The sequence below is a fragment of the Magnolia sinica genome, chromosome 17, assembly GCF_029962835.1.
Source record: "Magnolia sinica isolate HGM2019 chromosome 17, MsV1, whole genome shotgun sequence".
In the NCBI taxonomy this organism is placed as follows: Eukaryota; Viridiplantae; Streptophyta; class Magnoliopsida; order Magnoliales; family Magnoliaceae; genus Magnolia; species Magnolia sinica.
This window is the reverse complement of record NC_080589.1, coordinates 27,347,667-27,458,189: the sequence shown is the minus strand read 5'-3', so window position 1 is coordinate 27,458,189 and position 110,523 is coordinate 27,347,667. Positions and strand designations below refer to the sequence as shown.

General features: G+C 40.3%; 1 protein-coding gene across 4 annotated transcripts; it reads left to right on the top strand.

Moving 5' to 3' along the window:
• The first annotated feature begins 28,458 nt into the window (after positions 1-28,458).
• Positions 28,459-105,877, top strand: LOC131231646 (uncharacterized). 4 transcript variants are annotated; one of them, XM_058227912.1, is made up of 10 exons: positions 28,471-28,864; positions 35,867-35,946; positions 52,280-52,340; positions 76,609-76,666; positions 82,537-82,579; positions 82,919-82,953; positions 92,729-92,786; positions 98,873-98,945; positions 99,152-99,278; positions 104,570-105,072. In XM_058227912.1, exons 1-9 carry the CDS (start codon positions 28,541-28,543, stop codon positions 99,242-99,244), a joined length of 825 nt encoding a protein of 274 aa, XP_058083895.1. In that variant the 5' UTR covers positions 28,471-28,540; the 3' UTR covers positions 99,245-99,278; positions 104,570-105,072. The 4 variants fall into 4 exon arrangements, 3 of the variants coding, with proteins under 3 accessions (XP_058083895.1, XP_058083894.1, XP_058083896.1); XM_058227911.1 differs by lacking the exon at positions 104,570-105,072 and adding an exon at positions 105,550-105,877 and having other exon boundaries at positions 28,474-28,864; XR_009164485.1 differs by lacking the exon at positions 104,570-105,072 and having other exon boundaries at positions 28,459-28,864; positions 52,280-52,386; positions 99,152-99,287.
• The last annotated feature ends 4,646 nt before the right edge of the window (positions 105,878-110,523 follow it).

Here is a 110,523-nt window from a genome sequence, read left to right as displayed (position 1 = left end):
TATTTCGCCATACAGAGAAATAATACCAGTCGGAGATCTTCTCTCCCAACTTAGGGCCCGCAAGTCCCTGATCTGAGCTACTGAGCCACTGTTGAGCAACAACGGGTGTTTAGGGATAGTTGTGGAGGAAGACACATATGCAAAATCAGACGACAATAAAGGCCGACCAACAGAAGTTAAAATGACTACTACATTGACCTAGCTCGAAAAAGGCTCAGCGGACAAGAGGTTGAGTTAATTCTGGTTCGGTTGTTTCCCAGCATTCGTAGGGCCAGAATCACTTATCCCTCCAATGCTTATTGGAGGATGGAGGATTGGTTATCAAAGCCCCGCCAGTATTTCGCCATACAGAGAAATAATACCAGTCGGGCCGAAGGGTGTTCGCCTTTACTTGATATAAATGGAGGAACTCATTCACTAATAGCTTGGGCTGCTCTAGCTTGGCCCGTAAGACTGTATAGCCGAACAATTCCCTCCACCCATTCGGAGTCAGGTGCCCCAGGGCCAAGCCAACAGACGTCTGGCTATTCCCTGAAGTGGGAGTTGCAGGTTGCATTACAGTACGACTTGAAAAATCGCCACTGCTCCTTAAGGAGGTTGGTCCGGGAGTTCACCCGCCAAAGGGAGTCGAAGAATCACAAACTCGGGAACATGATATCCGAGCCTGATCCGGGCTAATTCCTCCTCAGATAAGGTCGAAGGCATTGGCCCTCTTGGGTCTTCTTTGCCCTCGGGCTCCCCTGCTTCGCCTTCATCGGGTAGGTTGCGCTTCAGTGACTTGTTCAGCCACCGGGGACGTGTTCATCTCCCGTGCTCCAGGTGCTGCCTCATGTCTAGGAGACAAATTCAACGCCCTAGCAGCAGGAGCCGGTCTCTGTAACACCCTGAAAATCGGGGGTCGAGTAGAGTCTAACTCTCGAGTTCCAACGCATCACTTATACAACATATTTAATGATGATTAATGTTATCTGTATTAGTGCATAAAACATGAATAAGATTAAGCCAAATCAGCAAGACATAATCCAGGGACAGTTGTAATACGTAAGCGGAAGACTGAAACGAATGTGTATAACTTGGTAAACCAGTTTAGGTCCCCAAAGTATGTATGCATTACCAGGTCAATAATTATATGTATTGTTTCAAAATATAAAATGTCAAAAATGTAACAGTCCACTACAAGTATAACCTTGAAGCCCTGTCGATCAGAATGGTCTACGAGAACCCGCCTGAATACTGCATATATGAGAATGTCTCCCCATCATCCTCAAAGTCCGGCTCCGCCTCGCAGGCTACGCCATCATCTGAACCTACAACAAGGTCTGGTTGGTGTTTAAGACACCGTCTCGTAATATGGGAGTGAGTGATCAACTCAGTAGAACAATAAAACAAAGGTTAACATATTCTCAATTCAGTCAAGTAGTAATGATAAAACAATACAATCAAACATCTCTAGATACTCTGATTAATGTAGGAATGATATATATAAATGATGTATGCCCTCGCCTGCACTCCATCAGCGATCTTCATTTAATGGTTGCACATGTCAGTCACTTCTTCGTGCTCTCTACACATCGCCAAACGGCACATGCAATGTGGTGCATGAGCATGATTACCAAGTTCTTATTAGTTCGTTTCATACAGCAGGATTGGAAAACTAAGGTACCTCTATTATATCAATTCTCAAACGATGATCCATTCTAGGGTCGTCAGTCCTAGTAAATCTCATACGATGTTACGGTTCTAGGTCACTGCAAAGGGCTCGTCACCTTATCAGTGCAGGCCTAGTATGTACTCTTGTTGCTACGTAAGGGCTCGTCGCCTCTACGCGATCTTAGAGTACTCTCGAGGTCACTACAAAGGGCTCGTCACCTTATCAGTGTAGGCCGACAGCTCGAATACAGTGTCCCATACTACCGTATTTGGCTCACGAGGTTGTGTTGCTCAATGGACACTACGGGGAGGCTCGTCACCCCAGCGTAGGCCGACAACTCGACCACGATGTCCCATACCACCATGCCCCGCTCATGAGTCTTAGCGGATCGAGGTACCAAGGTTAAAGGGGTTTTCACTGGTGAGTTGGTACCTTAGATTCAAGCAGTAGCGTCCATACATGGTGAACATACATCGGGCCAATTGGGTTACTTGACGAGCTCGACTGGTGCGAGCGCACATCAAATTGATCGACATAAAGTGCACGAGCACTCCGTGTGGCCTAACCACTATCGACAATCTGAAGTACGGCTCGGACTCATCGAACACGTCTTGTGGGGCGAAAATAACCTCAGCCACCACATTAGGGCCTGTACTGATTGCTTGAACTATATTGCAATCCCAAACATATCCAATTCCAACAAGTATTTGTATGAAATAATCAAAGCAGTAATAAACACATAATTCCAATCTTACAACCATTTAAGCATGTTATGAAATGCAACATACACAGGAATTCACACATGCGCATTTCATAAGTAAAACAGACAATATAATATAAGTTGCATGGAGAAAATCATACACATAGTCAAGGTAGTTGAGAATCTTATCTTAACACTCATATAAAGTACCTGATGCCAAGTACTTGCTCATTCAGACATTTTCACGAACACTTAGACTACACATTATAACATACGCGACGTATGTTGGGATAACATGTATTTGGGCAAATCCTTTCATCAAGGAGTTGTTACACATACAACTTGCATATATACACGACAATTAATCATGGCAAACACAATTTCAAATTCCATACATATACGATCATTTCTACAAACACACGGATTACAATATACCCAACATAGTTCATATATATACGTAAAATGAAACAGACATCGCATTTGGCATATGAAATAGCACCCACATCAGTAATAAACCATTAACCGACATTGAAAGCCTTGAAAACCATAACCTATAAGTTTAGAGTCCGCACCTTACGCTGGTAAACGCATAACGCATTCGTTTTAGACACTTAGCCTTTGTCAACGGCGTATTGGTAACCTATAGCATGAATTAGGTTAGCTATTTCATAACTTACACTATCTGAAACCCTAAAACAGGTTAGGGTTATGTTTTCTTACCTAAGAACAAAATCGGAATCGCCTGTATAGCGATACAGGAATAGTGGTTGAGTGCGTGGAATGGCGGGATCGAATCCCAAGAAGAATCTCAAACTCTCACTCTCACTTTCTCTCTTTTCCCTTTTCTTTTCTCTCCTCTCTCCCCTAGGGTTTCTCAAATTCGTATGAGGTGAGAGAGAGAGAGAGGGTTTAAGGTCCTTATATAGGCCCAAGACTGATGGAAATGGCCCCAGGGCTAAGGTATACTTATGTTATATCTAAATACAGATTGTTCCGGTCCAACGGAGCACTTCTGGTAGCTCCTTTTCCACGTGCAGTCAGACTTAAGCTCCCTGACCATGGATCTAGGTCAAGCTGAGTTTTCGTTCCGATCGAATTTACAGATCAGCCATGGCGGACCAGTTTCAGTTCAACGGTTACGGGCACTCAATCAGGACCACAAGTACATGGCCATGTATGGGACAGTTCCCCTGATCCGAGAGTGTATTTGGGTCAGATTCTGATAGTCTGAATCATTATATTTGGCCCGCAAGTGACACAACTCAGATTACTTAAATTCAGATTTTATTTCTAAAGATATTCACGTTTCTCACACACTTTCATCTGGGCTCAAGTTGTGCATTTCTAGACACGATTAAGACTTGATTTCTGATACGGTTGTCAAGTCCAGTAATGCAGTCATAACTGTATAGTTTTGCGGTCATCGAACTTTCGACGTGCGGTCCAGGTCCGATATGGAGTTTCGGTGTGCTCCCGAGAGCAACTGGGTTTACGGATGGATTCTAGATTTTAGGGTAACGTAGCGTCAATGATACTGCACAGTTGGATCTTGCAGATCATATTTAAAATGACTAGTGCTAATTTCATAAGCACTCTAGTTTAGCAGTTGCTAACATTAACCTAATTTCTAAAGGTTTTGGTCCTGGGTGATTTCTGTTTGAGGTGGTACTTGAATCTTTATAAGGATTTTTCCGAGACGTTATAATCTACCCCCCTTAAAGAAAAATTTCATCCTCGAAATTAGTACCTTTTCGTACTCCTCGAGAATTTGAGGGTAGTTCTTTCGAACCTCGGCTTCTGTCTCCCAAGTAGCCTCTTCTTCCGTGTGATGCGTCCACAACACTTTCACAAGTGAAAGAACTTTGCTACGCAACACCTGCTCCTTCCTGTCTAGGATACGCATCGACCGCAGTATATAGGTAGCATCCTCGCTCAACTGTATCTGCTCCTATTTGATAATGTGGGATGTAAGCCCCGTATCCTAGACCGTACCGTTCCATAGGCTTCCGCGGTCTTTCCGGTCGAATTCCGGCAACCTTCGACCCTTAACCGGTAATTGCGCGTGACCTGGATTCTCGTGCCGTCAACCTGAGTCGACTCAACCCAGGGCTTGTACCTTAGCAACCGCGTCGTCGCCGCGGTTCCAATGCTGCGACTCGCGCGCTAATGCGATGCTCTGGTCGGGAGTTGTGGGCCAGCGTTCAGTGCGAGGAAACGCCACGAGTGCGAATTTCGAGGAAATTTCTACTAGGTGTCACATCAATCAATCCCATCATGTCAAGTACACATCACTTTCCACCCCTTTCCCAAGCAACCCCCAAAGTCAAAAAATTCTTACAACCCCCATACCCTTTCTTACAACTTTTGCCAAAAAAGTCAAAAAGCCTCTTACACCCCCATCCCTCTCTCCCATCCATCACTCTATCACCCATCTCTCTCTCTCTCTCTCTCTCTCTCTCTCTCTCTCTCTCTCTCCCTTACAAGTCTCTCTCTCATTTCAACTCTCCCATAGCAAAATCCATACGTATGAGTCCCCCATGGTGAGAAAATCTCATTTGTGAGGTCCACCTTTCCTACCCCTTTATCTCTCATCTCAACCATCCATTTCTCATCTTCCTCCATCAAAGAGAAGCACAAGGAGCTAAGGAAGCCAAGGGAGCAAGAAGATCAAGTGGTGGGTGTCTTGATAGGGTAGATTTTGATATTTTTAAGATGGGCCAAGTGAGGCCAACCGATCAATGGTTTGGATCTCACTTTGGACCCTAAGATGTGGCCGATGGCCCACTTGGATCATCATGATCATTCCATGATGGGGCCATTCTCCATGGACCCCATCATGATGTTTATTTCCTTACATGCTTAGGGTCATCTAGACCATTTATTTTAGTGGAGAAGGGACCTCCACCATTGGATTTTGATTTCATGGACCCACATGTAATGGGACCCACTTGATGTATGATTTAGTGCAAGGGAGGGCCCATAGTGCCGGGGTCCCTCCATCACACGGTCTCACTCTCTATCTCTCTCCCTTTATTTTTATTTTTATTTTTATTGTGATGATAATGAGATTATGTGGCCCACTTGAATGGACCCCCACCATGAAGTAGGTATTCTATCCGGCCCATTTATAAGTGGGGCCCACCTTATATGTGTAGCACCCACACCATCCATCACTTGGTGGCCCACCTAAGCAGGGCCCACCTCCAACCAACATAGAAAGTCCAGCGTCCAGGGACGCTGGACGTTGCTGGAAAGACCCAAATATCAGCTTTTTTCCAAAGCTTTTGGGGTGGTCCACTTGTGTAGGCCCCACCTTGATGTATGTATTAAATCCACACCATCCATTCCTGTCTCAAGCCCTTTTTAGGCGTTGACCTGAAAGATGGGATCCATCAGACCTTCGGGCGGGCCATACCATACCAAATGGCGGTTTTCACCATTGAAACCTCCCCTGATTTTCTATACTCCAAAATATGTTCAATATTGGACTTGTTTTGCTCGTGGTGAGCCATGGGAGAACATTGGACGGAATGGATTGCCTAGATGTGGACCCCACCGCTGAAAACCATAAGAAAACATAAATAAATTAAAAAATATATATATCAACACAGCAGCTATTGCTGCTGTGTCAGAGAGGCAGCAGTGCTACCTGCGCTCCAGCGTCCGGGCGGACAGCGATCGGGCAGCCTCTCACGGCTGTAGCCGTGGGCCCCACCTTGATGTTTATATGCTATCTAAACCGTTCATAGGGTGGGCCCCTACCTGACGTGGGCCCACCCCAAAAATCAGCTCGATCCAAGACTCAGGTGGTACACACCGTAGGAAACAGTGGGATTAGACTTCTACCTTTGAAATCCTTTTGGGGTCCACAGAAGTTTTGGATCAGGGTGAGATTTGTTTTCACCCTTCAACTGGGCCCATGTGACCTTATCAGCGGGTTGGATGGCATCTACACATTATGGTGGGCCCCACATGGAGCCACAGTGATGTAAGTGTTTATTTGCCACCGTCCAGGCGGACGGTGGGCTGCGGTGAAGCCCACTGTGCATGTGTTGCATCCCCACCGTCCAGGGACGGTGGGTGTTTCCAGGTGCGTGCGTCTGTGGTGTGCGTGCGTGTGTGTGTGTGTGTTTATATATTTATATATATATATATATATAATATTATAATTTATATAATGTTATATGTACTATATATATATTATATACTATATTATATATATTTTACTGGTGGTGGGAGGCCCACCTCAGTGTATTTGTGGCCCATGATTGAGGCCCACTTTGATGTCTATGTAAGGTCCATGGGTCGAGGCCCATTTAATGTATTAGGGGCCCATGGATCGAGGCCCATTAAGATGCAATGAGGCTAATGGGTTGAGGCCCATTTGATGCATGTATGGGGCCCAACTGGCAAGGCCCATTTGATACATATAAGGCCCATAAGATTAGGCCCATTTAATGCATTCTAAGGCCCACGGGTTATAGCCCATTGCAATGAACATAAGGCCCATTGGTGCGGCCCATTGATGTGGCCCACTTAATGAATATAAGGCCCATGTGATTTGGCCCATTTGCTGTAATTAAAGCCCAATGGGATGTACCTAAGGTTCATTGCAATGTGCAGTCCCAACATGGTTTATGTAATGATGTTTACGTCAGGGCTATGCCTTGGGAGCAATGGTGGTTTGACGTCCACATTGCAGGTATAGTGTGGTTAAATGTCCGTATTATGACTTTCCCTAAGGCCCATTGTTAAGCTCGTACGTCTGATGTGTAGGCCGTCTAGGCCCATCTTTGTTATGATTATCATCCATCCTATATAACATGTTAGTTCCATGATTCATGATCATATGCATCATATGTATGCTTGATATGAGAAATGGCTGATCATAGCATACGCCTTCGGGCAAATTGTTTAGGGGCTCCCGTACAGGGGGTGTTGCCCTACATGAGCGCACGATACGCGCAGGATTGCTGCATGATTGGATAGTGTGATTCATGCATTCGCATTATGTGATATGGTTACTGTACGCCCTACCGACATCAGGGCCGTAGCCTCCACAGACGTATCGTGGTTGGCAGGATTGGATACCGGAAATACTGTTCTACATGGGGTGCGATAGATATCCCTAGGTGAAAGTCCCTAAACCCTTATGGTACCAGGAGGTTGCTCCAACGTCTAGACCGAGTGGGTGCATGAGCGCTGGGTGCTGATTACCAGACGGTTGCGCTTTCCACTGTATCGTGGTCGGTTGGAAGGGGGTGTGGCCTTACCCGCCCGAGAGTAGGGGGCAATGCTAGGCTGAGTCTGACCAGCTCGAGGAATGGGTCCGCTATTGACGAGCCGAGCCCGATATTGGCAGGTGAATAGTGAGGTCTTTTCCACTCACCTTATTGCGCGCGATGGGGCGGCAATCTGGCTTGGAGTGTACTAGACCCCGGTGATATTCCAGATTTGAGCCGTATTGACATGTGGACTTAGATGAGGATTTGTATGCTTGAGTTGCATTTTGCATTGCATGGCCTTGGTATGACCGACATCATTTTTTGCACCGCATGGCCTTGGTACGGCTAATGGTATTCTTGGCATTCATCAGTATGTTCCGCATCACTCTGATACTGCATAACTACATTACCACCTTGAGCATACACTTTCACCACCCTCTAAGCTTTCTATAAGCTTATGCACGACCGTTGCGTGCAGGTGACGTTGGACCGCAGCAGCGCTGAGGCTTGGGCGCGTAGCTGATCTTTTTGGAGCTTTTGGTTGATCATCATTGTATTTCCCTTATGCTCATTGTACTTGTAAAGTTTTTGATTATAGTGGAAATGTGATGGAGTTTTTTATTGTTGTTTGTGGGTTATGCCTTTGGTTATGCTTATTACGATTCAAACTAATGTTGAAATCCTCCTTGTAGCATCTCAGGATCGGAACCTGGCGAATGGGTGCTGGGAGCCGAGAATGGGGTTCTACGGAGGCTGTCGGCGCCGGATTCGGCGATCGGGAATTTTGTGAGCCCGGTTTCCGAGTTTGGGGTGTGACATGGGATAGATCGGGAACGTATTTCTTCAGCATAGATACATGAAATACGTTATGTACGCACGCAAGTGGTGTGGGCAAAGCAAGGCAGTATGCTACCACTCCCACTCGGTCAAGTATCTAGAATGGGCCAATGAATCGAGGCGTAAGCTTCCCTTTCTTGCCAAACCGAAGGACTCCCTTTATCTGGAAAACTCTGAGGAACACATGGTCTCCGACCTCAAACTTTAGCGGTCGCCGTCTTGTATCGGCGTAGCTCTTCTGTCTGCTCTACGTTGTCAGAAGTCGGTGCCTAATAATGTCGACTTTCTCTAAAGTCGCCTGAACTAACTCCGGGCTAATCAAGCTCTTCTCGCCGACCTCTGCCCAGCAATGCGGCGCTCTACATCGGCGCCCATACAAGGCCTCATAAGGAACCATGCTAATACTCGCCTGAAAACTGTTGTTATAGGCGAACTCTGCATAAGGAAGATAGTCATCCCAACTGTCCTTGAAATCCAGCACACAGGCCCGCAACGTATCTTCCAAAATCTGATTCACCCATTCCGTCTGCCAGTCAGTCTGTGGGTGGAACGCGGTACTGAACTTCAACTTTACACCCATTGCTTCCTGGATGTGAGTCCAAAAAATGGATGTAAATCGCGTGTCTAGGTCTGACACGATCTCCAAGGGAACTCCATGCAGACGTACAATCTCCTTGATGTACAACTTGGTCAACTCTTCTGCAGAGTTCGAAACTCTGATAGGGAGGAAATGAGCCGATTTCGTCAACCGGTCCACGATTACCCAAATGGAATCATGCCCCTTCTTCGTCTTCGGTAGCCCTGAGATAAAATCCATAGAGATGAAGTCCCACTTCCATTCAGCTATGGGCATGGGCTGAAGCAAACCAGGAGGTCAGCGATGCTCTGCCTTGACCTGCTGGCACGTGAGACAATGGGACACGTAATCTGCTATGTGAGCTTTCATATTGTCCCACCAGTACGACCTCTTCATGTCACGATACATCTTCGTACTGCCTGGATGCATAGCCATCCTTGAATCGTGAGCGGCCTCAAGAACTTCTTTCCTCAAGTCAGGGAGGTTCGGGATGCATAGGCGGCCACGGTAATGTAAGCCCCCATCCGTGCCAACTTTCCACTCCGAGTCCTCATCTACACTAACCTGCCCTCTCATCTTTACCAATAGCTCATCGTCTGCCTAAGCTGTGATAATTCTGTCATCAATGAGGGGTCGTACCTGAATATGTGCGATGCCCTCATACGGCTCCTCCACCGTGAGTTTCTGCTCAAAGTCTCGCACAAACTCTACCATGTCCCACTCTTCCACCATTAGCGGAGCCGCAAACACTATGGTCTTCTTGCGGCTCAATGCGTCAGCCACAAGGTTGGCCTTGCCAGGATGGTAGGAAACCTCGAACTTGAAGTCCTTCAAGGTTTCCATCCATCGTCGTTGCCTCATATTCAGGTCCCAATGAGTGAATATGTATCTGAGGCTCTTATGGTCGCAAAAGAGCTCGAACTCCTCTCCGTAGAGGTAATGCCTCCAGATCTTCAAGGCAAAGATGACGGCAGCTAACTCCAAGTCATGCGTAGGGTAGTTTTCCTCATGTTTCCTCAACTGTCGCTATAGGTAGGCAATAACCCTGTCTTTCTGCATCAAAACACCGCCCAAACCGACGCGAGACGCGTCCGTGTATATCGTATACTTGACCCCTTACTCTGGCAATACTAGCACAAGGGCGGACGTCAACTTGTCTTTCAACTCCTAAAAGGCTGCCTCTGCCTTTTCATTCTATGCGAACTTAAGATCTTTCCGAGTCAACTGAGACAAAGGTTTGGTTATCTTAGAGAAGTCTCGAATTAATCGTCGATAATAACCTGTCAGCCCAAGAAAACTCCTCACCTCAGTAACCGAACCAGGCTGCTCCCAGTCCTGAACTGCGGCTACCTTGGCAAGGTCCACAGCTATCCCTTCCCTAGACACCACGTGTCTCAGGAACTTGACTTCCTCTTTCCAGAAGTCGCACTTCTTGTACTAGACAAACAACTGGTTCTTCCTCAGAGTATCCAAGATTGCTCGCAGGTATTCCTCGTGCTCTTCCCGACTCTTAGAGTATATCAGGATATTATCAATAAGCACGATGACGAATCAGAACAGAAATGGTCGAAATACCATGTTCATCAGGTCCATGAACATGGCCGGTGCGTTCGTAAGGCCGAACGATATTATGAGAAACTCATAGTGTCCAAAGCTAGTCCTGAAGGCCGTCTTCTGCACGTCCTCATCCTTAACGTGTAACTGGTGATACCGCGACTGCAAGTCAATCTTCGAGAAATACTTTGCCCCCTTCAACTGATCAAACAGGTCATCTATCCTGGACAAAGGATACTTGTTCTTTACCATCACTTGGTTCAATCTGCGATAATCAATACATAATCGCGGAGATCCATCCTTCTTCTTTACAAACAACACGGGCGCTCCCCATAGAGACACGCTGAGTCGTATAAAGCCTGCATCTAACAGATCATCGATCTATTTCCTCAGCTCCTCTATCTCACACGGAGTCATGCGATAGGTCGGAAGAGATACAGGTGCCGTACCAGGCACTAGATCAATGGTAAAATCAATTTCGCACTGAGGGGGTAGTCCAGGTATATTCCTGAACACGTCTGAGAACTCTTGGACTATAGGAGTGTCCTCAAGCGTTGGACCATGAGCGTCCTCTAGAATGGAAGCATAACAATCAATGCGATAGGGCTAACTGACCTTACTGGGAATGTAAAGGTCGTGCCCTCTGGTCCATAGGTTGTCACCACTCTAGTATCGCAGTCGATCTCTGCCTTCACCTCTGTGAGCCAATCCATACCGAGAATGACATCAGAATGATGTAATGGGGTGACAATCAAGTCGAGGAGCGCTGTCCCGCTCCTTACATCTATAGAACACCGCTTACAGATCTTGGTAGCATCCGAGAAGGTCCCTGTGGCGGTAAGGATTCTCACCCCAACCATAGGACTAGTTTCCAACCCAGCCTCTTGATAGTTGCGTATGATATGATAGAGACAGTGGACCCGGTGTCCACTAACAAAAAGACTGAAGTACCTTAGATATGTGCTGTAACATCAAAAGCCATAGGTGGCGTAGGTGCTACATCTGATGCTTCAGCTGTAAGTGAGTGCACTCGAGCCTGCTGAAAACGGTTGGGCTGAGGTGTCATAGGCCGTTAAGGCGGCCTAGATCAAGGTACAGGTGGCCGGAATGATGGATGAGCTGGTGCCGAGCGTAGAGGTGGTGCTGATATAACCGGGGGAACCTGGCGGTTGATCCTCTAGGGCGGTGAGAAGTCATTATCCCTCATTCTGATGAAGCAGCTCACCTTTGTGTGGCCTGGCCTCTTGTAGTAGGTACACCACACATAAGGTCACCTCACAGGGGCAGGTGAAGCCGTCAGCCTCGGCGGTGAATCTGCCCGCGGCCTCTTATCGAGGAATGGTCTGCTCAGACTGGTCGCGGCCTAGGAGCCATCGGTGCTCGCATACGGGACTGCCTGTCCCCGTCCTGCTCAGCTCTCATGGACATTTTCACTAGCTCAGCATAGCTAGGTATGCTAGTGCAACACATCTTCGAGCGAATATCTGGTCGCAGACCCTCAGAAAAATGCTGCATACATATCGGCTCGTCTGCCAGAATCAACGAGGCGTACCTACCCAACACCGTAAACCTGTTCTCATACTCAGCTAATGTCATCTCTCCCTGTCGGAGGCGAATGAACTCACTCTCCTTCTCGTGGTGATAGGTGACGGGATAGTATTTCTCGTGAAAGTGTGCCTCAAAATCTACCCACATCCACATGTGTCCAACCTCAACAGTACGAAGGACACTATCCCATCATAAGCCGGCCTCCTTCTCGAACATGGGTAACCAACTCCACCTACTCAGGCTCTGTGCAGTGCAGTGGCTTTAGTATCTTAGAGATACGGTCAAGCCAATACTCGGCCTCCTCGGGTCTGTGAGTACCCGTAAAGGTAGGGGGCCATAAGCGATGGAATCTCTCAAGGTGGCCGCTGGCACCTGCATTCCCAACAGGGGGCGTAAATGGAGTAAGCGGAGTCACACCCATGCTCTGGGCAAAAATTCCTCACCATGGTGGTAAAAAACTGTTGCTGCTACTATGCCTGCTGCTGCTTCTGTTGTACCTGCTGCTGCTGCATTAACAACATCATCTGCTCCAACCTATCAGTAGGGGGAGCCAACTGAGATACAGGTGGCGTCGATGAGGACGCACGGTTCTGCTCTAGAACCGGTGGCACAACAGGTGTAGGCCCATTGGCGGGGCCAGTGGCCGGCTGAGAATCCGGCATGGCGTCAGAGGAAGACGGGCCCGAACTGGGGTCCGTATGGCTATCGCTCAAGGGAGGTGCCCCGTCAGACGAATCGTCAAGAGGCAGTCGTGCCATACTCCGTGCGGCCTTAGGTGGCATTCCCTATATACAATATAGGGTGGAACCCAGGTCAGATTCAGCATGCCCACAAACTCAACCACACATCATTTACACACAGCTTAAAGAAACTTCATGCATTTCATTTGCCAAAATTGTCACAATTACATGAGATACGTCACAACATGAATCATGACAGGAAACGCATATGAGCTATTACAAGTAAAGCTACAAACGTTAAAACAAGCCAACTAGCACAACATACTTTTCACCTACACTACTACTAAGCTTGCCAACAATAAAACACACACATTCTAAGACAGCAACAAAATAAACTACAGGGCGACGACATGAATGACTAGACATCCGAGTCTGGCGACGAAGGAGGGGCGCCCTTATCCTGCAGGTAACACAGAATAGCTTTCAAGGTGCGGGTCACCTTCTTAAACTTGTGCTTCACGAGGGCCCGGACATCGATAATCTCCTGTAGCAGGGCAGCCTGACCCTCCTCAAGTCGAGCTAAGCGGGCTTCCCTAGCAGCCCGATCAGTGTCATGCCCCGATGTCATAGGAGGGGAGCTCTCCTCTGTGTCCTGAGCCTCCTCTTCTTCTTCCTGTTCATCCTCTATCTCTTTATCACTTCCTCCCTTGCTTTCTTCTTCTATATCAATACTTTCCTCCCCCTCACTATCGGACTCCTCGCCGTACTCGTCGAGTCAGGCTTGACGTTGTCGACGGCCAATCCCCATGTTGTTAAGCGTAGCGTCGTTTATGTACCGGATCGGCGCAATAGCATCCATGTTAAGTCTATAACCGACCTCTCGAGCAATCTTACATACCAGCCGGTCGAACGGGAGTGAGACGTCGTTCCTGACAGAGCGTACGGTCTGAATTATCTGAAGTAGGGTGAACATGGGCAGGCACAACTTGTCCCCATGTCCAACCCTGTACAAGAAGTTTACCATCAACCGAGTGCATTCAGTGCGGTTGCCCCACCATGGATACACATTATACGTGAAAATGTGGTGAAGCAAACGGAAGTCATCTGTCAATGTTGTCGATGGGAGGCAATTTCCTCTGGTCCAAGGAGCCAGTCGGCCACAGAGGTACCACGTCCGGCGATCTCTTTCTCACGCACTCTTAAAAAAATTCTCATTGGCGTGTACCTCACCACGTGGAATCCCCATAATTCGGGCTACTAGATCCACATTGACTGTGTGCTCCCGCCTCCCTACATGAACAGTGAACTGGAGAGCCTCCAGTGATGGGTCTCGGATATGGGTGTAGAAAGTATGAACCATATTCTCACATGCGGGAGACTTACCTTCAAACATGGGACCCCACTCAACGTCCACCAAGCGGTCCATAATCGGGTGTAGCCCAAACAACCTCTCATCTACGTGAGCTTCAAGTACAACCTTGCGGCCACCAAACCGACCATATTCGAAGCCTATCGGTAGCGCTCTCTCGATCGGGGTTTGGGGATCTAGGTCCTGCTTCGACCTGTGCTCACGGGCGGCGCTTGTGCTTGCCTTTACGCCCGCTCTCCTCTTTGGACGGGTTGGGCGACTAGGCCCGGCTTCATCCGTAGGAGCCCGCTTCCTTCCCATGAGAGAAAGGAAGGTGAAAATGGAAAAAATGGCCGTAACAAGCTCGAATAGAGCCATTGCAGTGGTATGATAGGTGAAAAAAGGATGGGTTGTTGAACTTGAAGGTATGTGAGACACAAATGCGGGAATTGTGCACTCAAATCGAAGGAAAAGAGAGAGATAGGAGAGGGTTTCAATGGAAAACGGTGGAGGGGTGTATGTGTTGAAGGAAAATGATGAAATGGGTGAATGGGGGGAAGATTTGAGAGAGAAACAATGGTTTTTGAAGAAAATGGAGAGCTTAGAAGGGTGTAGGAAAGGAAAAGAGGAAAAGGGGGGGAAGAAATAGGGGTCCCCAATGATTTGGTGGGCCCCACATGAGTTTAGGGGTCCGCCCGACAGGCCCAGCCGAACCCAACCGCGGTCCACTGCAGTAGGCGCTGCATCGCCGCAGTCCTCTGGACTCGGCATGGTGCCACCGTGGTGGGGCGGTGGCCACCCCCCTCCCGAGGTGCCGATGGTGTATAGGGTCCACTGTGTGTCCTCTTGAATTGCGCCGATTTGGCCCCGACTCTGTTTTGAGTTGTTTCGGATTATTTCGAGTAATTTCTGATGTAACTTCGTATTTTCTCGATTGTTGAAGGCTGGGATTGGGTAAATCATGGTCTAAACCCGTCGATTGATGGTCTAGAAGTGGTCCGGGGTCGACTCAAGCGATCACGGATGTGTACAGACCCGATCTCAACGATCGTTTTCGGTAAATTTTGCCAATTGGCGAAACTAGGCAACCTAAGTTTGTTTCTACATTTTTTTCTCGCACCCACCTAGGTCTAAATGCGTCAGCGTACGTCGTGTACCATAACTCAGGTCCGGTTTAATCCAAATCATGCTCTGATACCAACTTGTAACGCCCCAAAAATTGAGAGTCGAGTAGAAGTCCAACTCTCGAGTTCCAACGCATCACTTATGCAACATATTTAATGATGATTAAATGTTGTCTGTATTAGTGCATAAAACATGAATAAGATTAAACCAAATCAGCAAAACATAATCCAGGGACAGTTGTAATATGCAAGCGGAAGACTGACTCAAATATGTATAACTTTACAAATCAGTATAAATTCTCAAAGTATGTATGCATTGCCAGTCAATAATTACATATATTGTTTCAAAATACAAAATGTCAAAAATGTAACAGTCCACTACAGGCATAACCCTGAAGCCCCGTCGATTAGAACGGTCTACGAGAACCCGCCTGAATACTGCATATATTTGAATGCCTCCTTATCATCCTCAAAGTCTGGCTCCGCCTCGCAGGCTACGCCATCATCTGAACCTACAACAAGGTCTGGTTGGTGTTTAAGACACCGTCCCATAATGTGAGAGTGAGTAATCAACTCAGTGGAACAATAAAGCAAAGGTTAACATGTTCTCAATTCAGTCAAGCAGTAATGATAAAACAATATAATCAAACATCCCTAGATACTCTGATTAATGCAGGAATGGTATGTATAAATGATGCATGCCCTCGCCTGCACTCCCTTAGCGATCTTCATTTAACGGTTGCGCATGTCAGTCACTTCCTCGTGCTCTCTACACATTGCCAAATTGCACATGCAATGTGGTGCATGAGCATGATTACCAAGTTTTTATTAGTCCATTTCATACAGCAGGATTGGGAAGCTAAGGTACCTCCCTTATATCATTCTCCAAACGATGATCCATTTTAGGGTCGTCAGTCCTAGTAAATCTCATACGATGTTACAGTTCTAGGTCACTGTAAAGGGCTCGTCACCTTATCAGTGCGGGCCTAATATGTACTCTTGTTGCTACGTAAGGGCTTGTCGCCTCTGCGCGGTCTTAGAGTATGCTCGAGATCACTACAAAGGGCTCGTCACCTTATCAGTGTAGGCCGACAGCTCGAATACAGTGTCTTATACCACCGTATTTGGCTCACGAGGCTGTGTTGCTCACTGAAAACTACGGGGAGGCTCGTCACCCCAGTGTAGGCTGACAGCTCGACCACGGTGTCCCATACCACCATGCCCCGCTCATGAGTCTTAGCGGATCGAGGTACCAAGGTTAAAGGGGTTTTCACCGGTGAGTTTAGTACTTTAGATTCAAGCAATAGCGTCCATACATGGTGAACATACATCTGGCCAATTGGGTTACTTGACGAGCTCGACTGGTGCGAGCGCACATCGAATTGATCAACATAAAGTGCACGAGCACTCCGTGTGGCCTAATCACTGTCGACAATCTGAAGTACGGCTCGGACTTATCGAACACGTCTTGTGGGGCGAAAACAATCCCATCCACCACATCAGGGTCTGTTACCGATTGCCTGGACTATATCGCAGTCCCAAACATATCCAATCCAACAAGTATTCGTATGAAATAGTCAAAGCAGTAATAAACACATAATTCCAATCTTACAACCATTTGAGCATGTTATGAAATACAACATACACAGGAATTCACACATGCGCATTTCATAAGTAAAACAGACAATATAATATAAGTTGCATGGAGAAAATCATACACATAGTCAAGGTAGTTGAGAATCTTATCTCAACACTCATATAAAGTACCTGATACCAAGTACTTACTCATTCAGACATTTTCACGAATACTTAGACTACACATTATAACATACGCGACGTATGTTGGGATAACATGTATTTGGGCAAATCCTTTCATCAAGGAGTTATTACACATACAACTTGCATATATACATGGCAATTAATCATGGCAAACACAATTTCAAATTCCATACATATACGATCATTTCTACAAACACACGGATTACAATATACCCAACATAGTTCATATATATACGTAAAATGAAACAGACATCGCATTTGGCATATGAAATAGCACCCACATCAGTAATAAACCATTAACCGACATTAAAAGCCTTAAAAACCATAACATATACGTTTATCGTCCGCACCTTATGCCGGTAAATGTGTAACGGATTCGTTTTAGACACTTAGTCTTTGTCAACGGTGTATTGGTAACCTATAACATGAATTAGGTTAGGTATTTCATAACTTACACTATCTGAAACCCTAAAACAGGTTAGGGTTAGGTTTTTTTACCTAAGAACGGAATCAGAATCACCTGTATAGCGATACAAGAATGGTGGTTGAGTGCGTGGAATGACGGGATCGAATCCCATGAAGAATCTCAAACTCTCACTCTCACTTTCTCTCTTTTCCCTTTTCTTTTCTCTCCTCTCTCGCCTAGGATTTCTCAAATTCGTACGAGGTGAGAGAGAGAGGGTTTAAGGTCCTTATATAGGCCCAGGACTGATGGAAATGGCCCCAGGGCCAAGGTATACTTAGGTTATATCCAAATACAGACTGTTCCAGTCCAATGGAGCACTTCTGGTGGCCCCTTTTCCACGTGCGGTCGGACTTAAGCTCCCTGACCATGAATCTAGGTCAAGCTGAGTTTTCGTTCCGATCGGATTTACAGATCAGCCGTGGCGGACCAGTTTCAGTTCAACGGTCACGGGCACTCAATCAGGGCCACAAGTACATGGCCATGTATGGGACATTTCCCCTGATCTGAGGGTGTATTTGGGTCAGATTCTGATGGTCTGAATCCTTATATTTGATCCGCAAGTGATACAACTCAGATTACTTAAATTCAAATTTTATTTCTAAAGATATACATGTTTCTCACACACTTTGCTCCAGGCTTAAGTTGTGCATTTCTAGACACAATCAAGACTTGATTTTCGAGGAGGTTGTCAAGTCCAGTAATGCGGTCATAACTGTATAGTTTTGCAGTCATCGGACTTTCGACGTGCGGTCCGGGTCCGATACGGAGTTTCGGTGTGCTCCCGAGAGCAACCGGGTTTAGGGATGGATTCTAGATTTCACGGTAACGTAGCGTCAATGATACTACACGGTTTGGGTCTTGCAGATCATATTTAAAGTGATTAGTGCTAATTTTATAAGCACTCTAGTTTAGCAGTTGCTAACATTAACCTAATCTCTAAAGGTTTTGGTCCTGGGTGATTTCTGCCTGAGGTGGTACTCGGATCTTTGTACTGATTTTTTCGAGACGTTTCAGTCTTTGCACTGGGGATTGTTCCAACGCTCTCTTCGAGGACGAATACTGAAAAGTGGCATTCGTCATCACTACCAGTGGCAAAGGTGGGTTCAACATTACCCTAAGGTGACTACTCGCCCCACTTTCGCCACCAGAAACCCCCTCCCGCGAACTCATGGGGCCAGACATGACGATTTTGAAAAAAAAAATGAGAGGGGAAAAGGAGGCTCACTGGAGTTGAACTTGGTGGGAGTCCGGCCGGATTGCAGCGAGAATGGTCATCGGAAATCGCACAAAAGAACGGAAAAACGGAAAGGGGGAGAAGATGAGACACAGATAGGAGTGACCCAAGGGTTAGGGCTTCCCTTATATAGCAATGCCACACGTCAGCCATTTGAAGGGCTCTTTAATGCTACATTGTACGGACGCCTCTTCAACTGCCCCGAATCGATCGGCCTATGCGCCACTCGAGCTCAATATTGAGGACAGGGCCACCGCCTTATTGATCTGCCACTAAAACAACGGCTTGCAGCCTATGTGACCTCAAGTACTAAGCCAACACGTCATAACTACAAGCTAGCATGCTTCGATATTCACGTTGGCCATCATACCTGGCATTAATCACTACGTAGTTTGACCTAGTCTATGCATAATCTGACCTAACTTCGACCTACTTACTTTTCGAACCTCCATAGGTTAGCACGAGAAGTAAATGGGGCTCATACATGTAAGTGACGTTATGAATAGATTGGATGGAAAATAAGACAGCAGAGTGGTTTTTAGAAAGTTTTCAACCGTGGCACTCAACCTCCACAGTTTTCTATCGTGTGGTCCACTTGAGATTTGGATCTGCATCATTTTTGGGCTCATGTCCTGAAACGAGCTGAAAAGATGGACAGATAGTGGGGATAAAACACATATGTAACGGTGGGCCCCAAGAGCTTCGGCCACGTCGTGCCACAAGGATATCCCCATGGAGGTGCCACACGCAATTCGCTTCCTAGTGCAACGGCCTGGTTTTTATACTCTGACTGTGAATGATGCTTGATACACAGGCACATAGAAAAAGTAGACGTGGCATATATTAAGTCAAATTAAATCAACTAAATTGTGGTAATCACTGTCATTTTACGATTTAAATTCAGTTTGGTCAAACAAACCGTAATCTCTGATTTATAGCAATTATTGAAATAAGACAATTAGACATTTTCATTCCTGACCATCTAATAAGTGGCTACAAAATAGTCAAATAGCTAAATAAGTGTAATTGTTTTGGTCATCATACATCCAAATTATTAAACATAATTAAGATGAATTAGTTGTATGACATGTATACAATGTTTACACAGTTTCTAAATGCTTGTGCATCATTTATTGCATTACACCATGGTATAAAAAATTTCCTCTTTCAGGCTCACTTCCAGAAGCTGTGTGGACCCACCATGCTGTCGGCATGACGTTCACTCTATCCATCAATTTTACAAGCTTATGTCAGGAAATGAGCTTTTAAAAAAATGAAGAATCCAAAAGTCGAGTATGACATATGAGAGACAACAATGAGGATGAAAATGCTAGTTGTTCAGGCAATTCTTACGCCTAAGGTAACTATTCATAAGGTTTTTTGTACTGAGATGAACACAAATATTTACTTGATTTATGGCTCATAAAAGGATTCAATGTAGGCATTCTATCTCCCACTGATTCCTATAGCATGGCCCACTTGATTATTAGATCTACTATTTTTTGAGCTCATGTCTTAGCATGAGTTTGCGAATTTGACAAAGCATGCGTTTCCATAGCTTCCCCCCAGGGGCCGTCCGAATTAGGTGAGGCACGGCTAACACCTTAGTATGTGAGACACTACTATACATACTGTCCATTTGTTTTTGCCTGATTATTTTAGAGAATTTCTCAGAGGCCACGCAAGTTTTGGATGAAGCTGCTATTTTTTAGTTTTATTTTCAAGTACATGCAACTTTAAGAAGTTTTTAATGTATGGAGCTCAATAACCACTGTTTATTATGATGTGATCCACCTTATACTTATATTGCTTCATTTTTGGGACCACACCTTAAATGAGCTGAAAAAACAGATACATGGCATGGATATGCAACAAATTCATCAAGGTGGGCCCACAATGCCCAAAACATAGGCGGGGATTAGCTATTGAGAGGTTGAATAGCAATGCTCTGAAGTGATGTCAACCAAGTATGTGAGCCCCGCCAAGTATGTGAACCCCACCATGATGTATATTTTGTATCCACATCGTCCATCTATTTGGAGAGATCATTTAAGGGCACGAGCTAAAGAATGAATCAGATCCAAAGCTGGAGTAGACCCCATCACAAAAAATAGTGGGGAGAGTGACACCTACCATTAAAAACTTCTAGGCGATACTAGAGTTTTAGATCAAGTTGAGATTTGTGTTTTCCCTTCTTTCATATCTGTATTAACTTATGAGTAGATTGGATCTCAAATAAATATCATGGCGGACCTTAGGAAGGTTTCAATGGTGGGCGTCAGTCTCCCCATTCTTTTTTGTGGTGGGGTCTACTTGAGCTCTGGATCTGCCTCATTCTTTGTCTCACATCCTAAAATGATCTCTTCAAGTGGATGGACAGTGTCCATACAACACATACATCATAGTGGCCCCACATTATACAACACATACATCATAGTGGCCCCACATTATACAACACATACATCACGATGGCCCCACGTTACTTGGCGACGTCACTTTAGTAGCGAGTCTCACTACTCAACCTGTCGGTAGCTGATCGGAGTCCCAAAACATCACACCACGGCTGCAGCTGCATCCACCGAGAGTGGATTGGATACTGAACACTTCAGTAGCCTTTTGGCTACTGAAGTGACGTGGCAAATCGTCGTTGGTGGAATAGCAATAGGCTGTTCCCGTAATGAATGCTCCTTCACGTCACTTCCGTTAGCCTCCATTTCCGCCAACCTCCGTTTCCGCCGTGAACAGGGAAAGTCCATTTTCAGTTTTTTTTTTTTTCTTTTCTTTTTTTTTTTTCTTCACTCTCTCTCAGTTTTCTTACCACCCACCTTGCATCCTAATCGCCATCCACTCGCGGAATATCTCTCCTTTCCTTTATTTTTTTCGATCAGGCTCTCGACGACACCCACATCCGCCTCTATCCAAATCAGGTTCGCATGATATGTGAGAGGGGACCCATTTATGTTGATGATTCCTGCATGTGCATATATTTCTTGTTATTTTAGTTTATTTGCAACATATTTAAGCTCTATTGTAAATGAATTAAGCCCGAAAATTTGCAACATTTGGATACTTCAAGCCATTCAAATTGTTGCCCTATTTATAGAGATAACATATTAATTTTTATTTTTATTTTTTTTTGCAAATTAATTGGTGCCCTTTTATCTAATGGATTAAAAGAAACCAGGCCCACATTCTGCATGCAATAGTACAGAAAGAAAAAGCATTGCCTGAGTAGATCAATTATTGATAGCAGGTAATCACAGTGGACCCTACTCGATAAACAATCCAGATACCAAGCCAAGACATAGAACACCAATCAAACCGTTGTTTAATGAGACTTTTATCTCTTGCTTTAACTAAGAATTATCAGCTCAAAAATTCAATATTAAATAAATTACAAACCCAGCAGCTACCACACACATGGCCGTTTTGGAGGTCGAGCGATTCGCCGCATATGCCAAAACCTCCATGTAAAAGTAGCAGCTACGGTGAAAACGCTCGGAGTCATTCTTATCCCATCGTTAGAATTGGAGAAGGGCCACGTACATAATGTAGTTCTGACCATCCAAGCCACCCCAATCCATTCAATCCGAATATCCTTGGCCACACAAACATACCATTAATTGACTGGATTTAGTCATGTCTAGCTCGCAAACATCTGCCCCACCACAAACTCAAAAATTCTGCTTATCTATATGTATGCTTCAAATATGCAATTACTCACATTAAAAGCGTCAATCCACCATCGCCTCTTAGATAAACTGTAATCACGAACATGCACCCCAAACATCAATGGATTTGCAGCAGTTGCTATTGAAGTCTACGAGGAGAAGGGGATCTATCTTTTCTCTTGCCTATCACGACTGAAGTCTTGTCACCAAGAAGTTGAGATGCAAGAAGTTGATCAGATACAGTCAAGAAGTTCTGCATATCATTCTCTGCAACGATGGTACCACAATCAACTGTTTAGATGGACAGTGATTAAGCCATTTAAATTAGCATCCAAGCTGATAGAAATTTCACCCGGACCATCTATTTTCCGCCTGTTTATACAAAATCAAGTCTTCAATTCCTCACTGCCACATTCTCCTTCCATGGGAATGTGCCATGATCCTTTCTCTAACTCTTGGATGACCGTGGAATATGAGGGCGGCCATCTGAAGTTTCAAATCACCGTAAATCGGACTTGATAGCGCTCTTTCCACTTAAGAAAAAAGATGTTGCCTAAGAGTTCAAAAATGTGATATGTTATGGTAGTGTCGTAGGACTTTATGCTAAGCTTAGAATAAGTGGGTCGGCCATGGCTTTCATGATGTAAGCACAGCCTTGCATTTTGTTGATCATGTCCCTCAATCTTCATCACTGGAGTTGTTGTTTATTGTCCTATTCATTTTCTAGCATCTTCTGTGTAAAAAAATAAAAAATAAAAAAATAAACCAACACTAGTCCTTGGGGCCAAGTTTAAGGGCTAAATCCTAGATGTACGATCCATTGCCGGCCTTAGCACACCGATCAACATGCCTATCACTTCACTCCATGGTCAAGACATTTTGTTTTTCCTTTATTTCTTTATCCAAAAACCTACACAACAATGATATCTTGCATTTGCATTATCTTTGTAACTATGGATATTCATCTCTTGAAATTTAACCAACTGAAGGTTCGATAAATCTAAAAAAATATGATTTCCATTTCTTTGGGTTAGCATTTGAATGATTTTGACTTTACTCTATTTTGTGATTTTTACTTTTGTAGGTAGTGAAATGGATGATAATGCTTTTGAAAGTCAATCATTTTTTCAACCATGTCGGAGGTTAGAATTTAATGTTGAAATATATAATCAAGAAGCAAGCAAGCAAATAGAGAATTAAGAAGCAAGCCAACAAATAGAGGATCAAAAAATAGAACAAGATGTACTAGTCAATGCATATGAAAAGTTTGATGAACAACCAAAAGTTGGAATGAAGTTCACTTCTGACGAGAGTACATATGAGTATTACAATAGTTATGTGAGAAGATAGGATTCAGTGTTTGAAAGGATTGGGTAAGAAAATCAGATGGGGTCATATTTCAAAAAAGATTTTGTTGTTCTAAAGAAGGTCGAAAATATGAAAAGAAACAAATCAATCAACCGAAGTTTAATCGTCTAATTACAAGAACTAAATGTTAAGCAAGCATGAGTTTGAAGCTTCAGGCAAATGGAAAATATTGTGTAACCGGCTTTGTGGTCGGAGTATAACCATGAGGTTGTTTCACCATCAAAGGTACATATGTTAAGATCACAAAGAGGCTTGACTGATATTCAAAAAGTTGAAGTGGATATGGTGGATGATTCAAGAATAACACCTAAAGCAACTATAGATTATCTAAGTAAACAATATGGTGGTCGGGAAAATCTGGGTTTCCTATTCAATAATTATAAAAATTACTTACGGAAGAAGTGAATGAAAACAATGGAAAAATGTGAGGCAGGAGCTATTTTAGAATACTTTCAGAAAATGCAAGTAAATGATCCATCTTTCTTTTACACAATTCAAGTAGATGAAGATAATCAGATTACGAATATGTTCTAGGCAGATGCAAAGTCAATAATGGATTATGGCATTTTTGGAGATGTGGTTTGCTTTGATACCACATATACAGTAAATAGTTATGGGTGGCCATTTGCCCCATTTATTGGGGGTAAATCATCATAAGCAAACTATAATATTTGGTACGGCCTTACCATACGATGAAACGATTGAATCTTTCAAATGGTTGTTTCAAACATTTTTAAGTGCGATGTCTGAAAAACAACTAATAACAATTCTAACGGATCAAGATGCTGCAATGGCTAATGCAATAGTTTCAGTGATGCCAAAATCATATTATCGTTTGTGTATATGGCATATTTACCAAAATGCTGTCAAGCACCTTAGCCATCTATTTAAAGATTCAAAAGGTTTTAAAATCGATTTCAGTAAGTGTGTATATGATTGTGAGAGGGAGGAAGATTTTATGACTGCATGGAATGCTATGCTTGAGAAGTATGATTTAGTGCAAAATAAGTGGCTACATGATTTGTTTAAAGTAAGAGAAAAATGGGCTTTGGTTTATGGACGAAATACATTTTGTGCTAATATGAAGAGCACTCAATGAAGTGAGAGCATGAATAGTTTATTAAAAAAATATTTGAAATCTAAACACGATTTCTTGCATTTCTTTACTCAATACGAACGGGTAGTGGCTGATCGACGATACCAGGAATCCATGACTGATTTTAGAATGAGGCAAAGTACCCCTGTAATGTTTGTTGATGCAAGTTAATAAAGGAAGCGGCAAAAGTGTACACTCCAGAAGTATTTGAGATATTTCATAATGAGTATAAGAAAATTCTTAATGCTGTAATTTATAAATGTGATGAGTTTGACACAGTTACGGAGTTTCAAGTTATTTATAACAACAAAGATGAAGGATAGACTGTTAGATTTGATTCATTGGACAGTTCAGTGACATGTAATTGTAAGAAGTTTGAGTTCGTGGGGATCTTATATAGTCATGCATTGAAAGTTTTAGATTATTATAATATAAAGGTGCTTCATCCTCATTATGTTTTGAAGAGATGACAAAGAGATGCAAAGGTAGGTGTTGCTAGAGATCATAATAGTTCAAGAATACAAGTCGAGTCTAATGTTACTTTAGGGAAGCGGTACCAATATTTATCTCGCAAGCTTCTTAAAATTGCAGCAATGGTTGGGGAACATAACAAGGTTTTCAAAGTGGCTGATAGATATGCAGATAAATTTCATGATGTAGTGATAGAATGTATGAAAGAGATCAAGGAACCTCCACTAAGGTTATCTCAATTTATTGATGAAAGTGTAGATACTGAATGCCCATGCCTTCAACCGACTGAATCTCTACATAATAAGCAAGCATGCCATGAGCCGATGGAAAATGTGGAATTAAAGTAAAGCCTAGAGTTGGGGCCAACTCTCGTGTGTATAAAAATCCGCAAGATAAATTAAAGAAAAAAAGATCCCGACATGAATCTATGCACTACAAGAAAATCGAGAGAGACGAGAAATGGCCCAAGCACCAAGCATCATGCACCATTTTTTGTTCCGACCTTTACATTATACATTTACAATCCCCCAATTACATCATTTCAATCAGGTATTATAGAAAACATATTTACTAAAGCTTGTTATATCATATGTTATTGTTGTTTATTTTTTTTCTTTCCTTTATTAGGGATCACATGTTATGGTGGCGAGTCCTTTTAAATTATCAAGTGGATCCCATGCAGGACATGGTCATAATACGGTGGTGGGCTATACTCAATGTGGGTACCAACCACCTTATGTTAGCATGTTTCAACATAACCATTTGACAGTTGGAAATTAGGTAAGCATGGGTTTTAATGTAGTTGACTTGCTATATTACATTTAGCATTCGTATCACCTATGCTTATTGGAACTTCCATTATTATGTTTTTACTTTACTAGAGTTCGAATGTTACCAGACTTAGAATACCTGAGAGTGGCCCTAATGGATTCATGAATGTTCCTTTGGTTACTTTTGGCTACCAACCAAATATCAACTTATACCAACAAATTCACTCAAGCAACCCGCAATTATTACATTTATGTCAAGGCTCATCTCAAGGAAACATTGTGGTTAGCCAAGTAAAATTGAAAATTTCTAACTCCCATGATATTGAATAAACCTTACTAATTTAGATATTGCAAAATATCTTATTTATTTAAGTGTGAATTTTGTTATGCAGGACAATAACATTAATTCATGAGCAATATATAGGGAACTTCTGTTGCCCCAGTTTTTTTTTATTGGCGCCCATCGAAACCATTGGATGGATGACTCTTTTAGTGCAGTTTTTTTTTTTTTTTTTTTTTTTGCGCCTACTTGAATAATTGGATTGATGGTTCATTTTGGGTAATTTCTTCAATTATATTATTTGGTGGGTCTACATGCTAAAATGACATGAACAAACAAGTATCCATAAGCCCATGTGGCAGTTACTTGCATGTGGATTTCTCTCTAGTCATTAGGCCGGTGGAGAGATTGTCCACTCTGGTGCTTTGAAAAATGTGGACAATGAAATCAGCCATCCAGACAGTATTAAAATCACTTTTGCATGGGCCATCATGAAAAAATACACTACTAGAAGACTCCATAGAAGATATGATCTTAGAACACTGAATTGCTTCTCTAGAGCTCTCAGATTGTGGTGAAACTTCAATTTCTCATTTTTCATTAGGTCACTTATTTGCTACACAAACTATGGATGCATGTGTACAAGATGTGGGGCATTGAATAAGCTGGATGGACAATGAGTGTTCTTTTGTCCAAAAAGGTTTGGTAGCTTAACTAAGTGGACCACCCATTCAAGTTGACAAACACTGCACACCCAGTCAAAAGATAGGCAATTTCACAATATGCGCTTTATATAATATTCAGCTCAAGGGATACCCAACTCCGACACATGAACCAAACAACTAAATTTGAGCACATCAATGTTAAAATATGGCCTATGGCCAATGTCTAGCTAATCAGTTCTTAGCAATAAATTCAACCCAGCGGCAATATGTTAATAGTCATTGGTAGCAATAAAAGTTGAGCGCACAATTAAAATTTTCTTATATAGGCCTTGTCTCTGCCTTGTTATATGTTGGGGATCACGGTCCTAAAAAAAATATAGACATTCTTGATTATTTTGGCCCGTAAAACTAGAGTCATCCTAGTCTCATTTACTTGATGAGAATAGCTTGAATGAGACAATTTCACTTGCAACTGACCATTGGTGTGAATTCAATCCACTCCCTTGTAGAATAAGCTTGTTCTACAAACGTTGCAGCTAAAAATTAATTAAAAAACTTTGATAAACTAGTGGAGTACGATGATCCATACCCCTACATGTAGAAATTGTTATCACAAGTCACATAAGTAGCTCATCAAAATCCATCCAATTAGTGGGTCCCACAATAGATGGGCCATAACCCAAATCGGATGCTAAATAAAGGATTCTAACTAGATCATTGGTGTGAATTTAAAAGATAGTCGAAAAACAAAAGTAATCAATTTTCCATGTGTCAAATGGGTTCACAATTTGGGATTTAATTTCAAAAACAGGTAAAACAACCATCACGTGGGTCATCCGGTCACTCTCCTATCATAAATTGGGTAAATGTAGGGCCGACACTTTTTCTCTGGACCATTGATCAAAAGTTACAGATCTTCCAATCATGACGATTTTCAAACCAGAGACCATCAGTTGTGTATTTACTTAGATCAACGGTCAAGATCACCGATCACGAAGCCATATCAAACTAACATATTTCATCCGTCCGCAGATTGGAGCAAATCCCAGCCGTGAAAGGCGGCAAATTTAGGTGGCCCCACATCTAAGAAAGCAAACCAAATTGAAGCAGACCACAAGTTTGAAAATGCCAGTCAAAATTCTCTCTGGCTGTTGAAAGAAAATGGAGTTTACCTGTTCACGGCGGAAACGGAGGCTAACGGAAGTGACGTGAAGGAGCATTCATTACGAGATCAGCTTATTGATATTCCACCAACGACGATCTGCCACGTCACTTCAATAGCCAAAAGGCTACTGAAGTGTTCAGTATCCACTCTACTCCCGCGTCCACCGGGGCCAACGGTAACTTCCTTATCCACTGTTTAAATTGACCGCAATACCCCACTTTTGGTTGAGACTATCTAATCTAAACTATGCTTGGTTCTTTCTGTCTATATAAATACCTGACATCCTGTCCCACCATATCTTCTTTTCCACCATGGATGCTCTCATTCCTCCATGGCCCTCCTTCTCTTCCTCTCTTCACCTACAAGAACCCCACAAAACCCTAACCCTAACCCTAAATCCCTCACCAGATCCAAACCATCCGATCTCTGCTTCGACTCGTCGAAGCGAGATTTCACTCTGAAAACAGCGGCAATCTCTCTCCTCTCTCTAACCCTTTCCCTAAGGTTCTCTCCTGATGCTGCTGCTTCTGCAGAAACTGTGTCTCGGAAGCCGTTTCTCTCCGGAATTTCAAACACAAAGTCTTGGTTTCAGGTCTTCGGTGATGGATTCTCCATCCGCATCCCGCCACAGTTTGACGATGTCACGGAGCCTGAGGTAAGATTTTCGGTGAATTCTTAAATTACTGGGGGTTATTTTTGTCAATTCAAAAAATTGGGGGCGGGTCAGTTAATTTCTGTGTAATTTGATGTTGTGTTTCACCAAAATAACCTTATGAATAATTATAATGACTTTATTTCCCCTCCAAATATGCACATTTTGCACATTCGAAGTGTTTTAGTTGAATCCACAAATCAGTGATTTTTTGTCATTTTACCCAAAAGAGGGTATTTTTGTGATCTGTGAAATTCTGGACTATTATGCAGTGTATGATATCATAAGATGTTGAATTAGAAATTTCAAATTGAGCAAAATGCACTGATAAAATGATCATAATGCCCTTTATCCATGCAGAGTAATTAAAAAAAATATATATCTATAAATTAAGAGGTTTGTCAATCCCATATGCGATTTGCATAAAGTCTCCCCAACAGTGTTGTCATGTGCGATCGCACATTCGCATATGCGCACATTGAAGCAGAAATCGCATATGCGACAGTGGCATATGCGATTTCTGCACATATGCGATCGCATATGCTACATGTGTTAGAATATGCGATTGCTTATGCGATGTATGCGATCGCATACAGCATATGCGATGACATATTCGCCAACGGTCAGAAATCTAACCGTTGGGATTTTTTTTTTTAAATCTTGATTTTTTGTCTATAAAGTAGGATGCTAAACACTCCTACATGCACTCAAAGTTCAAACTCTCTCTCTATCTCTATTTTCTACTCTCTTACTATCTCTCTTATATAATTCCAAGCCCCAAGCTCCATTCCATCTATATTTCTTTCAAGTTTAAAGTTTCAATCAAGGGATAACTACAACTACAAGAATTCAAGAATCAAGATTCAAGAGACAAGACAACCAATCTCCATCCATCGAACTCTCTTTCTAATTTTTTCAAGTTCTAAAGATCATAAATTTATAATCATATTCACACACCCACCACTCGCTCTTTCTATCTCTCTCTTTTAAAGTTTCTTTACATTCAAGAGACTCAAGACAAGAGTCAAGAGACTCAACTTACATTACAAGTTGCAAGTTTAATTTATTATAGTTTGAGTTTTTTCCAAGTTCCAAGTTCTAACATATTTTTTTTTTAGTTTATTACTTTGTTACTCACAAGTTACAAGTTATAACACAACTTACAAGTCTATAATATTCTAGAATCAAGAGTCAAGACTCAAGGGTCAAGGCAAAAGTGAAGAATTTGTGTTTTTGTAAATTTGTAATTGTAATTGTGTTTGTGTGTAACTCTCTCTCTCTCTCTCTCTCTCTCTCTCTCTCTCTCTCTCCCTTCTCTTTTATTACAAGTGTTAGTGTAACTCTCTTTCTCTCTCTTTTTCTTTTCCCTCTTCTCCCTTTTTACTACTAGTGTAAGTGTAACTCTCTCTCTCCTTTTCTTTTCCCTCTCCCTTTTTTGTTTCTACTACTAGTCTACTACTAGTGTAAGTGTGTAAGTGTTTGTAACTCTCTCTCTCTCTCTCCCATCTCTTTAGTCTCTTTACTCTTTAGTCTCTTACTTTACTTTAAGTTTTTAGTTTACTTTTTAGTACTAGCAAGTGGCAACGTACAATCAATACACAAACCACCAACATAATATCTTCTTCACAATCTTCCTCTTTGAAACCTAAGTCGAATGATCCGGGTTGGAAGTATGGGCATTATCGTAGTGTTTCGGATAAGACTCACACAGTATGTGAGTTATGTGGGTATGTGCGTTCCGGTGGCATTGCAAGACACAAGCAATACCTTGCACATTTACCGGGGTCAAATGCAAAAGCATGCTACAAAATTACTCCAGAAATTCAAATGAAGATCATGGAATATATGGTGGGCTGCTTATGGAGTAGACTCGAACAGGAAGGATCTAGCTCTAAAGAAGCTGGCTATGAGGATTCTTGGACTCACGTGTTCTGCCAGTGATTGCGAACGCAATTGGAGCACATTCGAGGCGGTAAGTTTAGTAATTGTAAACTTCAATTTTTTAGTGTAAGGACTAAGGCCTAAGCTAAATTAATTACCTAAATAGCTAATGCCAAATGCGCTTTCTTTCATACAGATTCATACCAAGAAAATGAATCGCCTTGAGCGAAAAAAGCTCAACGACTTGGTTTTCGTCCAATACAATAAAAAATTGCGAGAATGATTCCAAACTAGGAAAGAAAAGCCTGGTTTCTTTGACCCTATTTGCTTAGATGAGTTGGATGCAGATAACAAGTGGCTCGTAGAGACGGAGGACCCGATATTTGCTGGAGAGGACCTGACATGTGTGCAAGTTAAAGATGTCACATACGGATCGACACCTGGAGAAGGTACTACTCGAAGGCGAAGGATGGGGGGAGCTGGGGTCGAGTAGTAGCCATCAACCCGTTGAAGAGATTGAAGAGATGGAAGAAGGAGATGATAATGATCAAGCTGAAGATCCACCACTGGATGTTAATGAAGTATAAGTACATACAGATGATGAAGAAACGGAAGAAGAAGAAGTGTATGTGGAAGAAGGAGATGACTCAAATGATGATGGTGATGACGACGATGGTGGTGGTGATCAAATGCCACAATGGCAAATAGATTAATGCATATAGTATATGATTAGATGAATAATATATAAATAACTTCTTCATTTTGTTTACTTACTAAGTGTGTTTATGTTGATTATTGACTGTACTGTTGAATGTTGATTTTTGTTAACTATATTGGAGAATGTTGAATTGTTGATGAATGATGACTTAATATTTAATTCATTATGTAATTGGTTTTATTTTACTTAAATTAAATGTATTGCAAGGGCCAAGGGCATATAAAATTATTTATCTATTAACTTAGGAAAGTTCCCCCTACTTTCTTATATTTTATTTATTTATTTATTCTTAATTTCTCCTTATTTTTCTGATTTTTCTTATATTTAAAAATAAAATAAAACGCGACCGCATATGCAATTGCACACGATCGCATATGCGATTTGACAACATTGCTCCCTAAGTAGTGTTGCGTGGCAAGGGACGCCAAGATGCCATCCCACCTTTGATTTTTGAACTAGCCAGGAAACGGTTGTATATTTGTAGTTGGAGAAATGGCAATTCCAAGCTACCTATTTTCAATTGCTAAACACAAACGGGTCACACATATCAATGTGGCATATGTGTGTGTTCCTTGTTGTTCTGAGGGTGGCTTGATAGTGAGTGTTGCTTAACCCAAAGATCTAGCTGGTCTATTTGTCAGGTAGGCTACACTTGCATAAAGGAATTGAAACATGGAAAAATGATGGCTAAGTTGCTTATAGTATCAGTGTGCTTGTTTAATTTTTAGGATAGGACATGGATTGTAGGGGCTACCTTATGAGTGTCACGGATCACTAACAGGTGTGCCAAGTTGGCATGTGTGGGGTGCTTGTGTTTGTTGCTTTAGAAGTTTTCTCTTGCTAGATGGACAACTTGGATCTGACTCCTATTGGTCACATCTCATGTGTGAGGATCTAAATGGCCTACCATGTGAGGGTGCTAGAGAGGCGTGTATGAAAGGGTGAGTGAGATGCATGGGAGGGTTAATATGGTAAAAAAAATTGTTTCCTTCTTCTTCATCTTCTTTAATGTTTCTTAGCCCATCTTGATATTTTCTAGCAAGTTACTCTTCCTCTTTAATATCTCCTTATCCATCTTGATATTTTCTAGCTAGTTCCTTTTAGAGCTCGCCCAATCTGCTTGCGTTTTTTTGCTGCTCCATATGATGATCCAGACTGTTCATTTAGAAGCTCTTATAGTGTACGATTGACATGGAAAGAATCTCCTTGATTGGAGGTCCACAACCTTCTTTCTAAGGCAAGTTGGAAATTTATGAGCAAGATCTTCTTTCTATATGAAACATCTATTGTAGGGAGTTCTAGATAAGCAGTCTGGATCGCCACATTATAGGTTAAAAGGGTCGGGTAGATTCACCAAGTCTCTAGGTGAGAACCTTGTTAACAAGGGGAGTTATTTGATACTCTTGCATGTGATGATTCATAAGCATGCATTCAGAAACTGTACATGTTGAATACACTTAGAGCGTGTTTGGTTTTCCAATTACAATGGTAAATGGCTGGAAATGGGTAAATGATTAATTACTCTTGTACTTGTTTGGTGACAACACATACATTTGACTGCAATGATGAGTTCGCTACCATTGTTTGTTTTACCCAAACATCATTGTAAAAATGATAGTTTTATATTGTAAAAATATAATGATTACAATTTTCTTTATCTGTTTCCTTAACAATTGTATTTCTCTTGATTTACAAGTCGTAATTCTTGTTTAAACATCTTGAAATGATAATGATAGCTCACTCATTTACTTTTCATGACACATGAAATTGGAAAACCAAACATGCCCTTAGCTCAAATTAAATGGTCCAAATCATTGGGCTCACTTTGAGCAGGACATAATCCTGAAACCATATATTGATGGGGCAATCTTAATTTTTAATTTGTATTTTTATTTTATATTTTATCAATGGAGATTTGGTTGTTGAATTCTACCCATGGACTAGTTTTCACCATCCATTAGATGTTAATGCAGGGGCATTTTCACACGGGGCTCGAGTGGGGTCGCCTGTTGGATGCAGGGGTACACTCGGGGTGGGTGACCCATGCGATTTGGGGCCCACGGGGGAGGTCTCGTGTTCGAGAATCTTTACCAGGGGTGATTAATGCGCATTTCACACCGGGCTTTGGTGGGGTAGCCCATGGGATGCGGGGACACACTCAGGGTGGGCGGCCCATGTGATTTGGGGCCCACGAAGGGGGTTTGGTCGAAGTCCTAACCCATGAGATGTGGGGCCTGGACTATGAGATAAAGGGAATAATTCGTCATACTCTAACAGTTCGAGCTTTTAGAGCAAGTGGTTAATTGTCCTGCATCAAATTGGTATCAGAGCGGGAGGTCTTGTGTTCGAGACTCCTCACCGGGGGTGATTAATGCAGGGGCACACTCGGGGTAGGTAACCCATGCGATTTGGGGCCCACAGGGGAGGTCTCGTGTTCGAGAATCCTTACCAGGGGTGATTAATGTGCATTTCACATCGGGCTCTAGTGGGGTAGCCCGTGAGATGCGGGGACACACTTGGGGTGGGCGGCCCATGTGATTTGGGGCCCACGAAGAGGGTTCGGCCGAAGTCCTAACCCATGAGATGTGGGGCCTGGGTTATGAGATAAATGGATTAATTCGTCATAATCTAACAGTCCGAGCTTTTAGAGCAAGTGATTAATTGTCCTGCATCAGATGTCCACCACTCGACCAATTAGGATATTGTTTAAGCCTATTGGTCAGTTAATAATTCATCAAAAGGTGGGGCGCCTACCTTTTGGATGGTCTAGCCAACTCTCACGTATGCCACATTTACAATTCTAAAGCATACATATGAAACGTTGCATTCTACCAAAGTATCAAAGCTTTCGCTAGCCAACCTCTTCCCAATTCCCATCTTTTCAAGTGTCTCTCTCCTCTTCTTGTTTATTGAAGGTATGGATGTAGAGAGCACACAGTTGGTTCTTTTCTAGTTCAAAAGTCAATGGTGGGGTGACTCTTGTTCCCCACTTGCCATGAGTTGCAACTATGCTAGATGTGGCAACTTTATACCAGACATGTGTGGACTGTGGAATTAGGACACCGCTATAAATTAATGGCTAGTGACCTTTTGGGTCCTCATGGAAGCTTTCCAATCAATTCTACAACTTTGGGTACTCCTAAGAGGAACAATACTTTCCGACTCATCCGACTGGAAACCAAAATAGACACTAGCTTCACTTGTTCCACAAAGTGGTCCAGACATGATGTCTCTGTTTTGAATGCTCGTGGGTGAGCCCATTGTAGCTTTGTTTCGTGAGATGCACCTTACCATATTATTCCTCTTAACAGTTCAAAAGACTTGGGGTAAGTATGCATTTGGATGAACCAGTGAATTGAATCACAATTAGTGTTTTAAATAGCGGTAGCGTGTTCCGTGGCGCTTAGCCTCTGTAGTGTGTAGCGTAAGCTATACGATATTTCTATTTTTAAATTTAAAAATAGGAAAATATGATAAGTAGTAAGAAAAAAAGGAAAAAAATATAAAAAATGCCTAAAAGATGATTCATTTTTTCAAAGTATAAGCATGTTCAAACAAGTTATTAATTATCATTTATTAAAAGCCAATCCACATATAAATCAAATCAAATAATTATCACATCAACAACTTTCTAAGCAAACCACTTTAATCGATAATGTTTAATTGAAACCACAAGTCACAAGTATGAAAAGAAATAAAAATCTCACCCATTAAAAGTATCAAATACAATGCAAGTGTCACATTTCTCAACATTAGATACAAAGAAAACGTAAAAGAAATAAAATAAAATAAATAAAATAATAAAAATACATTGTAGCATACACTACATGCTATGTAGTTGTAGAGTACGCTACGACCCTTGCAACGTATGTAGGGTATGCTATGACCCTTACAGTGTACGCTATAGGGGAATTATGCTATTTAATATGCTATGTAGCGCCACGGCTACGCTATACTATGAGCGCTATTTGAAACACTGATCACAATTAGTCAATTTAATAATAACGTAATGACAAAAGTAGTGACATTTTCTGGCACCATAATGACAAAGTATCCCTAAAATTGCAGCGGTTTTTCAATCCTGACTTGAAAGTAACTGAAATTGGTATTTGTGGCTTAAACCCTCAGTCTGAATGCTAAAGGAATCACACCTTGGCCTTTTCCATTACGCAATTCATTTGGTAATGCATTCAAACACGCGATAATGCATTCAAACACACCCTAGGTTACCCTTTAAATGACAAGATTGGTACCTAAAAGAACATAGTTTCGTTGAGTTTGATGGACCTCCAAACCAAGGTATTGTAAGGGTAGTTTAAATATTTCAAGGAGGATTTAACCTTTGAACTTCATTAGCTTCTTATTTCACATTCTATTTATTAACATGGCCTGCTGCTTATGTGTAGGATTACAATGCTGGATTTTCTTTTTATGGTGACAAGGCAAAGACCAAGGTCTATGCTGCACGTTTTGCATCTCTCGATAGGTACATCTTCTTATTAAAAAATAAAATAAAAATCCTTGCTGATATCAGCTGATACATGCTTAAGTTTTTAGCCGTTGCAGTTTCTCTAGTATTTATTGAATGGGTTGATTCAAAGTGCGAAGTTTTAATTTTGGTTACTTGATGATTTAGTTCTAACTGAAACTTGAAAAGTCTTTCATCAGCTAGCATATGACAGACAATTCTTACTAACGTCTCAAGGATTAGAAGAAATTTGTATTGGTCGTGGACATGGCTACAGAACGGCTGAGTCAATCATGAATTTGGACTCAATTTGCGGTGTACTAGGAACACGAGAGGTGTTTAAGGCACACCTTCATTGTGATGCACACACCTTCCACTCTGAGTTAAAAAAATCATGTACCTTTTTCAATCTTCTTGCTCTAATACATTTCTTTTGGGCAAGCATACACGGTACACCATGAAGAAGGTAAAAGTCACATTCATGTATTTTGCATGGTAGTTTTCTTTAATCTTACTGTGTAATGTGTATACTCATATAATAACCTGAAATTTTCACATTAAGGTTAAAAAGATTACCTCTATTCCTGGGTTTGGTTGTTGGTCTGTACTTGTTGTCACTAAGACTTAATTCATGGTGTATACTTGAAACATGTCCTTTTGATCATTACATGAATGAGTGACAATGAAGTTGGTGCTTGTGATGTTCTAATTGACCTCTATACACAAAATGGGAAGTGATTATTTGTAGGTGAACTATGGCGAGTTCGTCAAAAGGTCTGATCCATGACTGCTGAAACTCGGATGTGGCATTCTTGAATCTGATGGCACAATATTGCATTCATATTGCCTATCTAACTTTTAAAAGCCAACCCCAAATTGCTAGGAGAATGGCTAAGATGGCGATGACTGCGACAATGATGATGATTACCCATCAGAACAATAAAGTAATCCAACCAGAAGGCTATACAAGCTGGTTGATAACCAATCTGATCATTTCAACTGTTTAGATGGTCTTGAGTAATAATTTGGATGATATCCATGGTCTTATGAGATCAATGGTTAACTTACACCATGGGCCACATGGAATCGATTAAATGGTCATGCAATTCATCGGATTTATTTATTTTATTTAGATCTTTCACAAAAAATATTTTAATTAGATTTTTTCGTGACTTATTTAATAAGTTTCCCTTTTTTATATTCATCATTTTGTGGGTCCCTTTTTGGGCATCAAATAATGTTAGAATGACATGAAATTGGTCCCATTTGATAGCCTATTGAGTTGGCTTTTAAACGAGCTCAAGATCATGCAATTTCGATGCTGCTTAAGTGAGTTATGACTAATTTATAAAGGCCTATGTTGTGACGGTATTCAAGGTAATTTTATTAGGGTTTACTTTGGTTGTCAAAAGTCTATGTAAAGGTGTCATTGCGTGTAACAGCCATTGATGATATTTTCAATAAAAATATTAGGTGGGCCACCCCAAAATGAAACAGATCCAAATCTCTTGTAAACCACATTGTTTGAAACAATCTTGATTGAATGCCTACCATTAAAACCCTACCTGGCTCACTGAGATGTTTATTTTCCATCCAATTTGTTCAAAAATGGTGCCCGTTGTGCACCCTATCTGGATGATGCGTTTTACCCATATTGTCCACCAATTTGACAGCTCATTTTAGAGCATGAGACCAAAAATGAAGTAGATCTAAATCTAGGTGGGCCACTCTAGACTGTCCAACGTGTGGGGCCCACTATGGTCCCTATCTTGATGTATACGTTGTATATCCATGCTGTTTAACTGCGATTCAACCCTGATGTGTACATTGTATATCCAAACCGTCCATCCTTGGCCGCCATGATGAATGTATGTTATCCATGCTGTTCACCTATTGTGAACCCATAGAGATGATTATTTGTGATCCGACCTATTGGCGGGTCCACCCACTTGGAGGTGGGACCCACCGCATTGTATTAGTTTTATCCACGCCATCCACCATGCGGCCCATTGGATGAATGCATTGTACATCACTGCCGCCCATCATGTGAGGCCCACTTGGTGTATGATGTAGGGTCTGGGAAGGCCCCATTGACGGGATAATAGAGATGGCTACATGCTCATGAATGCGGCCTATTGGACGAATGTATTGTACATCATTGCTGCCCATCATGTGAGGCCCACTTGGTGTATGATGTAGGGTCTGGGAAGGCCCCAACGACGAGATAATAAAGATGGCTACATGCTCAGCGTGTGGGGCCCACTATGTAGGACGAATGTATTGTACATCATTGCCGCCCATCATGTGAGGCCCACTTGGTGTATGATGTAGGTTTTGGGAAGGCCCCAACGACGAGATAATAAAGATGGCTACATGCTCATGAATGAGGCGATTATGGTACTTATAGAGATCCTTAAATATCTCTGAGTGGTATGTATGGAGACCATTAAATTGGTCCATTCAAATTGGCCTAGAATCGGGCTAAAGCTGCTAAAGGATACTTGCAGTGCAGTGAATGATGCGCGATTTTGAATGGATGAGAATGTTAATGGTAAATGTGATTGTGATGATAGTTATGGATGATGATAATGGTGTTGATGATTATCGGTTAATAAAGGTATGTGATGCGATGCCTTGATTACGTTGTTCTACTTCCTATCATGCTAATCCATTTGATGTTGATCGTGCGCATGCATGCACCATGAAGTGTGGCATACTATGTGTGCGGTATTGATTATGGCATTGTCATGTACTTGTGTATGATATGGATTACTTATGTATATGAAATGGGCCATCGGGCCACGATCACTTGATAGCCAATGACGGCATATACTGATCTATATGACTAACGACTAAACATTAACATGATTAGCCCAGTAGCTACTTGGTTGTGAATTCTCTCATGAGCATGCACCATAAGCATGAAACATCGATGCGTTTGATATATTGTACATGGGTGCTTGTCATCATACATACTCTTAGCATTCATATGGATAGATTGATGAGATATAGAGATGTAGATTTGGGCACTTGCATGTTACAAATGTGATTATGGCTTATAATTTGGATACCCCAGATGTGTACATGGTTGTGGTATACCGGAAATGTGAAAATAGTTGGGGAGGGAAGGGCCATTTGGGTTGAAAGTCCCTAAACCTCGATGGTACCTCAGAATGCCTCACTATCGAGCTAAATAAATAACATGGGTCATGGTGCGTTTCACTCCCACTAACGAGGTCGAGTGAGAAGAGGTGTGTCTAACCTGCTTAAGGGTTGAGGCGTGAATAGGGTCTAGTTTGACCTGTCGGCGAGGTGAAGTGCTAATGGAGTCTGCTGCTCGCGTGCCAGGTAGGTGTCTTACGGTCTCACCGATGTGGCAGGTATGCGAGGTCTTAATCATAGCATTGGATGCGTGGGTACGACCCTGGTGATTTCCAGTGATGATTTGGGCATTGGATGCTGTGCGGATGAGACTATGGTTATGGATTGCCGTGTGGTTGGTTGTTGGCTTTGACATGTTGGGTGGTGACATAATGGTGTTGGTAGCATTGGCTATATGACTTGGAGCATGGACATGATGCACATGCATTACATACTTTACATCTGCCTTATTTACATGCACGAAGATGCTACATGCATTCCGTCATACATGACTCTATGACATAATCATCTTACTTAGCTGAATTTAGGACACCACATACACGGATGCACTCACTGGGCTTTAAAGCTCATACATTTCTTTTATAATTTTTTAGAACAGTGCCAGAAGCAGTAGCAGATGGGACCTGTTGTGTGATTTTGGCCACTATATCTTTAGATACATTTTGATGATCATGTACTCTTGTGGAATAGTTGTACTGTAAATATATTGTATAGTGAAAGCTGATTATTTTGCTTGTGTTGGAAATATCAATATTTATGCTTGATATCTATTTGCAGGAGAAAAAATTTATTCAAAAATTTACAAGTCGTATGCCAAACTCGGGACTCGGGTGAGGCTGTTAGACACCCACCTCGCACGCTAGTAGAGGACCCCATTTGCAATTCACCTTACTGGCAGGTCAAACCGGTCCATGTTTACTCCTCGACCCTTAAGCAGGTTGGACACACGTCTTCTTACTCAACCTCATTAGTGTTGAGTCAAATGCACCATGACCCATGTTATCCACTTGGCCCGATAGTGAGGCCTCTTTAGGTACCATCGGGGTTTAGGGACTCTCAACCCACGGGGCCCTTCCCTCCCCAATTATTTTCACATTTTCGGTGTTTCACAACCCGGTACACATCTGGGGTATCCAAGTCATAAGCCATAATCACATCTGTAATCTCCATCCCATGCAACTACAAATATACCTATGGTGCCCAAATCTATATCTCCATATGTCACCAATCTGTCCATATGAATGTTAAGAGTATGTATGACGACAAGCATACATGTACAATATATCACATGCATCAAATGTATCATGCTTATGGTGCATGTTCATGAGAGAATTCACAACCAAGTAGCTACCTGGCTAATCATGTTCATGTTTAGCCATTGGTCATATAAGCCGACATATGCCATCATCAGCTATCAAGTGATCGTGGCCTGATGGCCCATTTCATGTACATAAGTAATCCATATCGAACGCATGCACGTGATTATGCCGTTTTCAATACCACACACATAATATGCTACACTTCATGATGCATGCATGAGCACGATCAACATCAACATGTTTAAGTAAATGGATTAATATGCTAGGAAGTAGAACATCGTTAATTAAGGCATCACATCACATACCTCTATTAATCCATAATCATCAACACCATTACTATCATCCATAATTGTCATCTATCATCACAATCATATTTACTATTTATATTTTCATCCATTCACGATCGTGCATCATTCATTGCAATACAAATGTCCTTTAGCGGCTTCGGCCCGATTCTACGTCCAATGTGAATGAGCCGATTTAATGGTCTCCATACATACCACTCAGAGATATTTAAGTATCTCTATAAGTACCATAATCATCTCATTCTGAGCATGTAGTCATCTTTATTATACCGTCGTTGGGGCCTTCTTGGGCCCTACATCATACACCAAGCCGACCTCACATGATGGGCAATGGTGATGTACAATACATTCGTTCAATGGGCCACATGGTGGATGGCGCGGATAAAACTCATACAATGCAGTGGGTCCCACTTTCAAGTGGACTCGCCAATAGGTTGGATCGCAAATAATCATCTTGGTGAGTCCACAATAGGTGAACGGCATGGATAACATACATTCATCATGGCGGCCAATGATGGACGGTTTGGATATACAATGTACACATCAAGGTGGAATCGCGGTTGGATGGCGTGGATATACAACATATACATCATGATAGGGACCATAGTGGGACCCATACACTGGACAGTCTAGGGCGGCCCTCCTAGATTTAGATCTACTTTATTTTTGGTCTCATGCTCTAAAATGAGCTGGCAAATTGGTGGATAGTATGGGTAAAACACATCATTTAGGTGGGGTGCACAATGGGCTTGCACCCCACTTTTGAATAAGATTAGATGGAAAATAAACATCTCATCTGGCTAGGTAGGTTTTAATGGTAGGCGTTCAATCAACATTGTTTCTAACAATGTGGTTTACAAGAGATTTGGATCTGTTTCATTTTGGAGTTGCCCACTTGATGGACTGGGTGGATAAAACCCATACACTCCAGTGGCCCACAAAGGGCCCCACCAGATGGACGAAGTTTTTATAGAATTTATGCATTAAGGTGGGCTCTAGGGAGTTTTCAACAATGGACGTTCAATGAGAACAGTTTCTTGTAGTGTGGTCCACTTGAGATTTGAATATGCTTTTCATTATTAGGTCCATGGCCTAAAATAGGTTGGAGAAATTGATGGACGGTATGGATCACCCACACTAAGGTGGGGTCCACAGTGGGCCCCATGGCTTTGGCAGTTGAAAAGGGGAGGTGGGTTTTTGTATGTTGTTGTTGTTATTATTATTATTATTATTATTATTATTATTATTTTTGGGTTTTAGATCGGTTACCATCAACAATTTGTTGGGGGATAAACATCACGATGGGCTCTGGGTTCTCAACGGTAGGACTTTAATCCCACTGTTTCATGTGGGGTGGTCCGAATGGGGCTTGGATCGACCTGGTTTTCGGGGCTGTGCCTAAAATGACCTGGAAAAGCAGATGGGTGGCCTAGATAAAACAAAAACATCACGGTGGGCCCGCAAAAAGTTTTCAGTGGTAGGGGTTCAATTGCCATTGTTTTAAATGGTGTGGTCCGCCTGAACTTTGGATCTGCATCGTTTTTGGGCTCATGCCCTAAAATGATTCGGCAAAATGGATGGAAGGTATATACATCATTATGGGATCCTATAGTGGGCCCCACTTGCTGGAGTTTGAAGCAGCACGCTGCTGTGTGCACAGTGCGAGCTACATTAAAAAAAAAATCATTTTTTACTATAAGCTTTGACACTATGTTTGACGGATAAGGCTAGTGGAGTCCAAGAAATGGACGGATTGGGTGGTGAATAAACATCATGGTAGGCCCATAATCTGGATCAAGCTGATATCCATAGGGTCCCTCCATCCAGGTCCTAATGACCTTTCCAACGAGTTGGATGGCTGGTTTCATCTCAGTGGGGCCGACAGTCAGTGTGTCCCATAGATTTTTGAATCAAGATAGTATTTGTGTTTCCCTTTCCATCCAACCGTTGGATGGTACGACTAGGTTTTGATCTCCACCGTGGGGTCCACCTTCTTTGGATCCCACCCCTACATTAAGGAAGAGAAAAAAAATAAGTAGATCCAATCAAAGGAAATGTTAGAGGGGAAGTGCACTCACCTTGATTAAGGGTTGGATCTCCTTGGATGGCTAGGATTGCCTTGATGAATGGTCCACCACCACTCTCTCTCTCTCTCTCTCCCTCTCTCTCTCTCTCACACACACACACACACACACACACACGCACTACTTAGAGTTCTAGAGCACTAACTTGTCCAGAGCCCTTAGCTTTGGGTATGGGGGGTTATATATAGAGATGGGTGTGATTAGGGGGTGAAGAGACTAGAAGCGTGATATCGCAACTCTCCTCTATGGATTGAATCATTAGGGAGCTTAATCAGGTGATTGGGAGTCTTAATGAAGTTGTGCCATTAATGGAGCAACTTTTCTAGAAAAGTGGCCTCCTTAGGTGGCCCATCTCTCCTTGTTTTAAGGAGGAAAAAAGATGATACTTTCTTACTTTTGTAAAAGCTGTTGGGATATATTTCCCAAATCTTGGTTTTAGGCTAAATAATGATGGTTTAGGGCTAATAAAGGGGGTTTAGCCTCCCTTAATGGCTTCCAGAAAAGGTGATGTGTCCGCTTTCTCCTTGATTTAAGGAAAAGAGAGATACTCTGACTTTTGAAAATGTGAGTGGTTAAGGGGCTTAATCAAGGGATAAAGGGCTAATAGGGGTGATTTAATTATCTTAATGGTTTCTAGAAAAAGTGGCGTCACTCATGCTGTCATTTTGATGATACAAACATGGGATATTCATGCACATGCACAACACTAAATTCTTCGCGCCATACCGGCCTAACGGGTTATCGTATCGACGCAGGGAAGGTACCTCCGCGGTGGCGGTGGTGGGGCGCTCACTATGATGTGGGTTCCGGTTACTCAAGGTTTGGGTCTCTCGAGTGCGCACTTGTGCATGCAGTCCGACGTTTGATAAGGGTACTGAACGATGGATGAACGGGTATAGAGAGGTTCGAGGATATTGAGCCTTACAAGTATCATGTATTGCCAAAGTATCGTTAATACATTGTGTATTAGTTCTGCATATCGACTATATCGACTATAATATTGCTGACAGTGTTCGAATTATCTCCGATATTATCGATATATCTCCGATATTATCTTTATCTCCACCTCAGGGATACCGATAATGTTGGTAGCAATACCGATAACGCTGGTAGTATTAGAAATTTCAGATATTAGCAATGTATCGCTAATGTAATCACCAATATTTTCAACAATGTAAATTCTAGGTGTCGCTTGTGTTGCCAATGCATCAATATCGCCAATGTATCACCAATATTTTCGACTATGTAAATTCTAAGTAATGCTTGTATCATAAGTGTATTGACGATATTTCAATAATATCACTAACGTATTGATATCATCAAAATTTTGTTTATTAGAAAAAAAAATTATTTCAACATTTTTTTCATGGGCACATGGATGTATGTAGTGTTCAATTTGTCATTGATAATATTGATAATATCTTGATATTATCGATGTCACAACATGCACGATATCGAGACCACAATCTTTCATTTCCTTTACAATTGTTGATGATTTCTTGGTGAAATATCGTGTGTTGATATTTTGCAATATTGATGGATGTTTGGATGGAAGATTGGATAGTTAAATAGGTTGGATGGGATGGTTGGACTGATTTCTTACAAATACACATGCTTTTAAGGCCCCATTAAATGGAATCTTGTTATGTATTCATTCTTTTTGCATTTTTTTTTTTAAATTTCTAAATATGCGGATATGTACATTTTAACATCTCATCGAAAATTCCACCGTTTTTCAATTTTTCCTGCATTTCCAGTTTTTCAGCGATATCGATATTGTTTCCGTGTCCCTGGCCAGCGAAACCTGTAGCGATACCGATAATTCGAACACTGATTGGTGATACATGTTGATATCCCCCTTTTGATGACAACCCTTGCATAAGCAGAGGGAAAATATTGAAAAAATAAAAGATAGAAAATGGAGGAATCTTCCCATTTTCTTTCCAGATCTAAGTTTGAGGGTGGATTTCAGCAACTCCTCTTCATTCCTTGTGGAGAAGATCTTGAATTTGGAGGAGAAATTGTGGGTCAAAGCATTGGCGGGTTGGAACCTACACGGTATAAAATATTGAAATAAAATGGCTTTCTTCTTTGATTTTCACACAGACCTCAGTTCAAATCCATGTTCATGCATGATTCTCATGTATTGACATGGATTTGGGATGAAAATCAAGAGATTGGAGGCTCAATTTTTCTGATTTGGAGAAAATAGGAAAAATCTGATTTTCTCCATTTTCTTGCTAAAAAGAAAAAAAAAAGTGATTGGGGCCCCAATATGTAACATGATGATGAGGAGGGGTGTTGATCTACCGATCTATGGTGATCTCTTGATTTTTTGGATTTTTTTAATAATTATTTATATTTTTAAAGATAAAAAACTGTTTAATTTGAAAAAAATCAACCGGTTTTTAGATTGTTGTTTTCTTTTAATTCCTTCTTTTTTATGGTTTCATGTTTATTATGGTGATCTCTTAATTTTTTTTGGAATTTGTTAAAAATTATTGATATTTTTGAAATTAAAAAAAAAAAAAAAACTGTTTAATTGAAAAATAAATAAATTCAACATCTTTATTTTAGATTGCTGTTTTTTTCATGGTTCCATGTTTAACATGGTGATTTCTTGATTTTCAGATTTTTTTTTAAAAATTATTTATATTTTTGAAAATAAAAACAACTGTTTAATTGAAAAAAAAAAATTCAACTTCATTTTTTTATATTGTTGTTTTCTTTTAATTTATTCTTTTGTATGGTTCCATGTTTATCATCAATGGTTGCTTTTATCGGTGGGAAATCAGTTTTTTTTTTTTTTTTTTTTTTTTTTTTATAAAATTTTAAAATAAAAATTGTTTATTTAAAAATATATTTTTCCATTTGATTTTTTTTTTTTTTGGTATGGATGCATGGTTGTATGGTGTATGTGTGTATATGTATGCATGCCTGGATGGATGGATGTATCATGGATGCATTTATTGATGTATGTACGTGTGTTTGTCCATCCATCACGTATGTTTGTTTGTGTGTATACATGCATGCATGATTTAATGGATGGATGTATGGATCATGCATGTGTTTGTTTTCTCTTAGGTTTCTTCTTGCCACACCCACCACCGCCTAGTCCGCGTTAGAGGGGAGGATTTCCTGAAGTTTCATTGAAAATTCCTCTATTTTCCCATGTTTCCCTTAGTCAGCAATACATGCCTTTAGGCCCCCATACAAGGGAAAGTTATTATGTATGCATCTTATTTGCATTAAAAAAAATAAAATCCTAAATATGCAAGTATGTGTATTTTAGCATCTTTTGAAATTTCATTGAAAAATTTCACCATTTTCCCAATGTTTCCCCAATGTTTCCTTCAGTCAATGATACATTTCTAGGTATCAGTGATAATATCGACAATATCGATACAAGTTTCCATATCCCTAAGCAGTGATAGATAAAACGATACCAATACTATGAACATTGCAAGCCATTTTTTTTTTTTTTTTTTTGAATCGGGCATTATGGCCTCTTATCGCGTAACGTGCACCACCATTGCCGTTATATGCAATGACTATTATGCACATAACATAACCATTTTCTAATACTATGCTCTTATCCCATTCACTTGACTCAATAGGGAGAATATGCAATCTGAGTACCTACTTATGTTTTTAGAGGTTGCTTGAGGCGATACAACTAGTAGCGAACCATGTCGCCTGAGGTTGCACTATGTCACCATTACACCTTTGCACCTTGGATAGAAGCTAGATGTGACTGTAAATGGAGTTCATGACTGTTCTCCTATCGGCAATCACACTCCTAATAGCTGGCCTATCCCCTATTGTCACCAGCATCAAGTCCTGCAATGGGCAACACAGTCCAATACACCTTATTCTTCTTCATCTACTCCCCTGTCTTCACAAATCCGATCCCATTATCCGTGACGATCTGGGCAATATTCTTCTTCTCCACCTCTCTCATTAGATCTTTAATAAGCTTTTATATGTAATTTGGATTCTTAATTTCATTTGTTGCAACAACACACCCCCAACCTGTCCCCTATTGTCACCAGCACCAAGTCCATGCAATGGGCAACACAGTCAAGTACAACTTATTCTTCTTCATCTACTCCTCTACTATCTTCACAAATCCGCTCCCATTATCCATGATGAACTGGGCAATCATCTTCTTCTCCACCTCTCTCATTAGATCTTTAATCAGCTTTTATATGCATTCTTAATTTCATTTGTTGCAACCTCCCCACCCCCAATAAATTGATGGATTCACACTTTGTGATCGGTGTATACCCCAACCCCCCTTCTACCACTGCCACTCTTCACCAGTTCTCTTCTACTGCCACCCTCACCCCCTACTACTCCCCGCCTCACTACTGCCTCTCGCCCCACTACTCCCACCAGTCTCCTGTGTAGACCCTTGGAAAGTAGGCCTCACGACTCCCACTGCCTCCTTGGGTCCATCTCCCATTGCTCAGCCAAAGACCCATGAACTACCCATCTGTACTTGGGATCACTCTTCTATTGTCCCTAGACCCTGTACAAAATGTTCTAGTTCTTCCATATACTCTATCATGCACTGCCCTCTCCTGACTCACCTTCTCCCCCCTTTTTTTAGTACTTAATCAACCTCACCACCTTCGGAACACTAGGGCAATCCACAACATTATGATGCCCACTTGTCAGGTGTTCCTTCAAACGACATACTTCACATAAGACATCTTCCATTTCACGTGCTGTGGCCCATTTGAAGGAAATTTTCAATTCCAGTGGTGGAGTGTCCATAGGATATGACTATGGTCCAAGAGTGATGTACATACCTAGTCAATTTCGAGCTTCAGATTTGTGTTAGCCATAGATTGTGACGATTATGCAAAAACAATGGATGGGCGTACCCATCCAGTAAGGAGAGGATGAGAACCAACAATAATTGATAGAGTACTTGAGTTGGTACCATTCTACCACGATCTGGGCATAGTATTATCGACATGTGGAGCCTTAGTACTTTGGCTGCTCTAGTGGAGATGAAGACAAATGACTTTTAGCTGCTTCGTAACTCTATGTAGGTCCGAGGCACAAATGTAGTTGGGACAGTGGGCACAAATGTACTTTTGCTTGTTTTTCACTTTTGAATGTATTGATTGTGTTTCAATACTTGTTTTGTATGATTTATGAATGATATGAACTATTTTGGATATAATTGTATCACTTCCATCGAACAATGCATAGTTTAGGACCCGATATTGCAAACACTGGGCATGGGGAATGGTTCCGTCACCTTTCATGCATTGTAGAGTTTCTCAAAAGATTTGGGGACATTTTCTTGTGTTCCTAATCATGTATTGGGGTTTTTTTGGAGAAACCCTTGGTATCATCTTTACTAGTTAGGAGGAAGAGGCCCTTTCAAAGAAAGGATCATGCTTCTCTTGAGAACACTCCTGTTGGTATTGTGTCAGGTGGTTTTGGAAGAAATAATAGATTATTAAAAGATATAACCATTATGGTGGAATATAGCTGTTCATATAAAATTTAGCATAATAGTTTGGTTTCCAGATGCTCAAAATCCTGGGGAATCTCGAGTTCAGATATTTTCTCTAATAAGTGATTAGTGGCATATAGCAAAGCCCTATCTTCCAAAGCATGTTTCATTAGAATTGACCCCCATAGTGGTGGTTGAAGCTCAATTTTGAAATCAAGACAGCTATACATTCCCCAATAAATGTGATGTTTCCATTGCAATACTGATACGTTTCCGTATCTCAAGGGGGCGATACATGCATTGATGCCGATTTTGCAAAACTAGGCATGGAATAGTTCCATTGCCTTTTCATGCATTGTACAGTTTTTCAGAAGATTTGGGGGACATTTTCTCAAGTTTCTAATCACAGATTGGGTTTTTCGAGAAACCGTTGGTAGCATCTTTACTAGTTAAGAGGAAGATGCCCTTTCAAAGAAAGGATTGTGCTTCTCTGGAGAACACTCCCATTGGTTGGTGTTGTGCTAGGTGGTTTTGGAAGAAACAATAGATTATTCAAAGATACAACTGTTCTGGTGGAATATAGCTGTTCATATAAAATTTAGCATAATGGGTTGGGTTTTCAGTTGCTCGAAATCCGAAATCCCAGGGAATATCGATTTCAGATATTCTCTTTAATAAATGATTAGTGACATATAGCAAAGCCTTATCTTCCATTGGCGTGTTTCATTAGAGTTGACCCCCTTAGTGGTGGTGGAAACTCAATTTTAACCGATGTTCTCAAGGAAATCCCAGTTCATATAAAATTTAGCATAATGGGTTGGGTTTTCAGTTGCTCGAAATCCGAAATCCCAGGGAATATCGATTTCAGATATTCTCTCTAATAAATGATTAGTGACATATAGCAAAGCCTTATCTTCCATTGGCGTGTTTCATTAGAGTCCTACGGGATGATGAGGGCAATATTATTTTCTATGTTCTCAGACCTGGCTTACTTGAGGGATGCTTCAGGGGTGTATGGTCTTTCCCTTTGCAAGGGTTTGAGGCTTCTCAACAAGGAGCATGAGGGTATGGTTATTGTGGAAGGTGTCCCTCTGATGTTATTTTTTTATTTTATTTTATTTTAAGGTAATGAAATTTTATTAAAGAAGAAGAGAATTATCCAAGCAACGAATTAGCTGAGCTTGGAGGTTCTTATTCATATTCAACGAAATTCGCTCCCACACAAGGAGGTAAACATTTTGTTTGCCCATTTTGGTGGAGAGGCGACTTTGCCTACTGATGGTTTAACTAAAGGAGAGGGATGGCCCTTCAATCTCTTGTTATTGGAATTTGTTCTTTGAATGAATTCTTGGCGTTCTTCTCAAAAAAGAAAGAAAGTCGGCCCCGTTTGTTAAATCTGAAGTCTAAAGACCAAATCTGAAATCTGAAGCCTGAATCTGAAATCTGATGTAAAAAAACTTGTTTGAAAATTATGGCTGAAGTCTAAAAATTAAGTACTGAATCTGAAACAAACTGTTTGTTAACAAACATCTTAAATGTCTGAAATATGTTAATTTGACACATTTGCCCCTATCTCTCATTTGGAAATGTTTTACATTATAAAGAAATTATTTTTTATTAAATGAAAATAAAATCATTATATTTAATTCAAATAAACTAAAATACTTAATAAAAAACTAAAATATCATCATAAGGCTTTCAATTCCTCTTAGCGAGAAGATCGTCACTATGTGTTGTATAGGATTGAACACAGTAGCAACAAGACCTTCAAATAAGGCCCTCCTTATATTTATATGCTATCCAAACCGTTTATAAGGTCATTCCCAATTGGATGAAGTGAAAACATATTGATACAAAACTTCTGTGGCCTATTTAAGTTTATTTTCCATCCAATATGTTCATAAGGTCACAAATACATGTACGGAGAGTAAATAAAATAAAATCATATTGATCCAAAACTTCTGTGACCCCAAAAAGGGTTTCAATGGTAGACGTTCAATCCCCCGTTGCTTTTTGCAGCTTATTTAATACGTGCTTGCCAAATGGATGGATGGTTTGGATATAACACATACCTCATGATGGGACCCACGGAACTTGTAGACGTCAATACAGCAGCTATATAGCTGGTATGAGGTACACCAACCAATCCGCATCCTACTTGGACGCGGATTAGCTACTGACAGGTTGAATAGCGAGATTTGCTACCGAAGTGACGTCATCAAGTTCCATGGGCCCACTATGATGTATGTGCTTTATCTACACCGTTCATCTATTTGGAGATTTAATTTTAGAGCATGAGTTAAAGAATGAGGCAGATCCAAATATGTAGTTGACCCCACCACAAAAAACAGTGGCAAGATTGATGCCTACCGTTGAAACCTTCTTAAGGCTCACCGTGATTTTTATTTGAAATCCAACCTGTTCACAAGTTAACACAGCCATGAAAGAAGGGAAAAAAACAAATATCAGCTTGATCAAAAACTTTTGTGGCCTATTTAAGTTTTTAATGGTGGGCATCACTCTCCTCACTGTTTTCTGTGATGAGGTCCACTAGAGCTTTGGATTTGACTCATTCTTTGGATCTTTACCTAAAATTATATTTCCAAATGGATGGATGGCGTAGATACAAAAAATACATCATGATGGGCCCACATAACTTGGTGACGTAACTTCAGTAAGCGAGTCTCGCTACTCAACCTTTCACTTAACCTTTTAGTATCCAATCCGCGTCTGCGGAAACAGATTGGCTACTCCCTGCCACTAGCCAATGGCTGCTGGTCGGTGCTATGTGGGCCCAACCACGATGTATGTGTTTCATCCATGCCGTCCATCTATGTTTCTAGATCATTTTATGGTATAAGACCAAAAATGAGGTATATCCCAATCTCAAGTGGACCACATTACAGGAAACAGTGTTGAATGAATGTCGACCATTAAAAACTTTTTGGGGGCCATAAAAGTTTTGGATCAAGTTGATCTTTGTTTTTTTCATTCATCTAGGTCTATATGTCCTAATCAACAGATTGGATGTCAAATAAACAGTACATTGGGCCTTAGGAGAATTTTAATGGTGGATATCCAGTCACTATTGTTTTCCTGTGGTATGGTCCACCTGAGATTTATATTCCTCTCATTTTTGGTATCAAGCCCTAAAATGATCTTTAAAAATGAATGAATGGAATGGATGAAACACATACATTATGGTGGGGCATAATGACGTTTCACAGGTTAAAAGTTGATTTTGTATTGCACAAACAATTTAAAGAGAAAAAATTGCCGTAGTAACTTGAAAAGGGATAATTTTGGAAGCAAAAATTTTTGTTTAATGAAAAATTCACTGAGCGCATTCCGCGTTCACCATTAAGCCAGACTCCTATCACGGAAAGAATTCAGTGAAAAACCTCTTAGCGCTTTCCTTCTTCTGCGTTAACGACACATTAACAAACACCACTAAACACGGAACATTTTCCCAATTCCGCGTTAAGTGCAAAAATTCAGTGTTAACAAACAGGCCCTTAATAATTGTTATTGGTGGGTTTGAGGCTTCTTGACAAGGAGCATGAGGGGATGGTTATTGTGGAAGGTGTCCCCTGATGTTACTTAAAAAAAAAAAAAGTAATGAAATTTTATTAAAGAAGAAAAGACTTATCCAAGCAAGGAATTAGCTGAGCTTGGAGGTTCTTATTCATATTCAACGAAATTCGCTCCCACACAAGGAGGTAAACATTCTGTTTGCCCATTTTGGTGGAGAGGCGACTTTGCATGCTGATGGTTTAACTAAAAGAGAGGGATGGCCCTTCATTCTCTTGTTATTGGAATTTGTTCTTTGAATAAATTCTTGGTGTACTTCTCAAAAAAGAAAGAAAGAAAAAAAGACTTAATAATTGTTACTCGTGGAAATATTGAATTATGATCTCCTATAACATTGGATAAGTGAATGGTATTGTTGTATTGGTACTCATTGTCTCTTTAATATCTGTCTCACCTTCAATTTACTGTTTGATGCAGATCTGAAGTTGTGAGTGTGGTGATCCGCCCATCTAATCAGCTCAAGATCACATTCCTTGAGGTTTGTGGAATACTGATGATGTTGGTGCTTCTTCTGTTTTCCCTTGGTATAGTCTTTTAAGCAATGATAATAGAATCATCTCGCCCCCCCGCCACCCCCCCCCCCTCTAGAATGATGGACCGGCAATGTATGCACAGGATTTCCATTCTATGGTTGATAAGTGTTCCGACTGTGCAGAGTTTAATTGGGCAGATATGGGCAATGAAACATGTCTTTAGCTAGGGACATGTTTTAAGCAAACCCATTTAAGAATGATTTGCACTTAAAAATTGCATGCTTGCATATCATCACAGGTTCAAAATGATTACAATCTTTTCAGAAAAAATAATAAATACTTGGAATACGATATGGAGCAAGCGAATGGACAATTGAATTGCAAAGTGGTTATCGAAGCCTGGTCCCAGTTCTTTGGGGTCAGCTTAAATGGGAGAGCTCTTTCGAAATTATTATGTTTTATCAAAATCATTATTTTGATGGTGTATTTGTGGTTTTCTTCATATAAAGCTAGGTTCTAGCATTATCCCAAGATGTTGAAAAATTAGCCAAGATAAAATTGAGGGGGATAAAGATGGACTTGTAATCAGTGTTTTAAATATTTGACGATATCGGCCGATATATCCCATGATATATCTTGTATCCCACTTGTGCGATACGAAATGCACAGGTAGTGCCGATACATCCCACTTATTCGATCTAGTGAGCATTTTCAATTTTCAATCAATGTTTTTGTTGCATGTCATGTTAAACCAGAGTTAAATGGTTACAAATCTATGATTCTTCAGGTTTTCTATGAAAATTTATGGAATTGGAACTTCGATTTTGAGATTTTGGGGAGATGGGTCAAGTCGCGGAAATTGAGAAAAATAAAAAATTCTCAATTTCTTACAAATCAGTTGCAATCTTTGTATCCAAACACAAAATTAAACATGTATGTAACTTGATCTAGTGATTCTTTTTTGGCTTTTGAATGTATCGCTTGTGTTTCCATACATGTCTTCTTGTGTTTAAAAATTATATGAATAGACTTTGAATATACTTGCATTAGTCTAGTTGGAAAACACATATATTAGGACCCTATACAAAGGAAACTCCTATTATGTGCACTTTTTTTTTTTTTTGTAATGTTTTGATTTCTAAGTGTGTATTGATGTCTTTTTCAACAATCCCTGAAGTTTCATTGAAAAATTCGACCAATTTCCCAATGTTCCCATGTTTCCCAACGATAGCGATACATTACGCGATATAACTAATATATCCCATGCGATAACCGATATTTATCTGTATCCCAAGTGTGTGATACATTACGCGATAACGATATTTAAAACATTACTTGTAATGAAGGAAAAATTGCTCTAACTGTAAATTTCAGGAAATATTATGCACAGGGAAAATTAAGGATCTCTTACCAGTGAAACCAATGTAAAAACCATGAAAAAATGTCTGCAAAGGAGGGGACAAATAGCTTGAAATCACTTAAAGCCAAGGGTTCATGTAGAGCACGAGTAGAAACATCCCACTTCTAGTATTTCTAGTGGCAGCCTGGCGGGGAAATAGGAAGTAGAACTTTGTTTTCGATGAGTGGACCAGAAGGGGCTTCCTCAAGCTTGTATATATAAAAGATTAAAAAGCCTAAAGTTCCTTAGAAATCTAGGCTGTTCATGTAGTTTAATCTCAACTTTTAAAATACCCAGTTACTTTTCTGAAACATTTGGACCCATGGAACTCTCCAATTAAGTTCTGTGTACAGATAGATATCTTTGCTTTCTGAAGAGAGCGAGCTCAACGTATCTAAGAATGCTCATGACTACAACTAAATGTATAGCCCTGGGAGTTTGCATATACTGATTAACCACAATAACATATAAGGCAATATTAGGCCTAGTGATGATGGGAGTGAAGATATAACTTTAGTTTCTCAATTCCTACCAAATCATCACTTGTAAGTGTAACTACTATGCCATCCACATATATAACAACTCACAAGCACAATATAGCTAGATGTAATATGCCTTGAGAAAATTAAATGATCTACTTTATTCCTCTTCATTCCATATGATATCACCACACTACTGAATTTTTCAAACCAGGCTCTTAGTGACTATTTCAGCCTATAGATAAGACTTATTTAATTTGCACGCCTTGGAAGACTGCCTTGAGCAACATAACCAGGAGGTTGCTCCATATAGACCTCTTGTAATTCTCCATCCAGGAAAATGTTCTTCACGTCTAGCTAAAAGAGAGAACAATTGTGATTGACAACTATTGAGATAACAAGAATTGACTTTGGCCACTGGAGAAAAGGTATCCAGATAATCAACTCCATAATTTGAGTGTAGCCCTTGGCTACCAACCTAGCCTTGTAGCAATCAATTGATCAATCAGGCTGAAACTTAACTGTGTAAACCCATCTACATTTAGTTGGTGTCTTACCTGATGGAAGATCAGTCAACTCCAATATATCATTGGAATACATGGCGTTCATCTCCACATCCATAATCCATTTCCAATTTGCATCCAACAACACATCTTGAATTGTTGTTGCTCCTTGAAATTCTCCATGTAGAAAAGCATTCTTCCTGTCTAGCTGAAAGAGAGACCAGTTGTAATTAGCAGCTATTGAGATAACAACCTGTTTTGAATTAAGTTTGGCCACTGGAGAAAAGGTATTTGGATAATCAACTTCATAATTTGAGTGTAGCCCTTGGCTATCAACCTGGCCTTGTAACAATCAATTGATCAATCAGGCTAAAACTTAACTGTGTAAACCTATCTACATTTAACTAGTGTCTTACCTGATGGAAGATCAGCTAACTCCAACATACCATTGGAATAAATGACATTCGTCCCGTCATCCACAACCCTTTTCTAGTTGCATCCAATAATGCATCCTGAACTGTCTTAGGAATAAAAACAACAGATAAAGCAAGAGCAAACTTCTGATAATTGGTGGATAAGTCGTTAAAGGTGACAAAATGGAAAATAAGATACTTGAACACAAGAACTTTTGCCTTTACGAAAAGCAATAGGCAGATCAATGACAACTTTGGTGTGCCGCAACGGCTGTTACGTAAAAGTAATGGTGCTAACGGTTATGACCCAAATTGGGGCCATAATGGATGTAACCTGTAACAGTCCATAACGAGGTCAATACAAGTTTTTTCCTTAAAAAAAAAAAAGAATGAAAGAAAGAAAAGAGATGTAGCAGCTGTTACGGCAGGTTTTAATGGCCATTACGGCCCGTATCGTAGTGGTAACAGTGGTGGTCATTATGGCCATCGTTACCATTATGACACACCTTGGTGACAATGCCAGTAGACATGGAGACTCTGGAACCTCAATAGGTACAGTAGCTGACAGTGGAGAGGGAGATGAAACGGTATGTACTACTTGGTCTTTTGTCCTTTTCTTATAATATGTCTGCATGAAATCCCTCTGTTGTGGTGACTCAATAACAAAATCTAATGGAAACACATTTGGTAGAGGAACTTCCGCAACTTGCTCAGATTTAATATAGAAATGAACAATATTTAAAAAAAGGTTACATCAGCTATCACAAAATATTTTTTAAGTGAAGGACAATAACATCGATAACTTTTTTAAGTGTGTAACCCAGAAAAAATGCATTTAATAGGACGTGGTGCTAGTTTATCTTAACTGGGGCCTAAACAGATGAAGAAAGCAGGTACGGCCAAACACTTTAGGAGGTACAACAAATACTGGCTGGTCAGGAAACAAGGAGAAAGGTTCTTTTCCATCCAACACGGAAGATGATATTCTATTTGTCAAGGTTGACGTGTGATAAGGACTGCATTACCCCCAAAGGACCATGGAACATTCATTTCCACCAACAAAGCACGAGTAACTTCAATCCGATGTCTATTCTCGCATTCAGCCACCCCATTTTGTTGAGGTTTATAAGCACAAGAGGTTTGATGAATAATACTCTTAACTTCATAAATAAGACTAAAAATAACGAGACATAAATTCCAATGTATTATCTGACCTAAATATGAATAGATTTGTACAAAACTGAGTTTTTATTTCACTATGAAAGTTCTGAAATATAGAAAAGACTTTTGACCTGCGTTTCATAAGATAGAATCAAGTTATTCTAGAATAATCATCAATAAAATGACCAAAATACTTGAAAACTAACAAACTAAGAACTTGAGTTGGTCGCCACTCGCCACGCATCACAATGAATGAATCTAAATAAGACATCACTCCGATGATAAACTCTAGAAGTCAAACTGACTCTATGATATTTACTCAGCCGACATGTTTTACACTCCAAACTTAACACTTTGGAAGAGAAAGAACGAGAGTCTGTAGCTTCTGGAGAGATGATGACCTAAAAGACGATGCTACTGATTGCAAGACCTTTAGGAAGTACCGCAATGCCTATTGATTCTTTTTCCAGATGGTACATACCATTCTCTTCTCGTTCTGCCTGTCTTGAGGTCCTAAAAAATGTGGTGAGAAGGAAGGAAAGCGACAACAATTTAGAGATTTTGTTAGTTCACTTACAAATAAAAAGATTACAAGGAAACTTGGGGGCATGTAAGACAGACGATAAGGACATAAACGCGTTAGGTTGAGCAGTACCAAGTCCAATAATGTGGAATAAGGTACCAACAATTAATGTAACAAACATATTAGATGAAATGTTAGAGGAGGAAAAAGAACTATGGTTACTAAAAATATGATCAGACAGCCCATAATCAATTATTCAGGTATAGGGATGATATGACAGGAGATATTATTTACTTGAATGGGCCAAAGTGGTTGTAGAAGTGAAAGGTATATTGTTGGATGCAGAGCCATTTGAAGAGAGGACCGTACATAGTCTTTTCGTGATAATGTGACATTAATCTGTTCACCACCAACATTTGGCGAAGTAGAAGTAGTGGATCTACCATCTGTGAAAACGTTATCAACCACAAGTGCTTGATTGGCCTTCAGAGGCCTCTCATGAAGATCCCAATAGAAGTCCACAAAATGGTTTGTTAGGCAACAATGAGTGCATACACGATCTTCGTAACCACCATGACCACCTTTACCTCCCCCGGCATTTTAGCACCTCTGCCACCACTGAAAACTACTACGACAGGTTCATCCACCACGACCTCGACACATACTAGTGTAACCAGAAGAAGTAGCCCAGTGAGTGCATACACGATCTTCGTAACCACCATGACCACCTTTACCTCCCCCAACATTTTAGCACCTTTGCCACCATTGAAAACTACTATGACGGGTTTGTCCACCACGACCTTGACGCATACTAGTGTAACCAGAAGAAGTAGCCAAGGCGGATATATCAGAACTAGTAACATGAGCACTGTCAGATTCATTCCTAACAGAAACTCTCCAAAGTCTAGCATAAAATAAACCTTTACAACTGAACGGATTGATGTACCACCCAAAATTTGATCTTTAACATACTGATATTCTTTTGGAAGGCCAAACAAGAGTTTCATAACTTTCATGTTTTCCATATGCTTTTTCATAAAAGTTACATTTGAAGTAATGGAGTGATGGATTGAGAGTTCTTCCCATATGTTGGTTAGTTTGGCAAAATATTCACCAAGAGATTTATCTCCCTTCTGGAAAGAGAATTTCCTCATGTAATTGATACACTTGAGAGATATTATGTTTAGAGGAGTACACATTTTCTTGGTATTGCGCACATGCTTCATGGTATTTAAGAACATCAAGTTGGAACTATAGGTTCCATGTTGTTCCACAATAAAAATCGAATTTAGGCATATGATCACTGTTTCGACAAGAAACAAATGTGTTTTGATAGGGGAGATCTCATTCAATAATTAACAAAGAAAATAGAAGAACATTCATCATCATAGATTTCATTAATTTTGAGTTTCAATTACATCATTGTGTTTCCCTTGATTCTAAAACAAATTACAATGAATTAGCACAACGACATGAGAAAGAAGTAATCCAATGGCAATTTTGGTAGCATTTCGGCGTGTTTTGCATACGTCGGAGTGATAGAGGGGTTTTGCGGGTCCAAGATCCTCACTTCAAGCTGACATTCAATTATATTTATATATATATATATATATATATATAAAAGAGGTCGGACCGTGAAAGAATCCACAAAACTGCAAAGAATAGAACTGTGGGGACACTTGTTGCGCCCATATACAGTGTACCCTATTGTGAGGGTGCGCACAACACATCTCCTGTTGCTTGGGTCACAACACATCTTCTGTTGTGCGGGTCAGCACAACTCATCTTCCCAATACCTGCTCCTCTTTCTCTTTCTCCTTGCTCCTGATACCTCTCTGAAACTTCTAATCCTTAAATGAGAGGGGGAAGGGGGTATTTATAGACCTTCCACGTGTGAGACCTCAATTTATATGCCATGGGCCCCATTTCGTGCAACAAACCCAATAAACCCGCGCAGTAGGTCTGTTCGCGCAACAAGTCTGTTTCCGCGCAACTGCACTCTGTGAAGTCTATTTCCGCGCAACTGCATTCTCGGTGTTTGTTTCCGTGTAATTGCACTCCGTGAAGTCTGTTTCTGCACAACTGCACTCTGTGAAGTTTGTTTCCATGCAATTGCATTCTGGATGTTTGTTTCTGCAGAACAGGGACTGGGAAGTCTATTTTTGCAGCAACAAGGATTGGAAAGTCTATTTCTGCAGCAATAGGGACTGGGAGGTTTGAAAATGTTGCAAGAAGGATTGTGAAGTCTGGAAATGCTGCATGAGGGTTTGCGAAGTCTGGAAATGCTGCAGGAGGGACTGAGAAGTCTGAAAATGCCGCAAGAGGGACAGGGAGGTCTTAAAATGCTGCAAGAGGGACTGAGAACTATAAAAAATGCATTTTTTGTACACCAACAGATACCCCCTCGATCCTTCTTTGATTTGTCTATGAAATCAAATGGAGAATCGATCTTCTTCTGCACAAAAATCCTTTCATGACAGAGAATGATTCTTCATAAAGGTAGAGCTGATTGCATACCGGAGAAGTATCGCTTGAACGGAGAACTCAAGAGTCGAGCTCGAACAGAAGACTAAAGAATCGCATTTAGACGGAGGATCGTGCTCGAATGGATTACTGTCAAATGAATCATGGTTGAAGGAATCGAGCTCGAATGAATTGTGGTTGAAGGATAACTGGATGATCACCTCCGAACAGAGAATCATGCTCGAAGGAATTATGCTTGAATGATGACTAGATGGTCACGCTCGAACGGAAGACTAAATGATCGTGCTCGAACGGAAGACTGATTGATCGCACTTGAATGGAAGACTGAATGCCCCCAGTTAGAAGCACCTAGTGAATGCTTCAATAGGGAGGATAATGGCGGCAAGAATCAATGATATTTTTATAATTGGCGACGCTTCGTATGAGGTGATAATCCTTTGGCGATTCGCTGTCATTTGCTAACCATTATTGTTTATATCGTCATTATCATTATCAGAGATCCTTTCGATCGTTGCTTTATGCTGGGCTTTCGCGTTGGAACGTTGGATAAAACGAGCTTTTGGAGTAGATGGAGCTTTGGATAGGGCGAGCTTTTGGAGTGATAATATTATCTTGTCGAGGCGAATATCAGTTTGGTAGCAATAGTGGTAATATCATAATAGATGATGTTTTAGCGATCATCGATGCCTTCTAATAATATTTCATAGTCGGTGATCATTGGCAATATCACCAATGACCAACGATATCTCGATAATCGACAATGCTTTGTAATGTATATAAGGCGATCTTTCTTTGGCAGTTTGCAAGAATGATTCTGCCGGTTGACCAATATAATATTCAGTCATAAGAATGATACAATGTGGCTTATATAAATATTCCTTTATAATCATCGCTTGCTGAAAATAATTTGCGACTTGATAGGGCTTTAGGCCACTACGTGGTAGTGTATAAATGTTACCTGATCTGCCTCCTTTTGATTGGGTGAGATTTTCTCTGAGAATCTTCACAATCAAAACTATTTTACCTTTCGAGAACAATAATTTTGATAGGATGAATATCTGTAGGCATTCTGATGTCCTATTCATTCTGATCCATAGCTTGATAAGTCTTGTTGATATTATCTTCAGTGATAATATACTGATTGTCTCATTTAGGATTTGAACTTGGCCCTGGTCTTGTAAGTGACCTTTAATAAATCGCAGTATATCACTTTTCTTAAAAAATTATACATGTTAAATCTCTTCGTGTCTTGATTGGCATTATAAGCCTGATAATTGTTGATAATCTGGATATAATTGTCGCTCAATAAGTCTTTGCGGATAACTGGCCAGGGCTCAGAGATACTTGGCGGTGATCTGGAAATATTTCAGGATATATAATTTCAAAGATACTTTTGAAGGCCATAGCAATAATCCAATTGCAATAATAGTCCCGGGCTTGAGCATCGATATATAATAACTCAACCACAGTAATGATTCTGCCCTAGTGTTGACCTGCAAAAATTAGTATCGACAATTTTCGTCTAAAAAAATAAACAATTACCTTCTTTGGGATTAGGTGGATTGAGAATTTCGTCCCGTTACTTAAAAAGTACATGAACAAATTTTTAGAAATTGTCTTTCTTTGACTCTTCCATTTGCTAATCATTATTTGTCTTTACTTCACTGAGGAATGAAGACCCATGAATATATATGACTGAAGATTACTCTGTATCAAGATTACTTGTCTTATTATGCTGTTACCTAGCTATTCTGTTTTTCTTCTTGCGCATAAGCATGATGAACCATACCAACACTAGAATCCTATTCCCTTTCTCGAAAGATTATCAATGCTTTGGACTCACCATTCTTCTCTTTCTGTCATGTTCTTCCATCACAATTTCTCCCTTACTGATAATCTTTTGTAGCTTTTTCATGAGGGCATTACAACTTTCTGTATGATGTCTAAATGTATGGTGATAATGACAATAATCCTTTCCCTCTTGTCTTTTGAATTTCTCCGAGGTGTTTTAGCTGAGGTAATTCTATACTCTTTGTAGCTAACAGACGATTCATTATAGGAAGTATGTCTTTCCTTGTGAATGCATACTTCATATGGTCTTTATATTGTCTAGACCTTTTATATATCATCGTAACCGTGTTTTAGCCGAGATAATTCGATACTCTTCGTAGCTAACAATTGATTCATTATAGGAAGTATGTCTTTCCTTCCGAATGCATACTTCATATGGTCTTTATATTGTTTAGACCTTTTATATATTATCGTAACCGCACGACCGTTTCTATCTTCTTCATCACTATTTCTTTCGTTATCCTGATAATCTTCCTTCTTTTCTTCTTTGCTAGTGACATTGGCCGATGTTTCACGAAAACTCTGGTATAACGACTTTATGTAAAAAACAGATACTTTTTCAACCATCTTTTCAAGAGCATGAGCCTTTGTAACTAGATCACAAAAAGTCTATATATCTGCACTAATCAGGTTACATGCCACTTCTGGTCTTATGCCTCCTAAACATAGCTTAGCCTGATCTGATTCTCTTGAAAGATATCGACATGATGCCCCCAAGTCTTTCCATCGATTGATGAATTTGTCAACTAATTTGTCTTCTCGTTGGCGAGCAGTGACTAATTCAGTCAAACTGACTTCTTTGTCGGAAGAGAAAAAGTTTGCCGTAAAAGCATTTTGCATTTGTTCCCAAGTATGAATAGATCTTGGGGTTAAAGTTGAATACCATCTGAAGGCTTTTCCTGTTAGAGATAACCCGAATAATCGTAAACAATATTTAGGAACTTTAGAGATATTTCCCATCATTTTTGTGAAGTGCATCATATGCTCTTTTGGTGATCCGTCCCCATTAAACTTCTTAAAGTCTGAGTGTTTGAAATCAGCAGGAAATGACATTTCTACTATTTCAGGGGGATATGACATCTGATATTGGAACCTTTTATTCTAATTTCGTTCCTTTTCTATATGAATGGTTTCGATGACCATCTACCTGATTTCTTCCTGCGTTATGATTTGATCAATATTAGGCATAGGCCCCTGAAATCTAACCGCTTGTGGTTGTTGCCTTTCTATTTGTGGTTCAGTGTTGTTCACGGCAGTCGTAATTGTTGGAAGATTAGGGATTCTTTTAGCAACGTACTCACTGGCGAAGGCTGATTAATGTCTGTCGACAAGACTTCTATTTCTTTATCCTTCGATTGTCCTGATATTGAAGGAGGAAACGAGCATTGCATTGCTAGTGCTGTTGAAGAAGATGAACTACTGTTTGATTCGAAACCAGCATATTGTCGCTTCGAAGGACTAGCTGACTCAGATCGCAGTATTCTTAATGCATGAGTTTGCTTTAAATCCTTTATAGGGGGGGATGTAAGTGAACATTCGCTCGTCGCGATGGCTTTCCCTTTATTCTTCTGAATTCGTAATGATTCTACGGAAGATGTCTTTACGGTTGTAGTTGACAGTACTGGAAGACCTTCTGGAGTGACTAGTTTTTCAGTCCTTCTCGAATGAAATGATTGCGTGACTGAGGCAAGACCGCGTCTCGCGACATTTCGCATAATCGACCCTCTAACCGTACTTGGCGGGATGATATTTCTTGTGGGGGCAGATCGAACCCTTCGTCTTCTGGATGTTACTATCATCCATCCTTCATCGTCCTACTGTGCTGTTGTTGAAGCAGAGATCATTCCGGACATCACATGACATCGCCTATTCCTGTTCGTAGTTGATTTTACTTTCTTTGGTATTTTTTGTGGTAGTAATCACGTTTTGTCGATGTAATCCACAACGAATCCATTAGGTGTGAAGTAAACAACTACGTCAGTCGGGAGAAAAGTCATTGCGGTTATGTAAAGACGGGATACTTGCTATTCAAAGCATAGCATTAATTGCTTTGATTAAATCAACTTGTACTTTGTTTTAGAGATGAAGAGGAGGATGTTCCCGTTGAGAGGCGCCATTTTGGCACCGATTGATGATAATCGTTCTTCAAACAATTTCTAAGTAAATATTGAATGAGTTGTTGCCCTAGTGGAGTCGCCATTTTGTTTTAACAAGAAATAAATGTGTTTTGATAGGGGAGATCTCATTCAATAATTAACAAAGAAAAAAGAAGAACATTCATAATCATAGATTTCATTAATTCCGAGTTTCAATTACATCCTCGTGTTTCTCTTGATTCTAAAACAAATTACAATGAATTAGCACAATGACATGAAAAAGAAGTATTCCAATGACAATTTTGGCAGCATTTCGGCGTGTTTTGCATCCGTCGGAGTGGTAGAGGGGTTGTGCGGGTCCAAGATCCTCACTTCAAGCCGACATTCGATGAATATATATATATATATATATAAAATCTCCCCATGAGGTTGAGTTGTGGGCCCCACCATGATGTATGTCGAACATCTACTACATCAGTCAGATGCACCATTCCATAGTGGGCCTAGGGCTTAAAAATCAAGTTAATCCGTGACTTGTGTGGGCCACACCACATATAAAAGTTGAGAGGGGTTACACTCCATTAAAACATTCATAATCATTTTTTGGGCCCACCGAGATGTGGTTCACAAATCCAGCTCATCCATTATGTGGGTCCCACTTGGATGAGGGGTCAGACCAAGTTTCAGACGCATCCAAATTTCAGGTGGGCCCCACCAACTGCTTTTATATGTTTTAGGCATGTCTTCAAATGATTTTAGATGGTATGGCCCACCTGAGTTCCGTATACGGCTGATTTTTGGGATATCCCATAATTTAAAGGGGACCCATCAAATGGACGGTGTTGATGTTTGACATACATCATGGTGGGGTCCACACAGCTCGACCTCATGGGAACTCATGAGGTCGACCGTATAGAACCTTTTCTCATATATATATATATATATATATATATATATATATATATACACACACACACACACACACACACACACACACCGTGAAAGAATCCATAAAACTGCAAAGAATAGAGCTGTGGGGACACTTGTTGCGCCCATATATAGTGTACCCTGTTGTGCGGGTGCGCACAACACATCTCCTGTTGCGTAGGTCTGCACAACATGTCACGCCCTAAACTCGGAAACCGAGCTCATAAAATTCTCGATCGCCGAATCCGGCGCCGACAGCCTCCGTAGTACCCCATTCTCAGCTCCCCGCGCCCATTCGCCAAGTTCCGATCCTGGGATGCTACGAGGAGGATTTTCAACGTCAGTTTGATTTATAATAAGCACAACCAAAGGCATAACCCACAAACAACAACTAAAAACTCCATCACATTTTCACTATGATAAAAAACTTTACAAGTACAATGAGTATGAAGGGAAATACAATGATAATGGACAAAAGCTCCAAAATAATCTGCTATGCGCTCCTGCCTTAGCGCTGATACGGTCCAACGTCACCTGTACGCAACGATCGTGTATAAGCTTATAGAAAGCTTAGAGGGTGGTGAAAGTGTGTGCTCAAGGTAGTAATACAATTATGCAGATCAGAGTAATGTGGAATATGCTGATGAATCCATGAACACCGTTAGCCGTACCAAGGCTATGCGATGCAAGACATGAATGATGTCGGCTATACCAAGGCCATGCGATGCGAGATGCAACTCAAGCATACAATTCCTCATCTGAGTCCACATATCAATATAGTTCAACTCTGGAATATAATCGGGGTCTAGTACACTCTAAACTGGATTGCCGCCCCATTGTGCGTAATAAGGCGAATGGAAGAGACCTTACTATCCGCCTGCCAATATTAGGCTCGGCTTGTCGATAGCGGACCCATTCCTCAAGCTGGTCAAACTCAGCTTAGCTTTGCCCCCTCCTCTCGGGCGGGTAAGGCGGCACCCCCTTCCAACAGACCACAACACAGTGGAAAGCGCAGCCTTCTGGTAATTGACACTCGGCGCTCGTGCACCCACTCGGTCTAGACGTTGGAGCAACCTCCTGGTACCATAAGGGTTTAGGGACTTTCACCTAGGGATATCTATAGCACCCCATGTAGAACAAGATTTCCGGTATCCAATCCTGCCAACCACGATACGCCTGCGGAGGCTATGACCCTGATGTCGTTAGGGCGTTCAGTATACATGTCACACAATGCAAGATGCATGAATCACGCAATCCAGTCATACGGTAAACATGCGCGTATCGCACGCTCAAGTGGGCAACTTCCCTTACCAGGGAGTCCATAACTATCTGCCTAAGGGCATGTGCGATGATTAATCACTCATCTCATCACAAACATGCAGATAATGCGTATGAACATGTATTATGATGCTATGTTGTGATATACTCATAATCGGAATCGATAGTCACATACGGCGAATGGGGCCCACTTATTTGGGTTAACCCACACAGAGAATGGGCCTAACAAGGCCTAAGGGAAGGTCACAATGAGGACAGTTAATCATCATTGCCCATCAATGTGGACATCTAACCAACATTGCTCCCAAGGAGTGGCCTACATAAAGAATTCATACATAATGTAACCGCCACACATACATCACATTGGGCCTCGCTCATGGGCCTCACATACATCGCATCGGGTCGATTGAGTGGGCCGATCAAATGGGCCGATTCGAATGGGCCGAATCAAATGGGCCGAATTAAATGGGCCGATTCAAGTGGGCCGATCAAATGGGCTGAATCAAATGGGCCGATCAAATGAGGCGAATCAAATGGGCCGAATCAATGGGCCGAATGTATATCAAATCGGGCCCACCTTTATGTATTTTTGAGACCCGACTTATTCATAAGTTAACATAGAGATAGATGAAATAAAAACAAATATCAACTTAATTGGAAACTACTGTGGTTCTTAGGGATTGAACGGTGGATGTCACGGTCCACTATTTAAATGGTGGGGTCCACTTGGACTTTAGATCTAACCCACTCTTTTGTTCATCCCATAAAATGATATCTCAAATGGTTCGACGGTGTGTATACAATACATGCATCATGATGGGTCTCATAGATAGACGACATGGATGGAATAGGTGGGACCCACGGAACTTGCTGCTGTGTACAACAGCCGGGCCCGCAGACCTGCTGACGTCTAAAAGGGCAGCCATATAGCCGCCGTACATGCAGCTTTGCTGCCTTTAAGAAGAGCAGAGGTGGGTCCCACGTAGGGCCCACCCTTATGCATTAAATATATAACATATAATATATAAATATAATATATACATGCAGCTTTTGCTGCTTTATGAAAGAAGCAGAGGTGGGTCCCACGTAGGGCCCACCCTCATGGATGTATATATCTATCACACACATATATATATATATATATATATATAATATTATATTATAATATATAACATATCATATTATATATTAAAATAATATAATATAATATATTAACATTATATTAATAAAGTGCAACGTCCAGGCCTTGGACGGCCTGGACATACACATACATCAAGGTAACCCACACGTGGGGTGGGTCCCATCGTCCAGGAATGGTGGACGGTTTGGATAACATGTACACAATGGGGTGGCCCGCCTAAATGGATGGACAACGTGGGTGGGTCCCATGGACCCCACCGTCAGTCCACACCTCTCTGTTAGCCACCATACAAGGCAATCAATGCCAAGACCTTAGCGTTGAAACGAGGTAGCTTTCACTCAGCCTACCACTTTAGCTATGGATCTGGGCGTGGATACATGCATCAAGGAGGGCCCCACACGTGGGGTGGGTCCCACTGTCCAGGGACGGTGGAGACCCACACGCATCACGGTATGGCCCATCTAACGGGTGGACGGCGTGGATGGGTCCCATGGACCCCACTGTCAGCACCCACTCCACGGTTAGCACACCCACTGTCAGTTCACCTCCACTGTTAGTTAACACTTCACTGTTAGCACACCCAATGTCAGTCCACACTTCACTGTTACCACACCCCCACGTCAGTTAACGCTTCACTGTTAGCCATACCCCACTGACGGACGGTGTGGGCATACGCCTCATCAAGGTGGGTCCCACATGGCCCACATGTTTGGATCAGCCTGATATTTGTGTTTTACCCATGTCCAACGGCGACTGCTGCTGGACTGTGTATGTTCCACCCATGTAAACAGTGGGGTCCACATCAATGGGCTGCATGGATAAGGTCATGCATCAAAGTGGGCCACAAGCCATCATACACAAAAGAAAGGGGGAGAGAGAGAGAGAGAGAGAGAGAGAGAGAGAGAGAGAGAGAGAGAGAGAGAGAGGGGAGTGTAGGGGAGGGACCCCGCCACTATTGGGCCCTCCCTTGATCAATACATCTATCAAGTGGGTCCCACAACAGGTGGGCCCTTAAATCTCAAAAAGGAAAATACAAAAAGGGAAGAATGTGGGTCCAAGATCACCCACTGTCTTTTTCTTCTTGCTCCCTAGGCTTCCTTTGGTCCTTAGCTTCGATCGTAACGGAAGAGATGGAGTTTGGATGGTTGAGATGGGAGATGAGGGGGTAGGAAGTGGGCCACACACAAAGTTCTCTTGGAGGGTGAAGAGCTTGGACGTGTGATCTCTTTTCTTGCTTGGGAGAGTGAGTTTGAGAAATGAGAGAGAGAGGGTTGTAGAGAGAGAGAGAGAGAGAGAGAGAGAGAGAGAGAGAGAGAGATGGATGTGGTGAGTGATGGGTGTAAGAACTTTTTGACTTTTGTGGTTTTTGGTGTAAGAAAGGTATGGGGTGTGTAAGAACTTTTTGACTTTGGGGTTGCTTGGGGATGGGTGAGATGGGATTGATTGATGGATTGAGGTGACATGTTGTAGAGATTCTTTTGGGTTTTGCAACACGCGGCATTTTCCTTGAACCGAATGCGGGCTCACATCTCCCGGGCTGGGTATCGCCTTGGCGCGCGAGACGCGGCATCGGAACTGCGGCGACGACGCGGTCGGTAAGGTACAAGTCTCATGTTGAGTCGACTCTGGTTGACGGCATGCGTCTCAGGGTCGGGTGCAAATGTCGGATAAAGGTCGAAGGTTGCCGGAATTCGACAGGGAAGATTGCGGAAGCCTACGGAACGGTACGGTCTAGGATACGGGGCTTACACAACACATCTTCCCAATATCTGCTCCTCTCTCTCTCTCTCTCTCCTTAGTCCTGACACCTCTCTGAAACTTCTGATCCTCAAATGAGAGGAGGAATGAGGTATTTTTAGACCTTCACATGTGTTGTGTGAGACCTCAATTTATGTGCTACGGGCGCCACGCAACAAACCCAACAAACCCGCGTAACAGGTATGTTCGCGCAACTAGTCTGCGCAACAAGTCTGTTTTCGCGCAACTGCACTCTATGAAGTCTGTTTCCGCGCAACTGCACTCTGTGAAGTTTGTTTCCGCGTAACTGCATTTTGGGTGTCTGTTTGCGCGCAACTGCACTCTGGATGTCTGTTTCCACGTGACTACATTCTTTTTTTTTTAGGAAATTTTTTTTTTAATACAACCACACACACCCCACACACTCACGCTGGTGGAATTTCACCACCTGTGGGTACTCGAACCCTTGACCGGGAGTTGAAACTACTGAGAGTCTACCACCCGACACACTCACGCTAATGTCTGTTTCCACGCGACTGCATTCTGGATGTTTGTTTCTACAGAATAGGGACTGGGAAGTCTATTTCTGCAGCAACAGGGACTGGGAAGTCTTATTTTGCAGCAACAGGGACTGAGAGGTTTGAAAATGCTACAAGAGGGATTGGGAAGTCTGAAAATGCTGCAAGAGGGACTGGGAAGTCCGAAAATGTTGCAAGAGGGACTGAGAAGTCTAAAAATGCATTTTTTGTGCACCAATAATCATGCATCCACTGTCGGTACTTAGGATTAAATTCCTCCGACTTAGGTTCCATGAGGAATTAATCCTTCTCTCGGGTTAAAAGTAATTCCTCAACAGACTTAGTCTAAAGTAAGTAATTTTTCTCGTTTAGTTTCACGTATATTATTGATGCATTGAATGAAGAATTAGGAATTCCTCCAGTGATAAGGGATCAATTACCACACCCTTTGGCTTCATAACCACCTTGAAATTGATTTACTTCAACTCATGTGGAAAAATGTTGATCTATGATCAGATCTACACACAATTATACTCCACGACAATGACTAATATGAATTGTCAGCCATTCATCATATAGGATTCACTCAACCATTAACTATGCATTTCAAAACTATGTCACAGTTAGCATAGATCTAGAGAGAGAGAGAGAGAGAGAGAGAGAGAGAGAGAGAGAGGAAATTGCCTTTCAACACAATACTGGAGGAAAACCACCTTAACATCACCTTTACGAAAAAATCAACAAGCTTTCATCTTTCAGGCTAGGCTCTTATGCTCAAGGTATTCCATAACATTAATAGTGGCCGTAACGGCACCATCGGTATTGTTACGATACAGGCCGTAACGACTGTTGTATCCTTTATTTATTTATTATTTTTTGAAAAAAATTGTTTCGGCTTTGTAACAGAACCATTACAAGCCATTTCGGCCTCATAACATGTAACGGTTACCACTATTACTCTTACATAATGGCCATACAGTCGTATTATCTAACCGTTTTGACATTCCATGCTATGCTCCCTTTGCGAGCGTTTGCATTTACTTGATGAAGAATGTAGAACATAATGTTTTCTACAAGAAAACAAAACAATGGAAAATACCTTTTTCTTGAGGTCTAGTAACCACACTAGTGTTTTTGGGGCCTCCAAGTGTTAGGGTTTTAAAGAGGAGGAGATTCGAGATTTGAATCACCCACGGAATAACTTTGATAAGAGATCCCATGTAGATTTATAAGAAGAATAGAAAAAGAGAAAATAAGGAAGAGAGGAATGGAGGGAAGAGTAGAACAGATAGAGAGAGAATAGCCTCCTCACGTCCTTACTCTATATTTTATTAGGGCTTTACCTTATTTGCTAAAATTACAATATTGCTCCTCTTACTTGAGTAACTCAAAAGGGAGATATAACCATGGGCCTAAAACTCTACCCAAACATACATATTGAAGCCCAAAAGCCCATAGGGTTCACATGCCAGGCAATTTACACTTAACAACTCGACATCTCCAAATACCCTTGGGATCCACAACACCGAAATAGTTTGTTGGTGTGATCAAAGGCCACTTGGAGCTGTGGAATCGGTAATTGTGGGAGCCATGAGTTGTTTTGAGGTTGACCATGGCTTTAGGTTGAGGTTCCTTATAGGGAATTTAGCTTCTAAGGTAAAAATGCCCTAATTTCTTGTTGAAAGGATCAATTCTATGCTTCATTCAAGGGACTATCATTTTCATTTTGGTTATATTAAAAAAGAAAAATTGGCCCCAACATGTTGACTTGATTGTACAAAGATGTCCATTTTTTTTAAATTTTTTTTAAAAATAATTTTATCTTTGCTACAACAGGGTTCTCATTATCTAGTCAGCCATTGGTATATGTGATTCTATGTCAAGATTCAAGATTCAGTCACAAGCACAACATCTCCAATTTTAACTTTGCAACTCAAACTTCTGGAGTCATTATTCATTATAACCATTCCATAGTACTTGTATCTTCACATTTTAGCTGTATTTTTTTCTCTCTTGGGCTCAATGAACAAAAATCTCAAACTCACAAATAGTGTTTTAAGTATTGATGATATCGGCCGATATATCCCACGATAAATCTTGTATCCCACGCATGCGATACGAAACACACTAGTGGGATATATCCCACATGTTTGATCCGGTGAGCTTTTTCGATTTTCGATCCTTTTAATATATATATATATATATATATATATATATATATATATATATATATATATATAAATCATGCTAAATCAGTGTCAAATTGTTATAAATCCCTGATTTTTCATGTTTTGCATGAAAAAACATGGATTGGGAGCTTTGATTTCGAGATTTGGAGGAGATGGGTCAGTTGCAATCTGTGTCCATATATAAAATCAAACATGTATGTAACATGATCTAGTGATTCTTCTTTTGCTTTTGAATGCATTGCTCGGTTTCCACACGTCTTCTTACATTTATAAATTATTTGAATAAACTTTGAACACACCATCAATTCAGTTAGACAACGCATATGTTAGGACCCCATAGAAAGAAAACCTATCAATGTTTTGATTTATAAGTGTGTATTGATGTCTTTTTTAACAATCACTGAAGTTTCATTGAAAAATTCGACCAATTTCCCAATGTTTCCAACAACAATGATACATTCCGCGAGACAACCGATATGTCTCAAATGATAACTGATATGTATCCGTATCCCAAAGGTGCGATATATAACGTGATACCGATATTTCAACCGTTGCTCACAAAGAGTGTTCATATTATCGACAATATTATCGATAATATCGCGATAATATTGGTATCGACGAGTCACCGACATCGACTCCCCCATATATCGCATCTCCTCGGGGTTTGGGCGAGTTTTCGGCGATTTTATCGTTGAAACGATAAAATGGAAATATTTTCGATATTATCGGGCATGATCAACACCCAAAACTCCCATGCACCATTGTCACGCAACAATTTCGACAATATTATCTTTAAATATCATGAAAATATCGGTCCAGCGACATTCGACTTCCACCAATTGCTTTGTGCGTAAATACCAGAAAAATCGAAAAAAAATAAAAATAAAAATAGAAAATCAAGAGGATGTGTTGAAATTGCTTCAGATTTGGTTTGGGTTGTCAATTCCGGCACCTCTTACTGCATCTATTTGGATATTCGAGCATTTGATTTGGGGCGACTCCACCGTCAATGGCTTTTGGGGCAAAAATTTGATTCTTCTTCTTCCTCCTCCTCCTTGCAACGACTCTCTCTCTCTCTCTCTCTCTCTCTCTCTCTCTCTCTCTCTCTGACCAAAATTAATGACTTTTTACTCTCTCTGTCAGTTTCAACTTCCAAGGCACCGTTTTCGTCAATTTCCAAAACAAGATATAAAGCAGCTATATGATACTCGGCAATGTATGATGATTTGATACACCGGCACTTAAAAATTGCACACGTGGCATACATATTAACTCATAATACACCAATTAAAATGTGGAAGTAGGTTACTTAAGTCACGGTCCCAAATTGAGATTGTTTGAACAATCCAAACCTCTAATTAGTGGACACATTAAAATAAAATAAAATTTTATTTAAATATTTTTTAAAATTATTTGGATGTTTAGGATGGATGTATGGATGTTTGGATGATTGGATGGCATGGATGAATGGTTGGATGAATAAAGGGAGGGATGGAATAGTTGGATGGTTGGATGGTTGGATGGATGTTTGGATGGGATGGCTAGATGGCTAGATGGCTAGATGGCCGGTTGGATGGACAGATGGATTTTGGATGTTTGGATGAATAATTGGATGGATGGATGCTTGGGTGGATGGTTAATTGGATGAATGAATAGGTGGATGGGATGAGATGAGATGGATGGATGGTTAGATAATTGGATAGTATGGCTGGAAGGATGGATGGATGGGATGGTTGGATGGATAGATGGGATGGATGGATGTATGTTTAGATGGTTGAATGAGATGGTTGGATGGATGGATGGATGTTTGGGTGGGCAGTTGGATGGATGGATGTTTAGGTGGGCAGTTGGATGGATGGATGGTTGGATGTTCGGGTGGATGGATGGATGGATGTTTGGATGATCTGATGGGATGGAAATATGGGACGGTTGGATGGATAATTGGATGGGATGGATGGATGGATGGATGTTTAGATGATTGGATGGTTGGATGGATGGATGGATTTAGATGGTTGGATGGAAGAGTGGGATAGTTGAATGATTGGATAGATTAATTGTTTGTTGGATGGATGGATGTTTGGATGATTGGATGGGATGGTTGGATTGTTAGATGTATGTTTGGATGATTGGATGGGATGGATGGATGGTTAGATGTTAAACGGATGGATGAGATGGGATGGTTAGATGGATGGATGGATGGATGTTTGGATTATTGGATGGGATGGTTGGATTGTTAGATATATGTTTGGATGATTGGATGGGATGGATGGTTAGATGTTAAATGGATGGATGGAATGGGATGGTTAGATGGATGGATGGATGGATGTTTCGATGATTGGATGGGATGGTTGGATTGTTAGATGTATGTTTGGATGATTGGATGAGATGGATGGATGGTTAGATGTTAAATGGATGGATGGGATGGGATGGTTAGATGGATGGATGGATGGACGTTTGGATTATTGGATGGGATGGTTGGATTGTTAGATGTATGTTTGGATGATTGGATGGGATGGATGGATGGTTAGATGTTAAATGGATGGATGGGATGGTTAGATGGATGGATGGATGGATGTTTGGATGATTGGATGGGATGGTTGGATTGTTAGATGTATGTTTGGATGATTGGATGGGATGGATGGATGGGATGGGATGGTTAGATGGATGAGATGATTGGATGGATGGATGGTGGATGGTTGGATGGATGAATGGGTGGATGGTTGGATCATCATGCATGTGTATTGTGTTTATATGCATATTTATGCATGTTTATTTGCTTGTTAATTAGTTTAATAAGATTTAAGTGATTGTAGTTTTACTATTGGACTGATTTCTTACGACAACATATACTTTTAGGCCCTATTAATGGAAATTTATTATCTATGCATTCTTTCTGCAATGTTTTGATTCCTAAATATGCAAATATGTGTATTTTAGCATCTCCTAAAGTTTCACTAAAAAAATTCCACCATTATTCTTATGTTTCACCAATTTTCCCCACATTTCCGGTTATCGGCGAAAACGATATTATATCTTTATCTCCGGCTAGCGAAACTTGTAGCGATAACGACAACTCGAACACTGCTCACAAACACCCTTGATTGCCAAAAGGGTCCCCTAGGGACTATTTGGGCGAGTGTCAAATCCCATTGTTCATGATTTTTATTTTCTTTTTGGATTTTTTGGCCATAAGGATTCGTTTGAATATTTTATTTTATTAAACATATCTTTTGTAGGCCTAGAAGTTTTTTTATTTTTATTTTTTATTATAGATAAAAGAACTTATATATATATATATATATATATATATATATATATATATATATATATATATATATATATATATATATATATATTATAGAAAAAAGGGTTGTTGTATGAGTATCAGCACACTACAGTACTGCTACATGATGTGCTATAGTACCCACAAAATTTTGTCTGAGATGACATTCAAGGATAATCGAGGGCTGATATTTAATGGAGGTTAGTGTCAGTGTTCGAAATATCGATATCGCGTTACGTATTGCATTCTTGGGATATGGATATGTGTCGGTTATCGCATGGGATATATCGGTTGTATTGTGTAATGTATCGCTGTTGTTGGAAACATGGGGAAACATTGGGACACATTGGGAAATTGGTTGAATTTTTCGATAAAACTTCGGTGATTGTTAAAAAAGACATCAATATACACTTATAAATCAAAACATTACAAAAACAAGTACACATAACAGGTTTTCTTTGTATGGGGTCCTTATCTATGCGTTGTCTAACTGAATTGATGCAACAAGTACATTCAATGTCTATTCATATAATTTATAAATGTAAGAAGACGTGTGGAAACATAAGCAATACATTCAAAAGCAAAAGAAGAATCACTAGATTAGGTTACAAACATTTTTAATGTGATGTTTGAACATAGATTGCAAACGATTTGCGAGAAATTGGAAAATTTTGTTTTTTTGTTTTTTTTTTTTCAAATTTTCACTGGACCATCTCCTCCAAATCTCGAAATCGAAGCTCCCAATCCATGATTTTTCATGCAGAACATGAAAAATCATGAATTTGTAACAATTTGACACTAATTTAATATGAATTACAGAAAATAAAAGCATCAAAATTCGAAAATGCTCACTAGATTGAACATGTGGGATATATCGCACTACTTGTGCGTTTCGTATCGCATTGGTGGGATACAAGATATATCGGCTGATATCGTCAATATTTAAAACAATGGTTAGAGTTGTGGTATAGTCTAGGTTGAGGTTTTCTACTGCACACAAAAGCAGATGCTTGTAGATGCCATATGACTTTGAATGGCAGCAAATAATACTCCGTGGTACCTTTTGGATAGCATGAGAAACCTGTAAAGTTCGACTGCTTCGTACTGTGTAAAAATCTGATCTGTCTTCTTTCTTCTTTTGCTGCATAGGAAAGCCCTACCACCCTACGTGTCGGAGCAGCAATTACGTTAAAGAGGTGGAATTTTAAATTTCATTTTGACTCTCCCAAGACAAAATGATAGGGCTTTCCTATCTGAATTGGCTGCATCTATTTCTGGTCCAAACAGGCTCTGATCCGCTTCTCCTTTTGATGAAAATTCATTTGTAGCATGTTACTTTCCAGATACTATGGACGTACCCAACATCTCAAGGAACCAATTTAGTAGGGCTGTCAATGATCTGGGCTGGCCCATTGGACCTCTTGGGTGGTCCCATGTACGTCAGGCTTCTGTCTCATTTTTAGGTCCACAAGCTGAATCTGGATGTGAATTTTTAGGCCCTAACATGCTGGACGAGTTGTGCCCACTTCGGGTCTTGATGTACGGCTCAATGGTAAATGCTCTGCGTTTCAACACTGAAGTCCTGGGTTCGAGTGCCCATGTGGGGTGTGTAGGTGGGTGTGTAAAAGAAAAAAAAGGAAAGAAATAGAAAAAAAACAAAGAAAAAGAAAAAGAGTTGTGCCACTTCAAAATTGTTGACTTCTCTCTATCACCTATTTATCGTCCCAACCCGATTTTTAGTCCCACAGATCAGTCCCTGGCCAAAAGTTCAAGATCCACAAATAAATAGGTTTAGCTGGGAATGCCCTGTCTGACATGGCCTGTTGACAGTCCTAACCACATTCAAGCATTCACTCTAATTCTAGGTGTGAAGATGTCATGTCTCATGGTAATCAACATTTTCCTAGTGTTAGATGGCAAAGGGTTTACAATATATTGCATCATACATCGTCATGCCATTGTTACTTGTGAAAGATCAGTAATTTCAGATTCGTCTTATTTCAATTTCTTTTAGAACAACTTTCATTCTGCCTACTAAGTCACAAAGAATATGTCCCTTTCAAGGGAAATACTTGGTTTGTTGAACCTTTTGGTGACAGTTTTTGGAAAACTGGAATTGTGTCTAGGACAGGAACCTGTTTGTTGGACATCTACATCAAACTGGTTTAATTCAATCGGCATGCAGTACCTGGAAAAAATCATGTAGCTTACTTCATATATATTAACATGTAATGCAGGAACTCATTCAGATGCTCCCTTGTAATTTTTATACTGTTCCCTGACTTTGACAGGCCAAAGACGTTACAGATTTAGGTACATTGAAAGAGGCAGCCCCAATCTTTGTTCCTGGTAAAATTTTAATCTATAGTTCCTTTATATTATCAGTATTCTCTTCTAAAAATATTTTGTAGCATGCAACGGCAGTCAATATTGTTTACTTATTATGTGGTCTTATATTTTTTCCCTGAAGAATCAATTGTGCAGAGAGAGTGGAAGAGCAAAATTCTGTTTATCTTTAGTTCAGCAATATCGAAACAATATTCAACTTTTATTTCAGAGTTCTTTAACTTTCAATTGCTGTACCTTCAATCTCATGTCACACTTTTCGGTCTAATTGGGTCTTACAATCAAATGGCAAACATGTAGAGCCATTGGCATGGTCGTCGTAGTTTTTAGAAGGCTTATCAATTAATCAGCTTGCAGATTCAATGTGTTAATGATCATTTCTCTGCATTTTGCGTGAAGCTATGATTCCTTTCACTTGATCATGGGTCCTTTTTGTTGTCTATATTTTATCCAAATCTCTCGTTTGGAGATGCAGGGAAATTCAATATTAAGATTTTGTTATCCATCAACTTCCATATGGACATTGTCTTGGTTAATATAGCTTAAGTATCATACTGTGAAGTATGAGCACCAGTGGCTCGAAAATATTCTTATCTGGCAAATGTTCCATCAGTATTTTAAATAGTGAATAATGTGTAGCATAATGTTAGGCATAAGCTACGTGGCATGTAATGTAAGCTACATGCTGCTTCTAGATTTTTTATTAAAATAAAAGAAAACTAAGTCAAAGAATAAATACAAATATTAAAAATGGCAAAATGACTGATTTAATAACGTCGATCATATTATTTCATGAAACTCTAAATTATTAATTAATTTTAAGTGAAAATTAGCAAAATGTAACAAATCGTTGAAAGCACTAATTTATTTGATTGTTTTAGTGAAAAAAAAACATGTAGTGTAGGTTACGTAGTGTGTCACGTAGCTTGTATGGTATGTAGCATGTAGTGTATGCTACATGTGACTTTTGATATTCTCATGCACTACGTGGCGTGAATAAGTCTTCAAAATATATTTTTTGAATGATAACATTCTTAAGAGTATCACCGATAGCTGATATATATATATATATATATATATTGCCAGTCGGAGAAACAAATAAAAGGGTTAAAAAATATTTACATAATTCTCGTGGGGTAATATCAATCTTATCATCAACATTGTGTGACACAATTTTGTGAGATAACATTGCGTTGTTCCTTCAGTATAATACAAAGTTTCGATGACAAATGCGATAATATCACATGTATTGACCCCAGGTGCAAAAGTACCCGCATAAATAAGTTGGGAAAAATTCAAAATTGACTAGTGTTTTTTTTTTTTTTTTTTTTCATTTTCTTTTCTTTTTGAAAAAATTCTTTTTGGGATCTCTTTCACATGTATTGACCCTAGGTGCAAAAATACCTACATAAATAAGTCAGGAAAAATTCAAAAAATGGAAGTGTTTATATTTTTTTTCTTTTTGAAAAATGGATCTCTTCCTAGGGCTGTTTTGATCACTCTTGAGTTATCTCACATAAAATCTCAAATTTGTAGGAGAAATCATAACTCGAAAGTGGAACCAGGCTAGAACACCAAGGTGAAAAAAATGCAATTTATTCCACATGTTAGCATGCTTTACAATAAAAATCCATTTCTATGCATGATTCTCATGCATTGGGATTTGAGGCATAAAAATCAGATTTTGAGTGTGGACATCAGGAAAAATTGAGAAAATCCTAATCTCCTCCACTCCTTAAAATGATCTTTTCCTATTTTTGGAAAAAAATTATCTTTTAATTATGTAAAAGACAAAAATTTACAAAAGAATATATGCTGATGAGTATTGATTCATGTGGAAAATTTATATATTGATGAGTGTTAGCCACTCTACGGATTGGCCACAAATTTTTTTATCTCAAAAAATATTATTTTTTTATTAAAAAAAAAGAATCTATTTATTTCTTATATATGTGTGTGTGTGGGGGTACACCTGCTGTAATTTTATTATGATGAATGAAAAAAGATACAGCTAGTGGGGGTAATAGACCCTACCTCAACCTAAGAAAAGGAACACCATACTACTGAAATAAATCAACCAAAACTGGACCTAGCGAACCTGAAGGTAGGGAAGGCACAATTTATATGATAAAGTGAGCTGATTTAGTTTTTGGAGGCACTCATTGTAATGAATGATAAAATGAATTCTACCAAGAGACACAAAAATGGTATCCAAAGAGTCAGTGACACCATTCCCCTCACTGAAAATATGGCTAACGCGAGTATCCATATGCAATCTCAACTAAAGAAGCTACATCCACCATGACCAAATCTGCCAATGGAAATTTTCATTTTTTCCCCCACAAATCCTTTACAAGATTTGAATCATATTCAATCATGACATTTTGAAAGCCCAGATCATTGCAAAGTTTCAAGCCCAACAACAAAGCCCTAGTCTTCAGCCACCGTGTTAGAGCAAACACCCAAGAAGGATGAGAATTTCCACACAAGAAAGCCACAACCATGGTTATCTAAAGAGTCAATGACACCATTCCCCTCATTGAAAATATGGCTAACGCGAGTATCCATATGCAATCTCAACTGAAGAAGCTACATCCACTATGACCTAATTTGCCATTGGAAATTTTCATTTCCACCGCCCCCCCCTCCCCCCCCACAAATCCTCTACAAGATTTGAATCATATTCAATCATGACATTCTGAAAGCCCAAATCATTGCAAAGTTTCAAGCCCAACAACAAAGCCCTAGTTTTTAGCCATCGTGTTAGAGCAGACGCCCAAGAAGGATGAGAATTTCCACACAAGAAAGCCATTGTAATCTTGTTCTTTTCATTTCTTTTTCCACAATCCATACAACCCTATAATGCGGAGGCATTTTCACAACGGACTGGAGTGGGGTGGCCTGTGGGATGCAGGGGCACACTCAGGGTGGGCGGTCCGTGGAATACATGGATTTGGGGCTCGTGTGAGGCGGAACCTATGGATTTGGGGCCCACGAGGGGGCGAAACCCATGGATTTGGGGCCCACGAGGAGGGTTTGGCCGAGGGCCTAACCCCTGGATTTGGGGCCTGGGCTATGAGATAAAGGGATTAATTTGCCGTGCTCTATCAGTTTGAGCTTCTAGAGCAAGTAATTAATTGTCCTGCATCAAATTGGTATAAGAGCGGGAAGTCTTGTGTTCGAGACTCCTCACCAAGGGTGATTAATGCGGGGGCATTTTCACACCGGCTTGAGTGAGGTAGCCTGTGGGATGCAGGGGCACACTCGGGGTGGGTGGAATGCGGAACCCATGGATTTGGGGCCCGTGTTAGGCGGGTGGCTTGTGTGAGGCGGAACCCATGGATTTGGGGCCCATGAGGAGGGTTCAGCCGAGGACCTAACTCATGGATTTGGGGGCTTGGGCTATGAGATAGATGGATTAATTCGCCATGCTCTATTCTATCAGTTCAAGCTTTTAGAGCAAATGGTTAATTGTCCTGCATCACCCTAAGTTTGAAACAATTAGAAGGGGACAAACCCAAAAGACACTACAACTCATCATGGACAAGTGGATCTGATTGGAAGATTTAGGCCATGGAGAAATCATGGTAGAGAAGCTACATTTAGATTCCAAAAATTTCTCCTCCAAAACTGCATGAAGTCAACTGGATACTCTTAGAATTACAGCCTTAGTATTCCGATGCTTATCTTCCATTTTACAGTAATTCCTTTCTTTACAAGGCTCCCAAAAGATGAACAACAAGATAATACCGATGCAAAAACCAAATTGAGAGGAAGAAGAAGCCAGGCTGAAGCACAAACTGCACCACAGTTGGACAGATTCTTTTACTGTGAATGGTATCCCAAACACGATATTGAAATGTCTCCAAACAAACTGAGCCAGCTGACACTTATTAAAATGGGAGGATGAAGAGGCCAAGTTGAACCACAAACTGCACCACAGTTGGACAGATTCATTAATCGTGAATGGGATCCCAAACACGATACTGAAATGTCTCCAAACAAATCGAGCCAGGTGATCATTGCGGAATGTGATTAGTGGACTCAGGATTTAGAAAGTTGCTGCAACAACATCTCGATGAAAGCTGCACTCATAGGCGTTGGGTATTATCATCCATCGGGAGCTGGCTCAACCTGGCACTCCAAAAAATCCACACTGACTTTCAAAGGAACATCATTCTGCTATATCCATTTACCTCATTAGAAATATGAGTTCGGAGAGCATAACTCCAAGCCGATTTGACCAAGAAACAATAGAGAATGATTTGATGAGGATAATGTGAAGAAGAGATGAGAATATTGAGAGAGAAGAAGGAGGAGAGTTTGGGAGAGATGATGTGTTAGGCTTGCTTGCCCTTACACATCATCTCTCCCAAACTCTCCTCCTCCTTCATTCTCAATATTCGCATCCCTTCTTCACATTATCCTCATCAAATCATTCTCTACTTGGTATCAGAGCGGAAGGCCCTATTTTCGAATCTCGAGAGTAGCAAATATGCCTCGCTAATATATTATTCTCCCATGGGGGGTAAGGAAAATCAGGTCCGGCCCAGGGACCGGGAAATTAAGCCCGGCCTATTTATGGTGTGAGTGTCCCTCCACCTTCGTCAATATGTTCCCGTGCGGAATTCCCACCTCGCACGTGTGGGGGGATGTTGAAGTGATAAAGTCCCTTGATATACATTGATACACCACACTCTGACAGTTTAAGCTTTTAGAGTAAATGGTTGTTTGACAGAAACAACCATTCCGAGAGGCTGTCCATACCAATTTGTATTGAGCATCAAACAAGTTTATATTTGACTGAAAAATTTTCCCTAACGATCACCACATCCAATGACTCCCCCAGGAGGGTATCATTCTACTGACCAGAACAGTTCACAACCTGGTTAAGCTTGAAATCTTCAATTTCTTCCAACCGCTCACTTTCTTGAACTAGAGATTGAAGAGGCTGCAGCCGCCACCATACGTCTTTCCACAATAAAATCTCTCCCATGCCAACCATCCATTATGTGTTGGATTAGAAGGGGCTTTGGCTTCAACGAGTGTTTCAAACATCTTGATCACTGTTAAAAAACCCAACATCTGAAATGTGTTGCGACCAAATATATTTCTTTTTCATGAAGTTTGTACAGGTGGAGTTCGAATTCATAGCACATTCCCCAAAAGCTTTGAGATGAAAAGATTTGAGTACATCAATCACTTTCTTCACACCCATTCCTCCCTATAGAAATGGTCTAGAGACAGTATCCTAATTAATCCAATGGTTTTTGCTTCCAAACTCACCTGGTCCCCACAAAAATGAAGCAAAAGGTGCTTACAATCCCTTGAAAAATGCTGCAATTGGGAATAGAAGGGAAAATAGAAAAAAGATGCATGCTTGAGAGCACATGCTTAGGACGCACTATTCTTCCACGAAAAGATATGTAATAGGCCTTAATCCACCAAATCATGCTTGATTTGTGTTTGATTAGAGCCTATTTGGTCAACTTTCAGCAGGTTAAGTTGACACTGCCTAACAAACAACATTCTTAGTATAGAATGGCTCGTTACCCCATCAAATACATGTTCCAAAAAAAGAAAGAAAGGAAAAAAGCCACGGGTATACATATTTGTGATCCTCTTTCTATTCTTAGAAGAAGGGAAAAAAAGAGAGAAAAAATGGTATGGAGGCCGTACGTATTGGTTAAGAAGCTGGCCGATGTATCAGCCAATATTGTTATATAATACGCATTGTTCCGAGTATCGGTGATGTTATTGGTATCGCTGGTTCAACGATATTGATAACAATTGTAGCGTTAGAAATTCCAGGTATCAGTGATGCATCGCTAATGTATTGATATCGCTAATGCTTTTGACTGTGTAAATTCCAGGTGTCACTTGTATCACCAATGCTTTCGACTGTATAAATTTGAGGTGTCGTTTATATCACCAATCTATTGGCTATATTTCGATGGAGGTTGTATATATTGGTTAAGAAGGGGAAAAAAGAGAGAAAAAACGGTATGGAGGCCGTACGTATTGGTTAAGAAGCTGGCTGATATATCAGCCAATATTGTTTTGTAATACGCATTGTTCCGAGTATCGGTGATGTTATTGGTATCTCTAGTTCAACGATACTGATAACAATTGTAGTGTTAGAAATTCCAGGTATCAGTGATGTATCGCTAATGTATTGATATTGCTAGTGCTTTTTACTGTGTAAATTCCAGGTGTCACTTGTATCACCAATGCTTTCGATTGTATAAATTTTAGGTGTCGTTTATATCAATATATGGATATCACCAAAGGTATGTTTATTAAAAAAATTCCCATTTCAAAATTCTTTTATGGGCGTATGGTTGTATGATGAAATGCATGTGTGTTTGTGCATGCATGGATTGGTGGATGGTTGGATGGATGGATGTATATATGTGTGCGCGCGCGCGTGCGCGCGTGTGTGGATGGATAGATCATGCATATGTGTATACGTATGTGTCATTGTATGTATATGTGTGTGTGTGTGTGTGTGTGTGTGTGTGTGTGTGTGCATGCATGGATTGGTGGATGTGTGTGTGCATGCGTGTGTGTATACGTATGTGTCATCGTGTGTGTGTGTGTGTGTGTGTGTGTGTGTGTGTGTGTGTGTGTGTATGTGGATGGATGGATCATGCATATGTGTATATGTATGTGTCATCGTATGTATGCATGGGTGGTTGGATGGATGGAATGGATGGATCATGCATGTATGTGCGTATGTGCATGCATGGATGTATGGATGGATGTATGGATGGATTCATCAATTTCCTCATGTTTCCGCAATGTTTCGCCGAGTCAATTATACATGCTTTTAGGCCCCAATTAAAGGAAAACTTATTATTTGACTCCTAAATATGCAAAATTGCATCTTTTTTTGCTATAATTTGATTTTGAAATATGCAATGTGTATTTAACATCTCCTGAAGTATCATTGAAAATTTTCACAATTTTCCCCATGTTCCCCCAATATTTCACTAAATCGAGCATTACATGCTTTTAGGCCCCCTTTAAAGGGAAACTTATGATTTATGCATCTTTTTTGCAACTATTTGATTCCTAAATATACAAATATGTGTATTTTAGCATCCTCTGAAGTTTTATCAAGAAATTCCACCATTTTCCTCATGTTTCTCAATGTTTCTCTCGATTAGCGATGTGTTTCCGGGTATCAACGATAATATTGGTGATATCGATACATGTTTCCATATCCCCAGCCAGCAATACATGTAAAGATACCGATACTATGAATACTGCTTACTGCATGAAGGTCCTGGCGAAGATGATTTGTTCAATGTTCATCAATCATCTTCTATTAACCTTTGTGGTTGTTATAATAATGACGAATAGTAAGCTTCACTCATAACTTCATAGAGGAAGCATATAGTAGGTATCTCGTTGAATCCTACAACACAAAAGGACTCTTATAAGCGGTTCCATTACATTCAGGATGTTTTAGACTTTCTTCTTTTATTTATTATTTTTAATGGTCGTCACAATCTTAATTAGTGCCTCCGATGTCTTCTGCCCATGCTTTGTGTTGAGCCACTCTCGAAAGGCAAACATCTCCTTTAATTCTCCTTTATACTCGTATACTCTCAAGGGAAATAAAATTTGTAGTGAATCAAGTACTAGAGGGCCTAAGTAATCCTCTCCCATATGTGAACTTCCTCATTATAGCAACTACTTGGGTATGATTATAAATGAATGTGGTGACTTGCTTCACCTTTTCATCATTTTTCTTCTTTCTAATATCTTCCATTGAGGTCAATAAAAATATACGATACATGGCTAAAATAAATGTTTATGCTTTTCATCAACATTTTCTCAATTGCTATATACGTTGCTTCATTGTTGACAACAATTTTCACAACATTTTTCTATTTCATTTACCATCTTATCTATAAGATCGAAAATATAGATTGAATCTTTCATTTTCTCAGATGCATCAATGACAGCTCGGAACACCATTCTCAAGTGGTAGTACACCATAAATTTTATCATGTTCCGTCCAACCATAACATATAATAGTGCATCCTCTACTCTACCATATTGGTTTAAAAGTGGCCATATACACTCTAACATCTTTGTACTTCACATTTATCCATTTCTTCATAATCACACAAGTTGTGGGTAGACAAATCCCTTCGCTTGCATTTAATGCCGAATTTATTACCACTCGCCAATGGGATACTCTCCAACATTTGGAGCTATGTTGCCATATATGAATAGCTTGGCTGCCACCTTACCAAGCTTCTTAACTACAAATTTTCTCCACATTTGTTTTAACATCATCTACTTTATCGTCTCTTTTTTAAATAAAATGGGATCATATGAAGGCCTCCTAGGCTCCACATCCGCATCATTTGTCCCCAGTATGAGCTCTACCTCCTTTAGTAGCTAAAGAAGCATATGAGGGTTGTGTAGACATCCCACCTAGAATGAGAATAACTACTTTTGAACTTCAGCTGGGCTTTGGAAACAACATTCGATCCACCACGAAAAACATCGAAAATCTAAATAGGTCGGATGAAAATGATCTTTGGAACCTCCTGGATAGGGCTGCCAACGGGCTGGGCCTGGGGTTGGCCTTAGCCCGGATTTTGATATGTTTCGGGCCGGGTTGTCAGGCAAATTCGAAAATTTTATTTTGATAGGCTTGAGCCCGGCCCATTGACAACCCTACTCTCGGAGCTAGCAAATGGATCCGATCGGCAAATTCGAAACTCAATAGAACAAAATCTTTGCCAATCACCCAAACTCTTCGGAAACCCTGATTATGCCATACGTTGATAAAACAATTTCTAATCAACCCGAAAATGCCTTGAAAATCCAAACGGGTCAAATGAAAAGCGTCCTCGGCACCTCTTGAAATTGAACAACAGACCCAATTGACGGATCAGAATCTCACCCGATCATTCGGACTCTCCGAGACACTAAACACTCAAGGAAAAGGCAAAATAGACCAATGGTCATGGCATGACTGACGGTCCAAAATCCATTTTTAACTTTAGTTGCTTATCACCCTTACAAGTGATAAGAGTAGAAAACCTAAAAATGGGTTAACACTTGACCACCGATCATGGAATGACCAGTGGTGGAGTTAATAAAAATGGCACGTCAGGTGCCATTCGGGAGAGGGTGAAGTGTCGAGGAGAGAAGTTGAGGTTTCCGAAGGGTCTGGAAATTCCCAACAAGCTAACAGGCCACCGAAGTCAAAGGAGGAATACAAGAGAGTTTCTAGTCAACAAAAGAGGCCACTGAAGTCCAGGGTAGGGTTAGAATTAGGGATATCCGATCATTCCTTTTGCAGAAAAAGGGTCTTTGATCTCCCTTTTCCTTCTCACATCTCGACCCATATTGCATTCCACTCCACACAAAGGATTTATGCTATTTGCAAACTCTACGTAGCTACGCTACGTCACACATGGATGCTATTATAAACATTGCTGGGAATCTATGATTGCCGACTTACCACAGGAATCACTTAAGTTGGGAGTCTTACGATTCTCGTACCCTTAAAAATGATTCTATGATTTCTAGCCGACCATAGACTCTAAGCTCATTTTAGCTAGTGGTGACTTCAAATTTGATGCATTATCACGCCTAAGTCAATACCACACCCCAATCATACTAACCAACGAAAGAAAGAGCTCGAAGAAAGCGAAAGCACTGTATCATGCGGGACGCGTTCACAGATTGTCATCGGCGGAAGGATACATCATGAACCGCCAAACATACCATGAGTCCTCTCACCCCTCTCTCCACTAATACTCCCGGTGTCACTCCCACTCCCATTGTCCCCCTATGTGGGCAAGAATTGGCCTCCTTCAAACATGTGTTGATTTTCTTCTTCATCCCACTAATGCATATCCATAACCATTTGACACCATTTCCCTCAATAAATTTGAGGAGAATAATTAAAATTAACTTCGGATGAATAATATTGGGCCAATTTGGGACGCATGAATGGCCCCAAAACAGCCTAAAATTTATTCAATCTGTGGGATTCATCTTATTAACGCATATCCTTGGCTCTTTGACACCATTTTCCTCAAGAAACTTTGGGGAAAATAAAATTAAATTCATATGAATAGTGCTGTGCCAATTTGGGTACACTTGAATGGCCCCAAAACGGTCCAAAGTTCATGCAATCCGTGGGTTTCACTCCACTAATACATTATCCTTAACCATCCTCAAGAAATTCGAGGGAAAAAAGAGAGTTACTTTTCCCCCCCCCCCCCCCGAAAAAAAAAAGGAGTATAAAAAGAACTAAAAACACTAATTTAGTGCATGCATGTATAGAACTAAACTCCATGCATGTAGTTGAACAATTTAAACTCGCGATATGTTACAAAAAATAAAAATTTTAATTTGTTGGAATTATATAAAACCAGCAAAATACAAATATTATAGAAACATTGCCAAATTAAACACAAATCTAGCAAAATTTGATCAATTTGATAATATCATGTTGAATCAATACATTTACGGAAAGAAAAAACACAAAAAAAAGTAATCCTTACCGATTTTTTATTCTTCCCAATTCTGTCTCCAGATTTTCAATATGTTGAATATGGCTTATATCTTGTGTTTTAATATTCAAAAATGGAACAAATCTGGTAAAAAATGGGTTGAAACATTTTGAAGAAGAAAATTGTCAAAAAGAGGGGAAGAAATGGGAAAAAACAAAAATAACCCCCATTTTGGGGCTTATATACAGCTAAGGCCGTTATGCTGTTACTGCAATGGGCCCATTATGGTTGTTACAACTTACAAGCCCGTTGCAGTCCAAAAATTCTGCTACGGGCTGTTACGACCCTGTATTGCATAAAAGGCCTGCGCCATTACTGTTATGTAATGACCGTTACTGCCGTTATGTTCCCGCTCTAAATACTTTGGAAAGGAATGTAGCAGATTATTTAGTAAGAAGAGCGATGCTCTCCAATCCATTATGGTTGGAGACTTCCTATCACTTTCATAATTTTCTCGGGTGAAATAATCCTTTAATCTTTAGAAAGAAAAGAAAATGAAAGAAAAGAAAAAGAACTACTTCAACTGCTTATATGTATTTATCTTATTATTCATCATTTATCATCACCATCATTGTGGCAGCACGCTATAGCGCACCCATCTCTGATAGATGGCAGACATATTATTAAACCATTTAGAGACTAAAAAAAATACTGTTTAATAAATAAAATTCCTGAATGCAGTCCTAACCCTGGTTAGTAAAAAATAATCCCTTTTATGGGCTGCAATCTTCATTGCACGCTGCCTGCAATCTTCTCTGCTTCCATTGCATACCTATCAGGTTGATCTTGTTATTGTTGTTCCTCTGTGCTGCTGCTCACTTTTCTTAACTATTGTCAAAATCTCAGATTTCTGGTTTCATCATTTCCGTTGTGTGGGCTTGCCCACCCACTAGAACATTAGCTTCTTGTTGAATGTTTTCTTTTTTGCTGGTGTAGGGAGGATTCATCTTGAACACTATATGAATAGCATTTTTTGTTTAGGATTTGCAGCTCTGCATATTGAACACCTGCACTTTTGTTGGTTCTCTGTCAGGTTTTGCTGAAAGAAACACATTTCAAGATGGAGCTGAATAAGTTCAGTATGTTATTGAATAAACAGCAATAAAGAGTTAAATAGGAGAATGGTTGAATATGTAAATAATGGGCCATTTGGCCGAACCCAAGTTGTAGGCCCAATAGGTCCCCATAAGCAACGTGCACAGTATGAGGTGAATAAAATAGTTGAGAGAGCATCTAAGGTTTAACGTATGAGCAATGTTTTGAATATCGTTATCGTGTAATGTATCTCACCCTTGGGATACGGATACATATCGGTTATCACATGGGATATAACGGTTGTATCGTGTAATGTATTGCTGTTGTTGGGAAACATGGGGACATTGAGAAATTGGTCAATTTTTTCAATGAAACTTCAGGGATTGTTGAGAAAGACATCAATACACACTTAGAAATCAAAACATTAAAACAACAAAAAAAGGTGCACATAATAGGGGTTTCCTTTGTATAGGGTCCTAATATATGCACATACCAACTGAACTGACGCAAGTATATACAAAGTCTATTCATATAATTTATAAACGTTAGAAGACATGTATGGAAACACAAGCAATACATTCAAAAGCAAAAGAAGAATCACTAGATCGGGTTACATACGTGTTTAATTGTGTTTGGATGCAAAGATTACAACTGATTTGCGAGAAATTGAGAAATTTTGATTTTTCTCAATTTTCCATAACTTTACCCATCTCCACTAAATCTCAAAATTGAAGTTCCAAATCCATGATTTTTCATGGAAAACATGAAGAATCATAGATTTGTAACCATGTATGGAAACACAAGCAATACATTCAAAAGCAAAAGAAGAATCACTAGATCGGGTTACATACGTGTTTAATTGTGTTTGGATGCAAAGATTACAACTGATTTGCGAGAAATTGGGAAATTTTGATTTTTCTCAATTTTCCGTAACTTTACCCATCTCCACCAAATCTCAAAATTGAAGTTCCAAATCCATGATTTTTCATGGAAAACATGAAGAATCATCTCTCTCTCTCTCGGTTTAGCGTATGAGAAAACCCTCTCTCTCTCTCTCTCTCTCTCTCTCTCTCTCTCTCTCTCATGTATCAGAGCATCTACACTGATTTACCTTCACCAACTGATCAACACTTTGATTCTTCCAACCTTCTCATCTTTGATCATGCAAACAATTCTGATCGGCTGAAGTTTTATTTTTTCCAGTGCTTCTCTGGCAACGGAAACCAGTTGGGTTTCCCTGTAACAACCATGGTGTAGAGGCTTAACGTTGAAGAGTCTGGAATATTGGATCAGTTGGATCCACTCTTTATTTCAACTGGCTGTCTGACCATCATTTGGTGGGGCCCGTTTACATGCTGTCCAGCGATCCAACGTTGCACATTTTTTTTTGCTGCCTTGATCTACTGTTGCTGTGGTCTCCATCTGTTGTAGTTGGATTTTTGGATCTGCTATTGATGCTTTGATCTGCTGTTGATGCAAATTACATTACCGACCCAGTTGGGATCTCATTGATCAGACAACCTCCATCGATCTGTTGTGATCAGATTTATTTTTCATATTTTTTTAAAGCATTCCTCAGAGCTGCCATCTTCCTTGGATCTCATTGATCATCACCGCTGCTACAAAGTTTGCTGCCCTCCTTCTGTTCTTTATTAAGCACTGCCTGTGTGATCTCTGCCGCCAATTATTGCTGGCTCACTTCTGTTGTGTACGATCTTCGCTGTCTTCCATCAGCTATTGCTGGAATCTGCCAAGTTCATGTGTTGCTGTTATTGGCTGGCCCAGATCCAGCGTCCTCTTTTTGCCGGTCTAAAATGCTCACGTGGGTGAATCTTGATCGCTGGCCCATCCGGTGCATGACGTGGCCTCATCAGTAGTAGTCTCTGGCTCATCTGCATTATCTGCCCATTGGTGATAGTCTCTTGTTGGCCCCTGATCGGTGTATCATTGCCCATGTGTGAAGGTTCTCTCCTTGATCAGCATTAGGGCACCGCTTGAACTGTCCACATGTGGATGGTTCTTTTTATTTATTTATTTTATATTTAAATCAGTTTTCAGCTGTTATCAGACGAAGTGGGAACCTGGCTTCTATCCCACATCTTATTGTAACGTGTTGAGATTTCTTGGATGCATTTCAGTGCTGCAAGACACTTGGTTAAGATCTCTCCAGAAATTTGCTGAGAAGATGGATTGGATCAACCATTTTCTTTATCAGCTTGTTGTTGGGCCCACACATCGTGTTTGATCTCTGCTGCTGCGATCTGCTTGGTGATCGTACTTTGGTTGTTAAGGCCGATCACCTTGATGATATTACATTGTTAGTTCCATGGAAGCTGTGCTAGGCCCATCGTGTTTGCTGTGATTTTGCTCAGCCCTCTTGCTAAATCTACCTGAAGCATTTATCGCTGATTGATCACGCATTTGTGGCTCACCTTTAACAAAGGCCTGTTTGCTATGCAGTCATCATGACTCTTGTCTCTTGCCACCTCGGGTAATGCTTTTGTTGCTTCCTCAAGGTTGTCACCTTGGATAATCGATTCCGGGGCCATTGGCCATCAGACCTCTTAAATTCCTTTCAAGATCTCTCAAGTTTTGTTGGTATTATGCATCAGACGTCTTGTGCCTGTACTCAACATAATGGAGTTGCTGAAAGAAGAAAAAAATAGACACTTGTTGGAAGCATTGTTTGAATTATCTCCGATATTTTCACAAAAAAAAAAAAGACACTTGTTGGAAGCATTGTTTTTAATTATCTCCGATATTATTGAAATATCTCTGATATTATCGTTTTCTCCAACTTGCCAATACCGATAACACTGGTAGCGATACCGATAACACCAATAATATTAGAAATTCCAAGCATCAATAATGTATCACTAAGTATCGCCAACACATCGATATCGCCAATATTTTCAATTGTGTAAATTCTAGGCATTGTTTGAATTATCTCCGATATTTTCGAAAAAAAATAGACACTTGTTGGAAGCATTGTTTTTAGTTATCTCCGATATTATTGAAATATCTCTGATATTATTGTTATCTCCAACTTGTCGATACCGATAACACCAGTAATATTAGAAATTCCAGGCATCAACAATGTATCACTAAGTATCGCCAATATTTTCAATTGTGTAAATTCTAGGCGTCGCTTATCTTGCCAATGCATCGATATCATCAATATTTTTTACTGCGTAAATTGTAGGTAACGCTTGCATCACAAGTGTATCGGCGATATTTCAATAATATCGCCAATGTAGAGATATCAAAGAAACTTTGTTTATTTTAAAAAAATTCTATTTCATTTTTTTATGACCACATTGTTGTATGCAGTTTTCAATTTGTCGTTGCTAATATTGATAATATCTCTATATTATTGTTATTGCAACATGCACGATATCAAGACCACAATCTTTCGTTTCATTTCCAGTTGTTGATGATTTTTTGGCAAAATATAATGAGTTGTCGATATTTTGCAATATTGATGGATGTTTGGATGGATGATTTGATGGTTAAATGGGATGGTTAGACTGTTTCTTACCACGGCACATGCTTTTAAGCCCCCATTAAATGGAAACTTACTGTGTATACATTCTTTTTGCAAATTTTTTATTCATAACTATGCAAATATGTGTATTTTAGCATCTCCTGAAGTTTCACTGAAAATTTTACTATTTTTCCAATGTTTTCCTGCTTGTCTGGTTATCAGCGATATTATCGGTGATATCGATATTGTTTCCATATCCCCGGCTAGCGAAACTTGTAGTGATACTGATACTTCGAACACTGGTTGGAAGTAGGAAGACCTCTTCTCACCCATATGCATGTTCCTACAAGCTTCTAGAGTTTTGCCATTCTTACGGCCTGTCATCTCATTAACTAGATGCCCTCCTCTACTCTTTATGGAAAAACACCCTTTTCTGTCTTATTCCTCGACGCTTCACCATTTCCTCCAACTGCATAAGTGTTTCAGTGCACTACATTTGTTCATGCACGACATCCTGGTTCTAATAAACTTGATGCACGTCCCATTAAATGTGTTTCCTTGGGATACTCTCGCACTCAGAAGGGGTATAAATTCTTTGATCCCTCACTCAATCAGCTCATTTCTCTTAGTCATTGATCACCATTAATTTCATGGTTCACTTAGCTTAAAACTTTTTCAATACAGGATTTTTCTCTAATGAAGTGCTGCTTTTCATTGAATGTTGGTTGACCATTGGAATATATGCCTGGGATACAAGGATGATTGGAGTTAGATTGGTCCCCTTTGCTTTTCAAAGTTAGCAACTTTCTTTGGAAAAAGGAATTGCCTAATGAAGTTAGAATTATGCATTACTTTGCCATCCTATTGTTGTCATAAATAAATTAGTAATATTCATTGACTTTTGGTATCTTTTGGAATCTCATGTTTGCTCATAAACTTTGGGCTTATTTTAATTGGAATTCTTTCCAACTTTGATGATTCCGGTTTATATTGTAGGTGGGGCAAGCTTATACTCTGCCCGTACAATAAAAATCAAGGAAGATGAAGGGTTCAGGTAATTTTTATGTTCAAGATAAAACTAATTTCATAGAATCAACCTGGCAGATCAAACAATTGGCAATCCATTATCTTGTCCATAGAAAATATAAGGCTATTTTGGATGCACCGTCGAATTGAGTTGTAATTATTTGTCTAATAAAGTGGGTATAGAGAATGCTAGTGTATTATATTTATAGTGTGTCCTTTTAGTGTAAGTGCATGTGCACACTTCCCTATTCCCCTGCAGTGTACTATATGCTTTTTCATAATAAAATATTATGTGTTAGGGCATGCAAGCCTAATACACATCTTCTCTCCCAAACTCTCCTCCTCCTTCTCTCTCAATATTCTCATCTCTTCTTCACATTATCCTTATCAAATCTTTTTCTACTACTATAAATATAATACACTAGCATTCTCTATATAATAAAATATTATGTGTTAGGGCATGCAAGCCTAATACACATCTTCTCTCCCAAACTCTCCTCCTCCTTCTCTCTCAATATTCTCATCTCTTCTTCACATTATCCTTATCAAATCTTTTTCTACTTGGTATCAGAGCAAGTTCAAGGCATTCCGCATCCAACAGGTTGAGAGGCGACACGTCACCTTGCTGACGTCAGCAGCCGTATGGCTGACGTCAGCGTTGTACGGACGCATGGGCTCTGTTTGAGCTAAAAGTTTAGGGGTTTGATAGATCTTGATTTTAGAAGATTTGTCATGATTTTTTCAGAATTTATTGGACCTCATTTCATGGTATTTTGGGCGAAATAGAGAAATTCGAAAATCGGTTCCAGATTCCGTTTTTCTTCGATCTACCTCAAATCGGTAAGCTTTTCTTCGGTTTCTTTGCTCAAGATGGACCGAAATCTTCCTCCCAAGCTATCCATGGTGGATTTTTTTACTTAAGATCAATGTTTGAGAGGTTTTTAACCTCAAATGGGCGTGCGGCTGGGCCGTTTTTCACTCGGTCAGGCCCTATTTGATTGCGTTTCATGGTATTTTGGATGATTGATATTTGTTTGAGGTTTATCTCTTGTTATGTTGAAGGATTGAGTGAGATAGAGTTGTTTGAATCAATCTTTCTCGGCATAGGGGGTCTCTTGGCATAGGTTTATTTCTCTTGGACTCTATTATGGCTGACAAAGGGCCCTCATCTCTTGGCATAGGGTCTCTTGAATCTAACCCCTTGCAGATTACTTCCATTAAGTTGAATGGTGACAACTATCTTCAATGGGCACAATCTGTAAAAGTATTTTTAGGAGCCCGTGACAAGTTGTCGTATATTTTGGATGATTCCCCAAGCTCTACAGATGTTACCTAAAAGTCTTGGACAAAGGAGAATTATTAAGTTATTGCATGGTTGTTGAATAGCATGGATTCCTCGATTAGCCACTCAGTGATGTTTTTATCCTCGGCTAAAGGCATTTGGGATACGCTTCATGATATGTTCTCGGAATCTCAGAATTTTTCACGGGTATTCCAGCTTATTCAAGAAATTGGTCGGTTTCAACAAAACTCCAGATCCTTAAAAGACTACTATTCGATGCTTCGGGGTATGTGGGATAAGTTGGATATGTATCAGCCTCTTCCTTCCAAATGTAAAGAGGATCATGAACATGCTCATAAGCAACGGGATGATACTCGTATCATGTAGTTCCTCGCTGGGTTGAGTTCTGATTATCTTCACGTTCGCGATCAGGTTGTTATGCAGGATCCTCTTCCCCCATTGACGACAGTCTATGCTATGTGTCAGCGTGCTATGATCTCTACTCTTCCTTCTCATTCATTTGTGCCACCCGAGCGTTCGGCACATCTTGTTGGCGATCAGTACTCCCGTGGTCTTAGGGTACCATCCTTGAGCTCAGGGCGCATTTCTGGTTTTGGTGGTTGTGGTAGAGGCCGCGATCTAGATCGCAGTCGCGGCGGCCGTAGTCTTCGTGGTCGTGGTGGACGTGGACGAGGACGTGATGGTTCCCGCATTTGTTCACATTGCGGTGGAACTAATCACACTATTGATTATTGCTGGCAGCTACATGGTCGTCCTACGTATGCCGCTGCTTCTGTTGCTTCCACTGTTGCTTCTGAGACAGTCTTCCACCCCGACAGCTGAGCAGTCTACTTCAGGGGAGTCTCTTATTATTTCTCGGGCGGCATATGATGCCCTTATGCGGCTTCACATTTGGGATATTCCTGAGCCTTCTCACGCAGCTTCGGCCCAGTCAGGTACCGCCCTTCTTGCGTCATCCTCTCCTACCTCCTGGGTCATTGACTCTGGAGCTTCCTCCCATATGACTGGTAAGTTGCAATTCTTTTCTTCTTATTCTTCTTCTTCTTCTCCTACTCAGTATGTCACAGTCGCAGATGGAACCCAATCTCCCATCTCTGGGATTGGTTCCATCCCTCTCTCTTCTTCCTTGTCTTTGTCCTCCGTATTGCATGTGCCTCGTTTTCCATTAAACTTATTGTCTGTTAGCTCTCTTACTAAATCACTCAATTGTTCCATCACCTTCTTTCCTTCTTATTGTTTGTTTCAGGACCTACAGATGAAGAGAGTGATTGGTGGGGGGCATGAGCGAGGAGGCGTTTATCTTCTCGATGATACACCTGTTGCCACTTCTAGTACCCTTTCTCTAGATCAAGAGTCCATGACTCGGTGGCATTGCCGCTTAGGCCACCCATCCATTGCTAGATTGAGACTTTTATTTTCCTCCTTACCTGTCACTAAACCATTATGCTGTGATATTTGTGAATTGTCTAAACATCATCGTGCTACGTTTCCTCCTAGCTCTTCTGGGAGGAAATCTCAACCTTTTCTTCTGGTTCACTCGGATGTTTGGGGACCAGCTCCGGTTACCTCGACTTTTGGATTTAGATATTTTGTTACCTTTATTGATGATTATTCCCGCATGACTTGGATTTATCTTTTGAAATCTAAAAGTGAAGTATTTGATGCATTTAAAGTGTTTTATCATGAAGTGTGCACTCAATTTCATTGTTCCATCAAATCCCTCTATTCTGATAATGGGGGAGAATACATGTCTACTGCCTTTCTGTCCTTCTTGCAGGAACGTGGTATTTTATCTAGGGCGTAATGTGCTCGCACTCCTCAACAAAATGGTATTGCAGAACGAAAGAATCGTCATCTTCTTGACGTTGCTCGCACCCTTCTACTTGGTATGCATCTACCCAAACATTTTTGGGGTGATGCTCTTTTAACTGCTACTTTTCTTGTTAATTGTATACCCTCACGTATTCTGTCTTATAAATCTTCATTTACTATTTTGTATCCTCATGATAACCCATTTCCTCTACCACCTAAAGTTTTTGGTTGTACATGCTTTGTTCAAATTTTGGATGGGAGTAATGATAAACTTAGTCCCAGGGCGATTAAATGTGTCTTTATAGGGTATACTCGGAGTCAGAAAGGTTATAAATGCTTTGACCCATTGACTCGCAAGAAATATGTCTCTGCCGATGTCACATTCTTTGAGGATCTTTCTTTTTTCTCCTCTCCAGGCAGATCCCTCTGTGATCCTCTTGCGCGTCAGGGGGAGTATAACTGTTATCCTCTTTCCACTAATGATCATGGGAAAACTCCTCTCCCCTCTATTCAGCATCCTGTTGGTGATATGGTTGAGCCTAAGCCTCTGCGGGTGTATCAGCGTCGAGATAAATCTTCACACGCTCAGTCATCTACCCTTCCGCTTACTTTGGATGTTGGTTCAGGTGACTCTCCTAACTCGAGTTTAGATCTTCCCATTGCCTTGCGCAAAGAGTCACGATCTTGTACTCAACACCCCATTAGTAATTTCGTTTCATATGATCATCTTCCGCTTACTTTGGATGTTGGTTCAGGTGACTCTCCTAACTCGAGTTTAGATCTTCCCATTGCCTTGCGCAAAGAGTCACGATCTTGTACTCAACACCCCATTAGTAATTTCGTTTCATATGATCATCTTTCACCGTCTTTTCAGTCGTTTGCAGCTTCCCTTTCATCACAGACTATTCCTAGATCTCTCTCACATGCTCTTTAGAGTCCTGATTGGACAAAGGCGATGACGGAAGAAATGTCTGCTCTTGAGAAGAATCATACTTGGGATCTTGTGCCACTTCCTGTAGGCCATAAGCCTGTTGGCTGTCGATGGGTTTATACAATCAAGTTTCTTCCAGATGGCTCAATTGATCGCTATAAAGCCCGTCTTGTTGCTAAAGGTTACACCCAGACTCATGGTGTGGATTACTTCGAGACATTTTCTCCAGTGGCTAAGCTTAATTCAATTCGTGTTGTGCTCTCCTTGGCCGTTAATTTATCATGGCCCTTGTTTCAGCTAGATGTTAAGAATGTATTTCTCCATGGGGATCTTACAAAGGAAGTTTACATGCATCAACCTCCTGGCTTTGTTGCTTCTCACAACCCTGCACTTGTATGTCGGTTGAAGAAGGCTCTTTATGGACTCAAACAATCTCCACGTGCATGGTTCGAAAAATTTAGTCAGGCTCTCTTGGAGTTTGGCTTTGTTCGTAGTCATGCTGATCATTCTCTCTTTATATGTCGTCGATCGACGGGCATCATGGTTCTCATTGTCTATGTGGATGATATTGTTTTGTCCGGTAGTGATTCTGCTGGAATGAGGGAGGTCAAAGATTTTTTGAAGACCAAGTTTGAAATCAAGGATCTTGGTCCTCTTCGTTACTTCCTCGGAATTGAAGTTGCTCGCTCATCATCCAAATTGGTCTTGTCACAACGGAAATATGCGCTCGATCTTCTCATGGAGACCGGTATGTTAGGGTGCAAGCCTGCTACCACTCCCATGGATACTTCACAGAAGCTTCGACCAGATGATGGTCCTCTCCTTACTGATCCCGAGATGTATCGACGACTTGTAGGCCGGCTTATTTACTTGACTATTACTCGCCCAGATCTCTCATTTGCAGTGGGGGTTGTTAGCCAATTCATGCAAGCTCCCTGTACTTCTCATCTCACGGCTGTCTACCGCATACTTCGGTATTTAAAATCAGCCCCGGGTCTTGGCCTCTACTTTCAGTTGCATGGTCATCTTCATCTTTCTGGCTATTCCGATGCTGATTGTGCAGGTAGTACTTTTGATCGCCGCTCTACATCCGGCTTCTGTACCTTCCTAGGTGGCAATCTTATAACCTGGAAGAGCAAAAAGCAACCAGTTGTTGCCCAGTTCTCAGCTGAAGCTGAATATCGTGCTATGGCTCATGCGACATGTGAACTTGTGTGGCTTCGCAATCTTCTTGAAGAACTTGGCTATCCTCCTTCGGGTCCTATTCCTCTTCACTGTGACAATCAAGCGGCTATCCATATTGCTCGTAACCCAGTTTTCCACGAGCGAACCAAGCATATTGAGGTTGACTGTCACTTTATTCGGGAGAAAGTTGCTTCTAAGGAAATTGTCACTCCTTTTGTTCGATCTGGGGATCAACTTGCTGATGTTCTTACAAAATTCTTGAGTCGAGATGCTCTTCATCGTGTTCGTGACAAGTTGGGCATGATCAACATCTATGCTCCAACTTGAGGGGGAGTATAGAGAATGCTAGTGTATTATATTTATAGTGTCCTTTTAGTGTAAGTGCATGTGCACACTTCCCTATTCCCCTGCAGTGTACTATATGCTTTTTCATAATAAAATATTATGTGTTAGGGCATGCAAGCCTAATACACATCTTCTCTCCCAAACTCTCCTCCTCCTTCTCTCTCAATATTCTCATCTCTTCTTCACATTATCCTTATCAAATCTTTTTCTACTGTGGGAATAACCAATTTGAAATTCCTATTAATCTTCTGGCTGCAAATTGTCAGAATTGGAGAAAAAAAACACCTACAACTGCAATTTAAGGGAACTCCTCATTATGAGTACTGGAAAGCACCATTAATTTCTGCACTTCTTGATTAAACTGAATGTTTGCAACTTAGTTCACTTGTGCATTCAAATGCAGCCTAAAATACCTTCAAAAATTCAATAAAATCCTCACATCACTATATCAAAACCTTGATTCCTGATCTTTTACAATTGGACTTGCTCGATTTTCTTCTGGTTTTCGATACTTCTGATAGTGAATACTTCTTTTCAGGTCTTATTATTTCTATGAGTTTGGTGTCGCTGATCAGCATGTTGCATTAGTTGCTGCTGTTAGCAGTGGGAAGGTATTTATGCATTGTTATATGCCCTCTACCCTCTTTTTTTTTTCTTTATCTTTTCAAGGAATCCTAACACATGGTGTGCAAATACACACCTAAGCACAAGAGCAAGATGTGAATATTATAGTTATTATGGTATTACTCTCTGGGAAATTGTTGTAGCTACTGTTTTCTGAGTAGATATTTTCTGTTGATTGATGTACGTGCTGCAGGCATTCATTGCTGGAGCAGCTGCTCCAGAGTCCAAATGGGAAGATGATGGCATCAAGCTTCGATCTGCTGCAATATCGCTCTCAGTCCTGTAATCATACCAGCACTCCAATCATGGGTTTGGAAATGGTGATCTTTTATACTATTTTCCCCCCAAAAATAACTATATAAGACTGTTGTTATTGTTCAGACTCAAGACCCCAATTTAATTCAATTAACTGAGCTTGTTGTCATTCGTGGCAAGTATTGAGCTTTTCCCCCTTGCAGTACCTGCACTCTTGCTTTGCTGCATATTTTAATCAGAAATACTAACATCTATTGAACGGTTAGGGAGGTTTGCTATTCCAATAGGCACCTTTGCACATACAGCACTGTCACAGGCAGATCAATCCCCTAGAGCCAAAGTCCAGGGTCTTTTATACATCAGATGTATTTAGCGTGTAGAGTGTTGGAGAGGATTCTAGAGTCATATAGAGTTGTGTAGAATAGTGTAGAGATCTCTAGAATGCTCTAGAGTTTTCTAGAGGAGTCTTGTGAAGAGAATCATGTAGAATATCTAGTAGGTTTCTGAAATTCGTAGCTGTTGGATGATTGGCGCATGCTTTCATCCTAGCCATTTATGGAGTCTAGATTGCTCTTAGGTCTATATAAAGGACGAGGGGTACTCATTTGTAACCGTCCAAATAGAGTTTGAGCTTTGGAACCCTAGTGCAATAGAAGCAATTTTCCGCATCTCATATCTTTCTTGCATCCCAGATTAACTGTGGGTTTGGTGCACAACACTTGGTGTTTACACTTGGGGATAGGCTTTGTCCACGATGGGACTGAGTACAACTCTACAAGTGCCATGCGGTCTATTCTTGCGAAAGCACTTAGGGCGGCCCAGATCGTATAAGATTGTTTTTTTTTTTTTTTTTTTTTTTTTTTTAATAAAATATACTTTTGAACGCGTTTAAATCTGAATTCAAATCCGTAGACTACGCTGCCCTCGAGTACGTCGCCGAACCAGTGTACTTATTACACGCGTCTGTATTGTCAGGATACAGTGCTTCGATCAGTGCAAGGCCTGCATTGCACTGCATTGCACTGCCAAAAAAATAAATAAATTTCAGTTCGAAATGGTTCTGTGGTTCATTTCCACAACTACTCCCTCATTCTGCTTACCTTCTTATCCTCATAGACTGGGACAAGACCCCCAGATTCATACCTTTAGATCTGAGTCCATTGCTAGTGTGGTTGCATCTTCGAAGATTACATATCATAAGTCTCTGGGTGTGTAGCTTGTAGTTCATCCCCTTCCTTCCACCCTAAAGAACTTCTTCAGACAAACTCGGTGAAGACAGGTTGGGGGTTTAGCTTCGTTTTTATTTTGTAGGTAAAACGTGATTGCTTGATTCACTTCATCATGCATCCATCCCTTCAGGGGTGGATATTATCCCCTTTGTGTTCTTTCTCTTTTTGCCTGCGTACTCCGCTTTCTTTGTCCGAATATGATGTATACCGTAGGTGACTAGATAGCCGCTTTGTGCTATACCCTATGAAGAGGGCATCCCAAGATCTACCGCCAAATAGGACTTCCATTGCGGGCGTATCTGAATGACAATACTTCATATCTGCAGTCTATCTGAGAGATAGAATCCACTCATGACACCTGTGACATGAACTCTGTATGTCATCCCGAGTGGGAGTAATGATCCATATGGAGCATCAGATCCATTTCTATAATGGTTATAAAAGAAACTGTACCTCCATTCATCTTCTACACCAATCGGTGGTTTGAAAATTTACTTGGGGTAAGATATATCCAGTGTTCGAAATATCGGTATCCCGTTACGTATTGCATTCTTGGGATACGGATGTGTATCAATTATCGCATAGGATATATCGGTTGTATCATGTAATGTATCACTGTTGTTGGAAACATGGGGAAACATTGGGAAATTGGTTGAATATTTTGATGAAACTTCGGTGATTGTTAAGAAAGAGATCAATACACACTTATAAATCAAAACATTACAAAAAACAAGTACACATAATAGGTTTTCTTTGTATGGGGTCCTTATCTATGCGTTGTCTAACTGAATTGATGCAATAAGTACATTCAATGTCTATTCATATAATTTATAAATGTAAGAAGACGTGTAGAAACACAAGCAATATATTCAAAAGCAAAAGAAGAATCACTAGATTAGGTTACAGACATTTTTAATGTGATGTTTGAACACAAAGATTGCAAACGATTTGCGAGAAATTGGAAAATTTTGTTTTTTTGTTTTTGTTTTTGTTTTTGTTTTTATTTTTTTTTCAAATTTTCACAACTCAGCCCATCTCCTCCAAATCTCAAAATCGAAGCTCCTAATCCATGATTTTTCATACAAAACATGAAAAATCATGAATTTGTAACAATTTGACACTAATTTAACATGAATTATAGAAAATAAGAGCATCAAAATTCGAAAATGCTCACTAGATTGAACACGTGGGATATCTCGCACTACTTGTGCATTTCGTATCGCACTGGTGGGATACAAGATATATCGTGGGATATATCGGCCGATATCGTCGATATTTAAAACAATGGATATATACAGGTGTTCGTCGACGATGGAGGTAATATTCCATTTTCAGGTCCAAATGAGCTTCAGAGGATCATCTTTCATTTAAAATCTTCCATATTGTACATGACTTGTTGTCCATTGTTTGCTGTGGACTCGGAGATGTTTTCATGATTTTACTGTGTTTATGTTGGCCTATGAATGTCTTCTAAATAGTCTCTTACATTTACTCTGTATTTTAGATATACCATTCCACTTACTTTCTTATCTTACGTAGTTGAGGTCTGATGACTAGCCCACTTATGCAGACAAGTCTCGCCTTGGTGCTGATCCTGTGACTCACCAGTCCCTTGCATTATATCATTCATTTGAAAGGTGCGTATTTTAATGGTAAACCATGTTTCTTGGCATGGCGATACTACTAATCTCCTCTTCTGATGTACCAAGTATTATTTCTCCTCTATTTGAGTAAATTATCTCTTTAACATGAAGATATAATGCTAGCTAATAGGCTGTGCTATATCTTTTTCTGATTGTGTTTTTCTTCGTAAATATATCCATGATTTTATCTCAATCATCTTATGAATCCCCTTTGTGACTTATAAAAACAGATCATCTTATTACTAATTTTACATGGAGTATATAATGTCAATGGTAGTTGTTCGCACTCCTGTAATAGATGATTTATCATGTCATGCGCATCCCTAAATAAAAATAACTGGCATTCAGATAGTAGAGTTGCCCAATTGTCTCATGGGGTTCGATAGTGGTGACTCTAGCAGAGAGCAGTCCTCTAGTAGTGATTGGAATGAAAATGGAAGGATAGTCATCCAAATCTACTCTGATCCAAACAGTCTATTTTTCATTGGGAAAATGGAAGGATACGAACTACAATATCACGAATACCTTGTTTGTACAAAATTGCAATGCAGAACAATCCTATACGTAAATCCAAACAGGCCCTTAGGCTGTGAGAAGTGGTATTAGAGACGGGTTATAATGCTTGTGGACAACACCATTGTGCTCTTCGTCCACAAGCATTATAACCCTTGTCATGCGCGCCACTAAATAAAAATAACTGGCATTCAGATAGTAGAGTTGCCCAATTGTCTTGTGGGGTCCGATAGTGGTGACTCTAGTGGAGAGTCACCACTATTCGAGGACTGCTCTCCGTTAGAGTCACCACTATCGGACCCCATGAAACAATTGGGCAACTCTACTATCTGAATGCCAATTATTTTTATTTAGTGGTGCGAATGACATGATAAACCATTTATTACAGGAGAACGGATAACTACTATTGACATTATATACTCTAGCTGAAATCAGTAATAAGATGCTTTGTTTTTATATGTCACAGAGGGGATTCATAAGATGATTGAGATAAAATCATGGATATATTTACTGAGAAAAATACAATCAGACAAAGTCAAATATAGCATAGCCCATTAACTAGCATTATATCTTCATGTTAAAGAGATAATTTACTCAAACAGAGGAGAAATAATACTTGGTTCATCAGAAGAGGAGATTAGCAGTATCGCCATGCCGAGAAACCTGGTTTACCATTAAAATACGCACCTTTCAAATGAATGATATAATGCAAGGGACTGGTTAGTCACAGGATCAGCACCAAGACGAGATTTGTCTGCATAAGTGGGCTAGTCATCAGACCTTAATTATGTAAGATAAGAAAGTAAGTGGAATGGTATCTCTAAAATACAGAGTAAATGTAAGAGACTATTTAGAAGACGTTCATAGGCCAACATAAACAGAGAAAAATCGTGAAAACATCTCGGCATCCATAGCAAACAATGGACAACAAGTCATGTATAATATGAAAGATTTCAAATGAAAGATGATCCTGTGAAGCTCATCTGGACTTGAAAACAGAGTATTACCTCCACCGTCGACGAACACCTGGATATATCTTACCCCAAGTAAATTTTCAAACCACCGATTGGTGTAGAAGATTGAATGGAGGTATAGTTTCGTTTATAACTATTCCAAAAATGGAGCTGATGCCCCATATGGATCATTACTCTGACTCGGGATGACATGCAGTGGTCATTTCCCATGTGTCGTGAGTGGATTCCATCTCTTAGCTAGACTACAGATACAAAGTATTGTCATTCAGATACACCTGCAATGGAAGTCCTATTTGGCGGTAGATCCTGGGATGCCCTCTTCATAGGGTATAATACAGAGCAGCTGTCTAGTTGCCTACAATATACGTCCTATTCGGACAAAGAGAGTGGAGTACAAAGGCAAAAAGAGAAACACAGAGGGAATAATATCCACCCCTGAAGGGATGGATACATGATGGAGTGAATCAAGCAATCACGTTTTACCTACAAAATAAAAACGAAGCTAAACACCCAACATGTCTTCACCGAGTTTGTCTAAAGAAGTTCTTCAGGGTGGAAGGAAGGAGATGAACTACAAGCTACATATAGAGACTTACGATATGTAATCTTCGTCTTCAATGAAGATGAAGATGCAACCACACTGGCAATGGACTCAGATCTGAATGTATGAATATGAGGGTTTTGTCCCAGTCTGTTAGGATGGGAATGTAAGCGGAATGAGGGTGTAGTTGTGGAAATGAACCACAGAACCATTTCGAACTGATTTTTTTTTTTTGGCAGTGCAGTGCAATGAAGGCCTTGCACTGATCGAAGCACTGTATCATGACAATACAAACTCGTGTGATAAGTACACTGGTTCGGCGACATACTCGAGGGCGGCGTAGTCCGCGGGTTTGAATTTGGATTCAAACGCTTTCAAAAGTATATTTTATTCAAAAATACAATCTTATACAATCTGGGCCGTAAATCCAAACACGCCCTTATGGAAATGAGGTAGGTGTTCCTGACAAGCCAAGGAGGGAGAGGTTATGTGATGTGGTATCATCTTAAGAGGCTGGCTTGTACAAATGGAGCTTGTTGTGGGTGGCAGGCGAGTGTGATTTGAAGTGATGGGCTATAGCATTGTGGAGATTGACAATGGGCTTAAAGAACTCAAGGGATAAATGCGGAGTGTTCTAAATATGCTTGTCAACACACAACATCAAGAAAGGGTGGCCTTCTAAGGTGATGATGATGGAACTCACTAGGCAAGGTGCAAGTTGAGATGTGAGGTGATTAGGTCTTGTGGAAAAGGGCTATGACTAACAGGAACATGGCCACAAGCAAGGCAATGACAGTGCAGATAATAGATACGACCTTTTAATGGATCGCGAGACGCTAGGGAGCTGGATAACTTCTTGTAGCAATTTGAGCAATACTTTTTCGGGCGTGTTTGATTTTCTAGTTCATTGGTAAATGCTTGGTAAATTGATAATGATTATTTCCCTACACATTTCCCTGCACTTGATTTGACATTCTACTTTTTTTTTTTTTATATACAGAAAAATCATGAAGGCCGCAAAATTTTTGTGGGTCCCACCGTGATGTGTGTCGCTTATCCACACCGTTCATCCATTATGCTAGCTGAATTTATGGCATGAGCCAAAAAATGAGGCACATCCAAAGCTAGGTGGACCACGCCACAGGAAAAAGGGAATCGAATACTTACCGTTAAAAAATTTTTGAGCCACTATTTCTTTTGGTGTGGGCCACTTGAGTACTGGATCTTCTTCAATTTTTGGCTCATATCTCAAAATTCTGTTGTAAAATGGATGGACGGAACGGATATATCATATACATTACTGTGTGGTTCAAAAATTAAAACTCTCTTTTGAATTGGTTTCAAATGCACAAATTCCTATGAATTTTCAAACGCTGTGAAACGGTAATAATTACCCATTTCCACGGTATTTACGTTTGCTTTGAAAAAACAAACAGGCCCTTAGGTTGTCTCACGACAAATGACCAAGGTGCGGACTGCGGCAATGTATCTCACTGTAACAGTGACTATGGTGGAGGGGTCGTGGTACTTGCATCAGTGACACTTGGGGTGGCTTTAAGAGGGAGATCAAGAACATGTTTAGTACTTGCCATAGCTACGAGTAGCTCAAATATCATAGCTACACTCAATTTTTGTTATTGTATTTACTTGACCATTTCCAACAATTCTTTTTTTTTTTTTTCTAGCAAACTATGGTTGCGTTTGGTAAACTGAATAAAAAAATGTTTGAAAATAATTCAAGTGCTGGATACATTGTGCACTGAATTTTAAGTACTGTAATGTGCTGGAATGCCTGTTTGGTAAACTGTCTGAAAAAAATACCTGAACACCGAAATTTAGTACTGAATCCAAAATTTTCTGTTTGGTAAAAATGTCTGAAATTTGACAATTTTACCTAATAGGTCCACGCCCTAACATGATCTGGAATTCCAGATGGACCAGGTGGATTTCTTACAAACATCACAGTCGACCCCACCCAACTTCCCATGTAGGAAGTTCCTGCTGAATGCTTTCGCTGGCATCTGTGTCGGATTAGGGGTTATTAGTAACATGTTAGTGGGTGTTGCCCTAACCATAGGGCCCACCTCGATGTATGTGTTGTACATCCACCAGGTGGATTTCTTACAAACATCACAGTCGACCCCACCCAACTTCCCATGTAGGAAGTTCCTGCTGAATGCTTTCGCTGGCATCTGTGTCGGATTAGGGGTTATTAGTAACATGTTAGTGGGTGTTGCCCTAACCATAGGGCCCACCTCGATGTATGTGTTGTACATCCACGCCATCCATCAGTTTTAACAGCGCATTTTATGCCATGGTCCCGAAAATGAAGCGGATCCAAATCTCAAGTGGACCAAACAATGAGGATTGAATGCCCACCATGAAAAATTTTTTGTGGGCCACAAGTTTTGGACCAAGTTGATATTCATTTTTTCCCCCCTTCATCCTGGTCTTCGTGAGCTTATCAACAGGTTGGATGGCAAATAAGCATTATGTTGGGCCTTAGTAAGTTTTTAATGGCGAACATTCAATGACCACTATTTCCTGTGGTGTGGTCCACTTGAGTTTTGGATCTACTTAATTTTTGGGACCATGGCCTAAAATGAGCTATAAAAACTAATAGACGAGTGTAGATTTACAACACATACATCAAGGTGGGCTCCACAATCAGGGCAACATCACTAACGTGTGTTAACAGGGTAACACCCCTCAACCACCTGATTTGGTGGACTTGGATGGGCAGCTTAGAACACAACACCAAGGTAGGTGCTTGTAAAATAAAATATAATCTAAATATTCAGAGAATGTATGATATATTGATAAATGGATACAGATATTTTTTAAAGATACATCTTTTGGTTGAATGTTGATGACACAGTTGTGATAGCTTGCATTTTTTTTTTTTCTTTGACTTCTACATAAGTCCCCATACAAAGTCACTGATAGGCAACATTGGAAATGGATTACAAAATAAAATACCATGTAATAGATCTTAAGAGGCGTTTATGAAAAGCTTTTTAAAAGTTCCACTTATTGATGATGAGTTAGTAATTTTGATAGGGATATTATATCACATAAATTACAAAATATGGATTTAAAAGGAGAAATGCTGACTTAGTAAAATTTGACTGAGTAATGCTTCACCTCTTTTTCAGCTAACAAACCCCTCACTCACTCCTAATGAGTAGCGCGACATCCTCCTAATACCTTAAAAATACACCAGAAACAGGCTGCGCACCTTATTCAGAGGAAGAGTACGACTTCACTACCTGCAATGTGAGAAAAGTCACATTGCACACTCTGCCAGCAGGAAGTGTGAGGTCAGTTCGAAAGTCAAGACGACAAGCTGCCTAGTGGGTCCGCCTTTTTGCTTAATAGAAATCTACGAATCATCCAATAAGCTCATGACACGTGTAAAACCGTAATTTGAGGCTAATGATTTTTTTTTTTTTTTTTGGGGAGAAATAACCACATAACAACCTTTTGGGAGGAATTTAACACTCCAAAGTCCATATGAATACCCCCCACTTGGATCCTCATTTTCAGTCAGATTACCACAACTGTAGTATGACTCAAATATATAGGAAATGCAAGAGTGGGGTACATCTGTGATCACCGAATTTCCGAGTGTCACTAATGCATGCGAAATGCAGTTTAAATGTTAAATTAATTGGCATTAACTCACTAAAATTTAAACGAAACAGTGCATAATAACTGTAATTTAAATGATAAATACATTTACACTAGTGTCCGTGCCATCATTCATATACAACTAGCAACTTTAATTAATGGAGATCTCAAAATTCTTTATATTCTATCTTTCAAGTATTATTTGAAAACCTATTCGAGAATACTTCAGCTGGTCGCTAAGCATGATTTAAGCAAAAGAGAATGCGGAGGAGCCCAAGGACTCAATTTCTGAACTATGGCCTCGTGCCCTCTGAGCCTTAGTAGTGGCTTCATGCACACTTTTTGGGACACCAGCAATGGCTTCATAGCCCTTGTTTGTGTTGTCTGATGGTGCCTCATGCATACTTTTCCGAACACTAGCAAATAGCTTCACGTATCCTGCTGGTGTGGTCCAATCTCAATTTACTGTAACGCATCGAAATTTAGGGGTGGAATACGTCCACGATCCCCAAATTTCAGGTGTCACTTATGAACGTAGAAGATAATTTAATGATTAAATTATTTAGCATTACCTTATTGAAATTTAAATGAAATAGTGTATAAAGATTAAAATTTAAGTAATAATATACAAATTTCACTAATGTTCAGACCATCATTTCATCATTAATACATAACAATGGCTCAAATAAATGGAGAACTCATAAATTAAATCCAACATTAAATCTTCAAATTAATACATCTGTGTATGCCTTCATTTATAGTCTCAAATCATAGACGAGTCAGAATAGTCCTGATTTTCTATCTCAGTAGCCTCCATATTCTGCATTCAAGTAACTGGTAGGTGTTTTAAAACATCATCCCAGGTGAGAGTGAGTGACCAATTCAACGTTATTATTCATTAAATTAAACAAAATATCAACTTAATCAAGTTCAGATAATGAAGCATAGTATTGCAAATAAGTCCTAATCTACTTATTTAATGCATGAATGCATGGTTGAGACAACATAAATGTGGGGCTCTCTCACCTACCAGGTAGTGGGGCCCTCTCGCCTACTACACGATGCTAGGGGTTGAGTTCATCACTAGTTCTCGTCGAACAACCAGGCACTCAAAACACTCGTAAGTACCTATGCACATGAATTCATGATTACCAATCCTTTATTATTATTATTTTGTATTCAAGCAATAACATTAGTAAAGCTAAACTACCACAATTGTATTACAAGTCAAGTACATAAGACACCCAGATCCATAGCTCAAGTGGTAGACTGAGTGAAAGATATCTCGTTTCAACACCAAGGTCTTGGCATTGATTCTCTAGTGGGGGTGACTAACAGTGAAGTATGATCTGACAGTGGGTGTACTAACAAGCTAACAAAAAAAAAGAGTCAAGTACATAAGAACCACATGGGTTGTCACCAAGGTCCTTAATCCATTCTAGTAAACAAATATCAACTTTATTGGTATTGTCATTAGCGTAAAATATAATTTTATACAATCAGAGGTCGTCACCCAAGATCGATGATGGCAGGTTCATCACCTCCATCGGTGCTTAAGACTCATTGTAAGGTTCGCTCACCTATACAAGTAAGAGACATCACAGACACTGTGTCTCATACCATTATGTCTAGCCCATGAGTTATAATGAATAGCACGTTAAATCACATTTACGAATGTCTGTGAATGATAACTATTTATTAATGGTAATCGTGGTATATTGGATTCAATAGTATGTATGACAACATTCGCAGAATAATGATTATCCTTGAATTAGACAAAATTCAATGGATCAAAGGAACATTGTAAAATTGCACGTGGTGGGCCCACAGGCTATGCGTAAAAGCTTGGCCGAGCTATGGAATGATGACTATGTTGTAGAGGGGGTCATTAGGACCAAATAAAAATTATGCCTTTTAAAATATAATTGTTGAACTTATATTAATGTGCAAATTAAATTAAGTAAAAAATTTAGCACTAAGGCTTCCAAGCCATTAGTGGGTCCAATCACATATACTACAAATGATATGCTAATGAAGCAGATAGTCTAATTTAATAGTGTACATGTGTGTGATACCTATCAACTCCTAACATTCATTTAATCATGTATACATATAATTAAACATTCATCGCATAAGCATAATTAAACAAGTGCTCAAAAGACAATCCTAAAAAGAAGCATGTATAGTGGCTCGGTTTTCCTACTCCACTCTTGGTGGACGCATTCAAACCATGAGTGTACTGGATTTCACTAATGAGGTTTTAAATCAGCTTCACCTTTAACCTTTACAATTCTACATAAGGACCGACTCTTGAAAGAGACTTTACATAGTTTTGTATAGGCTCGCCATGAACCTCAGTCCTACATAAGAACCTACTGACGTATACTCCTGCTAGATGCTTCCGCAACAGACTTTAGTTAGTTTTTTATCGGCTAACTAACAACTTTGGTCCTAGTCCAAGGATTTACACTTACTCCCGTCAGAGACTCCTACGGATATTAACATGTACGCACCCGTGTCCTGATGGTTGACTTGGAGGTGAAAGCGCATTTGTTTTGGAGTTGCTACTAGCCAATGAAACAATAGAATCTACGGACGGCTAGAAACTATAGAATTAGTTAAAGGTCAGGGAATCGTAAGATTCCAAAATTCAAGTGACTCTTGCGGTTGGTTTATAACCATAGATTTTGAGTAAGGGCTTTTGTTAGGAAAAAGGAAGGGATTAAGCACCATTTTTTACCCGCATGACGTGCGGTTTATACTTTATAGGATTTAACAAT

Excerpts from the sequence above, each read along its gene's own strand:
- LOC131231646 (XM_058227911.1), top strand. The coding sequence starts at position 28,541 with ATGGCCCTCCTTCTCTTCCTCTCTTCACCTACAAGAACCCCACAAAAC. Across the intron at positions 28,865-35,866 it reads ACGATGTCACGGAGCCTGAG|GATTACAATGCTGGATTTTC; the intron begins GTAAGATTTTCG and ends GCTTATGTGTAG. Across the intron at positions 82,580-82,918 it reads TTCGACTGTATAAATTTGAG|GTGTCGTTTATATCAATATA; the intron begins GTGTCGTTTATA and ends TATAAATTTTAG.